We start from the raw sequence: 122,903 nt of genomic DNA, 5'->3' as shown, positions 1-122,903 counted from the left end.
ATTTGCCCTAAGAGCGTAGAGAGTTTCTGTGACAGCTGTAATCAAGGTTCCATTTGGCAAGTGGAACTTGGGCTATTCCATGTCCTTGAATTAATACTAATGGCCCAGCCATCGTAGTCACAAAGTCATATGCTCAGAATCAAAATTGAGTCATAATGAAAAGAACTCGAAATTTTATTCATAAGCCAACAAAGTATATCATTGTCTCTTAACCATTAGGAGAATCTAATCCAAATGCTAGCTAATGCAAAACAATGGTAGTCGTCTAACTTCTTTCGGTAATTCCAAAATAAATGTGACCAGGTGAGTAGAGAGATGTCGGTGGAGCAAGGCTCGCTTAAGTACCACTAATCTCAAAACCTTCCTAGACATCACACTTACTTTGGGTGAGCCTACTTTGAAGAAAGACTAAACCATTGGCATTTACTACAAAGTATATGGCAATTGTCCATTACATCTCTTGGAAAAATAAAGACTTAAACAGAATTGGCGATCTATTGATCCTAGCCAGATTTGTAGTCTCCAACCCTTCACTTTAGATCATCTTCTTGATCTTCTTGTTCCACATAGTGAGCTTCTCTTGCTTCACAATATGCTTTGTAGGCGGTGACAAGTTCTTCACGAGCTCTACAAATGTGTGCCCAATGATCAGACACTCCACATCAAGAACATACATCTCTTTGCTCGAACTCTATTGATTGAGGCGCTTTGAAAACGTCATTTAGATGGCTCTTAGTGTTGGTGGCGCCACCAACATGGCCAGAGGCTTTGCCTCCCTCTCTCTTTCCACGTTTACCTCTTCGGTTCCGTGTTAGCCTATTTTGGCAGTTACCTTCCCGTAGAGCGATTATATGGACCAGAATGTCCAGAAGTATCCCTAAGATTAGGGTTTCGCTCTTGGCGCCCTCTTTTAGAGGTGCGACTATAATTGGATTCCGGAATATGCTCTGTTTCCACGGATCTCGAATTATAGTTCTTCACAAGGATATTGTCATACTTTTTAGCGACATTCATAGCTCCAATGAGCTCATGAAACCTTGTGATCCATCTTGCATTTATATCGATTCGATAGTTCTTAGCAACCATCAATGCAGAGACGGGGAAGGTAGAGAGAGTCTTCTCAATCAACATCGCATCTGTGATCTCTTTACCACAGAATTCCATTAAGGATTTAATGCGAAGTGCTTCCGAGTTATAGTCAAGAACTGACTTGAAATCACAGAAGCGGAGGCTATGCCATCTCACTTCTAGGTCAGGAAGCAAGGAGTCACGGACGTTGCCAAATCTTTCTTCGAGTGAGACCCACAGCCTTCTGGGGTCTTCTTCATTCATATACTCGTACTGGAGTGAATTATCCATATGACGAGTCATTAGGATGATGGCTTTCGCCTTATTTGCCTCTAAGGCTGCTCTATTTGCTTCCAAAGCTTGAGCTTGCTCAACAGTTAGCACGTCCTGGCTAGGCTCGAGAATCATATCCAGGATTCCATCAGCCTTGAGATGCTGGCGGATATCACGAACTCACCTGTGATATCCAGAGCCAGTTGTTCCCAATGGAGCAAAGTCCAATTTGTTCAGGTTACTCATCCTGAAAGAGAACAAGAAATTAGGGTTAGTTTTGGAGCGAAATAGGCTACCACGAAAACAAATGAAATTTCTGAGCGTAGTCGCTTCCAAGAAATTAGGAATTTCCGAGTGTAGTCGCTTCCAAGAAATTCGATTCCAAGAGATATTGGATTAGATCGAAACAATGATGCAAGTGGTCGATCATAAATTCTCTACAAACTCTAAGTTTGGAGATCTCAACAAGCTCAAAGCTCGGAGTGAGCACGAACCCCCACAGTTCGGCTTAATTTGGTCTCTCCTATAATGAAGAAAGGGGGGTAGAAGAAGGGAGGTTGCAAGTCCCCGAGAAAAAGAAGCGAAAAAGAATTTAAAAAACTTCAAAAAGGGAAACTTTTAGTAAACCATACCTCTTAGGATTGCAGAGCGTATTCGATCCTTATTGCAGGATTGCAGACGAGCTTCAGTCCTAGGCGAATCAAAGTTGTTGAAATTCGGAGCAAATTCGCTTCTGAACAGCTCCCACTCCGATTGATGTACAGGTCTCAAAACGACTCCAATAGGGCTTATATTTGGAGGTTAGATAGAAGAGACAGACTTGAACAACTTTGATGAAGGAAGAATTTTGATTTGAAGTCCTGAACTAGGCGTTTCGGGGATTGCAAACTGACTGATATGCACAGGAACGAGCATGCTGAACAGCTCCCACCTCGAATGGTGTACATGTCTCAAAACGACTCCAATAGGGCTGAAATTTGGAGGTCAGATAGAAGAGACATAGATGAACAACTTTAATGAAGAAAGTATTTTCATCAGAGGTTTCGAACAAGACGTTTCGGTGCGTGAAAGCAGACTGATCTGCACAGAAACGAGTGTGCTGCTGTGTTGCAGGGGGCAGCAGGCGTGCGGCAATGCTGCAGGGGCAGTAGGCGGCACACGGGTGCGCAAGGGCTGCAGGGGCAGCATAGGGCATAGCTAACAAGGGCTAGGAGCTTGCGGCAGTTTTGGTGAGAAGAGTTTTCGGGTTTTTTTTGTTTTTAGGGCTAGGGTTAGGGCTCGTGCTGATAACGTGTTTTAGAGAATCAGAAATTGAGAGATAATTGCTGTGTATTCTCATTGATAATAGGGGCCTCTTTATATAGAGGATTACAATGCATAGAATCTCAATCATACAAGGAAAGTAATCGTACATTGATTAGGAATCTAGATCCTTCTAATTGAACCCTATTACCACTAGGTCAAGTAACCTAGAGTTTGGGCTAAACACAAATTTGGTTTTCCTTGAACATTATTATTATTATTATTATTATTATTATTATTTTTTATACGAAAGATGGAAATGCTAAATAAGGTCATTTAAGGCCAGACTTTTTTTAAATACCCTTTGTGTCCCTAGGCTGATGTAAGCAAGATTTAAAATTTACTTCCTTCAATCCTTCTTAGGAAAATTTCCTCTAAACTTTGAAATAAAAATAAGTAGCCTTCAACATGCCACAACTTCACCTTACTGCTTCCTGTCTAACAGTTACTAAAAAAGCGGAATCATTGCTGTGTTTTAGAAGCGAGAAAAGTTTTCTTTGATGTAGCAAATTCTAAAGCTTTAAGTTAAGAGCTAATAACATAAAATTAAACACTAAATTATAATTAATAGAAAATTAAAAGCTTAACAAAATGGATGAGCAATCTGAATTTATTATCCAAATATAATTATATGCTAAGAACTTAGAACCTCATTCTTAGATAAACAGTTTTTAAAAAACTATTTAGCTATCCATAATTATAAGTACAAGTAATTACTTAAAATAAAAGTACACCACTCCACATGATCTTTACAACAAAGAAGGCACACTATAAGCACACTTCTACAAGCACTCTACCATAGTTAGTAAAAAACGAGACGTGTATAGTAAACGAAAAATACGTACGTGTATTATTCGGACATTTTATTAAATAGTTCGTTGAAAAGTTGACAAAATATTTTTAAATAATTAAAAATTTTAATTAAAAATACTAATTTATATTCATTTTTGTTCAATAATATGTAAAATATAGAAAAAACAAAAAAACACATAAAAATCGTGTATAGTACTTGTCTAATACTTTTGGCTTCAAAAGTACGAAAAATTTAACGAGTCCCTTTCAAAAATACAAAGTACTAAAGTATTTTTGAAAAAAAAAAAGTAAGTACGTAATTTATTCACGTATAATACAAAAAATTACTGACTACGCACTCTATTATTCTAACTATACTACAAGCACTATTAGTTTGTGGCTATCTTTCTTCTTGAGAGAGAGTGAGAGAGCTTCTATCTCAAGTTTCTGATGCCTTCTTAGACAAGGTGAGGGCTCCTAATATAGGGAGCCGACCTTAACAAGAAAATCAAAAACACTTAAAGAAAGTGAAAGACCGGAGGAATCTTCCTTCTTGAAGAGCAAATAACTTAACTTTTGAAAAAGTAAAGCTCTTCTTCTTATTGCGTCGGTCACTGCTCATGTCTTCATCATGCTTTTGAAAAAGTAAACAATTTTGTCCTTTTGCGTCGTCAACTGCTTATTTCTCTATCATGTTGGTGATGTTGTGAAGTTCTTCGTCAACAAAGGTAGCTGATGTGCCGGGACCACTGCCAGGAATCTCATGAGCCTATCCTCATATTTAAGATTTGAATCAGAAGAGACTTGATATTTTTCCTCTCGCTCAATGTTCTCTAACCAGGTGGTGGTGGCTAAAGTACAATCAATCTCTTTTATCAAAATTGCTGTGAAAACGTCACAGCTTTCTGGTGAGAATGATTGTAACACGTGACCATTATTTTTTCTCTACTTGCAAGGAGGTAGAAATAAGTTAATTCTCAAGTCAATTATAATGTAATTAATATATTTTTATTTATTTTGTAGGAAATAAGCGGCGTTATTGAAATCATGAGATAATGTGCGAAATTGTGCAAATTGAAGTATTCTGACAAAAGGACAAAATTGTCGACACGGTCAACTATAGTCAATGCAAGCTGAGAGTGAAACTCGAGTTACTCGACTAGATATGGAAATACTCGGAATTGTGGAAAGTGAGGAGGAAAGAAAAATAGAAAGGAAGAAAGAAAATCGCTGATTTATTAATCAATGATTTGATTAATTAATCAAACTTTTGATTAATTAATCAAATGTTTTTACCAGATCCATCACGTGCAGCAATTACAAATTGCTTATTAATTACCTTGAGCCAATCCATATATAACATATGGCAGTTGGTTTCTTAATTAAGCCACTTGCAGACCACGTGCCCATCCCATCCTTTCCTCTTACTCACGAAAACAACAACCACACATATTCCATTCTTTCTTCACCGATCCCGGGGCCCCACAAAAAAAAAATAAAAAAATTTATCACTCTCCCCTCTTTTTGAAATAGACCGACCCTATTTCCTATCCTCTCTCTTCTCCAACAGTGCCGCACACCACCTCCCCTCCATTTTTCCATCTTCTCTCCCGAGAGATTATTCAGAACACCGCCGTGCACTTACACCAACATAAATGAATGGTTAGATTGCATTAAATACACTTTTTGTTTATTAAAAATAAAGTTGATAATAAATATAAAAGGTTGAGATTATTTTATAAGAGTTGGGTCATTTACACCGTCGGTGCATAGAATAATTTCCACTTCTCTCCCATTCTCTCTCTTCCCAATTTATCATTCTTCACCATTTTTCTCAATAAACAATTAAGGGGCTTTTATTTTATATCATCAAGGCTTCATCACCACAAAGAGATTTTGGCTTTAGTAAATAGTGGGGCTTAATTTCAAGTTCGGTTAATATTTGCCTATAGTAAATTGTGAGCCTAACTTATGTTTCATCTCTTCTTTATCATTTCTCTTAATTTCTTTTATATGTGATGATGTATTTGCTTATGGGTTGTGAGTAGTTCAATTTGGGAGTTAGGGTTGTTAAGCCCTAACTCATCTTGTATAAATATTGATGTTATACTTTTAGTAAATACAATTTCCATTGTGTATGCTTTAAATCCGAATTTATTGGTTCTTAGAAGTATGTTTCTAGGCTTTGTCAACCTTTGAAATTATGTTGTGGGCAATTGTGATGAATAGATTGATAAACTGACAACTTATTAGTTTTTGCATATAGGATTTAAGTGTGGTAACCATTAGCTAGCTTAATTGTAGCTAAGCTTGTCTGAGTCTCTATTATCTTGCTCTCTAGGCCTCTAATTTTAGATACTGTAGCCTTGACCGGCTGTTGAATAATAAAAAAATAAAAATAAAAGAAGCGCACAATGTACAAAGCGTGTAGCTGTCGCAACATTATTTAAAAAATGAGGATAATGGCAGCAATTAAACAGATGCTTTAATTACAAATTATCTCTTTCTCAAATTCAAAACAAGTTGAATGTTGACCTAGTTTCAACGTGAAAAACTGCAAAACAGAAACAAAAGGGCGGCATTCAAATTTTGAATCAAATATCTCAATTTGAGATAAGAATGAAGTAACAGAGTGCGTCCGAGTTCAATCTCGGTGTCAAAGATGAGGTCTCTAGTCAGCTTATCTTCGTGAGCTTCGCGAAATTTGAATTTCAAATGAAGGCTTATCCAGCCCTCTAGAGTCTTCACTACCTCCTATATAAAGAGCACAAGGCTACACAAGCAGGGGGGGAGCAACGGAGGAATTAGTGAGTTGAGGCACTGCATCGAAACAAAGCATCGTTCAAAAGGGGAGAGATAGTTACCTGGAGACGATGACCCGACGAGGAGCTTTAAAGTCAGGTATCTTGCTGATTCCATGGTCTTTTCCTACTATTTCCTTTCATCGTTGCTGAAGTCTTCGTGAGTGCAGACTTGCCTCTACTTCTAAGCACCAGAAACAGTCCCTCCATTCCCCAAACAAACCACTCCGGCCAAATATGCCAACAACACCATCACAACTGACAAAGCCTCAAATCCCCCATTGTCGCCCACCAAAATCAGAAAACAAAACAACCAAATGCACCTCCATTTGCCTTTGTGTTAACAAACAGTGTAGGTCCAAAGAGACAAAAAAAAAAAGCACGTTCACAGAGATGAAGGAGAAGAAGAGATTTCGGCAAGGGAAGGGGCTCACCTGGGTTTTTCGGCCTTCTTTCGATGCCTATACTGCGGTGCGTCCTGCGTATGGGTGGCGGAAGCAAGGTCCAAACTAGAGGGTGCACTACACTTGTTTTTGATGCCTGTATCGCGGTGCGTCCTGCATATGGGTGGCAAAAACAAGTGTCAGGTGAAGGCCTGGGGCTGCCAGTTCACACCAACTACGAGTCTGTAAAGTTCTTGGGCTCACAAAGTGAAGAAACTGCTCTGGAGGAATCTTTGTGCAGCACCAAAGCCAAGATGTTACGCTGCCTGCACCAAAGTCATCATCAGAAAAGTGTCCCCGAAGGCAAAATGACTACCTCTGGCAAGTGATGGTTCAAATGGCATCTGCGATGCTTTTCTTCAAAATTGTGTCTGCAATATGAAAAGCAGTCTCATGATCAGCAAGAAAGAAAAAATGAAGTCCTCGCTTTTGGTTTCATGGACACGGCTACACCAAAAGAATGGAAGCTTAATTCCACCTATGGGCAGCAGAGCAGAAGCTTCAGAATATGTATAATTGAGGCAGCTAGGCTACAAGTCTCTTTCAGGACCAGCCAAAATAAAAGATCAAGAAGCATGCGGCAATTACATTTAATTAAAGAAGCAGAAATCACTTCAAAAGTAGCCACAAACTTGGCGGTGGAGGAATGTCTAGAACCTGCAGAAAGCCTCACACATAAGCTTGTCAAAGTCAAAGCCTTTAAAAATATGTGATTGAATATGTTTGCTGCAAGTCAGAGCAATATACATATTTGTTTGTTAAATAAAACAATCAAACAAATGCAGGTTTAATTAAACTTTCCACCTTAATCATAAAGCGGTGGTATAGTTTGACATTGCAAGAAGACAAAATAGTGAACAACTAGCAGATCCATGTGTAACTAAAGCATGCTAATTAAAGACGAGAGGTTTCAAACATGCAACTGTGCAGCAAGCTTCTTTCTACATGTCTCTTTGTCGATCCAAGGAAAACATGGAAGAATCAATATTCAAAATGAGGCCCATGATAATCAAATCTTGGCAGACAAAGCAATTGAGTCGCGGCGGACATCGGTGGAAAAGTAAAGAGAGCAATCGGTGACAACATTTAAACAAAGGATGAACTGGAGTGTTTTACCCAACAATTCAATTAGTTCGAAAGAACGGTTCCTCACCGGTTCTGGGTTCGACACCAACAAATGTGATAGACGCGTAGCGCAAGTGGGGGGTATGAAGTCAAGGTCTCTGCAAAAAAAGATTGGTCAGACCGAATACTTCTGAATCATGGGATAAAGGAGGAAGAGCATAAACTAGTACCCAATCTGGTGCGTAGAGAAGAGCGAGTGTGGTATCCAAACCTTATAGCCAACCCATTCATATGCGCCCTGGGCGTACATCTCCTTCTCCTAATTGAACTGCAGGAGTTGGTCTCCACATTGAAGAGAATCTCAATCTTATGCTGATCACGCTACAGATAATCTTCAAGGGAGATGAAGTTTATTAAGTCTGGGGATGATATCTACGGTATGTCAGAGTTTGTCGTCTTTGGGTTTCAGTCTCTTTTCCAAGACACAAGCTGGGCTCAATTGGGCTCGATTAAATTTGCTCCTCGGGAAGTAAAGAGAAAGGAGGGGAAGGTGACATAAAGCCCATTGCAGAGTCCATGGCCCATTATGAAGCTCGGCACATTCGGGTGCCCAATTCAAATCAGTGGACACTCTACTAAAATTGGGTGTTTACCAAAATATGTTTTCTCGACGAGTTCAAAATACATACCCGTTGAGTAAAAAAATTGGTACAAAACCGAAAAACCCAAATAATTAACTACAGTGGTTTGATCCCTTCACGGGGTATGTAGGCAGTCTAGCGACCCACTAGATGCAACCGCAACTCCAAACAGAATCCCTGACTCCACCAGTCAAATTCAACCAGTCCCAAATGAATCACTGACTCCAGTCAAATTCTCCCAACACCAGAAAAATCAAATTCATTCCCAAATCACACAAATAAAGTCCAAACCAAATTCAAGGGCTTTAAACACTTTCCCTAACACAAATTCAAAATAAATGGGTCATCTACCCATTTAAATCTCAAAAGCCGAAACTACATGTGGTTTGATCCCGCAAAGGGTATGTAGGCAATCTAGAACCAAATCTATCTAGATGCAACCGCATCCTAAACACAAAATCGAATCCTTGGTCCACTTAAACCAAATTTGTCCCAAACACTACTCTCATTCCAAAATCAAAGCCCTCCAATGAGTCACTCACTCATTGGAACTCTTGAATTACGAGTGGCTTGATCCCTCTCCAAGGGTACGTAGGCAACCCATTCAAATATCCGGGTGCAGCTGCAAAAACAAACAAACACACATCTCATCAATTGGTTTCTTCATAAATGGAATCAAAGGGTGTTTCCCTATAACAAAGGATTGTAATTAAGAGACACATTCTGTCTTGAATGGGTCGAACCCAAAATAATAAAAACTCTATTCACTAAATGAATACAAGTGAAATTATGTTGGGTGACATTTACGCTCACTGTGTGCAATTTTCTCTCAACACCGGCGTAATGCCTAAGTTAGAGAGTTGATTGTGGCCCTAACCGGTATAATCAATACACTGAAATGATAATTGATTTAGTAGCTTTGACCGGTACTAGATACGGGACTTAACACATATAGGAAATGCATGCATTTGTGAAATTGATATTTGCAAGATAGTGTGAATCACCTGACACTCCCATGTTCCCATTAATTTGAAATCCGAATTTAATTTCTTGCTTGATAATTAGTTGTTTGCTTTTATTTTAGTTTGCATTTAATTTAGTTACTTCCTAATTGAGAACTCTCAAACAAAATTCTACCTTCCATTGTGCATAACTCATTTGGGCTACAAGTTAGTGGCTTTGAATAGGCTTGGTGTGAGTCAAGTCAAGCATTGCCAAGGCTTGGTGCTTTATGAATATTATTTTACTTTATTTTATTTTTATTTTTCATTGTATGCATTTGAGTTGTCCTAGTGCTAATTATCTTGGTTAGATCCAACACCTAATCCCGTGATACAATAAACTAAGGTCCAAATACTTCCCTTACTTGACACGATTCGTACGCTTACGAGAGTTTATACATCAAGTCACTTTCATCCATGGGATGCTTTGATTTGGTTTTTCGTTGCTTCCCATACTAGCCCGCTTAACTACCAGGCTTTGAATAATCCTGACACAGTGATATGGGGAAATGTAATTGATCTGCCCATTTATCATTGTCTAACCTAGTGAAGTAGAGATGAATTTTAATCGCAGTAATTGATCTACCCATTTGTCATTGTCTAATCTAGTGAAGTAGAGATGAATTTTAATCGCAGTATACATCCGTCAGGCCTAATATGTTTAAAGATTTTAGATATAATATTTAGGAGCCCTTTTAGATCTTCATTAGATTTTGTCAACAAGTTATGAACAAAACCATTTTCTACAAGCCATAGTTTGTGCTTCTGGGGATGTTCCGCTTGAACATCAACTAAACATCTCCCATAATAAGGGTCAGGGACCACAAATAGACTTGAAGGCAGTTTATATCCGAAGCACCCTATGAGATTATGGAAATAAAACCACTTAGATTCTTTTAATGCTAAAACAGAAACTTTAGCACTTTTTAGATATTCAAGATATGATATCTTGGAATTCTCAGCTAAAGCAGTTTCATACAATTCTTTTGTCAAAGTTTCTAGGTATTGAAGAATATAATTTCCATTACCTTCATAGAAAGCACTTAGAATATTATTTAAAATAACCTTATGTTTGAAGGCCAAAACTTTACTAGTTCTGCATAGAGGTTTCTGCAAAAACCTTTAACAGCTTACTATGAACTGGGTTGATTTTTTCAAAAAGGGTTTCTCCTGCTTTTTAGCAAAGCAGCAGCCATCAACAAACTTGATATGCCTTTACCGTCTGCCGTTTGAGATAGGCTAGCTGTTCCTTTACCCTGAGATCGATCAGTTACGACTGCTCCTTTCGAACGCAGTAAAAACTCATTTAAGAGTTTTTCTTCATCATTGGACTTAATAGACTGTGCTTCATCTTGCCAAACTGAATTGTTTTTTTTCAGGATCTTGCCCAACTTAATAGAAGTGGTGGCGGCGGAGGGAGGGTTTCGAGCGGCGGCGGAAGAGGAGGAGGTGGCTCAATTTTTGTGGAGTCTAGTGGCTGGTGGTGGTGATGGAGGAATAACTGTTTTTGGGTGTGAAGACGAATAAGGTAGAAAGAAAAGAAAAATAAAAGAAATTAAAAAGAAAAAAAAACGAAGAGAAAGAACACATAATTATATTGGACAATTGAATATTAATATGATATTTGTCAAGCTAAGTTGGCGTGGATGGATTGCCACGTCATCCACTTAATGACACATTTAGACGGATAGTTAATGAAAGAGACCTATTGGTGTAATATTGAGAGAATAAGAACCTTTTTTTTTTTAAAAAAAAAATTTAGAAGCTGAGTACTGAACTGTTTTCATGAGAGACTTTCTAATGAGAACTATTATAATAAGTACTAGTTGAAGACTTTTGTGTTAAACCCTTTTTTCACCTCTCTTGCATCTTTCCCAAAGACCTTTTTCTTTAGGTTTTGGTCTTTTGCTTCGCGGATTGCATCTTTCATCTCTGTTGAACATGACAATTTCTCCTGTAAGGGTGTCCAGCAAATAATTCTTCTCACATGCAATCATTTCAACGTCATACTCATACTGAGTTAAAAACATCTGCCATCTAAGGACTCGTCCTCTATTAGCGGCATCAGATAACTTATAATTTTGGAAATTTTTAACTCTTTTATTTTAGTTCTGTCTATTTCTATCCTTAATGAATAGATACACAGCTTCATTAAGTTACTAGATTTGATGTACAATTTGTATCCACGTTAAAGTAGGTTTAATATTAAGCTCAATTACCATATACATTAACTCATTAAGGCCCCGTTTGGAAACATAATTTTGATTTAGATTTGAATTTCAAATCTTATGTATTTAAAATCTGCAGAATTAAAATATGTGTATTCCAAATTTTGCTGTTTGGATTTAAAAAGATAGATAGAGATTTAAAATTGAAGATTTAGATTTTGTAATATTAGAACAACATCCATCTCAACCAAATCAATCAACCATCAAAGGCTTCAGAGTAATCTGAAAGGGATGAAGTCGGCGGCGGAGAGCTCAGCTACCATTGCTGGCGTCAATGAGTCATCGGCGACGCAGAAGAAGATACAGAGGCTGAGCCGAAACGCAGAAACGCAGAAAAAGAGAGAGAGTAGATCGGGATGGAGTCAGCAGCGGAGAGCTCCGCTACCTTTGCCGGAGTCGGCGGGGATGCTGAATAAGCTACTGAGGCGTGGGGAGAGAGAGAGAGAGAGAGAGAGAGAGAGAGAGAGAGAGAGAGAGAGAGAGAGAGAGAGAGAGAGAGAGTAGATCGAAGGATGTGAGAGAAACCTTGGAAAGAGAAAGAGGAGAAAAGAAGAAAGAGAGATCACGATATGTTCTTTCAAGGAATCCAAGACATGATGATTTGAAATAACTAGGGTCCCCTAGTTATTTGAAATCATCAAAATTTGCTATCTGAAATCTCTGGGGTGATTTTGAAGAAATCCAAATACTCACTTAAGAAGACAACCAAACAAGCAGATTTGGATTTGGGGGTTTCAAATCCAAATCCACACTCCCAAATCCCTATATCCAAACGGACCCTAAGATAATTTGTGAGAAGTCCATGTTTGATTCTAACATGGTATTCTATATAAAATCATACTAGTGAATTGTGATTATTTTGTCTCATAACTAGCTATTTATCATTATGGCTAAATGTGATGTTTGCGACAAAGAGTCTGATATTGATTGATAATGAATTTTGGGATCAAAGAGTGTGTGAGAAACATGAATCCGATGGGACTCCGAGATGTTATACTTGTTTCAAATTTCTTAAAGAAACAAAATATTTGGACCTTACTGATGGTCGAAAACCTTGGTCAGGTTGTTCTTCCATTGCTATCATTGACCCAAAGGAATGCAAGCTCCTCATTCAATACGTACACGAATTCTACAGAAGTTTAAACCTCAAAATGGATGAAGACATTCGTGTTTTATTGTTGGACAAGAGTGCTATGCTCAAATTCAAACGTCCTGTTGACCTGAGGGGTACAGTATGGTATAGTTTTGGCGATTTGCGTGCTTTAGTGAGGATTAAAAATGTTCAAAAAGTGAAGGAAGTATTGAAGTGGAGAGAAAACTGGGGATGTACATAGGCGTGTATGTGATATATATGAAAATAGGTATACAAGGACGTATTCGCAGGCTTTCTAGAAAAACAAAGGATGTATTCGTATGAAGTGGTCCACATTGTGGGAATGGGGACACTATTGAGTCTTATGTGTGCCTTAATTTTTCAATAGGCACACATGAACACATCTGTGCCTTTTTATCAGTTTTGGGGACACATAGCTCATTTGTGCCCAACATATGTGTCCCCTTAGCCCTGTTTTCTAGTAGTGTGTTAAGACGTCCTCAGAAGTTAACTACGCAGCGAAGAAGTTCAGGCAATATAGAAGAAGCATTGATAGTTTTGTTTGGGATGGCGAATGTAGACATGGGTGCAACAGTGGCACATGGGATGATGCATGCGTGGTTGTACATTGCAGGTGTTACGGGATTAGAAGAAAAGGTTGAAGAAGGTTTTTGTGAGTTAATGTCATACATTTGGATGGAGTGGTTTTGTTCTAGTGGTGTTCACTCCTTTTTTCTTTTTTTTTCTTTTGTTTTTTTTCCGGTCTGACAGTGGTGTTCACTCCTTGTACAAGACCAATGAGCAAGTTCAGCATACAAGAAAATTGAAAGACTTTATATCGAGTTCTCTGGAATACAGAGAAGAGGAAATTTATGGCCAAGGGTTTAGTGTTGCTATAAAGGCTGTTAGCAAATTTGGCCTTAAAAACGTACTGGAACAAAGGAAAAAACCCTAACCGGTGTGATGCTGTTGCATGATGTTTCATTTTTCACTGAATTCTTATTATTGCTTCATCCGTCAAGAACATGTCAAGTAGTTCACAAGGGAGACGTCTCTTTTTATCCTTTATACTCTGTTTTCCAAGTTTCAATTCCAACTATCCTTATTGGAACAAAGGAAAAAATTTAAAAGTAGTAACAGAGCTGGTACCATGAGAGGTCCAGGAAAGAGCAACATCTATAAAGGTAGAAGTAGTGTATGATCTAAGTCGGCAAATTAAAGAATTGTGGTCTTAATCCACAAGAAAGCCCTTAACCGTATGCAAACTTTATAATAACCTTCTAGACATATGGGTTCTGACACCACATATACCCAAGAAGAAGAAGAAAAAGATCACTCATAGTCATTTATAGTTCACTAGAGAGGTTTACTACACAAGACTTGGAGGCAACACATCAAATGATTGATAACTGAAACCTCGAATAGTTGTCTCAGCATAGATAACCAGATACGCAAAATGTAAGTTGCCTCAGTTTAATATACAACCGAACATTTGCAAGTCTGCACCGGCAATCCCTGCACATTATGACAGAGAGAGAAGGGGGCAGGAATTCCTTAAAAGGGATCTCTCATCCTTTGAACTGCCACTCCCTCCGGCACATGGGGCAATGTGCTTGAGAAGTCTGTGAATTTACCCATTTTAGGATGCAATGAAGATGAAATGCATGGTTGCATGCACCCCAAACTGCAAGATAAATAATAGTTAATGACAGATCAACAGAAAGTTTCACCAATAATGAACAAAAGAGAGAAGATTTAGTAGAACACACGCATATCAGACTACAAGGCAAAATGGCAATGTCAGAATCTATTAGCCATGACCGATGACCCTTGCATTCCAAAAAAGAAAATAGAAAAATCAAAAGATAGTAACTGCATATTAAAACCGAACTCAAAATGAAGAAAAGACTTGGTTTTTAGCTTTTCTGTTCTTTTTGAAAAATGTGTACTTTTATTAAAACCAATTAATTACAAGTACTAACAAAAAGATCTGCTAATTCAAAGAAGGAGAAAAAAAAAAAACAGACCAAGCGTCTCCTCAAATTTTTCTAAAATCAGAAGATTACTATGAAGTCTCCTCCCCTACCCCTAACCTATATAACCTTATCTCTTCTCTCCACGCTCTCACAAATGGTCATTAAAAGATAAAAGTTACACTCGTCATGTGAATCCTCATCCTTGCATCATTAGGCTACAAGAAGTTATTAGGTAGAAAAGCTTTGCCAATTAAATGGATGACCTAGTATCTTATGTGCTATTGCGTCTTGCACTATCAGACGTCTAATTTCTCATGCAATGACTGTCAGTTTTGAAGCATAGAATGCTCTGAAGCCTTCAGTAGCAAAAGCAAACTACCTACATGCAGACACTAGCTTTAAAAATTATATACAAACCAGAACAATCAACCTTAGTTTGAAGTAAAGGTCAAATGTTAACCAGAAATACAAACATCAGTAAATGACTATTACCAGATTGGATGTCTAGGTAGAGCATGCTTTGGAAGCCTTCAGCAACAAAAGGACACTATCTACATATAGATACTAGCTTATATAACCACAATGAAACCTTAAGTTGAAGTAATGTTGACCAGAAAAACAGACATCAACAAATGAAGATAATCATATTGAGTATCTAGACTACCATATAGACTTTTAAGCTATCTAATGGTCCTCTAATCTAATAGGTGTCACCACAGAAACTGCAGAGGTTTCATATTAACTGTTAACCTATCTATTCTCCTTTCTCATATAAAAATGGAATAGTATTGGATCTTACAGTGAAATGTTAAGTTTCTATACAATTCTAGAATCCATTAATGAGTCTTCAGGTTCAGTACCCAATAATATTAAAGAAAATAAGGTAAAATCTTGCACAATAAACATTGGTTGGCCATTTTGGTCATGATTTCATAAGGCGTTGGCAACCCTGAACCCTACAATCTTTAGGAGGCAGCAAACTCTAGCAAATAGCTATTTGGCCTCCGTGAGGGCTCAAACCCCAGACCACCAGATCCACATGGTAGCGAAACCATGGGCCAAGCAGTTCCTACCAAGCCCTCATTGATAGGTAATTTCATATTTAGGTAGTTTATAGGACAAAATCAGAGAAGATCCAAATGATGATGCTTGTAGATTAATAATACACTGCATAAACCATATACTATTCAGCAATTGCAGACACACACCATTGCAATCAACTTATGCCATTAACTGAATGAGTAACAAGGCCCGTAGAAATCATACTAGTCAAGTTTGAAACAGGTAAGACAAAATCTAGTCACTTCTCACAGCCCAGTTTTTAGTCCACTCATCCCATGAATCAACATAAATGACAAAAGATTACACAAAGGCTTCAAACCCATCAAGTCTCTTGGTGGGGAATCATCCAAACCATCAGATGACATCCTACAAATCCCACATGTTTCATCCTGTGCATCCAAGTCCATGAAGCAACAGGATGCCACCTAGAGTGGATTGCCTCTCAAACCATATCAAAACACAAGGTGAGATGAGTTAAAAATATAAATGTCTCCAATGAACCTTTTTTTGGTGACATATTCAATTGCAGGATTGGTTGACACTGAAATTTGATGTGCTGCCCATGAAAGTCTGCCATATCCTTTTTGGTGATTTATTCTATTGCGGTATAACAATTCATATTCCTTGACAGATGGGAGTATAAGTTTAAGCACCTGCGTACTAAAGTTTAGCCATCTACAAAGCTCAAGTAGACAGCATGCACTTTCTCTCTTAAACAAAGTGAATATGATAACTCTGTAATTGGTCTAGCTCCATACTCGACCGAGTCGAGTTTCTTTCGGAGGGGAGAAGTGATGCATTAGCCACATCTTGGTTAGAAAAGAGGTACCCTCTTTGGAAGCCAAAGATTAAACTCATTGGTCCAGCTCCAAAACTTACGCGTTTTGGGTCCAAAGCCTCTCTCTTTTGGTAGTCTAAGAATCCAAGTTATTAAAAGGCAGTAAACAACTAAATCAAGAATCATTCTAAGAGTCAAAGTTGAGTTTTATTATGAGTATTTATTTGAGTCTAGTCCTATAAAGAGTCTATTTAAGTTGTAGGGTAAGTACAGTGTCCTACGGCACATGGGGCAATGTGCCTCAGGAGTCTGTAAATTTACCAAACCCGATGCAATGAAGACCTAATGCATGCAAATATTAAGTTGTAACAGTAATGAACAAGATAAACTACAAAATATGGGAAAACAGATCAGAAAGAAAAATGTCACAATCTAGTAGCAATTTTGACTGCTACATAGTACTAAAAGTTATGCGAGCACAAAGTGGGAAAATCTAAAAGTAGGTACCGTGTATTGCAACTGAAATGAAAATGAAGTCTTTTCAAATTTTTGAATACTCAGACGAATTACAACCTTTCAGTAGGAGAGCTTGGCAATTTGACCCAAGGAAGTCAGGTGATGAACACTACCTCCCAGAATGTTTAGTAGCTCTCAGTTATAATTACAAAATAGGATAAACAAAAGGAAGGTAGTCCATATTACTACTGAACTGAACATGAGGAAAGGCTTTGCTTTTCAGATTGTTCAAATACTCAAACCATTTGAGATCATTCAGTAAGAAAGCCATCAGCTTGATTTAAGGAAGTCAGGTGATGAAGGTGTACAATCAGGCGGGGGTTAACATAGGATCTTATGTTGTTACCATTTCAAGCGGTTTCTGATGTCTAATTTCAATGCAAGGATTTTGAGTTTGAGATAAAGCATGCTTTTGGAGCCTTCAGCACCAGAAAACTCGCTCACAAAGCATTACTAGCTTAGGAAACCTAGTTGAAAGCCTTCAACCTTGGACTAAAGTTGATGAGAAACAAAAATGTTGCAATAAACAAACATAATCAGACATCTAGCGTGTAAAACATAAACCAGTCAAGCAAATAGGTATATATGATGCCACTACTAAAGTATTTTGGTATTTTAGGAGTCTAAGGCTGATGTAACTGAAGCTTATAAATAAGGCTGTCTCTCATAAGCCAAATCAGATTGGAATGAACAAAGATTGAGTGTTATTGAAGGCTGGATGCCTTGGTATCTCCTCTCCACCTGTTATCTCCTCTCCACCTGTTTCCTCTATTACCAGTTTCCTCTATTACCCATGTTCTCTGAAACTGGAGCAGCTACAGGCCTTATCTTTCTTCTAAAACTACTCTATTTTTAAATTATTTAACTTTCTAAGCATAACCACCCTAACTCTTCCTTTCTTTGTCCTACATCAGACAAGAGTTTAGAGTCTATCATATAAACATATTAAGTTACCTACTGGCGTTTGCCCTGTACTATTTAAACTAGAAGCTGCTACTGAATCTTAGATCTAGAATCCCTTAATGTCTCACTCTTTAGGTTCAACACAGAATAAAAGTTAAACCACAAAAGAAAGGGAAAAAGAAGAAGAAGGCAACTGCTTGAGTAATAAGCAATTTAATTGGCCTTTTTTTCATTTTTTATTTTTATCATAAATCTACTCTCCCAGGCCCCAAAATATAGGATATCACAGTTTGTTGGGAAACATATCATGGTAATTGTGATTTTATAACACATCGGCATAAACTATGTCAGGTATCTGAATCATATTTTAGGTATTTAGTAGGAGAAAAGAAAGAAAACCCAAATCTTGATGCTTGAAAATTAATAATCAATTGTATACAATATATCATAACACAATGAGGAACTTTAGCACAGATCTCATATTAATTATGCTTGAAAGAAGGCGTGACCATATGTGTGTACAGACAACATTTGAGCCACTTCTGAAATAGCAAAGTTTAAACCTATACAAACTCATCCGATGAATTAACAGAAATGATAAAAATTATAATGTCTGTGACTTACTTAGTGGACAATCATCCCCAGGGAGCTTACAATCAGGACAACAACCATCAAATGCCATCCTACAAATGCCACATGTTTCGTCCTGAGCATCCCATGTCCATGCAGCAACAGCATGCCACCTACAGGTAAAAAAGAAAACATAAGAATTAAACTCAAAGCAAACGAATATATCACATCTCACAAAAGGGCACATCAATGTTAGGTATACACTAGAGCAATTGATCATATCCAAAATTTATAAATGAAGATAAGAGATGGGAAAGGGATAAAGAGACTGTACTCTGTTTAAATTCCCAGCAGAAGTCACAAAGAGGAGAGCAGGTCAAGAAAAACTCTTTCTAAAAAATGCTTGCAGCATTGACATTTCACAAATCACAACAAAGATATTTCAAGTTTAGGCTAGATAAGTAGCAAACATGTCAAACTAGAGCATACGAGGATTTCCATGTTATAATCAAACTACTCAAACAAAATAGAAGTTAGACAATTATATACTAGACACACTCATGAATATCCTATAAGAGTACTACTCTCATTGCAAGTTCCAGTCTTGATTGCCATCATACTAGAGCATACAGGACTTTCATATTATTACCAGAACACTGAAACCCAACGAAACACAGACAGAAATATCCTAGACACTCATGACTAACATGTTAGGCTAACAATTTTCATTTCAAGCTCAGGTCTTGATTGCCTTCAAGAACATACATACAGGGTGTTCTATTTCGAGCCTTCAACTTAGACAACAACTCAGGAAGTACAACTTTGAAGCCTACCAACTATAGTTATTCTTGAAAAACCCAATTCATACTAATCCAATACCACCAAGCAGAAAGTCATGCCCCTATAACTAAATGCAAAACAAGATTGTTAAGAAATGGGAAGAAAATAGTAGAACTGAAATAGATGAACATAACAAAACAGTGAGAAGGATACGCAAGATCTTGACTTTCATCCTCTTCTCCTGCAACTGCAAAACCCTAAAGCCTAAAACCCTTCAATTCAGAGCAGTGAACGTTGATGGGTATCAGTCAATGACACTAAGCTCTGTTTGGTTCCGTGGATTTTCGACATTGGCAATCTTCCATTGCTGAACTCACAATCAATTGGGTGGCAATGTATGTAAAATTTGCACCAAAATGAGGAATTTCAAATGCAGCTCATCGCCAAAACCAAGCTACTAATCTGAAGACTCTGAAAGGTTGGGTCTTTTCCCAGTATTGTGATTCCCTTCACCTCTGAAAACCCTAATTGTAAACTTAAGATCATACCACCACACTCTGGCAACTGCAATTGTGAGTTTGGAACAGGGGATGTTTGCTGCTCCAGTTGTGAAGGTTTAGCGGGTTACCGGGTTTTGGGTGGGTTTGAAACATGAGTCCAACCCGGTTTGATATAATGCTAGTATGCTATAAGACTACAAGCAACTTACGTCAGTTGATATAATGCTAGTGTGTATTTCGCAATCATAGTCAAACAAAAACCAACCGAAACATTAACGGATAAACTATGATGCAGAAGATCTTTCGGGTTTGGGTCGAATTCAAATTTTTGACATTTAGTATTGATCGTTATGACATCTCTCAACAAAATATATAGATATAGAACATGTAACGGAAAACTAACGAAATCATATGAGTTAAGAAAGATTTGAATCTCTAAAGACTTACCGTAGAAGTGATATTCAAAAGATAGGAACATAACTCCCCTCTAATGATTGAATGAGATACAGAAAATCAATGTTTTATTGTATGAACAAATGAAAATCAACAGATAACTTTCCATATAAAACCAATATCAATAGTCAGCTTGAAATGCATGTATGTCTACAACTTGTCAACCTTCTCTTTTGCTAAGAATCCCAGCCCCAGATTTTGCATTAACTGGCTTTCATTACCATTCATATGAAATCATCATTTCTCACACACAAATATTAGGACAACAAATCTGGATTCATTACTATTAGACCCCTCCTTTATTTCATGCTCAAACACATTGTAATAGGTTGGCATGTATATGCTCAATTCTCAGACAGAATCAAAATGGATTTGGTCTCTCATTCATGCATCACAATTGGCCGACATTAAATTTCGCATCCAATTGAAAAACATCAGAAAATCCATAGCATTTCAAGCAGCATTAATTAGGTAGCCCCATGTCTGCTTTAAATAGAGCAGAGTCTCTTCAGGGCAAGAGCAAACCAGAAAGGCCATTTCTTCATTCCCTTCTTCCCAGTTTGCAACATTTTCATCTTTTCTTTCTAGCCATGACTAGAAAGAAGGTGAAACTTGCCTACATCACTAATGATAGTGCTCGAAAAGCAACATATAAGAAAAGGAAGAAGGGTCTTATGAAAAAGGTGAGCGAACTCACCACCCTTTGTGACATTGATGCTTGTGCTATTATCTACAGCCCCTATGACTCCCGGCCTGAAATTTGGCCTTCTCCCTTAGGAGTCCAACGTGTGCTTGCGCAGTTCAAGACCATGCCTGAAATGGAGCAAAGCAAGAAGATGGTGAATCAAGAGAGTTTCTTGAGGCAAAGAATCAACAAGGCTCAGGAACAACTCAAGAAGCAAAAGAAAGACAACCGAGAAAAGGAGATGGCTCGTGTGATGTTCCAAAGCCTAACTGGAAAGTCTCTCCAGGGCTTGACACTGTCAGACCTAACTGATCTTGGCTGGGTCATTGACCAGCACTTGAAGGAGTTACATCTCAGGATGAAGAACATTAAGGAGGAGGTTGTGAAGAGCCAGAACCAAGTGAAAGGAGCACAAGGGGTGTCATCTGCTGTAGCAGATCATAGAATGGTGGCGATGAAGAGTAATATAGAGGACAGTGGCAGCAACGTGGCAATGAAGAGTGGTGAAGAGGGCAGTAGCATGCAGCATGCAGCCCTTGACAGGCAAGCTTTTGATCACATGCATAACATGGAGGCAATGCAGCTCCAAATGATGCATATGGCAGCTCAGAAGCAGCAAAATCACTGGTTCATGGATATGATGAATGCGCCGCCACAACCACCACTGCCACATCCAGATAGTCATGAGCATATGGGGTTTACCAGTGAGGATATGATGCTTCCCTTCGCGGATCATAACCACAGCACTATGTGGCCGAATCCTCCTCCTGCTGGCGGCTTTAATTTTCCTTGAAAATTTTAGTTATGGTGTCTCTAAGTTTTGCAATATCTTTCCGAGTGTTCTTCTTCTAGTTTTCGTGCATGTCTTTCTCTGAACCACAGGTTGTGTGTTTTTCTTTCTTCAACTTAATTTATGCACTACATTGTTATTGTTATCTTTATGTACTTCATGATAATGTTTGAATAATATGTGCTTATTTCTTTTTCTTTGATTAAATGTTTGCTTACTCTTTCGATATTAGTACACCTACTTTGCAAAACTGCTGAGAATATGTGAAAAATCAACAACCAATACGTTTGGATAGACTGAAAAAGTCAACTAATCAAATTTGATGTTTATCCACAATTAAATCAATACTACTCCTTGATTGTGTACTTTGCGTTAGTATGCGCTCTTGAACATTGTTAAGGGTACTTAATTGAAAGAGTTAGTACTCTTAGTTAAGGGGTGCCTTAAAATCCAACATATTCTATTTCAAAGGATGAATAACTTTTTGCTGTTATAGCATTTGAAGGCAACAGTATGGTCAAATTACCAGGGGATTTTATGGAATTCATAGATTCACGCATATAGCTAGCTAGACGATTTGAATATGTTACTAATATTAGATCGATACAAGGCATATGATTTGATAGATTATCCTAATCATGTGGAAACTACCTACCACCTGGTTACTGTAGAAAATAGGGTCAATTCGGTAATATTTTTAACAATGATTGTAAAAAAAAAAAAATTAAGAGTGCTTCTATTAAGACCTTCACATTTGTTATATGGACCTCTTTAGTTTTTAAAAAAATTATTTTCCATTTTGTCCCTATAGAAAACTGAAAGAGAATGACAAAATATATATATATATATATATATATATATATATTATAATCCAATGTTATCTTACATCTTCGCATGATCCATCCCACTCTTTCTGATTTTGTATTTCTTCTCTCTTTCTCGTTGTCTCTGTTGTTTCACTTGTACACATTCTTCATCTTGTTTGGATGTGAAATAGCTTGGTGACTACTCTAGTAGAATTGGGTGATTGGATTTTGCAGTACTATCTTGTACATATCGAAGAGATCCTTTGAAATCAATATAGCGTTTGCTAAAGATGACTATGGATATTATATTCTTTGATTGAATTTAATACTTATCCAAATTGGAATAAAAATGAGGACTTTCAATTTCTATATTGGGGTTCTGTCAAATTTCAACATTGGTTTGAAGATTAATGATTCATCTAAAATAACCCCATATTCACAATGATTAGATTCAAATAAGAATTTGAATCATCATTGTTCTAAGGAACTACAAACCAATGTTTAGTTTCCATAACCAAAGTCGGCACCGGAGTCGCAGTCTCCAACTCACTGTAAATTTTACCCTTGCTGGCTTTGCTTGTACATCATATCCACTTTACAAATGCCAAGAAGAAAATTACGTGATCTACGAGTAGGAGAGAAAAAGGAGAGAGAGAGAGAGAGAGAGAGAGAGAGAGAGAGAGAGAGAGAGAGAGAGAGAGAGAGAGAGAGAGAGAGAGAGAGAGAGAGATGAATTGAGCAGAAAATAGAAAACAGTTGTGGAACGGGGGGTGTATTGTATATGGAATTACTGGCACTTTTAAAGAAATCCATGGAATTTAAAAGTTTGGGTGTATTCAATAGAGACTTTTAACAGTCCATAAAAGTCTGGGTGTATTCAATTAGGATTTTAAAAAATCTTTATGAATTCCACCAAAGTCTAGGGGTATTCAATTAGGACTTTTAAAAATGAATAGAAGTTTAGGGGTATTCAAAATATCATTCATACATACGGAATTAGAAAATCATGGAAAATCATGGACTTTGTAGTGTTAAGTATAAATACCAAATTCCAATATTTTTCCAGCCACCAGAGCAAAGATTTTGAGCGTGGAAAAGTCCGTCAAAGTTCTTCTCTCTGCGCGTTCAAGGTTGGTCCTCCATCATCTCTCTTTCATGATTTCTTTTTTCTTTTCTCTATTATTTTGTGATATCAACCTCTAATACCTAACATGTTCATTGTTGTTGTTGAATTTGATTTTTTTTTTTTTCAATTGTGATGCTTGGAACCCTAATATTATCATCAACTCCTAAAACAAAGCCAAATAATGTATATGCCTAATGCTTTTACGGTTCGATCATAGTCCTGCATACTATTGCGGTTATTGCTATTGTCGTCGCTTGTTTGCTGCGTATGTTTCTTCTTCTTTGTTTTTCTCGCTAGGTTTTCTGTTTCTTTTGTATTTGTTGCTGTCCTATATGGCATGGTTCTCTTTTTTTTTGCTACTGCTTTGCCCTTGTGGCTCTTAAGTTCGGGTAGATTAGCCAAACGGTGGGTGGTTTTTTTTTTTTTTTCCTTCATGCCAGAACTTCTTTTCTATACCTAATAGTGTGTGTGATTTTACCCTGCATTGAGATGGGACTTATGTTGACAATCTCATGTCAACTTTCTTAAAATGATAGTAATGTCAAAGGTGCGATTTGGTTCAAGCTTTGGGTGAATCTATACAGAGTTATTAATTTTCATTCAAATTTTGCTTTAACCCTTCAATTTGAAGCCAATGTTGGCCACCACTAAAGTCGGCAATGGCTGATAAAATTATGTCAGGTTATTTATTTTCTTTTTCTAAAATTTTAGTGTTCTTTTTTATGCTTTGAGAATATTATATGTATGTTGAGCAGAGCTTTAATGTTAGAAATTTTACTTTGGGATTACAGAGTAGTAGGTTGAGTAAATAGGATCACTGAATGTTCAAAGAGTTAATTCAGCTAAGTTTGTAGTCAGCTGAGAGATAGGAATATTGTTCTGGAGTTTTGATTCATGTTGGTTGGGCAAATTGCCATGATGACAGTTGTCTGGTACCTTGATTCAGTTTTGTCATCTTTATGGACCTCAATTTCTTTAGGATTCAGATTCTTTTTATTTTCTCCTTCAAATTCCCATGGAAACAGATCGTGATCAAGTTTTGGGGTTATGAGAGTCTGATTTGTGCAATTTATGAGTACTGTTTATAATCATATTGTATGGCATGCTATAAAAACAAACAAGTGTGGATCAAAATGTAATTGAATGAATTATGAAACAAAGAAAAATTAATCAAAGAGAAGTTGGCTAGGTAATAATCAATATGAACAATGTATCAAAATTTGCTATTTTTGTCTCTGCACCCAATTGTCTGAGTTGGTTCCTTTTGTATGCTTAATGCATGTTTAAAGAAAAGAAGAAAAAAAAAAAAACCTTGCATACGTTTTGAAGTAATGCTTCTTACCAGAATGATTCCTTATCCCTAGTAGCCAAAATCATTGCTCTTAATATGAATAGATTCAAGCTGATGAAGGATACCAGCAACTCTTCTTTACTTTATTATTTTGTTGTGTCAGAAAGCAATTTAGGAGAGTATGAAAACAGGACATTGGTGCATGTTTATATTGATATACACACCTGATAGTTGTGCGTCTTGATAACAGAAGGGTTGTCATTTGGGGTCTAATATCTTTCTTGTTTCTTTGTGGAGCCATGTACCTTGGACTTCTAATTTTTTTTTTTCCAGTCTATACTTCCCTTATGTTTATATTGTTCTGAATTATAATGTTTTGATTGATAAAAGTTGCATGTATGATTACTTTTACGCAATCGTATAGATGGGAGATTCACAAGGGAATGGTAAAAGAAAAGATTACAAAACTTGGAATGCTGAAGAGAGCAATGTTTTGCTTCAACTTATGGTTAATTATTTATTTCATTGTACAGTAATGAAGATATTATTTCATTTTTTCTTTTCAGCTATTGATATCTTTTTTCATTATTTTAGGATTGTGTCGGAGCTATAGATGGCACGCATATTCCTGCAACGGTAGTTGGACGTGAGGTAAGCAGATATCGAAATCGCCATGGGAAGATATCACAAAATGTATTAGCAGCTTGTAACTTTGATTTACAGTTCATATATGTGATTAGTGGATGGGAGGGTTCCGCTCATGATTCAAAAGTGTTGAATGATGCGATTTCTAGACGAAATGGACTCAAAGTGCCACCAGGTATAGTTTTACGTGCATAAAAAAAATTCAGAGTACTTATTACAATTTATGTCATATAACATATATATAACATACTAATTGCACATGTTTTTTATTATTAGGTAAATATTACTTAGGGGACTGCGGATTCCCAAATCGACGTCGGTTCCTAGCTCCATTTCGAGGTACTCGATATCACCTCAAAGATTTTGGTGGTGAAGGAAATCATCCTGTCAATGCAATTGAGTTATTCAATCTTCGCCATGCTTCCTTGAGGAACGTAATTGAGAGAATATTTGGAATATTTAAGTCGCGTTTCACAATCTTCAAATCAGCACCACCATTTTTATATAAGACACAAGCAGAACTAGTTTTGGCTTGTGCAGGACTGCACAATTTTCTTCGACAGGAATGTCGTTCAGATGAATTTCCTCCTGAACCAGAAGAAGATCCGATAGACAATCACGAAGATAATTTTGAATGGGATGATTTTCAAACCCAAGATCAGCAAAGAGAGAATGCTAATGAATGGAGAATGAGTATTGCTACTCATATGTGGACAGATGCCCAACCAAATGCCAACAATGAAAACAATGACAATCAAGAAAGTGAAAATGAGGGAGAAGAATAAATCATATCATTATTTCAAAGACGTCTGCTTATTTGGCATGAAACTTCATCAATGTGTTTTTTTTTCCCTTCTCTTTTTTGGATATCTTTTGGTTTGGTTGATTATATTTGGAGGCTTTTCCTTTATTTTCTTATATGTTTGTTTCATGACATTATTTGAGCTTCTCTGATTCCTACGCTAATGGTCATTAGTTAACATAGCTATGGCATCGTATTTTATTCTCTGACTAATAAACTAGCTTGGTTTTTCTTTTTATAAGTATTGTGAAATCTACATAAGTCATTCATATAAAGTCTGTAGATTTTTACAAATCAGTAAAAATCTGTGCTAAAAATCAGTAAAAGTCAATGGTTTTTAAAAAATCAATAAAAGTCTATGAACTTTTTATAGAATCCATGGACTTTTGAAAAAGTCTATCATTTAAAAAAACTCCACACAAATCCAAATACAATACACCCCCCGTAGTGTAAATTTTTATTTCTATTTTTTCAAATTTTCTAGAAGGACAAAATGGAAAATAAATATTTACAAACATTTGAGGAGGTCCATATATGAAATGTGGAGGTATGAATGGAACCACCCAATTTTTAAAGATAAAAGCGAGAATGAGATTACATTTTTTCAATTTGAATAGTGCAAAAATATATTTTCATATATCATCTGTTATTGCTAATAAGGTATATATTCTTCATAAAGTATCAAACCATCTCATTTCCATAATGGTGAAATATACAAATATCTATTATTCAATGGTGTAAAAATTAAGTGTATGCTACATATATAGTACCCTAATAATGAGCCATGCACACATCGAATGATGTATTATAAATCTATTGTCGAGATTTCCTTTCTAATATTACTTTTGGGCAAAATAATGTAATTCCCTCATTCATCTAGTGTTATTGTTCATATATTGTCGTGTATTATTTTTTTTTTTTTTTTGAAATAGGGTTGGTGCGGCTGCCCTCAAGTCTTGATTAATGAAATTGCAGAATACAAGGAGGGGGGGGGGGGAGTAGAGCCTGAACCCCAGAATACAATGAGTATAAAGAGAACATCCTGAAATAATACCATTAATTACTAAGACTCTCTACAAAATCTATGTATTCTAACAAGCATCAATTAGCAAAGAGTGCACAAACAGCTACTCTATTTGCTTTGACATAGTGGTGACATACTGGAAAGATAACTCTATTACGAAAAAGCATAATTACAAAAAGCACAGCTTTCCCACTATGTTGCTGCATGGAAATAAATCCGGCGATACTCAATTTCATCCTGGCACTAGGAGGTTGCGTCAATTCGTGTATTATTAGGAGCTTCATGTTGTTTGTAAATATGTCTCGCATATCCCAGTTATTTATAGAAGCTACCTACGAGTCTGATTGCCAGGTTGAAGAAGGGAAATGAGTTATGAAGCAATGAATAACTAAAGCTCAATGCATTACCTCCTGTTAAAATTTTTAGTCTCTAATTTTTTCATACAATTTCTTTTTGTTTGAATTTTTATTTTTTTGATTCGTTCATTGTTTTGATGCTAATTTCTTTATTCTTTATTTGATTTAGGCTGTGTTGCAGGCATATAGGAAATACTTCTCTTGTCCTCCTTCTCCTCCAAGGCCTCCTCCTACTCCTAGGCCAATAACAGGAGGTGTCCTTGGCCTGGCATTTAGATTTGTGTGTTTTCTAGAAATTAAATAACAATGTGGACTTTGTGATAAAATTATGTAGTATAGGGTTGTAAAGGGATTAATTTCATAAATCTAGCTAGGGTTGTATTAAACAATCGCAAACATATTTGAGAGAATCTCTAGTGTTCCTCTATTCTTTTCGTTCTCTCTCTCATATGTTCTATCAAACATCAATTACAGTATTAATAAGGATGCAGCAAAAACTATGACTGCCAGTTAGATAAATTACTATAAGATGTGGGAGAAAACTTAAATGGTGCCGTTCTTAATATTATTGGGGAGAGAACTTAAATGATGTTGTCAGGGCCGGTCCTGAGATTCTAACGGCCTGAGGCAAAAAATTAAAATGTGGCCTCCTATATATACGTGTATACATGTATATTTTTTTTTTTGCGCCAAATAACAGTATAAAATCATGTATTTTGAATAAAAGTAAATATGAGAAACACAATCAATAAAGAATTGATCTTGTTTGATGTGAGAAATTTTCTATGCATACACAATCAATATATAGAGTTTAATTGGGTTAGTTTTCCATACGGAGAAGGAAAAGAAATAGTTATTCATATAGAAAAAGGAAAAGGAAAAAAAAAAAAAAAAAAGGAGCTGGGCCACGAGTCCAAACAAAAATTGCTTAAGTGATTTAAAAAAGAAAAAATGTTAAAAAACTGAAAAGGATTGGGCCCCACTTAAGTCCCATAATTGATTGAAAAAATTTGGAAAAGTGAGTCAGGCGTGACTCAAACCTTGGTGAACAAAGATGCGGTCTGTCTCCCCTTCCGCTGGAGCAACACGTGTCTTCCGGTTTATTAGAGCAAACAATAATATATATATTATTTATAACTTATATACAGAAACTCCAGAGGCCCCCGAGAGCCGGTGGCCTGAGGCGACTGCCTCAAGTGGCAGCCCTCAGGGCCGGCCCTGGATGTTGTTCTTACATGTGCCCTTAATAGTGGGAAGAAACAAAGACTTGTGCAAAGAGTGAAGGGACATGATGGTTTACCTACTTATAGAGAAAGGAGTCTGAAATAAAGAAGACGATCAAAGGCTCCTCACTGCTCTTGCTTCATATGGTCCTATTACGTGGAATACTGTTCGTGATATATTCAACTCTTCTTCACCAGATGGGAAGATCGACCACTTCGCCAATGTTAGGTAAGATTGCATCAAATACTGGATGGAAACCTCTCTCAAGTGGCTGTCAACAACCACTTGCTTTCATTGACTCAAAAGAATAATTATTGTAATGGGGAAGAAAAAAAATTGAAAATATCGGGTGATGGATTAATAAATCTGGATAATTATATATGCAGAGGTTACTCTTTCCCTATCATATCTCATATATGGCCCCAAAAGCCTCAAACAATCAAATATCTATTCCTGTAAGCTGCTTAAGTCCAAGAATTTCAACATTCATGCAGATACAACAGATTAATAAGCGATATATTGTAGCTAGTAAGCATGCGATATTTTCAAATTCATAACTTTTGAGCAATTCGTAGAATCTCTTGCACATTTGCACCAATGTTTTAAAAGGCTGCGGCATTTTCAGGAAAGCCTCAGTAAAATGTTCGCTTTGAGGCATAAGATGTAACACTTACGTTAATTGAATTATATTTATGTAATTATTAGTTTTATATGTAGAACATTAAGAGTAACAAAAAAAAATTATTAATTGTCATTCATTTATAATAAGGAAAGTACATACTAGAAGTCTAGAACCATAGGATTCAACAAAATGCTATACATAAAATAAAAAATCAAAGACTTAAAGTTGAAAGACCAAAGACCAAATAACAAGAACCATTATTGAAATATACTTCATGCTTGGAAATCATTATCCTCATCAACTAGAAGATCACCATCACTATCACCACCATCACTATCATCACCATGATTCTTGAATAGGGAATCTGTTATCATCATCCACAATGTCGTCAAGAAGCATTGATCTTTTTGGAGCCTTTCTTTTACCTATAAAAAATGTGATGGACAATAAAGATAGAGTTGAGAAATTATTTGATAATAAAGTTACATAATTAATTGAACATAGACTTTTCTTTAAAACTTATTTGAAGTTGTTGCTTAACTAGATTTGTTTTTGTATAAAACAATCGGCTCATCAAGAGAAAGAGTAAGCTTATGGGGAGGACTAGGCTTACAATTAAGGAGGATAAGGCTTACGAGGAGTAGGCTCTCTATCAATTAAGGTACTTTAATATTTATTAATTGGCATATTACTTACCGCCTCATCGTTTATAAAAAATAAGGGGACGGGCGATGGGCTCCCAGAATGTGGTAGACCCTTCACCTTCGGGTTTGAGGGTGGGACTTGCTCCCTAAATCGTCTACTTCCGAGGAGCTTATATCTCCTCATCCCTTATTTTAATTATTAAAAAAAATCTTCCACTTTGTCCTCAAACCAGTGAGGATCAGCGGGAAGAACCTAATCCTCTATCTTTGTTATCCATTCATCATCCAATTCAATTTCTTCCACTATAATAGGAACGATCATTGTGGCGTTCCTTTTTTTTTTTTTTTTTGTTTAATGTGAAATTTATTAAAGAAAAGAAGGTTACAAAGAGAAAGGAGGTAGGACAGGCATAAGAAGCGCCGCTAGCCTCCTAACAAAAGAAAACAAATTAACGAAAACGAAAATTAGGAAGACCTAAATGGTCCCTATTACAATGACTCATCATAAAATCAGGAGTTGAATCCCACCAAGTAAAGCCATCTGATGAAGCACCATAGTTGGCAAGGGCATCAGCAGCTTGATTGCCTTCACGAAAGATATGGCTAGATTTGAAATGCATTTGAGAGATACGATGCAAGCAATTGCTCCACTACACACGAAGCCTCCAAGGCACCAGATGAGGAAAACGGAGAAAAATAAGTATAAGGGAAGAATCCACCTCTAACCATACATACTTCCAATCTCTAACCCAAGCTAGTTCAATAGCCTTAATGACCGCCATGACCTCTGCAGCCACAGAACTAGGGATATCAAGAGTAGAAGAGAAAGCACCTATAACCAAGCCTTTGTAGTCTCTATAAACACCACCATAGCTAGCCTGGTTGGAGTCCATTTTCCATGCACCATCAGTATTAACTTTGATCGAACCAAAAGGGGGGTTAACCAGTTTACTTCAATAATTCGAGGGGCCCGACGAGGTTTGCATATAGCGCCCATTCTTTTAATGACACAAAGCTCCTGCACATTATTGAACATGCAACCCGAAGACAACCGACTTAAGGCTGCAACTTGACTAGAAATTAACTGGCAAGCTTGTGACACACTAACTTCAATACCCTCATATCGAGCTCGGTTTCTGCAATGCCAAATGAACCAAAGAGTCGATGAAAAACAAGCAATCCAAAGATCCTAAAATTGAGGACTGCGTCCCGCTGACAACCCCATATTCAAAAAAGCAAGAATAGAGATTGGAACACCATGAAGCTCAAACTTCCCCAACATAATGGACCATAAAGCAGCTGCAAAGTTGCAATGAAGAAAAATATGTTCCACTGATTCCCCATGGCAGCAACAGAGTACACATAACGAAGCTAGCGATACTCCGCTTTTCTGCAAGAAATCTTCTGATATGACACGCCGTCTTAGTACTTTCCAGACCAAAAAAGAAATACGAGGAGGAATATACTTTGTCCAAATAATTTTACCCCAGGCCAAAGGAGGAACTAGAGGCTTTAAAAAACAATACGCCTCTTTAGCAGTGAGCTCCCCAGATGAAGAAGGAGACCAAATCAGTTTATCGTCAGCCGGAGTGGTAACAGAGATTGGAATCCTGCTGACAAGATCACACAAATTTGGGAAGTGAAGTTGCAAAAGAAAGGGCAAGTTCCATGTCCCCTTATGGACATAATCAATAACTTTTGCATCCAATTGATGAGCAGACCCTCCATGCACGTTGAAGAAATTAATAAGAGGCCTACCCAGGTAATTATCATGCCAAAATGAAACTTGTGACCCATCTCCAAGAATCCAACGTCCATTTTGAACAACAAGGTCCCAATACTTTTTTATACCTGGACAAATTGAAGAAGTAGCGTAAGAGCTTTGAGGTCGACCATTTCTCCAAAACCTGGAGCGAATAAAACCACAACCTTCAGAGGCACTAGAGAAAACCTCCCAAGCCTTTTTCAGAACAAAAGAGTGATTCCACAGAGTTAATTGCTTAAGACCCAACCCTCCTTCGTCATAAGATGAGCAACACACCTTCCATGCTACCAAAGGCATTCCTCTCCTATTAATGGAACCTGACCATAAAAAGTTTCGACACCAAGTCTCCATCCTCCGAAGCAAAGAAATGGGCCATTCATATATTTGAAAACTGTAAACCAGCATACTAGATATAACTGATTTAATTAATTGCAAACGACCCGCCATGGACAACATAGAACCTTTCCAACTAGAAAATCTCATGCGGACTTTGTCCGTAATAGATCTAAAATGAGTGGCACGCGGTTTACCCGGAAAATAGGTACACCCAAATAATTAAACAGGGCAGTCCCTTGAGAAATACCCAGCTTTGATACAATGGCATGCCTTCACCGCTGAAGATGCTTACTAATGAAAACTCTTGACTTAGCCTTGTGAACAATCTGACCAGAATTCATACGATACTCCTCCAAATAAGACATGATCACTCCCAAACTCCTACGATCACCATGACAAAAAATAATAATATCATCTGCAAAAAGTACATGTGAGGGAGCTTGAATACCACGCGGAGAGGAAATAGTATGAAGTTGCCTTCGATTAACCAAGTCAGTGATACCTCGACTAAGAACTTCTTCGGCTAAGCAAAAAAGTAATGGAGAAAGCGGATCTCCTTGGCGAACTCCCCTTCCACATGAAAAGTAACCTACAGACCTACCATTGACTAACAAAGATAACTTCGCCGATTCAAGAATTGCTTGCACCCAGCCAATAAAAATCTGATTGAAACCAAACACCTTAAGCACATTTAGCAGAAAATCCCAAGAAAGAGTATCAAATGCTTTAGTGATGTCAACCTCGATAGCAACATTCCCACCGAAGCACTTATTGTCAAGCATGTTAAAGCATTCAGAAGTGGCCAAGATACAATCTGAAATATTCCGCCCTTGAACAAAACCATGTTGTTGGGAAGATATGATTCGTGAAGCAATACCTGCTAGTCTTAAAGATAAAATTTTTGGGATTATCTTGAAGACAAAATTTGCTAAGGCAATTGGACGGTATTGAGTAATTGAATCTGCATGGTCCACTTTAGGGATGAGAATGATCAAACTCGAATTAAATGAATTTGGTAGTGTACCAAACCTGAAAAAATATTGAACTCCGGCAATCACTTCTTGCCCCACAATGTCCCAACAAGAGATAAAGAACTGCCCATTGAAACCATCTGGACCTGGAGCACTGGAAGGGTCCATTAATTTTACTGCCGACAAAATTTCCTCCTCTGTGGGAACTTTAGTAAGAATATCATTTTCCTCATTAGTAACCAAGGTAGGAATGACTCGAGATATAAGTCCGGTGTCGCTAGAAAAATTCGTACGAGCAAACAGATTTGTGTAGTAACCAACAATATGATCTTGAATGGAAATAGGGTCATCATAAATCTGGTCACCATCACGAAGTAAGTGAATTGAAGACGTAGCCCGATGAACTTTACACATAGCATGAAAGAAGTTAGTGTTTATGTCCCCCTCAGCCGACCAACGTGCTCTTGACTGTTCTTTCCGAAAGATCTCTTAAATTCGCAAAGACTCTGATAAATTAGCCTGCAACTCTCTTTCTAATGCAAAATCAGATTCTGAACCCCCAGAAATAGCTATATCATTTTGAAAAGCTGCTAAGTTAGCAAAATCAGCCTCAACCTTTCTGTGAACATCTCCAAAAACCTCCCAGTTCCATTTACGAAGAGCTTTGCGTAAGACTCTCAATTTGTGCTGCAAGATGGTTAAAGGACAACCATAAGTCTGAGAAGAGTTCCAACATTGTCTCACAAATCCGTGCAAATCCTTATTCTCCAACCACATTTTACGAAATCTAAAGAGACTATGGCGTGCCCCAAAAGATTTAGAAAAAGACATTAAAAGGGGATTATGATCAGAACATATACGAGGCAAGGTACAACAAACAAACTGATCCCAAGCATCCAACCAAGCATGATTCACCAAACACCTGTCCAAACGCAGCTCCACATTGCCTCTGAGACCCCTCCTATGCACCCAAGTGAATTGGGCACCATGAGTAGTTATATGCTCCAACTCACACTGATCAGACATGGCCTGAAATTCTTCACAAGACCTACGACAGACAACTGCACCTCCCTTCTTTTCGTGAGCTCCTAAAACTGCATTAAAGTCACCACAAACCAACCAAGGGCCATCACCAAACCTTGCTTTAATTTCACCGAGCTCCTCCCATAATCTTCTACGCTTAATCACAGTAGTTTTAGCATAAACAGTAGTGAAGATACAAGGAATAGAATCAAACAAAATCCGAAGAGTAACCTGCTAGTCAGACACCAAAAGAATCTGAACGGTTTGAACAATTGAAGACTTACAAAATACCCATAAGTTTGGAATTGCCCCTTCTCGTTCGTTAGTACAGATAGGTACCATCGACATAAACCGCCAAAAGAAGATGGAATAGAATCCAGTCCAACAAAGGGTTCGGAAATGCATAAAACTTCCGGATTATTGTCTAATACAAACTTTTTCAATGCATCTTTAGTGGGGTCGTTACTGATGCCCCGTAAATTCCAATAGAGAACCTTCATTGAGGAATATCTTTAGTTCGACGGAGGTAGGCCTCCCTATTTTCAACAGTAGCAGCTCTACGCAAAGCTTTCTTTTGACTTTTAGACATAACCACAGTAAATATATTCACCTTCTAGGTCCGCATGCTCCGTTTCCTCATACCAATTATTTAGTGGAGAAATATGACTTGATACAATAGGGATAGAACTCCCACCTATGTCATCTTCCTCCTCCTCATCATCTCCAATATCATCACTACTCGTCCCATTTAGAGCGTCAAGCTCCACATTCTTCGTATTGGTAGTAGCATTCACCTCAGTCCTATTAATTACACCTCTTGCAGCAACGTCCTCAATATCCTTTCCAATCAACTCAGCTACTACATTATTTTGCACCTCAACCGTGCCCTGGACAACAACCTCATCCTTAACATTGTTAATCACATCGTTAACTGTCTGCCCGATGACCCTTGTTTCACCACCCATTGTGGAAGACAGTGGTGGAGGAGGAGTCCTACGCACAAAGGAAGGGCCTTCTCTTGCATCTTCCTTAGCAGGAGGTGTATCATCCACAATCACTGCCTTCCCAGCCTCCACTTTCTTAGGGACATAGACTTGCTTTGCTCTACGTTTGTGTTTGTGAGACCGCTTTCGGGAACGGCTTCGACCCCAAACCTCAATAGCTTCTGGTTGATCATGGCCTGGAGTGCGAACAAACTTACAGGCAGTTACCCTATGACCAACGTTACCACAGTGAGAGCACACATCTGGAAGGCGTTCATACTCCACCGAAAGTACACAGGTGTCACCACAGGCTCGTTTAATCACCAACTCTAATGGAGGTTCAGAAGAGAGATCAACATCCACCAAAACCCTAGCATAGTGACCGAATCTCTGATGCAATGTATTCTCATCAATCTTCACTGGGACGCCAATACCACTGGCAATCTCAAAGAGTGTAGTAGGCTCCTAAAACTCCAGCCCAAGATCCCAAAATTTCACCCACACCTGAGCATTGGTATTACGCTGAGTCGCAGGGGAAAAATTTGGTACCCAGCGGATGAGACGCAGAGTTCCAGGCTTTAAAGCAATGGAGCCCTTCGCCCAAATTCTGGAAACACAGTCCTCTGAAGAAAAACTGAATGAATAATACCCTTTGCCCATTGGGATAATTCTCCAGCGACCAATCTCACCCCAAAGAAGACCTAGTTTCTTATGTAAATCAGATGGAGAATACGGCTTATCTTTAGGAGCCAATTGCAGACGACCCAAAAGCATATGCTTGCATCTAGCCAAACCGGATTGATAACCATCCTCTGATATAGTCACAATTGTTTTGCCACCCTCAACCACTGGGGGAGGAAGAGAAGCCAGGGGAACCGAAGGTTGCGTCAGAACAGAGGCATACGACTTGGTAAACCCAACCCGAGTTGTTTCTGTATTCAAAAAATCCCAATTGCATATAGGTTTTAATCCTGACATATCGCTGATGCCACAGACGTAGAGATTTAACAAGAAAGAACCCTAGATGAGGGAAACCATGGCAACCCTAGATTAGGGCTCTCTATTTTTTCCCCCTTATTGAGCCAACTTGGTACGCTTACATTCCCTGTCTGCCAAAAAGGAATAATCTGACCTATTTCTTAGAGCAATATTATATTTCACATAGACTAAAGCATCAACCTCTTGTGCTCACATCTATCCTCTTTTTGGTATCAATCTACAATCAACATTCAACATACAAATGCAACAATTAATTCAATAAGCTATCAACTATTAACTATTAACAATTCAACTTAAAGTTATAGAAAACTTACCATTTCAAAAGTGCTCCAATTCCCTCCACACCCAAATGCATTACAAGTAAGGGAAAAGACCCGAGTAGCAAAGTTCATCAAATCCAGTGTTTGTGTCCCATATTTTTCCCACCGAAACACTAAAAACATAAAATGAATACAGTTTAATACATCAAAATCATATAGACATTTGGTAATTGCATTTAAAAGTACTAGAAGTTAAGCAAAATATTAACTAATCGGGTGATTGAATTTTTCTAGTAGATTCGGCCATCTCACTTCTAAACTTACCAAGCTTTCGCTCATACACGTTCAATTCTATCTCAGCTTTGACACGAGCCTCGCCAACTAGCATTCTATCCATCCACTCTTCCAAACCCTTTTTCACATGCTCGATGTTTTTAAACTTTTCTTCACATCGGTTTGTTTGAGTGGTTGCTTTGGTAGTTTTCTGTTAACAAACTATTATGTAGTTGTTGTGGAGAGTTTAGATGACACCTTACCCTTTCCAAGTGTTTTATATGATCATTCCCAACTATTATGTAGTTGTTGTTTACACCTTACCCTTTCCAAGTGTTGTATATGACCATTCTCATTTTACGTTGGAGCATTACAAGAGGATCATGGTTTTTGACCTTCCTTGCTACTGATTAATTTGGCTTGTTTTGGATGACCTTGCATATTTGATCTTTGTGGTAGAAGCTTTTTAATTAGCAGAAGCAATTTTCCTCGTAGATTGGTTATTGCCATTGGTTTATTTTCTTCATTGGGTTCTAAACAATAGACCTTATAATGTCTTTTTTTATTCTACTCCTCCCATACTTGAGGAGATTATCATTAGTGAACGTAATTGACCCGTTTTTATTGAATAAAATTGACGTTTCTTCTCAAAATAAAAAAAAAAAATAAATAAAAACAGGGCGGGTTATTAAGGGGCCAACACACTAAGAAGTAAGAACACGTTAGCTTCATGGGTTGTAACAGACTAAACCCGCAGGGGTGGCGGTTTTTTTTAAAAAAAAATTCCGGCCAAGAATCTTGCCAAAAATGAGATGCAGTATTGCAGCTGGAACATCAAATGGGACATTTTTTTTTCGACAATGTGCTGCAAAAACCCTTAGTGCGGTATATATATAGTTGTAACTTGAATTGGTTAGCCTTAAAGCCTCTCTCTCAGAATTCAGAAAGGCTTTCTGAGAAAGCAATCAAATCACAGAATGAAACAGAGGAAAAGAGAGGTCGCTTCGATTGTATTTGATGAAAGAGGCATGTGAACAAGTTATATTAGGTGACGGTGAGCACGTGTGGCCATCACTAAAACCAAACACGTGGGTAACCCTCTCTAATACAATGATAAAGTAATATGGGGTTCACATCCAAAACCAATTAGCAATAGATTGAGTGGTCCAAACCCTTATAAACCCATAAGTAAAATTATGTTTTTCCAATGTGTGAGTTATATTTATACACATTCTCAACACAAATGCCATAACTTATAAAGAGTTCATTCTGATCCAGCATGGAAAAGAAAATTAGCTAAGCAGCTTAAAAATAAAATAAATAAAAACTGAGCATATATGTTTCATGAGTGATTCTGTTTCTACAAAGTTTACATAACCTGTTCTGAGTGAAGTCAATCCAAAAGAGGAATTTTCCACCTCCATATTATGCGTTCAACGTGCATGATTCTCCTCTAAGCAAGTTTAACAACTAATATATTGATCAAACCTCACTCTTGACAGATGCAGTACGTTCACCTCTGAATCTTATGGATCAAACTCAATTACAGTACCTTGGACCAAGCATAAATCTGTCACTTTATGTAAAGAAAGGTGTAAAATTGGTCTTACCTTGTAAAATTGGTCTTACCTTTCAAAAGCCTACCTTAGAGGTTTGGTCCAAGTCAAATTAATAGGTTTTGAAGATTCCATTAATTTTCAGACTCAAAGATCACTGCGATTGATTTCTCAAAAACTAAAACTAATATAGGCAGTAAAAACATATATTCTACGGGAATAGAAGAGAAAAGATTCTCTAAGTATCACTACTTACTGTATCGTCTCATGACCACAGAATGTACGTGTTAGTGCTACAAGAAACTTAATGGCAAGTGAGATTTTTTCCACTTGAAGATATTAAGAGCAATTTCAACAGTAAGAATCTGTGATTAATTATTTTTTAGAATTCGCTTTGCATGTGCAAAGATCAAAATGCTTCTTCAAACTCGTTAATTTGAAGAAGCATTTTGAATTATTTGATTTATTAGATCTTGAATTTGAATGAACTTTTTTTCGTAGGACCTTGTGAGGGGTTAATTTTAAGCAATCCAAAATTGTCCAAACCACATGAACCATCAGAAGTACTCATAAGATCTTAGAAAAGTGAAACTCTTTTACTGATTTAGAAGGCCACAGTTCAATACAGCTAAAAAAAGGCATACAGAACTCACTTCGATCACCATCAAATTCAGGCTGGTATTTACTTTAGAAGGTCACTTGTCTCATTTTTGCTTTTTTATGTCTTAAATATCAACGTTAAGGGAGGAGAAGCTCTGATGGAAGGAAAAAAAAAGACAAAGTGGAAGACAAGAATAATCCCCAAATTCTGCAAAAGCTCGTACATTTCGTACTAACAAAGAATGAACGAACATCAGTACAATGTTCATGATATTTGATATGAGATCTTAATTAATGCGTAATTTGGTTATTGAAGAAATTATAACAATAAATGAGGTTTAGATTAGCAAGCATCTTTCATACTAGCTAGCATGCATGCCTTTAAAAATTAGTGAAGAATATTGTCAAAAACAGAACGATTCGCAAGTCTTAATTCAGCGCTTAATGAGATTCCATGAGTGTAATCACTAGGGGTCACATCAGACTAAGACATACAAGTTGTTCAAGTTGTTTGATTGGTTGATTCTAGTTAGAGATGATTTTATGGTATAACACGCATTCTTTCTGGTTGAGATTTAATTTTAGGTCTCCTATTACTTTGAAGGGTTGCTCTGATATTGTTCTCCATCATTGATTTAATTTTTATGTCTGGTAGCTAGCTGTACTTAGTGCTTGTAATTCAAGTGGGAACTCATCCAACATTTGCATGTTATATGCATACGCTTAAAAAGAGCTATGTTAAAGTAGAAGGCTAAAAAGAAAGAGAGAAGGTGAATAGTTGGTGCCGTAGACCCCTAAAGAAAAGATTGAGAACAAAAGCATGTACCCATGTACAATAATTTGGGCAGAAGTAACCACAACCCCTATTCGTGGAACTGTGGCAGATTCACAAAGTATAGGCACTTTACTTTGGCTTTCATTTCAACTGGAATCTTGCTAGAAAAGAATCTGACTTAATTGAACAAGGAAGACCAAGGAATTACCTGCTTTATTATCCCGTTCTTCACTTAGTTTTGTGTTGACGTGTGAGTCATTATGTTGACATGTCAGTCATTATTAGTTGACGTGTGAGTCATTTAGAGAATATGTGTATTCAGTAGTTCCTATACTAGATCGTACTAATGTGTAGTACAAGTATAGTACAATATATAGGGTTTTGTATGTATCCCTTACACAATTGTGAATAATATAGAAGTATTCTCACTCACAAATATTTTCTTTTTTTTCATCTCAATATTTGACTTGGTATCAAAGCGGGTCTCTCTCTAATTGCGTATTCAATTGCCATAGGCCCAAATTTGGGTTCCTTAATTGCCATCAAAATATTCCGATTGGATTGTTACCAAGTGTCTAATGTGAGCCTTGGATTGTTATATTGACCAAGTATCCAATATGAGACTTGTGTCCCAATTTCCAATATAGGAATTGGATTGTTAATTAATTTCACGTGCAGACCTAGAGCTAGGTTGCACGTGAGGGGGTGTGTTGGAGATGAAAGATCCCACATTGGAAAAGTGACAAATAAAATATAACTTATAAGTGGGTGGATCACACCCAATTGTACCGAGGTCTTTTGTTATTAAAACTCAACACCTAATAAGTGGTTAAGTTGGGATAGTATCGGTACAATGATCGGCCACATGCCATGCTTGTACATGCCAAGGACATCTGATCCATTGAAGGTCCCTGAAAACGGGTCCCTGAAAGTGGCACAATGTGGAAGGTGAAAAGGGAAAATTTGATTTATGGTGCAATACTATTGTCCCAAGACCTATTTGTAGTAGACAAACAAAAGCACTAATAATATCTTGAAGGTGAAGAGAGTGCAAGGAAAGAGCCAAGAATTGCATGATGAACTTTGATTACGGCTGTTTAGGCCAATTACAAAAGCAGAGGACCATAGGAAATATGCTTTTCTTTTCTCTGGTCTCCAATCTTTTTTTTTACTAATAATAATACTCTCACACCACATGTGATCACAACCACTCATTACTTCCTTAGAAGTCTGAATCCTCCAGATTCTTGGCCTCCCGCTAATCCGCTATAAATACATAACACAGCCTCACTGCCACTATAAACCAAAGAGAGAGTATACAACATTCTTCAATAGCTCTTCATTCTTAAGCATTTGATCATCGTTTTGAAGAGTCATGGGAGGAAACAACAGACACAAGAAATCTTCTTTCTCATTCTTCAGCTTCTTCAAGTCTCGGAGGCCTCACCGAGGAGAAGAGATAGAGGATTCATATTTGAGTACAACAAAGGTGTGGCCTAGTGTGGAGGATAGAGGTCGATGGGTAGCTGAGCCTGGAATTGACAACAAAGCTGCTGATTTCATTGGCAGAATCCACAAGAACATGGTCTGGGAGTCGGATTGCAAAACATTAACTGTAAACCCAGCAGCAGGAAAGGACTAGAAGAAAATAGTCTACATTTTTTATCTGTATTCTTATTCAAAATGTTGTATCTCGTATAAGAAGCACTATAAATAAAATAATTGTTTCCTGTTCAGATGAAGATTTTGTTATTCTCTCATGTACAGATCATTGACAAGCAATATGCTTCAGCTCTGTTCAAATGGTTGTTAAGTTTCATAAAGAAGTAAATTATTAGCTATACTTTAAGATACTTTTCATGGCATCATTCTTCATGTTAGCTCTCGCTAGTACTCTATCGTTATTATAAACACCAAGAAGATAGCTGAAGTAATTGGTCTTCATTGCTCCAAATCCTCCAATGAGATTTTGGTTGAATATAAGTGAAATGAAACAGAAGTGCAGAAGCCTCACGATATTAAGGAGTAATCAGAATAACGGCAATGAGAAGATTGATGTACAATTTGGCAACTCTAGATACAGAGTTGAGTTACATCATCTAATCTATCCCCATTTCTGCAACTAAGAATCTAAGATCATTGTTTGAGGAGTTCTGGTTTTCGTTTAATTGATTTGGAATCTGCAACAAACTCATGACGCGGGATTTGGAATCTGAAACAAACTCATGACGCAATGGCAGTGTGGCTTCAAATGATTAGAATACAACAGCGGCTTGGTTTTTAGCTTGTCGATCAGATTTCCAGTTGCAAACATAGACAAACTTTAAAAACATACAGTCATAGACAAACTTTAAAAACATATAGTCATATGAACTGTGATGCTGTAAAATTGACATTGTAACAGTAGTTAAGTTGTATAATTTTAGCTTTAATTTGCACTAGCGTAGATTTCACGAAAAATTAAACTATAGATGCTATCTATGATTTTGACACTACAAAAGTTAGCCTTCATAATCTAAAACTTGCTTAAATATATAGGAACAGTACTCAAATTGGTGTGATAATGTATGAGCTTTCTTCTGTGGAAAAAGATCATCAATTTCACTTTCACCATTAAAGATCGTTAGTAGATAAGACCTATAAGAAATTATATATGCAAAAAGGAGTAGCCCAGCTACTATATAATCTAAAGAATGCAGATGGTATATATGCTCTAAGTTCCATTTTTGTTTAAACTAAACTGGTTCTTGCATTGGCAGGTAAGTTACAGTTCAAAAGGCAGAAGCATTGTTCCCCTTTACAGTTCTTATTAGAGATATCAAACGGTCTACAATTGCAGAGAAGCCAAACTTCCTTATCTAGCAGGGTATACAAGCTGTCTAGCTTTAAGGTATTGAAAAATGATTGCCTATATATAATAGCCAGAGTTTGGCATGTTAGACTTAATCTATGAATTAAGCACGAAAATTTTATTCCCACATGCTTTTGAAGTAACTAAAGTAATGGTTTCTTGCTGTACTCACTTTGATTAATTAAACTTCATTAATCAGAGAATCATGCTTGATTCTCAAAGTACCAGCAAATCGTTTCATGATCAATGTGAACCTACAAATTCTAAACTCATCGACACGTATGTTAACTCTAGCTTTATCTACATGATTCTCCTCTAAACAAATTAAACAATGAATCTGGCTAATGAGTGATACCATAGAATTTAGGCAGGATACGCTTAAAGCTGGAAGTCATTTTAGATTGGAAGGTAGAATATAAATGAAGTCTTTGTAGAGGGTTAGTTTTTTCCATGCTTTATAGTTTATACTTTGCATTGCACAATGTTGTTAATTAACAGAGTTTACAATTTGATCCTCCCAGTTAAGGAAAGTCCTTTAACCTTGCGAAGTGGTGGAATCTGGAGTATGATTTGTTGAAGTATGATCACCAATACTCACTTCAATGCGCGTCTTTTTTTTTGTTTTTTGAGAAGAAGACACTGTCTTCTTTTATCAATGTTCATGGAAGGACAAACTATACTTTTGTATCCTCTAAGTTTACATTATTTCTTACATTGCACCATGTTGTTCATAAACATTACAATTTGGTATTCCAAGTTACACAAAGTCCTTCCTAATTGCAAAGTCATCGGATATGGGATGCCTAATCACAAATACTCACTTTAGCGAACGTTGATTCAAATACATCATCGTGAAGAACTAATTAAACTTTGTACCCACCGAATATAAATTGTGTCATACATTGTGCTATATTTAAAATTTTTTATAATATGATCATTCAAGTTACACAATATCAATATCTTGATACTAATTGATCATGTGATAACAAATTTATTGAAATAATAGTAACCAAGTAAGCAAAAATACTCACTTTACTGTTGAATTGAATACACTCGATAATCCAAGACATCTATAGTTGTATACCCGCAATTCTATCTTCTGTGATAGTTTGGCGAAGGGATTAAAATTGGACTAAACTGGTCCATTTCGATACATGAAGAACTAATTTAAGACTTTTTATTGTTGAGGGACAAGGTGATAAATTCTCAATTTAGAGGGGTAACTTGATATTAGGCCTTAATAGTAAAATGGAAGAGTGGGTAATTCACTGTCATAGGTTTTGTCTTTGCACTTGGCCTCTCAGAGAGTCACAAAAACTCTCCCCATCAACCGAAAAAGGTAGAACTGAAGTGGCCCACTAAACAAAAGCAATACAGGTAACTTCTTTGCTCTTCTGAGATTTGTTAAATCTTTGAACTTTGCTCTGAAATCCGTTGAAGTTTTAATCTTTGGCATGTCCTCTGTTTTCAGTTTTTACCTGTCTATATCCTCTGTTTGGGTACTAAGAAAACCTAGCAAAACGAAATGAAAAGACGACGGAAATCTTATAATACTTGCTGATCAATGGAACCCCAAATGCTATATATTCATTTCAATAAGAACTGACCCAAATATATATAAAAAGAATTCTGTTTCCAGAATCCAGATTCATGAGTGTCATAGAGGCATAGATTTATGTGGGCTTGTTTCTAAGTCACTAAAAGCTTCATGTTTTATTTGGGTTTTGAACTGTAACACATTATCTGTTTCCAAAATAGGGTATCACATCCTGAATGGGTTCAAACTCGAAGCTTTTTAAACCATGTATTGAAGATAGGATCAGTGGATTGCCAGATGCAATTCTTTTCCACATTATTTCATTCCTTGAAACAAGAGATGCTGTAAAGACCTTCCTATTATCTCATAGATGGAACAATGTGTGGACTTATGTTCCGAATCTGGAGGTATATGTATCTTCACCGAAATATGACTCAGATGAACATGTGGGTCAAGCTGGGTTTGTTGATCGAGTACTTCTGTTCCGTAACTTGTCAAACATTCATAAATTCCGTCTTATCTGCCTTGGAATCAAAGATTATTTTGATCGTATTGATGCTTGGGTTTGCACTGCCATTAGGCGTAATGTTGTAGAACTTGAACTTGATCTTTATACCACACCCTCAAATTCCTACACAGGGTGTCTTAAGTTGCCTACAAGCATTTTCATTTGCAAGACACTGGTAGTTTTGAAGCTGATACTAACAGATCATGTTATTGCTATCCCTCCTAACTCAAGTTGTTTTCCAAGTTATTGCTATCCCTCCTAACTCAAGTTGTTTTCCAAGTCTCAAGTACCTTGATGTTCAGGTATATTATCCTGTAGCTGTCGACTCAGTGGCAAAACTGTTTTCGTGTTGTTTCTCTGCACTTGAAGGTTTAATTATACATGGAAATCTCGGAAGACTTAGAGATGATAAAGTTTTGAACTTAACTATCCCTGCTCCTAAACTCAAAAGACTACAGATGAGATTCTGTGCTGTTCCAGAGGATGACCCTTATGCTAGGGATGGAGGGTATGAGTACAAAAATTTTGTTAATGCTAATGCTCCAAACCTTGAAAAGTTCAATGTCAAGTACCTTTTGGCAAGCTATTCTTTGAAGAATGTAAAATCGCTAAGCACAGTTGAGCTTAAATTCAAAGGTCGCATGCGGGAGAGAACATATATTTTGATGATCGTATACATAAGCTCTTTGCAGAAATTGTGAATGTCAAATATTTGTCAATTTTAGCTTCAATTGTGGGGGTAAGTATGCTCTAACTTGTTCACTTGGTGATATGTAGCATTTTTTGAACTCTGTATTTTATCCATGCGAATTCTATATTATGCTGAGGAAATATCTAACTTTTATCTTTTCGATCTGTCACTTGTGAAGGATCCTGACGTTGCATATCAATATCCTATGCGTAGGTTCAATAATTTGAAGCAGTTGGAGCTACGTCTTCAAACTTGCTGCTATTGGTAATCACTGCCAATTTTTCTCAATGCGTCACAGCTCACCGGCTTTCTTTCAGAATTCATATATCTGCATGAATTTATGTCCATTTAATTAATTTATGTTTTGTTGGGTACTCTTACATAGGATGGGGGACTGATGAGAAGGCCATCATCTGCTTACTGGGTCATAGAAATGCAGCTCAAAGAAAAGAAATCAGGGTCGTTTATGAGCAACTTTGTCAAGAAGATATTATCAAGCACCTTAAGTCTGAGCTCTCTGGTGATTTTGAGGTATCATTACTAAACAACATGTTACTGCATATTATCAGATTACTGCAAAAGAAATATAATATCCCAATCTTCTTATGTCACAAGTTTATATGATACTAAAGAACATTTTGGCATGGGATAACATGTATAGAGAGCAGTGTACCGTTGGACATTGGATCCAGCTGATTGTGATGCTGTTTTGGCTAATCTGGCCATCAAGAAACCCGATTGCAACTACAATGTCATCATTGAAATCTTCAGTGTTCGGTGTCCTGAAGAGCTTCTGGCTGTAAGAAAAGCTTACCAGCTTCGTTACAAGTGCTCTTTGGAAGAAGATCTAGCTCAACGTACCAATGGTGATCTCCACAAGGTACATGCTGTTGGACAATTTGACATGTTATGCTGTCACACTCTAATTCTTTACTTCACCTTCGAATAACAATTGGTTGGCAACTTTGACTGCCTGTTAAACTAGACAAGTAGAAGTGCTAGTGGTGCTTCTGGCTTATGGTGAATGTTGCAGCTTTTGGTTGCTTTGGTGACTGCTTACTGCTGTGACGGTAACGAGATTAATGTAAAGTTGGCAAATTCAGAAGCTAATATTCTTCGGGATGCTATCAAAGACGAGTGTTTTAATCATGAAAAAATTATTAGAATCCTGAGTACACGAAGCAAGACATAGCTCATGGCAACATTCAACAAATACAGAGATGACCATGGCAACTCTATCAGCAAGGTAAGATAAGAACAGCATAGATGTGGGGGCTAAGAATACTTGTTTCAAATCCAAATTCTTAATGTGTTCTGAAAGTAATTGATTGCTAATTAACAGTAGCTGAAGTGTTTTTTTTGTGCTTTAATGTTCAATCTGTTTTTTTTTCTCTCTCTCAGAATTTCTTGGAGGATGGGGCTAATGATTTCCAGAAGGCATTACATACTGCCGTTCGATTCCTCAATGACCACAAGAAGTACCTTGAGAAGGTAACCAAAATTTCAAGTGTAATTCTCTCTTTTCTAGAAACAATTCCCTCTCAAACTAATATATATATTACCCCTGGTATTCTGTGTAAAGGTACTTCGCAAGGCGATCATAGGGACCGGGACCAATGAGGATGCTCTCACTCGTGTGATTGTTACAAGGGCAGAGAAGGACTTGAAGGACATCATGGAGGTTTACTACAAGAAGAACAGTGTTCCTCTTTAACAGGCTGTGGCTCAAGACGCTTCAGGGGACTACATGACCTTCCTCCTTACTCTGTTGGGAAAGGAGGACTGGGATCCTTCTCTGAGCAAATTCGAATCAAGCTAGTGAGATGTGAATGATGCTGCTGTTTTCTATTGGTGTTTGATGAGATGGCTCCTCACTTTAGAGGAGCCGGATCCATATTCTATATCATGTCAATAGTTTCTTTGCTTGGAGTTTTTGCAGTGCGACTATCTGTATCAATGTTCCTGGAGTTGGGAGTTTTTATATAAAAAGCGTCTAAAAAAGAAATTTAGAGTGCAATTTACCAAGTTTTATTGTTGTGATTTCTTCAACAATGCATGCCAAAAATAATTCTTCACATTCAACAGGGGCGGAAATAAACACAAACATGATAGGTGAAATGGCCTAGTAGTCCTTTGGAGCATATCAGCAGAACACTTGGACATAAAATATGCAAACACAAACATGATATGCAAATCTCCAATCAAATCTAAGAACCCTTATAACTCCAAAAAGGTAAAAGAAGATGAAAATAAATAAAAAGTAAATTATTTAGGAGAAGTGATTCTACAAACTAAGAATTATCTGCTGAATGTTCAACAAAATTACATACTTTCAGCTGAAAATGGGAATCATAAAATTGCTTACTTGCCTACAGAAACATTTGAACATTTGCGGTCAATTTTCCTCTTCATTGATGTTGTGAAAACTAGGATTGAATTCCATACAATTGCTTACTTTCCTAAAGAAAATTTGAATCCAAGCACAGCAAATGGCAACTATTAGGAAGGACCATTCTGTCTCTAGCTCCTTGTTGCTGTTTAAAATTCTTTGTCTTTTTTCTGTACTGCTTCATGGATCCAAGATGGACGTTAATAGCTTTGCAGCAGCCACCCTATCCTTAGCATCAACTCAGCTCTTGAGACTTGGGAACCCATCTGTCAATGCCAAAGAATGTGAGCCTATTGACAGTACACCATTGTTCAAGCCAACATGCTCCACAATTTAGTATGGTTCTGAAACCTGCCAAAGGAATTACAAATAACTAAGAATTTTTTTTAATTCGACCAGAAACTTAATTATGAATATGCAACTCTAAAAAGAGAGGAGATGTGGTCAATCAATTAGTGACCAAGGAGAAAAAAATCTGGATAACGAATTTTCAACACTGTTCTCTGGAGTTCTTTTTCTGAATATTATCAACTCTACTTACAATTCTATTTATTCTCTCGTGCCCACATAACACATAATTTGTCTAACATTGAAACTAGAAGAATATATAATTACATGAATATAAGAACCCAAAGAGACTATAGAGATTACAAACAAGAGCCAACTGCTACTTTCATCACTATAGCTTAACCAGGTCACACAAGAAAGAAAATTGGGCACTGACTATATCAAAAGAAGGGCTGAGATTAGATAGTGAGTATATATATGACCACAGAGTCATATGCTCTTTGCAAAGAACTTGTTTTGACAGGAATGCCATTCACTATATAAGAAATCTCGTAGTGAAATGCCTTTTTTTAATTAACTCAAGCATCCACCAACTTCTTAAGACCTAATTGAGTACCTATCCAATATAAGACCCAACGATACCAAACTAGAACAGAACAAATACACACTTCACACCAACATGTACTATAGATTGGTCTTCTGACTTTCTGATTGATTCTGTCTCAGTTTTCCCCTAAAATCCCCAAGCCAACCCAAGAATCCACCCTGAATTTGTCTATATGAGATAGTTTAATTGGTAACAAAGCCCATAACCCTCGAATGTTAGTTGAACTCCTAAATTTGAATAATTACTTAGCAATATATCATTTCTAATACATAATATATATGGTGTTGATTAGGTACATTACACAACAACATTCACATCAAGAAAGAAGAGCATCCTGCTTCTTTTCACGTTGAATCAAAATAAGAGGATACGTTCTTAATTTTGGACACAGATTTTGGATATGATCTTGTCTAGACCACAACATGACAGACAAAAGATGAAGCTTTTCAGCAAGTAAGAGGTCTCACTGCTGAAATATGTGAAGAAACTAAAATCAAGATGAATGATCGAGGAATAAGTAAAGAGACTGACAGTCTTCTTCACAAAGAACAGAAATGAAGAATAAATTAGTTGACAGACTTCTCAGTAAAGAGAACCCAAATTATAAGAAACATTATTGACAGCATGCACATTTCTAACATGTAACTATGCTCATCTTTTCTGGGACAGAAAGCATCTGAATGTTCAGTATAATCAAATCACCACAACAAAAAAGAAAATAGAATCGAGCACACACCTACACACCGACTAACATATACACTGAAGCTTGGAGAGCAGTATGAGATTAAGAGGCATGGATTCTCAGCTTCTAAATATGTCTTCTCCCTTATCACCCTTAATCCATATGAAAGGGATGCGAGCTATGGAGTGCCAGTATTGTCCTTTTCCAGGTCTGCAGTTCTTTACTAGCAGTGGACAACCAAAGATATGAAGTTGTGTAAGTGAAAGAGGGAGTCCCTCCTCAGGAATGGATGCTAGCTTTGGACAGCTGAAGACTTGAAGAGATTCAAGAGAGGGGAGGAACTGAAAGCCCTTGCTGGATAGGTGCCTCAGATTCGGGAACCCTGCAATATGAAGTAGAATGAGAGATTTGGGGAGCACCATCTCCTTGTCAGGTGGAAATGACACTAGTTGTGAATCATTTCCCCTGATATCCAACGCTCTAAGAGAAGTGAGTCTGTGCAATCCTTGAGCTTCCAGGAGTGGCCTACAACTGTTGAGATTTCGAATCTCAAGGAATGTTAGGTTGGATGGCAAACCCTTGTCTAGAAATGGAGCGAAACCGTCACAGTATGAAATCCTCAAACTCTGAAGACAGTGGAGGTTCTGCATGTCTTTAGGAAGGGCCTCTAAGTTATCACAATTCATAACCTCGATCTCTTTCAAGCTGGAGGTTCTTGTTGGCAACCCTCCTCTTGGGAAAGAAACAAGACTTTCACAGTCCCAAATCTTAAAGACTTGAAGATTGGTGAGGTCACATAAGCCCTCTGGTAACGATTTAAGATTTCCACAACTCCTAATCACAATTTCTTCAAGGAAGGTGTTAACGTGGAAGCTATCAGTTATTGATTCTAGCTGGTGACAATGACTTATGATAAGATGTTTAAGTCCCCTGGCTAGCTGGCCTGTGGATGATAAGGTTGTAAGAGATAGACAATTCACTATGCTCAAGTACTCGAGGCAGGATGCCTCCTCTTGTATCAAACAAGGAGAAAAGGAAGATGAAGGATCCTCACCTTCCTTGTCCTCCCCCACTAATGATTCCAAGTTTATGCAGGAATCGATGTATAGACTTCTTACGTTTGGGGGTATCTGGTATCTTATAAGAGAACTGCACCGCTCAATCTTTATTTCTTTAAGAGAAGGTGGCAGGCTAACCTTTGAAAAAGAAACTAGATTTGAGCAATCATTTATGTGAAGACATTGAAGTGACTTCAGCTCTTGAACAAAGTAAGAGTGAGAGCTGTTTCCTTCATAAATCGGACGTTGCAGCAATCTATCCTCATTTTTCCATAAAGATGTCAGCTCCTCACAACTAGTAATTCTCAGATTTTTAAGCTTTGTTAAGTCTCTCTTGAATCCGTCCATGTGGAGTCTAAACTCTGAAATACATGAAAGCTCCATCACCTCTGGTAACTCAAATTGAACCCCACTTGTATGTACCAGCATTTTGCAAGCATGAATTTTCAAATCACGAAGACGTTTATAACTGGCAATTGAAACCACCAATTGCCCGCATCTATCAATGGCAAGCTTCGATAATAGATCAAGGTTTTCAGGTAATCTCCCCTCCAGTATGGGGCATCCAGAGATACAAACCATTTTCAAGCAAGGGAAAACTTCAATTCCTTGATCTTGCACCCGAGGAAGCCACTCCCTCCATTTCTGCATATCCTTGAACTCCAGGGTCTCCAATACAGGAAAAGGCAGGCTACTCTCTCCATAAAACTCAAGACCCACGCTTTCCACTGTAGACATTCCTTTTATACAAAGTTCTTTCAGAGAAGACAACTGTCCAAGTGGAGGCAAGAATCGACAATTTTTACAATGTTCCAACTTTACATGCGTCATATAAGAGAATGAAGGGTGTCCAGTCCATGTTGAAAATGTAAGACCTCCATAACCTTTTACAGTGAGCACTTTGAGCTTCCTATGAGGTTTTAACATTTCAAAAACATCTGATTCCCTTTCTCCTGATTCTCTCCATTCTAGTTGCAATGAATCAATCCCTTCCTTGCCAGTCAAGTCAGCCCTCCTTGCATCATCAACATCACTCACATTCTCCAATCTTGAGAGGCACAATGTCCCTTGGAGACACAATAAAGGACCTATCTCACTTATTCCTGACTTGCTACCTTTGCCCAGCACAAAAGTACTCAGTGTTTGAAGATTAGTCAATCTACCTAGTTTCACAGGCATTTCTTCCAATGAAGGTACAACTGAATTGTTAAGGTGCCGCAGATCAGTTAGATTCCTCATGTCTGCAGGCAGTGTCTTCAAACAAGCACAATTTTCTAATATCAATGTCTGCAAGTTGTACAGATTGCTGGTTGATTCTGGCAAAGTTGTTATCTGTGTGTGAGAAAGATCAAGGTACCGCAGATGCTTCAGCTTACCAATAGAATTGGGTAACTCAGTTATTTGATAGCCATTAAAAGAGAGTGCCCTCAAGTACTTCAACTTTGGTAATAGATCAAAAGTAACATTACGAGTTAGATAATTTGATCGACCTGAAAGTGAAAGTGGTAAGAAAGTCCGCAAATGCCTGACTTTGTTTAAGTATATTGGTATTGAGAGAGATTGATGAGAGAAGTGTGTTTCATTATAGAGAATAGGAGCCCTATATATAGGGATTACAAAGTGCATAATCTAATGTTACAAGGAATACCAATCCGTGTAGGATTGGGAAATCTAGAACCTTCTCTCCTATTCCTATTCCTAGTTTGATAAGGCACATTAAACTTGATTTTCCTTCAACACTCCCCCTTGTGCCGCTCAAACTTGGTGGTGACGCTTCATCCGTTGCCTCGTTAAAAACCTTGCCAGGTAACAAAAACCCTGTGGGACAAAAATAATCCTGGTCGAAGGACAAAAAGAGCACAACACGTCCTTCACTCTTCGAGATCGAACATGTAGACATCATAACTCCCCCTGATGTCGATATCTCCCCCTGATTGCTACAATCGTGGGAGTTCGGATAACTTTCTCAATCCGATGCTCTTCACATGTTTCTCGAAGGTGGATTTAGGTAACGACTTAGTGAATAAGTCCGCTACATTATCCTCTGATCGGATTTGATTCACTTCAATCTTTAGAAGTGATTGTTGTTGCTGATTATAAAAGAACTTAGGCGATATATGCTTGGTGTTGTCACCCTTGATGAAACCTAACTTCATTTGTTCAATACAAGCTGCATTATCCTCATAAATGCATGTAGGTTCATCTGTGGTAGACTTCAAACCACAACTTCCTTGAATGTGTCGAATTACAGACCTTAGCCATACACATTCACGTACAGCTTCATGTAGAGCAATAATCTCTGCATGATTTGAGGAAGTAGCAACAAGGGTCTGTTTTGTAGACCTCCAAGATATAGCAGTGCTTCCCATGGTAAAGACATAACCAGTTTGGGAGCGACCTTTGTGAGGGTCAGAGAGGTACCCTGCATCAGCAAAACCCATCAAGACATCATTGTCGTTTTGATGGAGGGAGATAGGAGAACGCCGGCCACCATGAGCGGTGGCGGCGCCGGCGGCGGCAACATGGCCGGCGGCCATTCCATGGACGGGGGCGTTTTGCCTTTTGGGGTCCAATCCCAAATTTCCGTCATTCCTTTTCTCTCTGTAGGGATAGAATAAGCCCATATCAATCGTACCTCTTAGGTATCGAAAGATTGTCTTTATACCAATCCAATGGCGGCGTGTTGGCGCAGAGCTATGTCGAGCTAACAAGTTCACTGCGAATGAGATATCCGGTCTTGTGCATTGAGCTAAGTACAATAATGCGCCTATTGCACTCAAATAGGGCACTTCGGCCTCTAGGGGTTCTTCGTCCTCATCCCTTGGACGAAACGGATCTTTTCCGGGCTCAAGACTACGGCCGATCATGGGAGTACTTGCAGGCTTTGCTTTATCTTCATTAAAGCGCCTTAGAATTTTCTGAGTATATGCAGACTGATGGATCAAAATCCCATCACTACGGTGCTCGAGTTCTAAACCGAGACAAAACCGTGTTTTCCCAAGATCTTTCATCTCAAATTCGGATTTCAAGTATTTAGCAGTTTCCTTCAACTCATCTAGAGTTCCAATTAGGTTCATGTCATCGACATAAACTGCTACGATTGCAAATCCGGAACTTGTTCTTTTAATGAACACGCATGGGCATATTTCATTGTTAATATATCCCTTCCCAATCAAGTAGTCACTTAGACGGTTATACCACATCCGTCCAGATTGTTTTAATCCATATAGTGAGCGTTTTAATCTTATTGAAAACGCGCTCCGTGGTTTAGAGCCACTTGATTTGGGTAGTTGAAGTCCATCTGGAACCTTCATATATATCTCTGAATCTAGATCCCCATAGAGATATGCTGTAACCACATCCATAAGCTGCATGTCAAGTTTTTCGGAAACTACCAAACTGACAAGGTAGCGGAACGTTATAACGTCCATTACGGGAGAATATGTCTCTTCGTAGTCAATTCCAGGGCGTTGTGAGAAACCTTGCGCCACAAGGCGGGCTTTATATCTTACCACCTCATTTTTCTCATTACGCTTTCTAACAAAGACCCATTTATGGCCAACAGGCTTTACACTTGGGGGTGTCTGCGTTACAGGCCCAAATACCTGTCTCTTTGTTAGTGAATCCAATTCAACCTGGATCGCATCTTTCCATTTAGGCCAATCTGCTCTTCGTTGACATTCTTCAACAGAGCGAGGTTCGATATCATCATATTCTATAATTCCTTTTGCAATATGATATGCAAATGCATCATCAATCGCCATAGAATTTCTATCCATCATCTCATGTACACTAGTGTAATTTATGGAGATCTCTCTATTCTCTGGAGTTGGTTCTGACATTGGAGCGTCCCCCAATGATGTCTCTTGGACATAACCATAATCCGGAATATTCTCATGAGATGGATTATTTATATCGATGATTAATGGATTATTCTGTGCCAAACTCGCTTTCTTTCTTGGGCGAGAATCCATCGAACCTATAGGCCTCCCGCGCTTCCTGGCAGGAGCCATGGGCCTAGCCACAACGTCACCATCACTGTGAGAGGGGACGTTGGCGCCATGCTCAAATCCTCTTGAGTTAGCGTCATGTCCTCTAGTTTTAGGGACATCAATCCTTGCAGGCACGTTTGCAGCAGGTATGTGTGATCTCGTCACTTTAGCGATATCAGAAAACGCATCAGGCATCGATTCTGCTACGTTCTGAAGATCGAGAATTCTCCGCACTTCAATTTCAGACTGTGCGGTTCGGGGATCAAGATGAGACAGAGTGGGGACAGACCACGACAATTCCGGTCGTTCCTGTTGAACATTGATGTTCTTATCTCCCCCTAACGATGGGAAGACTGTCTCATCGAAGTGACAATCCGCAAATCTAGCGGTAAAGAGATCGCCTGTCAAGGGTTCTATGTAGCGGATAATCGTTGGAGAATCATATCCAACATAAAGGCCTAATCGTCTTTGAGGACCCATTTTGGTGCGCTGTGGCGGCGCAATAGGCACATAGACTGCACACCCAAATATGCGTAAGTGTGAGACATCAGGCTCATACCCAGTAACCATCTGGGACGCAGAGAAGGGTTGAGTGGCAGTGGGCCTCAGACGAATAAGCACGGCTGCATGCAATATTGCATAGCCCCAAGCAGAAATAGGGAGATTGGTGCGCATCACCAATGCTCGAGCAACCATTTGAAGTCGTTTAATGGTGGCTTCTGCGAGACCATTTTGGGTATGAACATGAGGAACAGGATGTTCAACATCAATCCCAATGGACATGCAATAATCATCAAAAGTCTTTGATGTAAACTCCCCAGCATTGTCTAATCTTATAGACTTAATGGGATGATCAGGGTGGTGAGCCCGTAACTTAATTATTTGTGCTAGGAGTTTAGCAAATGCAGCGTTCCTTGTGGACAATAGCATGACATGTGACCAGCGTGTCGATGCATCAACCAACACCATAAAATATCTAAATGGTCCGCATGGTGGTTGAATAGGTCCACAAATATCACCTTGAATTCTTTGCAAGAATGGTATATTTTCCTTGGTGTCCTTTGCATAGGATGGTCTTGATCCTAACTTTGCTAAAGAGCAGGCTTTGCAGAACGAATGATGGGCTTTAGAAACAACCAATGAGGATTTTGGTTGAGCCACAAAGTCACAAGTGACTTTAGAAGTAAAAGTTGGAGACAAAGGACCCTTGGTGGCGTCAATGCCACCCTGAGGCCGCAGGGGGAAGGCGGCGCCGGCCAAGGATGGCCGGATTTGGGGGTGAACGGCGCCGTGAGGCGCAGGGGCTCCTTCGGTGTCCAAAAACCGAGTTTTACTTCTTTTCGTTCTGAAAAAGGGATGTCCGTGTGAAGTCTTTAATATACGGATCATCATGTCACGACCTGGGTGTCCCAAACGGTCGTGCCAAAGCCTATACGTGTCGGAATCCCATAAATCATCTCTCATGACATGGTTGGATTCAATGACTCGAATAGTGGTTGCATACAACCCACTAGAGCGACACATAAGTTTCTCTAAGACTCGTTTATGTCCGTAGTCATTAGAGGTGATGCAAAGGAACTCTTGTCCATTCTCACAATGTGTTTCCACATGAAAACCATTGGCTCTTATATCTTTGAAGCTCAATAGGGTTCTTCCTGCCCTAGGAGCATAAAGAGCTTCGGTGACATTCAAGGTAGTGCCATTAGGCAACATAAATTGAGCTGGTCCTCGACCATGAATCAATTGAGATGGTCCAGCCATCGTAGTCACAGAAGATCGAGTAGGCGCCATCCATAGGAATAGCTGCCTGTTTCGAAGGATGGTATGTGTAGTAGCACTATCCACGAGGCATTCGAGCTCTCCGGGAAACATACTGAAAAATAATAAAGTTCGAATTTAGAATATGTCCAAGACATTTGAATAAAATAAATCGATACTTTATTAATAATAGCCAATGATTACATCAAAGTTTCTTGACCAAAATCTAATCCAATATGAAAATCAAACCGTAGACAAATCGTAGTCACTCAATCCTTTCGGTAATTTCAATTTAGTTGTGACCAGGTAAGGTAAGGCGAGATTTTGGTGGAGCGTTGCTCACTTTTAAAACCGTTCTCTCAGATCAAACCTTGCCTAGACATCACAAGTACTCTTGAGTACGCCTAGAGGGAAAAAGTTAATACAATAAGTCATTTTATTGATTTAAGGCATAATAGCCATTACATAATTCTTGGAAAAGTAAAGGACTATACTAATCAAAATCTGCAACATCCTTGTGCAATTCTTTGTCAGATTTGAAGTCCGCTATGGTGAGATTGACGTCGGCATCATCACCATCTTCTTCTATATTTTCGGCAAAATTGGCTTCATGCTCTCTGAAGTCTCTAAATGCCTTGTAATGCGCAGCTAATTGTTTGCTTGCGTTGCATTGTTTGAACCAGTGCTCACTAGATCCACATCGATGACACATGTCATTGTGATTTCCTCCCTTTAATTGAGGTGCATTGTTTGCACTTGGGTGGCGTCCCCCATAGGAGTTGGCGCCATTCCCACGGCCCTGGGTGGTTCCTCCATGTCCTGGAGCCCCACGGCCTCCTCTCCCACGTTGCCATGTATTGCCACGTGATCGTCCTTCATTCTGACGAGTACCTTCCTTTGTAGGGCGGTTATATGGACCAGAACGTCCGTTGTGTCCCTTATTCTTAGGGTTCCGCTCCTTGCGCCCTCCTTTGGGTGCATTATTATAATTCACCTCATGAACGCTCTTAGTTCCGATAGGCCTTGAATTATAATTCTTCACGAGGATATTATCATGCTTTTCAGCTACAGACATAATAGTAATGAGTTGATGAAATCTCGTGATCCGTCTAGTATCGAATTCCGTTCGATATTGCTTTGAGAGCAAAATTGCTGAGACGGGGAAGGTGGAGAGAGTTTTCTCAATTAGTTCTTGCTCTGTGACGGGTTGTCCACAGAACCCCAACATGGTTTTGAGGCGTAGAACTTCTGAATTATATTCAGCTACAGACTTGAAGTCGGCGAATCGTAGATTGCCCCATTGAACTTTCAAGTCAGGGAGGAGGGTATCCTTGATATTTCCAAATCGCTCTTCTAGCGCGACCCATAATTCTCTAGCATCCTTGATTGCCATGTACTCCAGTCGGAGTGATTTATCCATGTGGCGCCTCATCAAGATGAGGGCGGTGGCATTGTTCGTAGCCGTACGCTCAAATATGAGAGTAGGATTAGGAGCTTGAATTAAGGGTAGGATCCCTTTTGAAGTGAGATGGTGCTCAACATCCGTGGCCCAACTATGATATTCCGAGCCAGTTGAGGTAAGTGCAGGAAAGTCAAGTTTCGACATCCTGAAATAAGAAGAAGAAATATATTAGTTTCGGAGTTAAAACTTCCACGACAACTAAATATTTAAGATTTCCGAGCTATGCTACCAAGAAATCGATTTCCAAGAAAATTGGATTAGACCGAAACAATGATGTTTATTAGGTCATAAATCGATGCTTGCGGACGCTCTTAGTCCGAAGTCTTACGAACGCTCTTAGTTCGTTAATTGCGTGAATCCCCACGATTCCGCTTTTCAATGATCGAACCCACGTTATAAGAAAGGTGGGATGAAGAAGAAGGGAGGTTTTTAAGTCCCCGAGAAAAAGAAAGAATTTCAATTTAGGAACTTTAAAACTTACTCTTTTGGATACTTACTTTTTGGTTTTGGATCACGCGCGTGTCGATGCAGGCGTGATGGAACGAAGCGAGTCGAGTAAAGGTGTGCAGTGGTGCACGGCAGCAGGGGCTGCAGTGGCAGTGAGTTGCAGGTGTGCTGCAGGGGCAGCAGGGGGTGCAGGGGCTACGGGCGCGAAGTAGGCAGGCCGGTTGCGGGGCAGCAGTTGTTGCGGGCAAGGCAGCAGCGAACGCAGGTGTGCGTACGGGCTGCGGGGGCAGGTGTGCGCGGGGCAGCAGATGTGCGGCAGAGCTGCAGGAGCAGCAGGGCAGCGACGCGGGGCTGCAGACGCACGGGCGCGCAGGGAAGGCAGGCAGCAGGGCTGCAGGCGCACGGGCGCGCAGGCAGACGAGCGCAGGGGCGCGTAGCGCAGAGCAGACGCGGTGGGGGCTCGGCTAGGGGCTGCTGGGGTAGTCGGCACGCAGGTAGACAGAAGGCTGCAGGCAAGAGCTTGCGGCAGATTTTTGGCAAAGGAAGTTTTGTGGGGTTTTTTTCTTTTTTTTCTTTATGGCTAGAGTCGTGCTGATAACGTGTTTAAGTATATTGGTATTGAGAGAGATTGATGAGAGAAGTGTGTTTCATTATAGAGAATAGGAGCCCTATATATAGGGATTACAAAGTGCATAATCTAATGTTACAAGGAATACCAATCCGTGTAGGATTGGGAAATCTAGAACCTTCTCTCCTATTCCTATTCCTAGTTTGATAAGGCACATTAAACTTGATTTTCCTTCAACAGACTTCAAAAAATTCTTTGAATTTTTGAACCCCATCAAATTGACCAGGAATGTAAGAGGAATGGCGAACCTTTGAAGAACATCTAACATCCAGCTTATCCTCCAATCTGAAACACATGTCTCCTGCAGCCCACCGTGACAAATCACCAACAAGGTCATGCATAACAAATTGTGAATGGTTTTTACTGGACCTTTGAAACAATGACCTGGACAATAGCTCCCGAAAATAGTTACTCCCTAAATCTTCCAGTTGTTTACATTCATGTGACTGCTGAATGAGACCCTCTGCCATCCATAGAAGGATCAACTGCCTCTCCCCAAATTCATAGTCATTTGGAAGTATTGAGCAATAGGCAAAGCACCTTTTCAAATTTGAAGAGAGATAGTGATAGCTCAATTTTAATACTGGGAGAATGCCACTGTTATCACATAGACTCCATAATTTACTGTTCAATATTTCTTCCCATTCGTCTATCTCTTTACAGCCTAAAAGACCACCAAGGACTCTTGCAGCCAAGGGCAACCCACCACATTTTGCTACAACTTTCTCCCGAAACAACTCAAAGCTTTGCAGTCTCCCATTCTCAACATTCAAGAATGCATGTTGCCCAAAGACTTCCCAGCAATCATCATCTGACATGCACCCCAAGTTATGAACTTCAATGGATCTCATCATCTTAGCAACTTGTGTGTCACGAGTTGTCACAATTACCTTACTTCCCAATGCTCCACCACGAAAGGCAGACTGCAGCTTTGCCCATAGATCATAGTCACATGTGTTCCAGACATCATCTAAAACAACCAAAAACTTTTTACTTGCCAATGCCTTGCTCAGAATCTCCTGAATTTGACTGAACTCCTCCAAATCACAGCGTGCAGATGTAACTGATTCCAGAATTGCCTTTGTCACTCTCACAAGATTGAAGTTATCAGACACAGATACCCATACTTTGGGACTAAACCGTTCCATTGCATCATCATTGAAGACATGACCTGCAATTGTAGTCTTTCCAAGTCCTGGCATACCCACAATGGCAACCACATGGAAATTGACACTACTAGGCTGATCATCCCTCAATAACACCTCAACAATCTTCCTTTTATCATCATCCCTACCAACCACAGGCCCATCTAACACACATGAACTCGGCGGCCTTTGCCACACCTGACTACATTTATTCACAACATAATTCAACCCAAGCAAGTCCTTTCTTTCAGATATCTCTACCAACCTATCACTAATCTCCTTGATCTCCGAATTCATATTGAAATTGAACTTAGCTCCCCGTACCTTACTCGTAAGCCACGCATGTTGCTGATTCATCACGTTGCGCCGCAACAGCTCGGTGGAAAAGGTGTCCAAGATGTCATCCATGTCAAAAGCCAAGTGTTTGAGTTCATCCAGCCATAGCTTCACAGCCTCGCTCTTCAGTTGCTTGTCCTCCGCGTCCTGCAGCACCGCTCCGATTGCAGACAGCGCTGGACTCCATTTCTTGAGTTTCTTGTCGACGCCATGCAGGCGCGCCAAGTTGAGCAAATCGTGATGAGGAGTTAACCTGTCGAGCAGTAACTGAAGGAATGCACCGAGGAAGACCTCCGCTACCATGGTTCAAAGTTCTTTAGGGAAATTGAGGATCAGTATGAAGAGCTTGCAAGTATGAAAGCCAAGCAAGAGTAGCAAACAAACAAGTGCGTCGTCTCCTTGCTTTTGTTTAAAAGTAAGTCGTCTCCTTGCTCCTGTTTGAAAGAGTAAGTCGTCCAAATTAGGTGGCGGTGGGGGCAGTACCGCCCACTAGCAGAAATATAAAAGTAATTTAGGGGGAAGGAAGGTGTCGCTCCTTTTCCTAAGTTGCTTGGGAAGACGACAGAAAAAGGTAGAGTAACAAACAAACAAGTGCATCGTCTCCTTGCTTCTGTTTTGAAAGTAAATCATCTCCTTGCTTCTGTTTGAAAGAGTAAGTCGTCCAAATTAGGTGGCGGTGGGGGCAGTATTGCCCACTAGCAGAAATATAATAGCAATTTAGGGGGAAGGAAGGTATCGCTCCTTTTCCTAAGTTGTTTGGGAAGACGACAGAAAAAGGAAACTGGAGTCGCGAGGGAAAATAGTTTATCAGAATGTTGCTTCTATGGGATTTATATTTAGTCGTGAGGGATCTCTTTATTAAATGGTAAAATCACTCGCTGATGAATTGATTTATTGAAGTTTCTCTTGATGCTAAAACAAGTAATAATGATACAAAAAAAGAACACTAGCAGGCATCCATGACCAACAATGAAAAAGAGTAAAACCTCTTAAAACCATTTCAGGTAATCCCAACAAATCCCAAATTCTAGGTCCTTGCAACCAAGGTAAGCAAGAAATCCTTATAGTTCCCATTAGCTGTCTCTTCAATTTTATTGGATAGAGAAACTCCATATTGGTTCTCGTAATCCTCTTTGATCTCTTTCATATCTGTGTCAGCTCGGGTCACAATTACTCTAGTCAGTCCCTTTTTGGTGTTCTTATCCACATCATTCCTCAATGCCAATTCCAGCACCTGAGGGAAAAAAATTAAACAATGTCATCCACAATGGCCAGATATCCGGCATGTTATGCATGGAAAGCCGAAAATATATCTGAACTAAACATCCAGAGATGATTCCACCTAATAAATGGCTGACAACATGTGACATCTGATGACATAACATGCCAGAAGAGAAAATGTTTAAATGCTATGCTCTGTAATTTGATTGCAGTTTTGCCTTACCTTGCTGAAATATGTCTGAGGAGTACATAGGCATTGCACCGTCTCTTTTAACCTCAAAGCAACATCAAGATCCTAAACAAAGCACTCATTAGGAATCAATGCCTATATATAAGCTCAATATTTATCAATTTAAATGAATGCAAGGGGCCGGGCTGTTTAAAGATTAGAAGTTCAGCCAGCTTGAAATGTTTTGCCACCTGAGTTCATTTTGTATTTTCGAATACATACCTCATCGATGTTCTGGCCAGAAATCTCCTTGTAGTGTTTATATACTTCCCGGAGATGGGCCTTGCTCCTTGTTGATAGTATCCTAATCACCTCATCATCTTCGATGGGGTTTGTCTTATCTGCATTCTTAATGGCATGAGAGAGTGTTTGTGCCTCAGATTTTGCGGTGTCATCTTTAACCTTTGCTCCTTCATACCTATAGGCACTAACAAGTGCAACCAAGAGCTGTAAAAACAAAATGCCACAAGGAAAAGAAAAACACTAGTTAAAAGCCTTCACATGTTCATGTCATATATCATATAAAGTGAGTTCAGAAAGGGAAGTGCTACAAGGCTTCCATTTTGCAATCCCATGGATATCTGCTGGAGGAATTCAAACAACACAATTGCAATCACTGGAAAAGTGTTGGAAAATGGTTTTTCTACATGACAACTGCTATTCTCACACTGATTTTGTCATTCTTCACTTCAACTTCAATATTTTATTACTTTTGATGCAACATGATAATGAAAGGGGAGTAGGAACAGCATTGCCATTTCTGTAATAGGTTTGGAAGAACAGTTTCTGACACTACAAAGGTAAAGGATAAAATGTCCAGTCTATTAGAATTACATTATCCAATTCCCTACATATTTGGTAGAAGCAAAAGTATCACCAAGTTTTTGAAATCTCATCTCTATGAAAGATGAAGTTGGTAAATATTTTATAGTTTTACCCTAGGTCCTATATTTCTGTAATCTCGAGTTGTACCATTGCAAATCACAACTGTGAAATAGGCACTGTCCTATTTAAATATATTAGGAAGATGGTCATTACCTTTTTTTCAGGGCCATCAATGTGGTAGGCAACATCTTCTTCAATGGAGTGGTCAAAGAGGGAATGGTAGGCCTTTCTAGCTCCTAATAGCTCTTCTGAGGATCTAGTGCATGCAATCTCTACAATGACACCATAGACTTCTGGCCCTTTCTTCAAAGCCTCCTTCACCAAGCGAGCATCTCTTTCCCATGGATGCATAGCCCATAACACCACAGCATTCTGAAAAAGTTCATATAAAGGAACTCATCAGCACCCTGTCCATCAAAATCCACATATATAGAATTTGAAGATGGATGGTCATTTCATTCGACAATGTCGTATCTCAGATTATTAGGATGTCAATCAAGGATATATCTAGAGTACCAGACATGTTTCACGGGCCTCTATCAACGAACCTGATTCACGTACAGGCTAATAACATAGGACCTTGAATATGTGTGTGTTATCATTTGACATCAATTTGAGTAAGCATACGAAAATCGAAATAAAAATGTGTCACGAAAGTAAGATAAGTGAATGAAAATGAAACATGGGACAAGAAATGTACCTTAAAGCGCATGAATTCATGCTTGAGAAGTCTGACACGGTCATCGTTCCATCTCTCAAAGAGGCGTTCATCCTCTTTGAAAAGATGGGGAGTTCCTTTCCTGAAACATTTCCTCTCCTCAGGATGCGAGTTTCCCAATATTGATATCAATGACTTCTCATCAACTCCAAGCCCTGCATTAGTTCATTACTCATCAATGACAAAAATCCAAATCAGTAGATAGAGAGAAATTTCCCCACTCATTTTCTAAAGAAACCCATCCCCAGCAAAACATTTCTTCCCTATACAACTTCAGGTCAATATCATCTAGTAAAAAAAATCTATAATTTTATTTGAACATTGGACCAAATAAAAACTGGAGAAATACGTATGTATATTCATAAAATGTTAGACCAAATTCACAAATAAGATTGCAGACAAGAAAAGGAATCAAAATGGGCAGTAGCTAATAAACGAATGTAATTGAAATGGAAGATGATGAACAGGTGAAGATTGAAGATTTGAAATGGGGGACCTGAGAAAGCGTTGTTGAGAGTCTTCAACTCATCAGTGAGAGCCATTGTTCGTTTAAGCCAACGTGTAGAGAGATCTTCTCCCCCATGCTGATTATATATGTTCCAGTCCAAAGGTTAAGGGGTAAATTAGTAACTTCACCAGGAGAATAGCAAAGAAACAGCCCATAAGATTTCATTACAGTATTTATGGATTTTGACCTGTATTAATTAATTAATGTTATTCAATTCGGCGTTTCTTGCAGACGAGTCCACATATTCTAGGTGTGTTTTACTATGTATTCCCAGGGTTTTCTGCAATTTCTAATTTTCGCCACCCACAAAGAATTTATGTTACCCCCCATTAAAGAGATATTTTTCGTTTCTCTTTTCCTCTTATTAATTCGATCGTTGCCATCACATAGCTTTTCTTTTAAATGACATATTGTTCACTTAATTACTTAAAAAGCAAAATTCCACATAATGAGTGGCCTCTGTGCTGTATTTACAGGCTCACTGCAATCTTTCTACTCAAAAACATTTTAAAAAAATAAAATAAATAAATAAATAAACAAAATCCTAAAATGGCACGTGCAAATTATAGCACTACAAAGAAATACTCATAATGTATTTCAAAAGTGAGGTATATCTAGATCCATTTTATTAAGATTGTTGATGGTTTTAAAACCAACGGATGCAAGAGGAAGAAAGTAGACATGGTTATCTCTATGTTCTTTTATAATGTCTTTCGCGTTTAGGTGAAATCACAGTCTATCACTTAGATTTTGATCGAGTAATTTTTTAAAGGTTTATGAGTGTTTTTTTTTTTACCTAACTTCATAGTTTATAATCGTGCTTTAAACATTTATTCAGAATGATAGATACATACATTTCATTTAAATTCTAACAAATTGACATTATCATTATCTCGAGAAGAAGAAATAGAGGGAGAGATGTGAATTCAAGGACAAGGTCATAATGCTGCAAAGCATGTGATGAATTCAAATGTAGGGATAATATATTTCCATATATGCAAACTACGTATGGAACATGTGTTTCCATATATACAAAGCTAAAATGAATAATTCTTAGTTAATTATTGCTTCATCTTCATTTTGCATGTGGGTGAAGACATCACATGGTCATATCACATTGATTGACAGTGAGTCATGTACGTGTTGGAACAGGGGTTTGCCACTTTGCCTTATCATCTTTGTCCCTAGCCTCCTTAATGCATCTAATCGATTTGGTAGCTAGCTAGCCTGGATTGAAATTATTTTGTTACTTCTTATCATTATATGCTACGGCATCTAGTCACCGACTCTGATATCCTTTGACAAAAACAAAAAACAAAACGACTCTGATATCGACCAACAAGAAAAAACACTATATATCTATGTGGTATCAAAACTTGAAATGAGAAAGTTTTTGACGAAAATTTATAGATCATATCATTCATATGGTCATTTCTTCTATAAAAAAAAAAATTAAAAATAAACAATAATAATAATAATAAAATAAAAAACTGATGCGACTGCCCTCAAGCTTTATTTAATGAAACACAAGGGATGACATAGAGCCTGAACCCCTGTTTACAATAAACATCAAGATATCAAAAGACTATAGATCATACAGTTATTTATCTGTCCTTGATTGTACATTGTAAAAATAGCTAGGCTATTGTTTGAAATAAATGGACGATCAAAAGAAGTTATGTTTTATTATTTTTTAAGAAAAATTCAGTCACCGTCCCCAAACTATGCTGCCAAAGCTAATTTGATACCCAAACTCTCAAAAGTATCAATGTGATATCCAAAGACATATTTTGTCATCAACGTGATACTTCCGTTCAAAATTTGTGACGGTTCCATTAAAAAAGTGACGTGGCAAGCACATGAAGACAAAAAAAAAAAAGACCAATGTACCCTTTTCTTTTGTTAATTCATTTTTTTTTCTTATTCTTTTTCCTTCTTCTTCTTCTTCTCTGATGATCTAGGAACTTTCCCAGAAAACTTGACATCATCATCATCATCATCAGGAGAGTCGATGATGCTTAAGCCTGCTTTACTACTACCCCAGCTCCTCTTATGCCCATGAAGAGGTGGTCTTGGGGACCTAAAGGGGCTGCCTAGATTCGAAAACACCCTAAAATCTAGAGGTGAAGTTGGTCTCCTAACTGAATCAAAATTTGTTAAACCTATAAGACTCAACCCCACAAACAGACTAGGGACAATGAAAAAAAAAATTACTTTTCAGATTTGGTCCAAGAACATCAGACCAAAAATGTGACTAGACCGAGCATTAGAAATTGGCATATGCTCCATTTGGTGTTGATGTTGATCATTTTGAGTTGACCTGGTTTGCTTCCTCAACATTATCTCAATATCCCCAATTAAGCACCAAAAAGCCCTCTTTTTCTTTATCAAAACCAACGAAGTTCAAATTAATACAAGAACTAATCAACAATCAATAGCTTATAGTCATCCAGAACATCACAATCCATGAGCTACGTTGTACAAAACAAATACAACAAACACGATTAAACCTCTCACATACATAACCCTTTTTTCTTTATAGCATCAACCAAATTCCAAAAATCCTTCACAAAACCAATATATTATACCACTTGAAGCTCAATCTCTCACCTTCACATGAGAAAACCCAATCTGGAAACCTCCTTGCAATCTTTGAGCAAATGTCCTCTTCCCAATTTCCTCATCCTCTCCAGCCAAAACTTGTCGCTCACCGCGGACGACATCATCATCATGGCCACGGCAGTCATTGAAATTGAGAGGGCTCAGGAAATGTAGATCGAGAAGGCGAACGAGAGGGATCTGACGACGGCGGGTGTGGGCTCGGATCAGGTCGGCGATGGGCGAAGCGATTGGGGAGTCGAATGAAGTGTTGGGCCCAATGAGCTCGGAGTTTTGTGGTGGTTCGACGTCGGAGTTGAGGTGGGGAGGTTGTCGTTGGAGTCGGCGTCGGATAGGTCGATGAATTCCTAGAGAGAGTCTTGATCGGAGTCTTCGAATTGCAAGAATTCAAAATCTTCGAAGCTGCTGACGGAACTTGCCATGGTTGATTTTGGTTTCCGATTTGAGAATGAAATTTTAGGGCTTATTCAGTTTAATTTTGAGAGAGAGAGAGAGAGTTGAAATTTTGGGGGTTCTTGTTCTTCGGTTTAAGTTGAAGATGAAAAACATACATTTTTTTATAATATATATATATATATATATATATATATATATATATATAACAAAATTGGTGTAAAAGTACGACTTTGCCCTTAAAATTTTTTCACATGTATGACACGTGATCATTTTTAACGGAACCGTCACAAATTTTGGACGAAAGCATCACGTTGATGTCAAAATATATCTTTGGGTATCACATTGATACTTTTGATTGGCCTTGGCAGCATAATTTGGGGACGGTGACTGAATTTTCTCTTATTTTTTTACTCAGATAACCTATATATGCACTATGCCATAATGAAACTTTATGTTGTTGAATTCCGTAGGGGAATTGTGAATCACGTTCACCACTGTTAACAAATCTAGATAATTCATGTCATTGTATAATGAGCATCTCCAAACGTACTCCAGTAATTGCACAGAATAAAATCACCAACTTCTCTGCATCTAATCGATCTCCAAAGTAAGTAAGAAGCTAACATGAAGAGTTGATTGATAGCATAGCTCGCTCTAAACGTGTGAATACAAGAAAACAAAAAAGAATAAGAGAACATGTGATGGGAGGAATATTGTTTTCTATTTCTGGGGAAAATAATGGAAAGGCGTTGTATTTGAAAAATCCATACTTGCGTAGTGTGATCAATGTGACCAGAAAGAAAGAAAAGCTCCCTCGCTCAGTTGTGTGGCACAAAATCTCACTCACCCACATGCCTTAATTTCATTAATCTAGAAGCATACCATTTTATAGTATATGTAGGACACATGGTCGTCATAATGCAAGAGAATATCAATCTGGGAATATCTTCCCTATATTATTAGTTCTATTATTGATATATAAACTAATCATGCATGGAACATGTGGTAGTTTTAAAATGTGTTTCCATACTGTCTCTATGTTTGTCCATAACTTCTTTGCTAGTTCAGTCCATTTGCATGTTCAATCAATCAATTAAATTTTTAATATATTAAATAAGAAAAATATTTTGGAGTTTTTGTATAACTCGCAGCATTATTTTAGTGTTAAAATTTTATGATTGGTCAGTCAGACGTGTCACCCTACACAATACTTTGCGCTGTAAATTGAAGCTCGCGTTATGCCAAAATTAAGTGGTATATAATTATTTTTGGGTTCTTTTGCAAGAGAGACTATTAATTAAAAACTTTCATGTTTGAGAATAATTAAAAACTTCTTTATATTAAATAAAAAAATATACTGAATTGATGAAAATGGTGCAAAATGACAATTTAAATCAAAAATAGAGTGAGAACGAAATCATTTAGCCAAAGATGTGGTGCACGTACATTGGCATTATTTAAGCCAGAGTTAAGATGCACTCACATTAAAAAAATGTAATGTAACCACATTTGGGTCCTTGATTCAAAGTACTAAAATTAATTAAAATTATCTCACTTACCCCTGCAACAAATTTTTATTCCCACTAACCTAATTTAAAGTGAAATAACAATTTTACCCTTAATCTAATTAATGAATTACAACCACTGTCATGCCCACCACAACTGACATCTTCCGGCGCCGACTAACCGAGACGATCTTGCCAGCCATCCCTCCTCTCATTCTCACCTCGATCTCTCTCTCTCTCTCTGACCTCGATCTCTCTCTCTCTCACCGCCGCAGCCTTCAGGTTCAGATTTTCCATCGCTCTCACCACGCTTGCCACGTCGCCAGAAGCAGTAGAAGCCCGGGTTTGGGTGGTCGACTGGTCATGCAAAAGATGCAAAACGACGGAGGACGTTTATAAGATCAATGACCTTGAAAACGAATGGGTGTATGGCATATATTCAGCTTGGATTGGTATATGGCTGTCTACATTATTCAACATGATTTGATTTAGATGGCTTGATTTGATACCATTAATTTGGGTTGAATTAGAAATCATATATTTGCATTAGAGTTAGTATTGATCTGGTTCAATTGGGGATGATTTTTTTTTTTTTTTTTTTTTGAGAATAAGAAACTTTTATTAAAAGAAGCCAGATTACATAAAACGGGATCGACCGGTGGTGTACAAGAATTCCCCACTCTCCTCCCTGAAACCTAAACCAGTTACGGGTCCGTCATGAATGACCTCCATGAGTCGAAAGGGCCCAACCCCTAACCACCTATATCGCCCAACCTCTCGGGCTACATAGAATCCCGAGAATATCAATACTACCTCATAGACAACCGCCAGAAAAACCAACGCCCTCTTCCACACCGTGTCCCAAAGGTTCCAGACCACGTGCAAGGATCGCTCGTCAGCACATTGACCATAAAATAAAACCAACAATGGACCAATTCGTCCCCAGGAAAGACACCACATCCATGGCACCTCAACTTGACCCAACCCTAGCTCAAATGAGTAGGGACATACTAACGACCAAAAAACCTAACCAAATTACTAACCAAAAAAACTACCTTAAACAAAAGCACAAACCAGCCGCTGCATTCCACTTCTCTTCCTCCAGGTGTTCTGCCGGTAAACCACCACCATAAATCAATCCCTTCGAGCTCGTCTCGCCGAAGAACTGCAACCCGCGCAACAAACCACACCAAACCCCCTGCCGGTTTTCGATGGGATCCAGGCCAAAACCACATACCCAAACCAAAAACCAGGAAGAAATTAACTGTACCATGTCGCCTGTTTGCTTCCACCGGCTTGAGAGCCTGAAACCACCATTGAAAGCTCCACCATCGAAGGCTCCGACTATCGACACAACGAAGAGCAGTAACCAGCCCCATACAATCCATGGTATGCCGCCGCCACGATCTGGTTGCTGGCCACCTACTCCATGTTTGCACCGTCGTCGAACCCCAATCACCCATCAACCACGCCTGCGCAACCGCCTGAGAGGAGGGACGCATCATACAGAACCCAGACCAATGAAGAAAAGGCAATACCTGAAGCCACGAGACTCCACGAACCAATCCGGCAACACCCGCCATCCGTCGATGAGGCCAGAAGCCATGGTCGACGCGGAGGCGCAACCGGACCAGCACTGAACAATCCCCTGAGTTTCCCAAACCCTAGTTTCTGTCTCCTGTTTATGCGGAGCGTTTTCACAAAAGAAAACCGTAATTGTTCCCCTGTAATTGGGGATGATTCTTACCACTGTGAGGTTGTTGCAGAAGCTGGTTTATTGAAGACAGAAGGATATTCAGGACGGCTGAGAATAACATAAGGAGCTTGGCAGTGAGTGTGTGGTGATAATGTGCTTTTGCCTAATCGGGTTTATTATGTGAATTGGTCAGAGAACACTTAACACTTATTTCATTGGTCATTTTGGATAGAAATCCTTCTCCTGCGGTTGTATATTCTTATAATTAGTCATTGAACATCTACCATTTAGTATCCAATTAATACATGAAATGGAAATTGCATAAATCATTTTCTATGAAATGCTCAAATACTCTAATTTCCCTAATTGCATAAATTAGGGTGTTTGAGCAAATGGCTATTGGGTTTTGGGTGTTGGCTTCTGCCTAGGTTTTGGTAAACTCATGGTAAGTCTTGGTGCAAATATATGACATTTACCCAGAGTATTTTCGGGTTGCCTAAATTAATTAATTTTTTTTTTGTCTATTGTGTGTGTGTTGGGGGGGGGCAATATAGGTTTGTTAAACGTCTATTGGGGGACAATAGACATCTTTTGGGGGGCAATAGACGTTTCTAAATTGATATAATTTCTTTGTTTTTTTTCTTTAAACAAAGTTTTATTTGTCTAAATTTAGGAAGATTAGTTCATATTCTGACGATCGAAAGTTCTATTGGGGGACAATAGACGTCTATTGGGGAGCAATAGAGGTCTATTGCCCCTATATTGGGAGACAATAGATGTCTATTGGGGTATAAACCTTTCCGATGAGGTTTTCAGAAAAATCCAGTGGGCGGCGGTCGGTGATAGAAATCCGGCGACCGGTGACCGGCTTCTGACGAAGTCTTCTATGGTTTCTCTCTCTTCCATTTTCTCTCTCTCTCTCTCTCTCTCTAAGTAACAAAGAGGTGAGGGTAAAATAGTATTAAAAAAATTATAAAAAAAATCTTAATAGGGTATTAGGGAAGATCTTTTTAGAGTGTTTTGGGTAAAAGGGAATTAAAAAAACTTAATGGGGTAAGTGGGAAAAAAATATTTAGAAATGAGGTAAATAGACAAACCCTAAAGTCCTAAACTTTATTTATTTATTTATTTATTTAATTTGATTGAACGACTAAAAATTGAGAATGAGAGTTTCTATTGGGACCTCCAAATCTGCTCACTTGACCTCACTCTATTATGAATTATTAAATGACATATATAACCTACTATAAAATGACTATTAAGGACAATAATTATACTAAAAAAATATTATATTTATTTTATGCAGACTTTCCTATTCAATAATATTAGATTTCCTTATCTATTTTCATTTTCCAATTTCACTACATACTCATTAAAACATTCATATATATTTAATAAGAATAAAAAGTATGATTAAGATCATGTGACATAAAAATGTATGATATATATGTTGAACACATATTGGTGAGGGAAAACAAAATAAATCATCTTATGATTTATGACCTAAATCTAAGTCAATCCATTATATTTGCAAAAAAAAAATTAATTAATTAATTAATCATGTAGTACAAAAAATACAGAAAAAAATAATAAACAAATAAAAAAAGAATATTTTTTTTTGAGAATAAAAACAAATGATTTCTTCATTTTTTTTTTTTGCACAGCTAAAATAGAAAAAAAAAATAATAGTTCATGGCATTTTCTTATTGATTAGACATTAATTTTTGAAACTCACGTTTGATTAAGAAATGTATATTTATTTAAGATTTATAGAGTGATTAAATCATTGAAATGACTAAATTTTTTATTTTAAAGATAATAATTTGTTTGCAAATTATATGAGTGAGGTTATTTGAGGAAGTTTAATGAGGTTTAGTAAGTAAATTTAGTATTTAAAAATTTAATAAGAGGTGTAAAAAGCATAGAGGTCAAGTGAGTAAATTTGGAGATTCCAATAGAAAAACTCATTGAGAATAGATCGACAAGCCAAATTTCGATATCTTAAAACGAAATCAAATGGTGTTTAATTACATTTTATCGGGCTATTGACGAAGTCATGAAACCGACTCATAATACGTTGCATATCCCGATCAATTTCTTTGATAAACACGTTCATTACTTGGCTTTATTTTCAAATAAGTTAATGCACTCAAAACTGATGCTTTCATGATTGTAACGAAATTCAAATGCAATCGCCCATATGAGTTTACATCTTAACCTTATGTGAGCAATAATTTAACCTGTTTGTAAGTTTGTGGGTACGTCAAAACCACAAATAAATAAGAGGCTATATTTCGTATTTCGGCAAACACCGAGGACTTGATATAAAGTTAACCTAGTTATTTTTTGTTTTTGTTTTTATCTTCCACAGTTAACCATACATTCAATGATTCAATAATTTTTCAGGTCATATAAAAATATCTATAATTTTTTCTCTTACATAGTTATTATATTATAAATCTCTGTTTACTCATGCTCAACTCAATTTAGAGATTAATATGTTCAAAAAAAATTTAGACATTAATACCCACCTCTCTAGCCAAAAGAGGTAAACTTAAAAAGGAAAAAGTTTTCTATGCACGGGCGATGCAAGTAAACTAACAGATTCAGAATATATTTGTTGATATTTATAGGTAACTTTTTTTAATAACAAAAAAATATACTTAGATATTATCTAGCCTGTATTCTTGCTTGTGCAAGTGCATATCAATACACTGATTACTCTCTCGCTAAAAATGTAAAAGAATGGGTTTTAAAGAAAAATATGATTAAGTGAGGGGGTATGTTTGTAAATTTGAAAAGATAGTGATTACAAGAGTTTGACTGGAGCGAAGTTTCAGGGTGACAATTAAGGAGGGAGAAACTGATATTGCCACACTCTGCAACTCATCATCGTCACCATTGTTGTTCATTTTCAGAGAAAAGCTGCGGAAATGAGCGGTCTCAGAGTACCAGAAGCTGTTCCTTCTCCAGAAGAAGACTGTGAGAGACTCAATAAAGCCTTTGAAGGTCCTTCTCTTCTTCTGATCCAAAAGAATGTGTCTTGAATATTTTTTCATGCAATGTCTGTTAATGTGTTTGGTCTAAGAGTTTCCAGATTGTCTTTCTGATTTTCAATCGGTTGGTTTGATTTGTTCATGCTTCAAATGATCTGATTTACATATGATAATCTCTTATAATCTCTGAGTTTTGACATTCTACCTTGAAATTATGTTCATGAATCATTAGTGTGATCAATGAATTCGCTGCTTCCATTCTTTGATCAATCACCTTTCTTTTTTAATTATAAGTGTTTCTCTTAATGAGTATAGGATTTGGAACTGACGAGGAGGCTGTGATATGGATACTCGGACATAGGAATGCAAGCCAAAGGAGAAAAATCAGAGACACTTATCAACAGCTTTACAATAAGTCCCTCATTGATGCTCTCCAATCTGAACTCTCCGGAGATTTCAGAGTAATTTTCTACAACCCCTTACTCTTCCCATTTCTTATAATTCATATACGGCCCAGAAGAAAAAATTCCAACTTTTAATGTGAGTCGTTCATTCAAAGGCCATATTAAATGTCTTGCATAAGCATGGAAAACACATTCCTTGTTGTTGTCTGTTATTTTTCCTCTTTATTGTACGATACTACCCACTTTCTAATTATTCTGGTTCATAAAAGACTTGGCAAAGTAAAGTGTTTGTTAAAGAATGTGAATGCAAGCTATATTTCAATCTCCTGTTTTTTGTTATTGCTCTTCCGTTATATATGATACTACAACTTTCTAATTATTCTACTTGATGAATAAACTACCAAAACATAAAGTACTGTTGAGTGAATTATCAATATATATTATAAATAGTTAACTAACTATGTGCACTTCACTTAGCATTTGTGTGTTCTGTGAGTTTTCTCAGTTGCAATCACTTGCTTAAAGTTGCTTGGAAAGTAAAAGAGCCGACGAAAATTAATATATTAAAACGCATTCAAACATTGAGAGGTTTCATTCTCTACCTTACTACTGCTATTGCTGAAATTGGTCGGACTCTTAGTCACAACATCAGCCTGGTTGATTGCTCACAGAACAATTACTTGTCCAACAGTGTCAGTACAAAAATTAAGGATGTAGGCAATGTAGCTCATTAAATCAGAGTTAAAATTCTAAAATTTATCATTGTTATCCTTCATCACCTGTTTTTTGTTCAATCACATTATAGTATACATCTACATGTTCCCATTCCAAAAGTTCCAGTTAATGCAACAGACTCTTACATGGCATACATCATGTCACTATCTTCCGTAGCCTTGATTTAAACAATGAAAGAAATGTTTCAGAAGCCATTAAGTACCTAAGGAGTGCATGGTATTGTTGATCACTAACATGAATTCTTTTGTTTTGGTCCAAAATTTTAATATTTTATGACAACACACTTCTATGGGATGTTTAGAATTTTAACCAGGAAAGTATTGGTAATGAGGTGTTTACAAAAATGAAAACCATTAGTCACTGTCTTCAATGGAAACAGACATGCATAAAAGTGTTACCCCTTCCATTTGTTTATACGTAACAACATAAGTAATGACGTGTAACAGGATGCAGTAATTTTGTGGACATATGATCCTCCTGAAAGGGATGCTAAAGTGGCAAGAGATGCACTAATGAAGAAGAAGAAAGGAATAAAACACCTGAAAGTGCTAGTTGAGATAGCATGTGCATCATCTCCTCAACACTTGATGGCAGTGAGGCAGGTCTATGGTTCACTCTTTGAATGCTCACTTGAGGAGGACATTGCATCCACTCTTTCCCTCCCCCTCAGAAAGGTGAAAGCATATTTGACTAGCTAGGAAACATTAGATTCATGTACTTGGTAAATTAGAATTATGCACGAATCACTTGCATGCCATTCGCTAAAACCTGTGGTATCTGTTTCTGCTTGGCAGTTGGCACTCTAGCAATTACTAGAGTTAACAAAAATGGCCGAAAGTGGTTCTTTGGTGGTGGTCTGAGAAACTCCCATTATGGGATTCCTACTGTCATGATTCTTTTGTGAGGTAGAAAGAGAAGAGCATTTTGCAAGGATAAGAGAGCTATTAGTTGATGAAAATAATGGAAAAGAGTGCTTATCCTTGCAAAAGCTATTTGGTAATGGAAAAGATTGGGGGTGTACGTTGTGTGTCAGTGAGTTAGTTTGGCTCTATAGTGCCAAAGTCATTAACATAGTAGTGAGCGTCCCTGAGTATGTAGATTATAAAAGTGGTAAAACCTTGATTGTCTGAATTAGTATTAATGTAGTCAATATGAGGGAAAAAAGGAAAACAGTCATACTATAGAAGCATACATCTCTATTCTCTCTTTTGTCTTGCATGTTGGCATAAATCACATATACCTTTACGACCACTTTTCATTACCATAGATAAGTTGTGTCTTTCATTGGAACCACAAAATTTGCACTGCTCATCTCTTACGGTTTTATATTGTTGCATCCTACTGACTCATAATGTGGGTTGCCCACAGCTTCTATTGGGTTTAGTGAGCTCCTACAGGTATGACAGACAGGTAGTGGATTCAAGCATTGCCAGTTCAGAGGCATCGAAGCTATATGAAGCCATCAAGGCAAAGCAATTAGATCACAATCATGTTGTTTCTATACTCAGCACAAGGAATATGTTTCAGCTCAGAGAAACCTTTGAGTGTTACAAGCAAAACTATGGAACTTCCATTGACGAGGTATTGGCTCTGGTTTTCTACAGTTTACTAGTAAAAAAAACTTGTGATTTTTCCTGAAGTTCCCTTTGTTTAGTTTTTACTTTTATTTATTATTATTATTTTTTTAATATTTTTTTATATTTATTTATTTTTTTATGGAGAAAAAGACTACAACAAAACACTAGAGTTCCCTTTGTTTTGCTGACAGAACATTAAAAGTTGTGGCAGTGGTGATCTGGAATCTCTCTTGACCTTGGTAATTACTTGCATAGATACACCCGAGAAACATTTTGCACAGGTAATTTCATTCCCTAACGCATCAACATATTATATAGTTTATTTTTCTTAATTTGACATGGCTTCAAAGTTCAAACTGGAATGGCCTTTATTAGACTCCAATTAAAGAATAAAGGTGGTGTTTGGTTGGATTAATGGGAATACTATTTAGATATAGGCATAGTTTGATCTCATACTTATTAATTCTATCCAAATAATGGAATACTCTATAACTGGTTTCTGATTTTCTCCCTCATTAGCCCCTAGAATAGTTTTAGTCTTACAACATTGGGCATGCATTGGTGAAATGCATCTAATCCATCTTTCAATGTTTTAACATCTGAGGCATTTGGATTGGTTGAAAATGAATCGCGATTCTATGAAAAGGATGGGAAAAGGACAATGTGGATCAATTTCTCTTATGAATTATTGGTAATAAAACAATGGACAGTGTAGTAGAGAAAATCATTGGCCATCTTGATATCCAATATTAAACCTCACTTCCAATAGACTTTGTATCTCCTCTGGACCATTGCATATTTTCCCCTTTTTCAATGATGTTCAAATCCTCATTGTAAGGAAGAATATTGTCTCCTATTCCATTTTCTGGTCAAGCAAATACCAAGCAGATATGTAGAGAATTGATGTCTCACTGTTAGCAAATGATCTGACATGAGTTCACGTTGTTACTTGAACCTTTACCAGGTCATCAAAGATTCTGTGGTTGGGCTTGGGACCGATGAAGATTCTCTGAATAGAGCCATTGTAAGCAGAGCAGAGATTGACATGATCAAAATCAGAGAGGAGTATTCCAAACTGTCCAAAACCAGCCTCGAAGGTGATGTTATAGATGACACATCAGGAGAGTACAAAAACTTCCTGCTGACCCTGCTTGGACAAAGATTCTGATTCATTGTTCCCATTAGCACCCATTTCATTCAACTAAGACCTCTGATTTAATTTTAGCATAAAGAAAACATTGGAGTACCTAAACTAGAATTTACCCTGCTTTATACTTCGGAGTACCTCTGATATGTACGTAATTTCAAATTGCTTTTATACTTTTTCTGCTTCTTTTTTCTTCTTTTGGGTAAATTGAGGGCAGAAGAAAACCCCAAGCAACAAACAATCAAGAAGAATTATCAATCCTAAACCCAGAAGCTCCATCAATATCCCCAAATTATCCCATGGCCCCAATTAGCTAGACTATCAGTCACATAACTTTTCTCTCTAAAAACGTGGTTGATCTCATAATATTGAACCGACCAATTCATTTCAACTAGAAGAATGGTAACCAAGTCAGTAGCGAACTTAAAATATTGAGTTGGTATTCGACTGATTTGGTAACCATCAAACCAAATGGCAGTACTAGTAGAAATTGTGAATTTGACACAAAAAAAAAACAAAAAGTAGAATTTGTGAATGTCTGGCAGCTCTCCTTCAAGATTGTCAACTTTGAATATAATTGGTAAGGCACACCCATTACTCCATGAGAAGATAATATTTGGTCCTTTATGGTGTGCTTTGATAAATCGGTTTGGTATATGAATTGATCTTTGAGACATTGGCAATGCCAATGCCTCTCCTGTGTACAGTAAACTATGCACAGAAGGGAAAAGAGTAAGCTGTGCAGTCTAATAAAGAATTGTATGAAACAAAGAGAAATTCCCTTCATCTAAATGCCATCTAGAACACTTCCTATAGATTCAAAAATTATGGAAGCTAAATTTTCACTAGTAGCAGTAATAACTGTGCTAGTTTCTTTGACTTCTATAAGTGCTTGGCTAGGATCATTTACAAGAACTGCAGAAGCAACATTTTCTGATTCAGAACCTCTACTTGCTTTTCGGAGAGTACCCTTGATGCCCCTGCCTGACAATACTGTCATTAGCCTATCCAAATCAGGTGAACCCCAGTGTACCAGTTGTCTGATCTCTGAGGACTCCTGCACATATCCAGGTATCAACCGTTGTTTGCCATGCTCTCTGAAAAGCTCTCCCTTCAACCTTGTCATACTAATATTTCCCTGTTTCAAATTTCTCCAATCAAAGTGGAAAGCCAAGTCTGTTGCAATCTCTAGTTCTGACTTGTCCTTCAAGCTTGGGATACATAATGTTTCATCAGGGCAGTACTGGAAGATTGAGAATGCAGTTGATTTTGAAGAGTTAATCAGCTTCAAATCCTTGGGGAACTATTTGAGCAGAAAATAGAAGACTTATTAAATAGTCAAAATCTTATACATCAATACATCATTTGCCCAAAAAAAAAAAAAACTAATCTTATAAATCAAGAAAAGCGCATCAAGAGAAGGAAAAGGGAACTACCAGGAGAACTTTTGGTTGCAATATGTTCAGCAATGGTTGAACTTTCTGCAACCTACAAAAAGGAGATCAAGGTTCCGATAGAGTTCTGAAGTGGAAACCACAAGTTGCAAGTCTCAAAGTAGTTGTTTACTAACTTGTAATCTTTTATGCTAAGTCAGAAGATGTTATAAACCAGATAACTTCTATACAAAAGCACATTCAAGATGGAAACAAAAAGATGACAACTCATATGCCTTCTGGCTGGAAAAAGACAGAAAAATACCACCAAAGCCAAGGTACCCATTTTCAAACATGCCAACAGCTCTCACAAATACCACAAATTTGGAGCTGGAAGGCCACCAAAAAGTATCTGTTGATATTAAAACTCAATTTCCAATTTGTTTGAACTCTAAAAATGTGTTGGAAAATTCAATACAACATGCAAATCTTCAGTGAAACCAAGTTGTGTCCGTCTAAAGCATGTGGCTTGGTGCTTATAGTGGTGTTTTGTCAAGGATTGTCACATTAGATTATTATGTATCAAGCAAAATGATTTGTCAGTGTCAGAAAGGAAGATACATCCTACCTTATCCCAGAAAGAAATGAGCACTGAAGAACCTTCATTGCCATTGGCTTGAAAGGCAAGAGAGCCAGCTCAACATCCAATTCATTCTACAAATACAGACACAAGGTGAAATGCTTCTGACGATTTCTTTGAACTATTTAAATGCACATGTGCACTTCAAAATCCAGTGGAAGTATATATTAGTACCTCAAGAATGAGCAGAGAGTTCTGATCCCCACACCAGCGCTGCAGGAAATGAACAGCAGGACCAAGCCGCAGACTCCAGTGAGGAGAGAAAACTATGCATGGCTCCTGCCAATTCATTCTGTCACAAGGGTCAATTTCTGGGGAGAACATAGATGAAATAACCCCAACACAACTTGCTTAAAAACCCAAAATTACCACTAAATGCCATTTAATTGTGCATCTTTCTCACAATATACAAGTATGCCTTTTTCGTTTTCTTTTTTCAATATGAATTAACTTCCAAATAATATCTATGGCACAATAAAACATACCGCTTCCTCTCATTTTTCTGTCCCCTTCTAATCATTTCAAATCTCATACTAAGTGAGCAACAACCTTTGGGCTGTGAGAAGCAGACAAATTCCCCATGTCTGGTACCAACGAAGAAAAGAAAAGAATAGAAGATAATTACTCTCCCTAACTTTCCATCTTTTGGTCATTGATGAAAATGAAAAAGAAAACACAAGAGTGACAATAACTCCTTTTTCCTCCAAAATCTTTGTCCATAACACAGGTAAGGTTTTAAGTCAAAGTTGGCTCATAAAAGAAAACATGCAGTTTTAGTAATATCCTCCTTTTTTTCATTCTTTCTTTTCTTTTTTTATTCTCTTCTTTGTACAAAACACAAATTTAAACAACCAGACTTAGAAATACAAACATCTCGGACCAAATGTAAATCAATAAGACTTTTGCGCTGTCAGTGACTCAATGCCCTCAAGTACCAAACCCTCAAGTACCAAAAACAATCCCATTAAAACTAAGATAGTAAACAAGCAGGTTCTGAACAGTACACTAATCACCAAGAAGAAATATCTTAAAATGAGAAAGGAAAAAATACAGAACTCACAATAATTTAGGTGAATGGATGGCTGGAAACACATGAAGCTTCCCCTCATTTATCAGCTCGACATGTCCAAACAATGGCTGACCAGAAAACAGCTGTAGGACCAATGCAAAGAATGATTGCAATGCCTCAAGTTGGCAATTAAAAATGAAAACTCCAAACAAAGTAGAAAGAACAATAAGCCATATACTTGTACCTTTTCTTGCCGCTGTTTGCATAGCCATTCAGGTATAATGTTGGTGAAAGCCAATAATTCTTCACCTACAGAAGAAATAATATAAATAGGAACCTGTAACAGGAAAGAGAATTTTAAAATGCCGCATTATATTAAGTCCCTGATTTTTTTGGGGAGTCTAGAAGGGGTGTGGAAACACTAAGAACTAAAATAAAGTAAATCCACATTCCCCAATCAGGCCCAATTGAATAGAAACAATTTTAAAAAATATTTAAAACTTATAAGATATATTATCTACCTTCAAATCCGAAACATCCAGTGAAGTTGATATTTGTTCTAACAGCTGCAGAACAATTCCAAGTCGACCAACTGGAATAAGGACCGAACCCCCAGCTTTTACAGAATCAATGACATGGGAGGACAAAAAAGCTAGTTTCTGATTTTCCTCCAGATTATCATCAACATGAAGTACCGACTTGGCCAACTCTTGTTCATCATTTTCTTCATTTCTACACATCAATTCCAAAAGTGGAAAGCTCTGATTTTCAGCTTTTCATTATGACATGAGAAAAACTAAAATCTTTATTCCAATTAAGAACAAAGGGAAAATCATAGGATTAGAAAAAAAAAAATGATCCACACTAATTAAACCATCATACCTGAGAGATGAAAAATCATGTGTAGTTGGAACGAAGTTACTGTGATCATTCTCAATATCTTCTGTAGCATCCAAGGAAGAAAAATCCGAATATATTACAGTATCATTCCCTTGAAGAGCAATATAATCAAAATTCATTGCATGAGCAGAACCGAAGATGGAACTAGATATGAATGCAATTCCTCCTTTTGGACCATTTATTGTCCAATTACAAGCGCCTATTTCCAAACCCGAACTGAATGCCTTTATAATCAATGTACTGTTGTAGCAGGTTTCCTCTGCATATTTAAGTCTCTGAGCCTTCTGCATGCAATCCTTCACATCTGCTGCACTGAGAAGTACTCTTTATTATCATTTTCAAATAGAGAAACTTGCTATCTAGGAATTTCAGAAATTAAATGAGGACCAAAAGTATTGGAGTGAAAAGCTTAAGCAGCAATTCCAAGCTGTTTATCCCATACACCAATCTAAGTTATATTGGTTTTACGGAAAACTTTAGCAAAGCCACCTGAACTATTGACTGAGTTACATTTTGGGGCCCAAATCTTAAACTTACGGATTGAAGGGCCTGTGAGGGTGCGTTCATCCATTCAAAAAGAGAGAAAAGGAAGAAATGAAAACGCAGGAAACAGGGGAAGAGATGGAAAACAATGCTAAAAATCAGAATCATGTGCATGACACAAGTTAAAGTTTAACAGACTTCTTATAGATGGATGGGCGAAACAGTTAGATATTTTCAAAACTTCGAGAGGCACAAAAATATGGAAGTCTTAATGTTTTTCTGTTCATACCCCAAAAAAAAAATCTGGTCAATAGTTCGGGGTGCATTGCTCTTGTTTTCCCGTATTATATTATACTTCATGCCCCAGAATTGGAAGTGGTAGAAGCAAAATGAATATAGAAAGAAAAAAGAAATATAATCTCGTTAAGATTATGAGTCCTAAGCCAAATCCATTGTTTCCGAACTGGGAAATTGTAATTAATGTACCACCAGTGGAATATGAACAATAGCAAGACCATGTAAATATCAAGTCCATCACAGAAAGTCATAATGAGGACATAAACATGTCCAACAGCTTGCCCAACCAAGAAGTACTCATAAAACAAACAAGATTATGTGGTGCAACATTAAGTACCTGTATAAGGGCATCCAACTACCCATCTCTCCTCCATCTTTGCCTAAAGCTACATCTCTCAAGGAAGATGGTAGAAGCTTAAGCTCTTCCCACTTCATCCACTGAGGAATACATGACTCTTCAGGTCCAAAAAGCTGCCTGATTTCCATGTGCATTGAAACAAGATCCTCCATCATAAGCTGTCCAAGTCTTGCTGCGGCTTCAGTCACGTATATCTGAGCATTTTAAAAACAGCAAAACTAAGCATATCAGATTGAAATCCTTGGAGAAGCTAAATTTGAAGTTAAGAACTAATTCACTAATACACCAAATAAAGAGTATGACTCTATGTCTTACAATGTTACACCATACCTTAGCAGAGAAACCCTTTATTCGAGAAAGAAATGGTAACCCTAGCATACCCATCGGACTTGATATCAATACCACATCAATAAAAGAGGTATTCCATAGGTGCAAGTTCCTGACAGTTTTGTACCAGGGCTCTGCATATATTAAATCATCGGCATCAAGGGGCCTTTCAACCTTTTGTCTCTTTCGAACCAAGGGTTCTTCCAAATCTAAAGGACCACTACGATTTGAGCATTTGGGATTCGGTTTATCTACAGAACTAGCTTTTGAAGCAGAAGGAATAGGAGAGAAGATTGTGAGAGCTGAAAGGTCTAATGGGCAATCCAATAAAATCCTAAAACCACATATATCGAGTATGTGACAAGGTGGGAAATGGTAACCACCACCTTTCCTCAAACATGTCTGCAAAAAAGATATAGTAACAGAATATCAAAACAAAATAAAAGCAATCCAACGCAACACGTATTAGAATACACACACACACACACACACACACAAGATTAATGCTTATGCAAATAAAATATTGAGAAAGAAACTTACAAACTTCATAGCCACCAAGAAAACACAGGGTCCTAGTTTGGTAGGTTGGACAGTATTCTACATAATACTGCAGAGTGCACCTTATTGAATTGTATTGTATTGGATAAGAGGCTCATTAAGTGTGCTGTGCTTGACACTGCACCAGATAAGATGTTGATGAACCGTTAAAAAATTGACATATATTTTTTTTTTACAAGAAGAGTTAGGGGAACAAAGTAAACAACTGTCAATACGCAATCAGCAATTACATAGCCTATCTTCACATACTATGTAACTTATGTCTATTGCAATGCTTTCACTATTTGGGAGTAAAGAAGGTGAAGCTGGAGAAACAGTCAAATTAAACTCAATGCTCTGTGGCTGAAAGGTTTTTTCTTTTCGTTTTTTTTTTTTTTTCAGAAGATAAGATATAGACTTCAAAAGCACCTCCAACATCATAAACATTCTGAAATCAAGACCAAAACTTTACATGAAACCCATCCCAGAATACCCTAATTCAAACAATCCTTCAAACCAAAACCTTAACATTCTCCTCTTTTACAACCTAACCTCTTGAAGCCCTTCTTAGATTAAACTCCCTTGGTAACACCCCAAATCAGCCCTGCCCCTCCACTTAGCCACATTTAATGCAATACTTTCATTTAAAAACACCCTATACTCTTTCTTTCTTTTCTCTTCTTTTCTTATATAGGGATCTGAATAAGGAATTCATTAACAGAAAAGCAAATGTAGAGAGCAATGGACAAGGAATCCACTAAACCCAGAAAATCAAGCAAACAAACTAATCAGAGATTGAAAAACACCTACATTCCACTTTGGTTAACTAATAATTCAACCCAGCTAAACCCCAGATAAACCCTAAAATAAACCCCAATTTGTACCCAATACAAAACCCAAAATAACAAAATTGAACAATAATTTAAACACAAACTTACAATATAATATGGGATCAGAGACTGAAAGAGATTCAGCTGATGAACAACAAGAGAAGAAGAACCGATTAAAGATGTGAGCTTTTGAGGGTTTAACAAACAAGGCGCGGAAGAGTTAGTGAAATTTTCCAAAGTACCGAAATTGTCCTTCCACTTGTTTGAAATTTACATTCAAGAAGGTCCTTTTTATCCTTTCCGTTTCCTCTTCTGTGAGCAGCAGCAGCAGCAGCGGTCTCAGACTCTGAGTCTCTCAGAAACTTGGTAGAATTGAAGGTACCCTTTTTGCTTCCTCCAATTACTTTCAAAGTTTGCGTCTTGATTTGTTTGTTATGGTAAAGGTCCAAGCTTTACTGTTGCTTCTGGTCTGGGACTTGATTTTCAATTTGAAACCAATAGCCCAACTTAGTTGCAAGTTCTGTTTTGATGTCGAACATGTTTGGGGTTCTGTCTTGATTGATGCTTATGTGGTTTGTTGGTCAGTCGATTACTAGTTTACTAGTAGTTTCTTTTCTTCAGTTTGTGTAGTTTAAGTGATGTGGCTGGCATTATCTAGTGTTTAGTTTAACAACACTTTTGCTTCTTTTCTTGTTTGTAGATATGGTAAAGCGAATAAGTAGCTAAAGTTTATGTGTATTTTCATATAAACTCTAGCCTGAGTGATACAACACAACAGAAATGGAGGCGAGGGTGTTCCCGCTTACTAGCACATCAATTCCATTTTCACTTTTTCCATCGTCTTCAACCTATCCAAGTCTTTGGTTCTCGCCTTTAAGACCCACATATGCACCTGGCACAGGTACATATACCTTATAACGTTTTAGTACTCAATATCTCTTGGTTTTAGAATTCGTTTGATTTTTCCTGAAGTATGCTTTCTGGGTCCTGTAATGGCAGTCTTGAGGAGGAGCATGAAAAAGGAAGAGCCACTATTAGAAGGTCTTCCGAAAGAGTACTACGATGATGTAAGTGAATTGCCATCCACAGAAATTAATTCTACTTTTGGAAGCTGGGACTGGAAGTAAAGTTTTTTTTCTGAATCAGGAATGGCAATCACAACAAAGGGAGAAAACTAAGGAGTTTCATCGAAGACGTCAAGAGGAGGACGAAGAGGAGGAGAGAAAGATTGAAGAGTACCGTGAGATTGGCATGAGATTGAAGGATTATCCAGAAGAAGATGTTCGGAAAGCTCGGAAATTGATTTCCAGCTTTATTAGAGCGGCTGAAGAAGTGGAAGAGGTAACTCAGGAATCCAGTGTGCAGTAATTGGCTACTGGCTTAGTCTTTATGAGGACATACCATCTTCAGTTCCTTGTGAGTCTGAGTTCATTGATGTTTATTATATGTATGCAGAAAATTGAGGAAGCTGGTGAGAAAGGGGAACTGACTGAACTTGTTTTGATGGTCATATGGAATCGCCTTGACCTCGCTCGACGGGATGTAAGTTGGTGGTGAGATGGCTTTAAGTTTCCCCACTTAATGAATCTAATGTTAAGACACAGGTCATAGCAACGTTTATCTTTGGTAGCATATGTGATACTATATTCTTAAGTATCAGGAATATGCAATGATAAGAACTTTGGTCAACTGAATTCTATATTTTCCTTTTACAAAGGTACTTGAAAGGGCTTTGAAAGAATTTGCTTCTTTTATAACCTAGCTATAAGTCAATAAACTAGCAATCTTTGCTTAGTTGGAGATCTGTAGGATTCTGATATTAGAAGTCAATTAGCCAGTACTCTTTCTCTCCGGAATAATGATTTTGGCCATTGGTGACATTCTGACAGGATGAAAAGGATGTTATTAGAAGTCTTGACTTGCTATACAGAAGGATTGAGGTATGAGTTGCTCTGTTCCTAGTTCTAACCTTGCACATAATGATTTCACCAATTTGGAACCAGCAGTTGGAAGTTTAAGCTGTTGTGATTACATATTTAATAGTTAGTTTCAGCCTGAACATCTTGCAGAATCAATTTAGATTAGCCTTTATACCCTTTCTAATATTTAGCAACATTTCAGGCTGAGATTTTGAAACAGGAGGCCTCACCTGCCATGCGACTTCTCAATGATCTTTTAAATATGCATGATGGTTTTGATGATGAAGGGTGGCAGAAGGAATGTAAAAAGCGCATGATTGATACATTTCCACGCGAGGATCCATTTAGCATTTTAGTTCCAGAAGGATTTGACATTGATAAGGTATGCTGTAATTTTGCTGATTCCAGGCTTATAATCAAGTTGGTTTCAGATCACTACTTTTATACAGCTTTGAATTTCTGCCCTTGGGTTTCAGTATTGAATCGTTACGAAATCCTAGCTCGTAAAGGTAATTTTCTTGGGTTATTCTTATATCTATATCAAAATGGTGGGGGTTGCATTTTGTTGGTTTTTTAAGCAGATCTAAAGAACATCAGTTGATTAAGTCTTATCTATCTTTACATGGTGCGTCCAAATGTCAAATTCATGATATCATTCTTTCTAGGGAAGGGAAAGGAATGAGACAATACTGAATTTGGTATTACTTATTAGAAAATTTTGGCAGAAAACTAATGGACAAACAGTTTACACTTCAGATTGCAAGTGAACAATCTCGCATGTGGCGTTTCTAATCATGCCACATAAAATTTTACGATTCTCAGATTGATGATGTTGTCAACAAATTTCTGTAATTTTTATTATTATCTGTTATTATTTTTATCATTCTTACTGACAGTGTTTATTGTTTTCTTATTTGATAATCCTTTTTCTCCATCAGCATGAGGGACCTCTTCGGCCACCGCTTGAAGTAGATGACGCTCTACTGAGGGTAGACTTTGTAAGAGAGGTTGATGCACTGCTACAAGAGGTTCGGGCTGAGCAAAGCGAAGTACAAATTACACAAGGGCTTGATCCTGAATCCATTGCAAGTAGATTGAAGCAGCAGGAGAAGCAACGGGCCATACGGCTGGTAGAAGCTATACTAAACCTGGCCATTAATTTAAAATGGTAGCAACTGAATGTCTATTATAGAGGGCTTGTGGGAGGGAGTTGTTGCAAATGCAACCCAAGAAACTCTTAGACACAACTGCCCGCATACAGCAGCTCTCTCACAATGATGGTACCACTCTTCAGTCACTTTCAGGACCGCCCACTATTTAGTGTAGCATTACTTTTCTTGTTATGAACTTATATATAGGTAGGTATTGGAGAAAATGTCAGCTATTTGTCAGCTACATGTCAGAAGCATAAATGTAAAAGCGGAACAGAAGGCAATGCGGTTCTATTGCTACCTAAAACCTTGTTGAATGAATGAAGCAAAACAACAAAATTAAGCCTTGCATGTGCTCATGTCTTGCAACTGGACTCAATATGAATCACACCTGCATCCACATTAAAATCTGAGAATCTTTTAATCTAGAAGACGTTGATCTCTAACATCCACATTAACCTCACCCTAAATACTAGTACACCCTATGCCCCTATTTACAAGTATCTAACTTGATGACTTGATCTCACAAGTCATTGGAAATCTTACCCAATAGACTTGGAAATGAACCAGAACTGACAGTCAAAGCTCATCTCTGACCAAGGATCAACACAAATTCTTATCGTAGCCTCGTAGGTGGAATCCGATAATGAGAAAAAAAAGAGTACAATTACTACAACCTGCATCACCAAAGCTATGATATAAACAGAGTATTTCCGTCAACAACACAACAGGCGACTCTGATTCTGAAATTCCGATTAGGAGATCGATGGCGTCAACCTCTTCTTGTCGTCAATGGAAATACGATGTGTTTCTAAGTTTCAGGGGGGAAGATACCCGTGGGGGTTTTACCGGTCTTCTGTATGCTGCACTGAATCAGAGAGGAATTCACACCTTTATGGATGACCGAGAGCTTGAGAAAGGAAAATCCATACGGCCTGAACTTTTAGCTGCAATTGAGGAGTCTCGATCTGCGATTGTCATTCTCTCACCCAGATATGCTTGTTCGTCATGGTGCTTGGATGAACTCGTCAAGATTATTCAATGCATGAATGAAATGGGCCAACAAGTCCTCCCCGTCTTCTACGGCGTGGTTCCTTCTGTTGTGCGGCACCAAAGGGGAAGTTTTGAGCTCAAAAGCAAGCGCCAAGAAGATGTGCAAGTAAGGGAACATGAAGAAGTTTATGGGCAGAATAATGAGGACAGTCTAAATGCGTGGAGAGCTGCTTTGACACAGGTCGCCAATCTTTCTGGCTGGGATTTCAACAATTATCGGTAAGTCTCCTTCCTCCATACTAGTCATACCTTAATGTGTTTCCTTGCTAAAGTAGATATAGACATTCAATTCCATCCTTTTGAGAGCAGGATAATCTCTTCTTTTGAAAATGAACTATTCTTTATTATTTAAATTGGTTTTGATTTTTCTGATTGAGGGATGGATACGAATGGAGAGCAATGAACATCCAGTCAATTTGAGAGACTCACTGGATTACCATCTTGCATTTACTTAATCTTGCCAAATGCTAATATTGTTTTTGCCGCTTAAGTTTCTAACTCACAATTTTATCAAAATTTTCTCAGAAATCCAACAAACCTAATTGAGGAAATTGTTAATCATATACTCAAGAAGTCCGTGTATATATCTTCAAGTGTTGACAAGGGCTTCATAGGAATGGGTTCCCGCATTGATGATTTATTAAGCAATTACATACGTCCACAGCTTCGTGGGGTGCGTTTTATAGGGATCCATGGCATGCGGGGCATAGGTAAGACAACACTTGCTCGAGCTATCCATGATCAAATTTGTCAGGATTTTGACCGATCCTGCTTTCTTTCCAATGTTAGAGAAATGTCTAAAAACAATGGAATAGTTTCTCTACAAGAAAAACTTCTTTCCAGAATCCTGATGGCAAAAATTAAAAATATAGAGGATGAATACACAGGAGCTGCTATGATACAAAGGCGGTTGTGTAGAAAAAAGGTGCTTGTTGTGATTGATGATGTGGATCAGTTGACACAATTAGAGAAATTGGCTGGAAGTCACAAGTGGTTTGGTCCAGGGACTAGAATTATCATAACCACCACAGATGTTCAGTTGTTAAAGGCACATGATGTTGATGCTACGTACAAGGCTAACGGCTTAAACTGTGATGAAGCACTTCAACTTTTGAGTTTGAAGGCTTTTAAGAAACTTCCCCCACCAAAAGATTATTTGCATCTGTGCTACGATATTATAGGGTATGCTAAGGGGCTTCCGTTGGCTCTCGTGGTTTTAGGTTCTTTTCTATTTGGTAGAAGCCCTGATGAATGGGAAAGTGCAATAGATAGGCTAAAGAACACACCAGATAAACGCATTATTGACGTGCTTCGGATTAGTTTTGATGGACTGGATGAAAAAGACAGAGAAATATTCCTACATATCGCTTGCTTTTACAAGGGGAAGGATAAGGATCGTGTGACACAAATACTAAACTATTGCCAGCTAAACCCTGTCATTGGTTTGAGTGTTCTTGCTGATAGATCTGTCATAACTATCTCCAACAACGAACTGTGGATGCATGATTTGCTACAAGAATTGGGCTGGGAAATTGTTCGTGAACAGTCTCCTCAAGAGCCAGGCAAACGTAGTAGATTATGGTCTCATGAAGACATCAACAATGTGCTGGAGAGAAACAAGGTGAGAATTTGATAATGAAAAAAATGAGCATATTATTATTTGTGTTCTGCACTTCAATTATTCTGTAGAAAAAAAAAAACAAGGCAGATTTGCTTGTAATCTGCTTAGGTCTTGGTATTCTTTGTATTCTGCACTTAAGTTATTATTCTTGTTTTTCATTATCCGGGAACAGATTCAATCCAAGGCATGGTAATGGAGTTGACAAAATTACAAGTGGCTCATTGGAAGCCAGAAGCCTTTTCAAAGTTGTCTCAACTTAGTCTTCTCCATATTCGTAATGTGGACCTTCCCAAAGGCCTCACTTGCCTTTCTAATTCCTTGAGACTCCTCGAATGGACTGGGTGTCCCTTAAGATCTCTCCCAAAAAAATTTAAAGCACATGAACTTATTGAACTTAACTTGTGCCACAGCAACATTAAAAAGCTATGGAAGGGAACAAAGGTATGGCTATTAGTTATAGTCTACTTGTTTATCTCTATGAAGCAAATTGTCTGTTCTGTGTGGTGGCTCACTGTTTTGATTTTATGAGCAGAATTTTGACAAGTTGAAGTTCATCAAACTCTGCCATTCTAAAAAAATTGTGGAGAGCCCCGACCTCGCAGGTGTTCAGAATCTTGAGACTTTAGATCTTGAAGGATGTTCTCATTTGGTAAGAATCCATCAATCCCTTGGATTTCTCAAAAAGCTTATTGTCCTGAATCTTAAAGACTGCAAAAGTCTCGAGAGTCTGCCAAGTAGAATTGAAATGGAATCTCTTGAAACATTAATTCTTTCTAACTGCTCAAAAGTTAAGAAGATTCCCGAGTTTGTTGGAAATATGGAACGTTTGTTGGTGCTTTGTCTCGATGAGACTGCCATTGAGGAACTGCCTGTTTCAATTGAACAGCTGACTGGCCTTGTGTCATTGAATGTAAGCAACTGCAGAAAACTTGTTTGTCTTCCAAGCACCGTCAATAAATTGAAGTCTGTTGAAAATCTTAATCTTTCTGGATGCTTGAAACTCGGCAAGCATCAGTTAAATATGGAGGAGATGGACTGTTTTGAGGAAACTGATGTGAAGAGTGGGTATGCAATAGAAATGTCATCTACCCTTGATCGCATAAAACATGTGAGAGGTTTAATCTTTCATCGATGCAAAGTAGTTAGGGGATCTTTAAATAAGTTTTTGCCTTCTGGATTGGTGCAAAAAGTGAATACACAGCCAATGAGTTTCTGCTTGCCTATATCTCAAAATGGGAATACAGAGCCAACGAGTTTCGGCTTGCCTATATCTCAAAAAGTGAATACAGAGCCGACGAGTTTCCGCTTGCCTATTTCTGGTCTGTGTAATTTAACGTATCTGAACCTGAGTAATTGCAATCTTGGTGAAGGAGCATTTGCCAACAAATTCGGTTACTTTCCCTCTTTGGTGACCTTGAATCTAAGTGGAAACAATTTTGTTCACTTTCCTGCAGGCATTCGATTGCTTTCTAAACTTGAGAACTTTAACTTGGAGAATTGTAAGAGACTTAAAGAGTTGTCAGACCTTCCATCAAATAGTAGACTAGATTTAAGGGCAGATGGTTGTACTTCACTGAAATACTTGTTTGATGCATCAAATTTGAACAGATTAAATAGATCATATTTCAATTTCATCAATTGCTTCAATCTAAATGGCAATGAAGGATGCAATAACATAGCATTTGAAATGCTGAGGACATTCATGTATCAGGTACTCCCTTTCCGAGTGTGTGTGTGTGTTTCTGCTCAAATACCTATAGACATTAATCAGCTAACAACCTATCTCTTCTTGCACAGGGAATCTCTAATAAGAGGGAAACTTTTCAAATTGTAATTCCTGGAAGTAATATTCCTGAGTGGTTCAGCCATCAGAGTGTTGGGTGTTCATTAAGTGTATCTCTACCTGTGCATTGGAATAACAGTCAGTTTTTGGGATTTGCTTTGTGTGCTGTTTTTGTACTCCATGAGCACCATCCAGTGGATGAGCTTTATACAGATGAATTCAAGACTTTTAATGCAACACATCATCTTGTATGTTGCCTGAAGCTCAATGGAAGAGAATTGGAAGTATATGGCAGACAGCCTGCATTTCGCTTTAGTGAAGAATTTTGCCAGGTTAAATCAGATCACCTGTGGCTATTCTATGTATCTCGTGATAAATACTTTGGTACAGAGTGGTGGCATAACAGTTGCAGTCAGCTTGAGTTCTTATTTGAAACCAGAGGGCCGGGTCTGAAGGTGAAGGAGTGTGGAGTCCGTCTGATATATGAGCAAGAAGTGCAAGAGTTGAACCAAACAACCACTCAATCAAGCAGTAGGATGTCTCAAGAGGATATATTGGTTGGCACTGGTAGCAGAACTTGCACGCTTGAAGAATTGTAGGACTGGCAGAAATATAGGGGATCCACCACTGGCCACTCTGAAAGACCACAATTAAGGACTTTCTGATCCCATGGCTCGAAATGAGTTGCAAATCATGAATGGACAATGCCTCCTCTTCTCTCATTTGAATTTCTGCAGAAATTACTTTCTGGAGCTCTCTTGCCTTCATCTTTTACAGTAAGGTGAGTCTCGAGCACTCTAGTTTTGATATTTTGCCTAATATTAGTGGACTCCCCCAGTTATTTGCAAATGACACTATAATCTTACTTGCATGGCCGATATTATTGAAGTAGTTTTACAATAAACTGAATTGCCTCTCTGTCGTTAGTTTTACAATAAACCGATATTATTGCCTCTCTGTATTGTAATAAGGTTAGACCAGTGTTCTTTTTTTTTTTACTCTGAAGTCGGAGAGAATGAGGCTAAAGGGGGAATTGAAATCCAAAAAGTTTGATAATTTATGGTTAAACAATATGAATTAAGTTTCCAAGGATATGTATTCAACACAAATGTCTACTTTTTCAATATGGATGTTGCAGTTACGAAAATTTATGCCCTGTCCTGTTTCGGATTCTTGAGTTTGTTTTCAACAGACGGCTCCCCTTCATAATAGGGCTGCCTATTTGCTCATTTCATGCTGCTGTTGTGTCATTTCATCATCGTGTCGAGTACTCATACAATAGTCCTATAATACTGCTTGGATTTCGTACATTATCATATTATAGTCACTTTATTCGTATCATTCTATTCAAGGTATACATTATCATGTTTCACAATTGGGTTATTTGTGATGTTAATCCAACTTGTTTACTGTTTTCGGTGGAAGGTAAAGTCATTTATGAGTGCATTTCAACTAGTGATGAATCCAACTACACTAACTTCATGTTGGGTTCCAGACTTCCAGTCATGGAGTTCATAACTTAATATCTACCAAACTATAAAGCAAATTTGGCAATCTGCCAGAGCTTGTCTGCCGGAAGCAATTTCGTATATTACTGGTTCCCTTTACCTTACACGGTATTGGACATAGTTGATAAACTTCATGGATTATTCATGCATATAATTGTCTACTGTCTGTAAAAGTAAACTCCCTTAAGCATGGTAGCTTCCAGATAATTTCAGCGTTTATACTCTTGCAAGATACGATGGTCATGGTGATAGTGAATTCAGATGCTCACAATTTCAGTTATAAATTTCTAAACAAAATGTTGCATGTATTTTAGAGTGATTCAAGATACAATAAGAATAGAAATTTATGTTTAAATAATCTTACTGGTTTGCCGTGAACCATAGACACCAAGTATGTTTTCCTGTGACGGTATCTTTGCAATCAATGAACCGACTCATTATGAATTTTATGCTACTCTGTCTCTACTCTCTAGTACAGTTTTCAAATTGAGGAATTGTTATGTTATATGTATTCGTATGTGTAATGTAATGTGTTTATAAGTATTTATCGTTCCTTTATTAACACTATGATAATTATTGAAAAATCTCTGCAGCGACACTGCTAGCTGGGGATAGATCTGTAGCTGGGTTGATATTCATTCTGGCATCAGATGGCATCAGATTAATCTTGCACCCATGTAAGTTTGCACCATCAATCTCCATATGATAAAATCTGTATGCCACAGCCAAAATAGCACAGTTTAGTCATTTTTCCATGGCTCAACAACTTTTACTAGACCTTAAATCTTCAAGAAGATCTTTTACATAGTTGCAAAAAATTCTGTAATCCTGGTTTCAGAAAGTATTTTATGCAAGTCAAGGAATTAAATTATTTCTTGCTTTTTACAGTTAAAGTTTTTCTTTATTATGGTACTTATTCATTTTTTGTTTAACCTGGACAGCTTGGAAACGTTTGCACTGGGCTGAACATACATACAGAGAAATGGTACATGTTTTTTGTTGAAGTTCTTGTGTTCATTCATTTCTTTTAGTCCCTGGTTAATATATAGGTGCCCAATCTTCAATTTGAAATTTACTATATTGTTGTGATTAAAGGATATTCTAATAGTAATAAGCAACTAAAATAAATGATTAGTTTGTGGAGTTGCGGCAATGACATGCTTAATGACAACGTTTTGTGAAATTGTAGTGTGTTGGCAATTTTCGAGGTTGATTCAAACCAGGACTTTTAGGGTGAAGGTGGGTAGGCATGCTTGCAGGGAGATTTCATAGTAGGCATTGTTGTTATTTTGCAGGCTTTGGTAGGCAGATTTTACATTCTTCTGCTTTCTTGCTATTATTTTGCAGGCTCTTGAATGTAGTCCTCCGGAGCAACATTCTCTGCCAGGCTGCATTCTCCTCCAGAACAGTGCTCTCCTCAAGAGCAGCAACAAATTGACTCGGATCTCTTTTTTAAGCTGGATGTGTTCTTGAGGCTGCGTGAATTACTTGGTGTGTGTGTGGTACAAGAAGTAAATTGAATGCATGGTATGCAATCAGTTTAAGGGAGGAATTGTTGGAGCTGTTAGGGTTTCAACTTATTATTTTAGAGTTATTTCATTTAAAGTTCAGTTAATAATCTCTATTATTTGGGGACATGCAAGTAGGGTTTGACTATTTCCTTAACCATATACCACATCTGTAGGTTGTGTTAAACTTGGGTTGTTTGTTTCGATTTAATCTTCTTGTAAGGCTGATTTAAGCCAACAGTTTGTTTTGAATTCAGTAAGATTCATTCTCTATTTTTGAGTGCATAGTATTGAGCTTTGAGTTTTTCAACAGCATGAACATTTATTTGATCTCATCCAGAATCCTAAACCCATATATTCTTATTCAACGAATCTGGTTTTTTATTCTACGGGTATATATTTCTAGGTTGAGGTGGATGGGAAAGGAGCAAGTCAAGTAATAATGGAAGCAACAATTGGAATTGTGCTTCGTCGGTGACTAGTGATGAAGGAGGTGGGAATAGAGCCCCTGGGGTTAGTTGCTAGATTAATGGGTCTGCATTCATTGCCAACTTCAACGGTTACTGATTCATCTTCTACCTTATCAATCGCCTTCCGCTTCTAGATTTTACTCCGAGTTCACTCTTTAAAAATTGTGTCGGTTTCTTTGTGCACTTTGCCTCTGAAGTTTCAGATAGATGACCACCATTATTGATAGGCATGTGTGATGGAGGTCGCCAGCGTTACAGATTTCTTACCCACTACACGTCGTTTGTCGTATATGGTAATTTTGCCCTTCCGTCAATTATTATTACTAGAAAATTCGCCCACGCGATGCTGCGGGTTTGTGTTTTTTATAGACGATAGGAGTAGTAATCACAATCTTAGAATATTTGCCAAATATGCTATCGTTTTACATATCATAAAAGCTGGTTCACAAAATTTTTCACCAACTCATCCAAACTTGAGAGTATTCCAGCCTACATACATAAGAGAAGACAATTGGTAAAGAAACTGATGAGGTACGTTCATTGGTTTAAAATGGTAGTAAGTTGTCCTTTCGCATCTCTGCTAGTCCCACATTTCTCATTGATGAAATTTACTAAATCTTTCAAGTCTCAGCCTCGACCATACTCTTCACCATCCTTGTTGCCCTTTGGGAAGAAAAAATTCAATATCGGATATCAACTCACTCCATACCTACACAGGACTTGCATTAGGCCATGCATTTATCCCTCTATAATCTCTTTTTTTTCTTTTTAACAGAATTTCACTTATCATACTTCGTCAATGTCAAAACAAATTGACCAAACAATAAACTCACTTCTCAACCACCGTCAGTGCTAAGATCACTCCAATTGCTCCTCCAGAGAAGGATGCTACTATGGGATCAACTTCACTGCAATTTGACAAAGAAGCACGTCAATCAATGAAACTGGAAAAGACATTAGTATTAACATCATTAGCTTGATATCCACATATGTAACATGGTCAGTTTCCTAATGTCAGAGGATCCTGACCCTACTTCTTGATAGTTCTAAATTAGAAGATACTAAAATGAGAATAAAGTTGAATTGAAAAACAAAGGGTACCTGATAAGGGTGTATGCATTAGTTATATATCTCTCTCTAATTCTTCCATTATCAAATCTAAACATTCCTCCATTTCTGCCTTACGGATCACCAGCCTCTTCCACATTGCAAGTTCAATTAGATGCAAGAGAATACTTCTGTGTGGCTGAAAATTCCAGCAAGACCAGCCTATATATAATCTCCTCCATTTTGGCTGCAAGGGACGAATATGCCACAGCAAACAATTCCATAGTCAAAGCTTTGTTTTCTTTTCTTCTTTCACGTTTGCTCTTCACTTCGTGAAAAGTATCTACACAATTGCAAAATACAAAAATCCACGTACTTCAGGAATGTACGAAGATCGAAAAAACAAACATAACAAAAATCAATCACTGTATATCACTATAAACACAATCTTCCAATTACAAAAACACCTCCAATTTCTGAACTAAATGACCACTAATAAATTTCCAAAAACACCTCCAATTTATGAAGCGTTTACCTGATTTACAAAGCCAACGCCAATTACTAAATTACATAGTCCTCCAATTTACTGTAAAGTTTGTAGGCTAATTCTAATCTAACAAAAACAACGAAAACCAACCATAAACTCAGAAAACACTTGATCACCACTCCAAACCATTTGACCACAAAGCTGAAAATGCACAACAAAAGAAAACAAAAGTGCAAGATCTACTCAGAAATCAAACTGATCCATCAACAAAAAAAAAAAAAAAAACTGCAATATCTACCCGGAAATCAAACTGATCCATAGACAAATCCAAATTTAAACCCAAATGGTAAACAAATCCTGATTTGATTCAGTCCCCAATTCCACAGACATTCCTTTCTTGCCTTTTCAAAGCATAGGCAACATCCATGGAATGACCTACTATATAGCTGAGCAATAGAAAGACCTTTGTACACTAAAACCCTAAAACAATCTTCTCTTTAGTATATACACACAATGCTAACCTTGGAGCAGAATCCTTAAACTCCCAAACTTCTGCCTCTGGGCTCAGCTTCTTGAATATACACGACTTTCAAGTCCCAACTACACAAAAACAACAAATCAGGTTTTCAATGCCTAAAAACAAATATAAAGAAAAAACAAAACAGTAACAACTATAGTCAATGAATAAATAAAATCTGATAAGAAAAAAACTATAATTTTCGGTCAATTGATTGCTACAAATATTTTAAGGAACAAAATTCATATTTAATTTTAATAAAAACAGACCTGTTATACAACACTGCAGCCTTAGACGACAACAGAGTCTAGAACTTTACACTCTTTTGTCCTAACTTAACGGTTACTGAGCTGAACCTTCACTCCAACCACTATAACAATCTTCAGTTTCCAAAGAGAATTTATCCTGATAGTACTGACCTGCAAAAACTAAGAGCATCATTAAGACCAAGTAGTCTGTGTATCAAATAATCCATTGTACTATCAAAAATTGCTTAACATATTCTGTTTCATTTAAAATAAAAAAAATTAAAAAAAAATCAAATCAAATCATAAATGTCATTACAAAAGGAGATGAAATCAGAAGTATGTGATGTAGTTAAATTACAATTTAACTATAGATTTCTTTTAATGATGTCCATACATGTTTTTGTGCATTCACTATGCAGATAGATGAAGGGAAAGTGCTATGAGCTTTACAGGTTAGCATTTTGAGTCTCACCTAATCAATTATGTTTTAATTGAAGTGAACTAAGATTCTATCTTTTCTGTTTCTTTATCTCTGTAATTTTTGATTAAACACACAAAAGGAGGAAGAGTCAACAAAACAACAATGTTCAGAAGTATACACCAAAAGAAAAAAATCTAATTAAAAGTTGTTATCAATTGTATAGCTGAATTTGTCAAATTGAAGGTTTATATGTTTGATAGTTAGAGGCACATATGTGCATGTACCTGAAAGTAAAAAAGGAAAAGACACAGAAAAACTTGACAAATAACTCAAATAAACCATATTGACAATTTCAAATGGATCAGAGTTTACAAAAAGTAAGTAAAGAGCCACTTCAGTGTCTGAAGCAGAGAGTGAAACCAACAACTGAATAGCAAATGAAGTTTGTAATGTTGATGAATGAAATCAAATGTAACCACTTTTCATTAATATAAGAATACCAAAAAAAAATTCAAACTTTAATGTTCAAAATCAGATATAGGAACCAAAAGCAAAGAGACACTGTAGTACTTTAATGCATTACAAAATAGAACCTGCCTTAAGACACTGTAATCATATTGCACTAAGCAAAATCATAATCTACAGCTACCAAAAATGCAAGTTCCATACTTCAAAAAAAAAAAAATTGCAAGTTCCATGCTGTAAGAAAAAAAGATTATACCCTTATATAAGCCCCATCAATAAGCTCAGAATATATTCTTTTGGTTGTGTATAACAAATTCGAGTTTCTACCCGAAAATCAGAACACTGCTCTACTTTATGAACCATAGAATGTAACTCATTCTCTGAATTGTAAACAGAAATCTACAAAATAAATGAATCTATATATAAAGTAGAAGCAATGTGAGCAATGTATGAGCTGAAAAAGTACCTTGATTGGCAGATTCAAGCTTCTCCTTTTCCTCAAACCCGAGGGCGCAATCAAAATTTTTCTTGATATTCTTGATCCTCTCCTGGAGTTTATTTACAGCGCTAGTTAAAGACAATAATTATGAATTATAGTTATTGCAAAGAAAATAGTTCTATTTACTACTGCCATGAGTTTCACCCTGATTGTATGTAAAATATTGCATTGTGCAGTTGGCAACATATTGCACGACTCTGACATGGATAGTCAAAATTATCTTATGCATTACTTATTGTGTTGCCACTAATCCATGCATACCATATTGAATTCCTTATCCAAAATTCCAATAGACATATAAAATCTAATCCAATCAAAGCGAAGATAGCAATGCGAGAGGGAGAAAAACAAAAAGGCCAGAGAAAGTAACCTGAGAGTAGAAACCGGTGGTGTTGTTAACGATGCTTGAATTCTCTTCTGCTTCTTCTTCTTGTCATCTGCGAGGGTCAAGAGGTAGAATGAGCTCAAAGTAAAGGGAAGCCGTGAGATGAATCTTATTGTTCACCCTCTTGTGTGGGGTGCACTTGAGAAAGTTAGAAAAAACATTGACAAATTAGATCATTGGTGATTATCCAAAATAACATTGAATCTGACCTACTGCAACACTGTTTCTACCATTACGACCCGTTTTAAAATGTAGACACTGAAAAGAGACCCAATTTTCACAAAACCCAAATCAAACACATACCTCTTCTTCTATTGAAAGCTTCCTTGCAAACTCATACCTCCTCTTCCTTGCAAACTCATACCTCCTCTTCTAGCAGCGATCTTTCCTGTTCTTCTTCCTACAACTATGGTCTACAATCAAAATCAAATATCTTACGTCAAATTGATAATCAACAATTTAGTCTGATCAAGTCTAATATCATAAACCCAACATCCATAACCGATACAATATACAAAACAACGACAAAGATGAATAAAACTAACAACCAAACCTCTTCTCTTTGCTTCCACTTCAAACCTCTCCCACTTGAATATGCACAGCCTGCAAATTGAAAACAGAAAACAAAAGTAAAAAATTATGATCGATACACAACAGAACAAAAAATCTCCCTCCCAAAGTGATTACAACAAAGAACCCTATAAAAATCAACAACACAATACCTCCAATATTAAGCCTTTCAAAACCCAAAAAATGGCGAATCCAGTAGTTATCCAAACTCAGACCAACTTCGCCTCTTCTTCTTTCTAATTCGACACTGTAGATACTACAATCGCCTTCGTCTTCTCCTCTCTATTCTAAATATCAGATAAAATTCAGACAAAAATAACACAATCAGTTCACTCAATTTCTATTCGAAAACGGTGAGAAAACGTACCAAGTGAGTTCCGATTTTCTGGATGCTAAAACTATAGGTTGAAGCAGTGGTGAAAACTCTTGATTGGAAACTCCGATACTAAGCTTTTTTCGTTGTTGATGTCGGGGGTTCACTCTTTCTAATCGAGTATCAACTTCTTCCCGTCTCCCTCTTCTTCAGTCTCACTCTCTCTCTCTCTCTCTCTCTCTCTATCCCTAGATAGATAGAACGCAGCCTGAAGCTCTCTCTGTTTCTGTCGCGCTATCTCTCAAACTGAAGCTCTCTATCTCGCGCTCTCTTTTTCTCTCTTGCTATTTCTCGATCTTTCTAAAGTTATCCACACACACCGAAAAAATAAAAATAAAAACAATAATAACAAATAAAAAAGGGGTTTTGTCCATTTACCCCATTTATAGGGATTTTTTTCCCCATTACCCCATTAAGTTTTTTTAATTCCCTCTTACCCCATTTTGTTTTTAATTTTTTTTTAATATCATTTTACCTCTCATCCCTTTGTTACTTAGAGAGAGAGAGACCATAGGAGACTTCGCCGGAGTAGGTCACCGTTCGCAGGATTCCGGTTACCGATCACCGGAATCCGGTCAACTTTCACCAGAATCCGGCCACAACTTTCTCCGGAATCCTGTCACAGGTCGCTGGATTCCTGTCACCGGCTGCAGCCCACCGGAATATGCTGAAAATCTCACCGGAAAGTTTTTTTGCCCCCAATAGACATCTATTGCCCCCTAATAGAGGGGTAATAGACGTCTATTGGGGGCAAAAGACGTCTATTGCCCCAATAGTCTATGGCCCCCTAATAGACGTCTATTGACCCCCAATAGACGACTATCAGCCATGTATCACCCCCCAGTAGACGTTTATTACCCCCCAATAGACGTATATTGCCCCCCAATAAACGTTTCGGTTACCGAAATTAAAACTAATCTTCCTAAAATTACACAAATAAAACTTTGATTAAAGAAAAAAAATCAGAGGTTATATCAATTTAAAGCATCTATTGCCTCCCAATAGACATGTATTGCCCTCCAATAGACTTTTATCAGACGTCTATTGGGAGGCAATACACGTCTATTGTCCACCAATAAAACTTTTTTTTATTCTTTTTTCTTTCCTTCTAGGCCTTCTGCCATCATGAAACTGGCCTCCATCTCATCAACTCTCTTCCCAAGGACCCCTTGTGCAGCTATTTCCACTGCCACCTCTTCAGACGCCTCATCCATCTTCATATCTTCCAACTACACCAAGATGCACAACCAATAATCAATGCAATCCAAAATTCTAATAACTAATTCATCATTCACAATTATGCTTATCCACTTGCTTCATTAATCAATTATTCAAATTGCAAACCGAAGATTTAAGAAAAAGACCAACTCCTGAACACAATCCAGCAACAAAAACCAGCTGATTTGGTCTCTATCTAATTTCAATTTCGTTTTCCTTTGCTTCAATTTCACGGCAAATAAACAAAAGGTAAGCAAATTCCAGAAAGTGATAAACCGGAAAAAGGAAATTGACCTTGGAATTTGACGGTGAGGTGGCCTGGATCTGGAACCGCCTGCAAAATCAGCCAAGATTGATGAACCAGATCATGTACAGATCATATTTATATATAGGTGAAATTGAAAACTTACAGCAGGAACAGATCCCGAGAGAGAGCAAGCCGGCAATCTACACGGAGAGAAAATCACAGTGACCAAAACCGAGGCGTAGACGAGGAGAGAGAGCAACGCCAGCAATCTGCACGGAGAGAAAATCACAGCGAGCAAAAACACAGGCGGTGACCAGGAGAGAGAGTCCGGTGTCGGCGATTGCACCGAGGAGGGAGGGAGAGAGAGAGAGTGTCTGCGTGAGAAAGAGATAGAGAGTTGAGAAGGGATGTGGCTGTAATTCATTCATTAGACTAAGGGTAAAATTGTTATTTCAATTTAAATTGGGTTAGTGGGAATAAAAATCTGTTGCTGGGGTAAGTGGAATAACTTTGGCTCATTTTGGTGCTTTTGGTCAAAGGAGCAGTAATGTATAATCAAGTCCAAATACCGACTCTCCTTGGCAGCCTGGAAATTGTGGTAGAAGACCAGGGGCAGAATCGTCACTCCACTGTTACATGAACAGTTGTGAACAATAAACTCATTTTTCATATATAGTATAATATGACAAGGAACTTGATTAACATACGGAAAACAAAACAAAATAATATATAAATTACTGAATACCATTTGGTCTAGTGACATATCTTTTTTTTGGTAAGTGAGAGACCATGAGTTCAACTACGAAAAACTAGTTGTTATAATTTTTAGTTATTGATATAATAAAATAAATATTCTATCTTTCACTAACTGAATTATAAATCAACTCCTCTTTTTCTCCATATACTCGATAAGTAGTTTTGGCGAAGTGACACGGTGAGCAAAACCTGTTTTCTGCAACCTGTCCACAATGCAATCTCCATGATAAAGATGTGAACATGGCATACCTGTTGCTTCAGAACCAACCATAATCTTCTCCAAACAAATAGAACACAATATCGTTGAAACTTCCACCTTCACCTTCTCTAAGACGCAATCAACAGTATGCTTACCGTCACAAATTCAGGCTCATTATAATGAAAATATATCGATGGAGACCAACCATTGTTTGGTTTAGAGAAGTAGTGCACCAGTATATAGACTAACACTATCTGGGATTTAATACATGCTGGTTTCCCCATAGATTTCGGAATAAAACATTCCAAATTGAGCTAGGATTTCTTTCCTTGTGTTGTCAGGGAAGGTTCTTAACTAAAGAAAGATCTAGAAGACCCGTGTCTGAGTGTCTCAAGGTCTGAGCTGATTCAGTAGGACTTTGTGAGTTGATGGAAAAGCTCTCTCCAGAGTCAGAGTTAATGGAAAGCTGCACAGAACCACTGCAACATGGCAGAACTACGGTGGTCACCATCAGAAGCCCCAAAAGTTGCCGCCATTTCTCGAGTCATATGGGAATGACGTTACCCTATCTTATTTTCAATTTGATTTTCTTTGCCGGCGTTTCGGCTCCCATGACTTTCACACCCGGTCTTCACATTACCATGTTTGACAAACTGCACTATAATTTGAACATTTGTTCAGGTGTCATGTACGCGTTTTTCTTTCTATATTGGAGTTGTTATGTGTTATGCAAGAGGAATTTTTCAGCACTAATTGCGTTTTGCTGCTTCTATCTAGAGTAGGGCTGTCACTCGGTCGGTTCGAATCGGTTATAGGTATTACCAACTTCAAAACCAAAGCTTTTGGTTTCAAAACTGAGTTACCAATTACCAACAAAATTTTCGGTTGTTAATTATATCTACCAAATTCGGTATTTCGGTTTTCGGTATTACCAACTTTAAAACAACTAATTCTTTATAATATAAATTAGAATGAACAAAACTAGGTTTTTGAATTTTATAGTCATAAACTTTGTATTCATCTACTAATTATAGCTTTCTTTTGTATATATGACATCAAGTTTTAGCAATTTTCAATAAAACTAGGTTATTTAACCATCGTTGACTAGGTTACTTAAAATCCATATACTATTAATGTAGTATATGTAGTAATGTTCATACTATTATAAAAGTTTATGTTTATTTCTTAATATACATGTATGTGTATTGAAAACTGTAGCATATAAATCTAATATTTAGATAATCAGTAGATTCGGTATTTACCAAAACCAAACCAACTTTTTCGGTAATTTTCGATTTTAGTTTTATCGGTCTTGGTTACCAAAAAGTCGGTTTACCAAATGTAAAACATCAGTTGGTATTCGGTCGGTTTGGTAATTACCAAACCAAGTGGCAGCCCTAACCTAGAGGATCCTGTTGCATAATCTAAGATGCGGCTAGCTTGATTATTTAGTCTTTTGTATTAGGTGTAAACTGAGCAAATATGCTCATCAAAAAAAAAAAAAAAGCTAAATATGGAAATGAAGAATAAGAATACTGTTGGTCCGATACAAAAAATGATCAAAAACCCAATAGGAGGATGGATTATTCTTCACGAAAAAGAACAAAAAAAAAAAATATTTGTCATTCACAAAAATAAGTAAATAATTGTGTATACTGTAATGTACCCTGTGCTTTAACAAATCTGAATCTGCAGTATATGAAACAAATAACTTTCTGAATGTGATTTACAATGTGGGCAATAAACCCCAATGAAAATTGTAATTCTATGTACCTGATGAAAGAACAACAATTCTAACCTAAAAGGCAGATCAAACGGCCAACTCTGCTACACAGTGAGCATGCAGCACAAACTGTCAACTGCTGTAAAAGTTCTAATGTGAGGTCTCGCAAGAAGGTATACAATCGAAGTATTGAAGAAGAAATAGTAATCTGAGGCTTATTGCGATATATGTGCAGGAACCCAATCCTAATCATGCAAACCAAACAATGACTATATGTGCTACAGGAATAGCAAAGTGTCAGTGATTGATATATATGTGAACAAGGAAAGCGAACATCATGCTTATCGGTATCAATTTGAAAGGGTCATTCCTCAATGAACTACTGCTGTTATCATTGACGTCTATGGACCCTCCATTAACAGATGCAGTTCCGGTGCTAGTATTTGAAGAGACGCTGACTGACATTGAACCTGATGAAAATATATACATACAATTAGAATTCAGAAAGAAAGATCCAGGGAAGGCATAGCGTTTTGTCATAGTGGCATCTAAAATGAGCAATAGACAAACCTTCACCCTACTTAATTTATAAGTTAGATGAATGGAAGTTCAAAAACAAGTACCATAACCTTAACCAATTTCTGCTTGCTTATGTTTATAGTTCCAGAATGTATATTTCACGTTTGGGGGAATTGTGTATTGAAATTCACGCATAGAAAACAAATAATCGTGACTTACAGTCGTATTGAACCCATCCAATACGTTGATTAGCCAAGTCATAGACAATGATCTTGTCTTTTAGGACGAGGTCTGCAGAAAAGGATGATACAATTAATGTTATCTGAATGGAAACAATAATATAAATAAAAACTAGCATAAATAAATAAGCAGATGAAGATGCCACATAAAAACCTAGAATGTAAGTTTCTAAATTTTAACCTATGATCAAAATGCAAGTCTTTTCATAAAGAAGTACTACAATGGACAATTTAATCGTTTCTGAACTACAAATGTAAGCATTAAAAATAAGTTGGATCTGCATAAGAAATTTTGTAAGTGTCTTGGTCATCAAAAGTTTAAGCTGCTAACAATAAGAGTATGGTATTTCAACAAACTTGACTGAACAAAAGTTGTGATCATTTTCCATACCTCCCAATACAGTTATATCTTGACCATCACTTTTCTGAATGCCAATGCACCATCCTTGAGCATCACCCTGTAATACAAATAAAAAATGACAATCTCTGTTTTCAGTTCAGGATCCAAGATTTGAAAACCCAACTATATATGTTGCACAAGTATAGAAGAAATCCTAATTTATTTTATTTAGTTAGATCTGTGATACACATTCAGATGATTCACACTTTACAACAAAAACCAGTAGCCAAAGACAAGGACAAGAGAAGAGATAGAAAATGCAAAAAAGTCAGGAAACAGATCCATAAAAATACATAGAAGCAAACTGTGCAAACAAAAGGAGTTGCAAACCACAACTTTTGAACAAATGAAAACATATAAACAAGTTTTTATCAGTTGAAAGAAGAAGCAAGACACTCACTGCAGAATTCTGCTGCAACAGGTAGTCCTCAGGTCTTAGTATCATGGATGCATTACCAGCGAAGTTCAAACTAACTTGGGGAAATGTATCATTGATGCTGAAAAGAAGTATACATTAAGAATTACAGTTCGGCAGAAATAGCAGCACTATCTGAGATAGAATGATTAAGTATGAACCTGGAGGTGACTATGTAACATTGTTCTTCCTGGGAAGAAACAGGAGTCACAGATTGTGAAACGGCACTTGTAATCTGCAAAGTAACGAAAATTAAAAGGAGCTTAATGTACTAGAAATATGGTCATTATAAACAAAACCCAAGAAGTGCTAGAATTCCAAATCATCAACTTAAACTCTGGAAATAATTTTGACAGAAATTTACTGCGTTGACAAAAGGATCATAGGCATCTTGTGCAAGGTATGCCAAAGTTGTCCCAGAATCAACTATCGTTCCTTGGTTGCTTGATGTTGCAAAGACTGATTGGTCAATTGGTAATGTTTGACCACCAACACTAATGCTCTCCAGATTTAAGTTATAATGAGGCCTGAAATTTTGGGGATGCTAGTAAGTTTCAGAAGCAGAGATTATATGATTCACCCCCACTATTCAATTCACACAATAATATTTTGGCAACATGAGTAGATCATTTTAAAATATAAGGTGTTAGCTATACTTACTGATTTTGGACAAGTGGGGTATAAACAATGTTAGGTTCCACGATCTCACCAAGAACCATTATACCCCCGCCAGTGTCATCTCCTTTAAAGCAATGAGAAAATACTTTTGGAGCTATTCCCTGTGAAGACAGCTGTGAGATGACAGACATTTCTTGCTGCCCGAATCCGAAAATCCCATCGACTGCTCTATCTGTTTTCTGCAACACCCCGCTTGCTGACGTGCTACACCTGCAGTTTTATAATACACAGTTCAAAGGTGATTAAAAACTATTGTGCTTAATTGTAGTGAAAGATGTATCATATTCAAAGCTGCTACGTAGATTTTAGTCTTGAAGTATATTTAAAAGTTGCAAATTAAAATCTGGATCTGCTGTTGCAGTTGGAGCTGCTATAAAAATTGTAGTGAAAGATACATATGTCTCACCCAAAGACAATGGAGGCTGAAGAGTTTGATGTCGCAGACTGATTACCAGCTGCTGTATCAAAATGTAATAAGTCTGATACATAATAGCCTGATGTCCCACTTCCATCTCCGTATTGGAATGTGTAAGAACACCGCTTATTTTGTGAATCACAGCTAGAATCTTGTGTTTCGAGTCCAAGTGTACATATTTTATCAGAACAGGAGACCACCGAAGCAGTTGGTGAGCTCTGAGGATCAAAAGTATGGAGCTGAATCTGTATGAAAACCAGGTGATATCACATAAAAGAAGCTGGACATAATATCAATTCCAAGTCATCTGGGATTAAAAAACATGTGTGTTTACTTTAAGTCCGGAAGATTGGGGGCAACCGGAACAGGAATTGCAACCAACCCACAAAGCATCACTTCCAGTATCAATCTGCACATAAAATTCTGTTGCAGGAGTTCCCAGTTTGACGCTTGTAAAATATAGCCTATGTATGATCAAGTTATCATGAGTTCCAAGAAAACATATATAGCAAAATCAAAAATGAGAAGCGTGACAATTGAACAAAATGATTGATATTACTGAAAGACATTAGCCAATAGCCCAATACCAATACTGAACTAATACAGATCCCCCAGTTGCAAATACTAATCAACTTCTGCAATGACAATCAATCGGTGAAAACTTATCATACCAATTATTATCATCGATCAGTTTGCTAATTGACCCACTAGCTGCCACAACTCTGTGATCAGCTTATGCAGTAAAAAGAAAAAATGATCCATTTAGCATTACAGCATTACTCTCCATATGAATATATAATTACTCCAAAGCAATATTATTTAAAATATATATATAAAAAAAAAGTTGATATCATTAGATCAACAACCAAAAGACTAGAGTCTGCAGACACTTAAATAAGAAATCCGGCAAGAAAATCCAAGATAACGAATCTAAGCAATGTGCAAACCATTAGGTTCAAAGGGATGCTCGCTTTAAGCAAACCTATACAAGAAAGAAAAACCTCGCCCCAGTAAGGAAAGGAAATCATTCAACTAGCCCTCTGCCAGGTGCGCAATTGCGGTACAGATAAGAACTAGAAACGTTTTAGAAGACTCATAGAAGTTTTTCAAAGTAATATTATATATACAAAGGAGACGTAAAACCAAGAAATAAAGAAAACATATTTCACAAGTATTTGACCTTTCATTGTTTTTGTAATTGCTGCCATTCAACGAAGCTTAAATTATTAGAAAGTTGTTAATAACATGCATCATTTATATATTTTAAGTAGTATACAAATATTTGTTTTTGATCAATGACTTATTCAAAAGTAAGACGTGGACTGCTCAACTATTGCCCACAAATCCTAACCACAATTTTGTGCGACACTTGCAAGAAAAGCAAGCAAGCAAACAAACAAAAAATAACAAAGTATGGAAATGAAGAAGATAGAAATGAAATAATACCCGACTAAGTATGGATTGAAGGTGCCTCCGATAGGGAACTCGACGACACCACCCAACATCCTGCCATGCCTGACTCGGTCTCGGGCTCTGAGCTGACTCAGCTGCACGTTGTGATTCGTTGGAAAAGCTCTCTTAAGAGTCAGAGTCGCCGGAAAGCTGCACAGAACCACCGTCAGAAACTGCAGCAATAATATTATGGCGACCGCCACCGCCCGAAACAAAGTTGCCGCCATATTTTTGTCAGAGTCTCCAAGGCTCTATCTCTTCATGTTCTCTCCTTTTATAGACAACAACAACAACAACAACTGCTAACAGAGTTTGAACATGACCTCTTTTTTAATATTTTTGAAAAAAGGAATTTAACTAATTTAAATTTGAGCTAACATCATACGACGACGACTTTCAGAGTATTAAATCTTCACGTAACTTGGTGGGACAAAACTGCACTAGGTGCGCTTCCCAACTTTTGTTCAGATGTTATATAAGGTATGGTCTACTTCTACTTTCCTCTTGCACCTTCTAATCCTCCTATTATGGGATGTTTTCACCGTACCATTCACCATTATTCTAAGCTAAAAGCCAATGTCATTCTCAAACTATAACTAAACATTGCCTTTTAATTTACAATTTCAATGAGCAAGGTGCGATGTAACTTGAGACTGGTTCTTGTTAAATGCGGTTGCATTTCATAAAATCCAATTCAATACTGTAAATTTTAAGTTTTGTGGATATTAATTTGACAAGGTTTATAAGGGTGAAGACTATTTGGTGAAATACTTTTTAATACTTTCTCAAGAAAAGAATATTCATATTGAGGTAAAATATTAGAAAATCTTACTTTTTGATTGAGAAGCAGAATACTATAACATCAAACGGAGCACCAGTGTAATTATTCCTTTATTTTACTATAATCACGTTTGAACATTTAGGATTAAGGGTCTAGAAGATGATGTTATATATGAACAAGATTAGATTACCTATATTACCAAACAAGAAAAGAAAAGAAAAAACAAATTGAAAAGACAGAGCCGGCTTTGGAAAGGTGATGAGAGACCATGCAAGATGTTCTTCGTGTTCATATTCTATTTATGACGCACGTTGTCGTTCAGGACCACATCCCTTTTCTAGTTTTAGGATTGTAGCTCTTTAAGAGGCTGCCTATTATGTGGTCCATTTTGTCCCAAGTCAACCAATTGAATTGCTAGTTGCTGGTTGCTATATCAGAAGTCAGGTGCTAAAATGGACTTTCTTGCTAAGATTAATAGACACCCACTCATTTTTCTGATTTTCATACATTCAGAAAACCACTGCTATGTGACGCAAGTCATACTCAGAACCATCACCAAGATACCCATCATAGATGAGCTCACATTCTCGCAGTGGCTTCATGATTATCAAACTAGTTTCTAAATTATAATCTAAAAGTGATTGGTTTACTGCCAACCAAAACTTCAACTCTTGTACTACGATCCAAGATCGTGCATCATGAAACCAATTTAACCAAATTGCAGGCAGATTTCAGCTATATAACCACAACAGAAGAATAGAGAAAAATTGCTTACAACATACAAAACATGACATGACCAGTCTGACTACAATGTCATGTTTCAACTCATATAGTAGAGTACAAAGATCCGACTTTTCAAATAAAATCCTCATGCAGTGCATCCTTTCTACTTTTAACCAATTGCAGGTATCAAAGATGTGCTCAACAAAATCTTTAGCATTGATATAGCTACAAAATATGCAACAAAGTCTCCAAGGGCATACGTACACCACAGACAATTAGAGGCCAAGTTTTGAGAGAAGTTCACGCCATCTTGGAGTTTCTTCATCAAAAATGTAAGTCAAAGGGGAATATAGAACCCCACTGCCTCCGATCTGCACAAATTATTGCATGGAAATTAAACCCCAGTATCGAAGGAAACAAATGCCTTTATCATAAAATCAGGTAAGTCCTATGTAAGGCATGCACAATTTGAACATGCAGCTAAAACCTAGGCAGAGAAACTTCAAAATGTTAAAGTTCAAAAGACAGACTTGTGTATCCCCAGGGAAGGGCATCAGCCATCAGTTCAAATTTCGAGCAATTATCCCAGGAATGTTAACCACTGACTAATTTAAAACTATTGACCAGTCCAGACCAATTTACATTTTAAATGCTTAAAAATTTCATGCTTATATATGTAGCCGTCATGTCTGCTAATTAAACTACAAAACACATTCAGATTCCTTTAAAACCCTTGGAAGAACAAATGGCAAATTCTAATCGGTCTTGCACGTTCAGTTGTATAGAAAACAAGCAAACTAGAGAAGCTCTAACCAATTCAGAAAGAAAAACAAAAAGTTCATATTTCCTATGATATTTTACAAATAATGATGAAGAAACTACACCTCACATTGAACAGTCAATTTGCCAACTCATGAAATTTATTTTTTATGCCTTACACAGAGAAATAGAAGCCAGAAGAATTTAGCTGCTTGAATGTGAAGGTGAGGGAAAGCAGAGCAAGCACTCTCACAAAAATTGAGATGTGAAGCCAAATCAGCTTCTATAACATTGAAAATTACTAAATGAAAGATGATGGCTCACCGCTCTCAGTTGTTGTACAGACTTGTAGAGGGCCTTTTTTGGCACACATATGACAATGGCGTAGTAATCTGCTTTTATTTGCCCATCACGTTTGCAATACACTGTACTTACAGTGGGTCCCTGCCAGAGCAACCATGTACATTGTTGGGAAAGGATCAGGATGTGACCAAGAGAAGACAAGTTACTATTGTCATACAACTGGAATCTATTGGTTTGAAAAGAACTACATCTTAAAACTTTTCCTTTCAAGGAACTGCAACTTGAAATTAAGGTTCATCAGTAAAGAAAAGCTAAATAAAATTCCAACCACACCTGCAAACCAGCTAATGATGGCTGGCTAAGGACTCGCTCAGCCACTTCTTGTGCACTATTTCCCCTCATATTTGCAACCACCTGTGATAAATGAGTGAGAAAACAACAAACCCCTGAAGGTACAAACATATAGAGTTTTGAATGATGATATACGCACCGTATACTGACCCTCTGCCTTTAGATGTGCCTCCAATCTTTCCAGAATCTCATGTGTCGTTTCAAGTGCACTTTTCATTTTGAGCAAGGATCTCTTGCTTGCAACAAGAACTGCCTGTAGAAAATTTAATTCCCATGTAAGAAAAGATTGGAAAAGAAAGTAGGATGCAGAACCAGCTCCTTCTAGTAAGCATCATAAGAGCAAGTTCACTCGTTAGGTCACCAGGTCAATTACTATGCACTGCTTTTTAGTGTTTATTTCCACCCTCTAGGTCACTGGCACAGTTTCCAAACTGACCTGGTCACCGGGGCAGTTTGCAGGTCACGAAAGTGACCCAGGTCAGTTTGGAAACTGTGCCCGTGACCCAGAGGGTGGAAATAAACATAAAAAGCAGTGAATAGTAAGTGACCCGGTGACCCAACGGGTGGACTTGCTCTAAGAACTATCAGAAAACATGCAAGATAAGTCATAACCCAGAAAGCTTACTTGACTTCGCAACACAACTCCTCCCTCGATCTCTTTCAAATTGTTTTCTTTCAGTGTTATCCCACTACTCACAAGGTCCAAAATTGCATCAGCTATTCCCATCTGCATATGAGAGAGACATATGGTATTTAATCATCTTTGACTTTCACCGATTAAAATAAACACCCTACCATCAAATGCGATGGCCAACAGCACCACATCAAACATTATACAAAAAGTTGAACACCGTTCCCATTATCAACTAGCTAACTACAGAGTTATTTTAGTGGAGCCCACTGGCGGACGCACGTGAGGACGAGTGGGGGCTGGTGGCCCCAGTGAACTTTTCTGGTTTGCTAAGCAGCTTCATATATATGCTATGTTCATCGGTGTTTGCCCCCAGAGGAAAGGAATATGCTGCCCCATGAATATTGTGTAATCTGCTGCCTCACAACAACTAAACAAAGGAAACCTACACGTGTAAATATATACAAGCATTTGGCTTGTCTGCAAGTCTTTCTCTTCTTAATTTTATATTTCTGATTTATGAGAGTTTCACCTACTACTTACTAGGACACTGGGTGCATGATTTCATAATTAATCAATTTTGACTTTTTTTCCTTTAAGAAGTACATGATGATTACTAACATTAAATTGTAACAAGGTTTTAAACATCTTCTATACTATCAATATCAAAAGATTCAAAAATTATGTTTCATTCATTGTAAATGGACCCGATTGAAAAATCAAAACTTTCATTTGCATCTTCCTCTCCCTGATCTACCCCTCTATGTACTTTTTGCGATCGTTTCAATACCATTTCTATAGCAAGCAAGATGCAAATTTTTCCAATAACTATCGCCCAAGACTCCAAATTGAAGACGAGAACGTGAAAAGATTCAGTTTTTACCAAGTGTTGGAAAACGGCAGCTATGAAAGAGAAAGTCTACCATTTCTACAAATAAGCTTTTGTTCTCTTTTGATCAAAGCAGATGGTGTCTTGCAGCCATATTGTTAATATATGGCTTCACCATTATGATCAGACAAATGGGTTTCGGAGAAGAGAGCAAGATGATACCATCATTAATAGAAAGATGAAGAAACTTTATTTTTGCTCTGGTAATAAGATCTAATACTCAGCTCCATCCCCTACTTTTATTATTGTATTTGTACCAGATGGTTTCAGTTTGCTTGTCAGCTTGATTCCTCAAATAATCTACTTCCAGTTGTTTATAATATTAATTATTTGGGAGCTTTATTCGCAATTCATGTACTAAATGAAATTCGATCAATCTATTTGATATAAATGTACTGATTGAAGTTTTGTTTTATTAATCGAAGTTTTATTTTATAGTCATTTATTTTTTTACCGCCCCCATTGACAAATTTTTCTGCGTCCACCACTGGTGGTGCCTCCCTAACTTTTTGAATGAGTGCAATTTCCAATAAGACAAAATTATGTTGATACACCAACTTATTTGAAGCAAAATAGTCAGAAATAGAACTAGACATTGAAAAATTGATAGCCTATGTTTTTCTCTAAAGGAATATTAAGATAGTATTTTATTATAATAAGAACCACTAAAATGACTAGAACTTATATCCATGCTGGGCAAAATGCATCATGTTAACTGAGCAATACAACCACATAGAAGGCCAAAGAATGATGCTCCTGGTATCAAATGCCAACAAAACCGTATTCTTACCGCAGGAGCTGCCTCAAGGGCTCCATCAGCTGTGGAAAAACACACATGGTCCAGTCCATTTTCTTTCACAAATTTGGGACCCAACTGCAATGAACGGAAAGGGAGAAATTAAAATTGAATTAGAATCCTTATTGCCAGAAAGATACAGACAATTGTTCCAGAAGACAAAAGTGAAAAAAAAAATACAATGAAATATTCTCCAACACATTGCTTACATAGGTGAAGCCAGTAGCAACTCGCAGAGGTTTCTCTCTAGTCCATTGAGGCATTTGTGCTAGCTCATTCAGTGAGTTAATGTTCTCAAAAATCCCATATTTTGGTATCTGAAAGAAAAAAAAATCATGTTTGAAGACTACCGATGGTAAAATGAGTGAGATAGGGTTGGCTATTTGTTAAAAAAACAAATAAATAAATAAATCAGGGTCCGGATCAAGGGACACATAATTATACACAATTTTTTACACTCCTTATGAGCTCTTAGATTTTAAAACATTAAACGGTTTAGATTAAGTATGAGAATGACATGACATTATATTTATTGCCTAACATAAATAAATAAATTATTCTTTTCTGAAGAAAAAGTAAAATACAAAAATAAAGAACACTAGAATCAGAGCACGATAAAAAAAAATTAAAAAAGGTAAGAACAGAATAACAAGAACTAGGAAACCAGATCCCCTTTCCTAAGCTTCATCCTCATCACCTTCCTCAAACTCCAAATATTGGAGTTGAGATTCATGATGATCTGTGAATTACCTCTGCGCACTTTTTTTTTTTTTTGTCTCTTTATATATGTCTATTACTTCACTAACACCAAACAAAGAAGAAAACAACAAGGGACAGAAATCCCAGATTTCCAACCCCGTACAAGCTGAGGGAGGATTATGGGAAGCATCAACAAAATTGCATATCTTGTGATTTTATTCTATCATATTCAATGAATATCAGGTACATTTGAATATTAGAGAACAAATATCTGACGACTAATTCAATAAGAGAAACACAGTTACCATGATTTAATCTCAATTGAAGGAGATATTATAATTACCATGTAAGAGTCTAGATATAGGTCAAAGAACAACAATGGTTTTTTTCTTTTCTTTTGGGGTTCTCGGTGCTCTGTTTCCTTTTTTTTTTTTTTTTTGGTTACGACTGGGACCTAAAAGGCCCAAACAGAAAAAAAACAAAAAGAGTAACAACTAGTGCAAAAACCAGTTCTCCTAGCTCTAGTCACAGCAGACAAGTCATCAAGGAAAGCTTGGGCAGCATGCGCAGGGGGGTTGTCAAAAGTGATTAGGCCAAGATCATGAGTGATGCTGTTCTTGGCAAGGGCATCACCAGTCATATTACACTCCCTGAATATATGTGTCCGCTTGACATTCTGCAGTTTGGACATCAATAGCACGCACCCAGCAAGCATAGAACCAAGGGGGTGAAGTGAAGTGTTTGACTTGGTGCTCTGTTTCTTTAATCGTACAGTATCCTTCTATTCTTTTAATTCCATTCTTCTAATTCCAGTATTATTTATTTTTGTATTATACTCTTTATAAAGAATAGTTTAATCCACTTTTATTTATTTATGTTAGGGAATAAATATAATGCCATGTCATTCTCATACTTAATCTAAACCGTTTAATATTTTAAAATCTAAGGCCTCATAAGGAGTGTAAAAAATTGTGAACAATTATGTGTCCCTTGATCCGGACCCAATAAATATAAAAATAAAAATAAAAAATAAAAAACTCACTGCAAGGGATAAGTGGCACTCCCCATACCCAAGAGCATCATGAACAATGATAAGATCTTCACTCCCCTGAAAGAGTATTTAGATGAGTTGCTTTGACAAGAATTCCATCTGATAAGCATTATATATTGATGCAGTTTTTTTACAGAAATTTTAGATAACAAACAAAAGAAATAGCTAAAAGCTTGAAATAAATGGACAATATAACTACACGTCGTCTTTGTGATAAAACATGCAGAATGAAAGATCTCCAACACACAAAGGCGAGTTCCAGTAACCACATCATAAATATTAATGCTCTTCATCACAGTAATTTGGGATAACAAACACAGGTAACAGCGAATGATTTTCAAAAAAACAGACAACATGATTGCAAGTCTCATTATAAAACATAAACAAATCAAGAATCAAGCACAATTATACTCTTATTTCATCCATACTTTCCCTTCCACGCAATGATAGGTCCAAGGTACGTACCAAGAAATGAGGGTTTAACTACATCAGAATTGAAAGACTGACTAAAATTACAAACACAGCTTTGCACACCAGTACAAAGCACATGGGATAGATAATGACTTTTGGTGTCAATTACATAGCTCTCTCTGGGTTTAAAGAAAAACTTCCATTGCATACATAGTTATACACCCTATAACCAATCAACCACCCATTCCATATATTCAGGACCGGAAGACAACAAAAATACAAAAAGCAAGTTTTCGACACACTAGACAGCATATGGGATGGCTCAATTACATAGCTTTTTTTTTTTTCCCCTCCAAATTCTTCAGTTAAAATTTCATCACAGATATATAACTCTACTCCGTAAAACAAAAACTAGTATAAATCGAAAGAAAAGTAGATAGTGCATGGTTAACACCCGTCCATATTCACTGACGGTGTCAAGACCGGCAATGCCAAGGTCCAAATCCCCAGACAGCAACTTCCTCACAATGTCCTTAGGCCTTTGAAACCACACTTCCAAATTAGACAGCTGCACCCAAAAAAATAAGTAAATAAAAATTGAATTTGGGTGCAACATGCAAAAGAGGAATCAAAAATGGGATGATAGAGTGAGAGAGTGAATGACCTCAGGAATTTTAGCAACGTACTGGCGAGGATTGACGTGCTTGACGGACAACTGGCAGTCCTTGAGGAGATCGAGAGTGTCAGCGGCCATGCGGCCTTTGCTGGGCAGTCCTAGCCGAATCTCGCTCCTCTCCTCCGCCACCGACGCCGCCGCAGAACAGGTGATTTTGAAGGATGGCGAGGGAGAGGAGGAGGGGGGCAGGGAGTGAGTAAGAAAGAAGGGGCATTTGATTGCCGCCAACATGTTTCAGAGATTGAGAGAGAACCGGCGGCCGTGAAGAGTGAAAACAGTTCACTTCCCACTGTTAGGGTGAATCGAAATCTAAAAGATTTTATCTAAAATCTGTTATGCTTTGCTTGTTTTGTTTTGTTTTTTTTTTTTTGAGAAATAAGAATTGTATGAAAAAACAATCTAAATAGTTACATCAGAAATAAGTACACGGGAGAGCCATTGTGACTCCTTCTCAACCCAAACTTGAAATGCAGGAAACAAAAGCGCATTTTTAGCTAGAGTATGCGTTGCCTGATTACATCTCCTACGGCTATATGTACATATAACTGAAGAGAAGAAGTGGAAGAGATTTCGCACTTCCTCAACCAAAGCACATTCAACTGACCAAACAAGATATGCTGTATTTAAATCATTAATCACTCCCAAAGCATCCATTTCCAGAATGATTTGTGTCGATTGAAAACCTGCTTGGATAATAGTCTGAACGCCCAAAACTGCTGCATATAGTTCTGTAGCTTTGACAGAAAAACCACCACTCATCCCTTTTGAAACCGCAGTCATTAAATCACCATTTTCATTACGGAGGACTGCACCCAAACCTCTCAAGCCAAGTACATCATCTACAGCTCCATCCACATTTAGTTTCAGAAAAGGAAAAGAAGGTTGAGTCCATCTAACCTGAGTAGTAGTTCTATTAGCAGAGTAGCAAGCTTGGAGACGTTGCTCCAAAAATTGTTGCTGCAAATGTAGAGCTTAAGCATACAAAAGGTGAGGATTGACCAGCTTGTGGTTGAAAATCACATCATTTCGAGCCTGCCAAATCCTTCTACATATCAGAACCACCAAACCCAATTCATTCAAAGTAAGAATTGATGTTGCATATCTAAACAGGTCTGTGAAGGTCCCAAAATGTCTACCACCCACTGCACTCTTGAAAGGAGTAGTCCTCCAAACCTCCTTAGCCTTTGGATAAGACCAAAGGGCATGTAGAATACTCTCCTCCTCTCCCTGGCACCTAGAACAAACTGAAGAAGCAAGAAGATGTCGATGATGTAGTGAAAATGTTGTTGGCAATATTTCATGAAGCACTAAGGTGGCTCTATTCAGACCTTCATATTTGCTATTTAGACCTCCTTTAATATTTTTGTACATCAAATTTTCAATTTTGTCCACATTCTTTTTTCACTTCCCACCTCCTCCTCCACCTCTCTCTCTCTCAATTTTGTCCATCAAATTTTCAATTTTGTCCACATTCTTTTTCACTTCCCACCTCCTCTCTCTCTCTCTCTCTCTCTCTCTCTCTCTCTCTCTCTCTCTCTCTCTCTCTCAGTTTATTTCAGTCTTAAGAAGTTCATTTTTAAAGTCTAATCTACAAAAAAGCTACATTCAATTAGTTGCAGGATGTCATAATATTCGTTATTTTAGAAACATTAGATGCAATTTGAAGTTGAGGTGCTAAAGTTTTCTTACGTTTCACCGCCTCTGATGCTTTCATTGCATGACTTCCACAATGGTCTCTGTCACGCCTCTTCAAGCTTCTAAAACAGTCCCTTGTCGCAGCCATTCTCTGTACTGAACTACTGATATCTATATAAACATTTTTCTGTAAGAGTATGATTATGGCTATGACGGCTATAGTCTCAAAATATTTTAGTTCTACTTGTCTCATGAAATTATAATTCAGTATTTTCTAAAATTTCTACATATCTGCAGTGGCGGATCCAGGAATGAAAATCTGGGTGGGCTAGCCAAAATATATATATATATATATATATATATGTATAAACAAAACAAAAATCCTATAGTTTGGTATCTGAAATATTAGGTCCCCTAATTTGTTCTAGACATGCTCATCTACACATTCAAGAGTTAATCAAGCTCCTAAGTATGCATCTAAGCCAAATATTATAGAATAGAACATATGCCAAACACAAAATTGAAACCCATTAAATCAAAACATATTTATTACATTAAATCCATGCCAGGGCTCAAACCCTAGCTTCCTAAATAGACTACTCACAACCTATCCACAAATCAACAAGAATATACATCAATTAAAGAGGTAAAGGTGAAGAGGAGTGTGAAGTAACAAAAATAAGTCACAAATTGCTATTGAGCAATTATGACAAGCCTTGATTTATGGCTTCCCACTATACCCAATCTCAAATCTTGATGCCCCTTGAAATCCCTTGAGAAATTGATGAGGATTTAATGGAATTTTGATGAGGTGGTGTGGTTCTTAGTGAGGAGAAGAAAAGATGAGAAGATGGAATTTTGGTGAGGTGGTGGTGGTTCTTGCTGAGGATGTTCTTGGTGAGGAGAAGAAAAGATGAGAAGATGGGAGTATGGAGGTGTGGTGGCGTTTTGGTGTGCGGCCGAAGAGAGTACAGTATATATAATGGGTTGGCTCGTCTCTAGGCCGGGTAGAGAAAGAAACAGAGATGATTTAACGGTTGAGATTGATTTTTTTTTTTTGGTATCTGAAAAAAAAATCATGTTTCAAGACTACCACTGATGATAAAATGAGCGAGATAAGGTTGGCTATTTGTTAAATAAATAAATAAATATAAAAACAAAAATAAAAATAAAAAACTCACTGCAGGGATAAGTTACGCCGCCTACCCAAGAGCATCATGAATAATGATAAGATCTTCACTCCCATGAAAGAGTATTTAGATGTGTTGCTTTGACAAGAAATCCATCTGGTAAGCTTTTTCAACGGAAAAGCTCTCTCAAGAGTCAGAGTCGCCGGAAAGCTGCACATGACCACCGTCAGAAACTGCAGTAATAATATTACGGTAACCGCCACTGCTCGAAACAATGTTGCCCATTTTTTTTGTCGAGCCTCTAAGGCTCTATTTCTTCATGTTGTCTCCTTTTATAGATAACAGAGTTTGAATATGACTATCTTTTAATATTTTTGCAAAAGAAATTTAATTAATTTAAATTTGAGCTTAACATCATACGACTTGTAAGAGTATTAAATCTTCACTTAATTAAGTGGGACAAAGCTAAGAATTCTAGAATATAAGTTTTTTGTTTACACCTTTCTGTATACCCAGCATTTTATTTAGATAAGCTGGAGGGGGTGTTGTTAGGGATTTTTTTATTTTTTTTTGGATATATGGAGACCAAAAGGCCCAACAAAAGTAAAGAACAAATTACATCGCAGAATTTATAATCCTAATTCTAAGACTTTCACACAAGTCATCAAGCAAGCTAGGAATAACTTGTGGAGGGGGTTGCTCCATGAATTGAGCTCCAATCTCTGCATCCAAACCAGCTTTGGAGAGAATGTCGGTAACCTGATTTACTTCACATAGACATGCTTAAGATCATAGCTGTGCAATTGTCTTTGGAGAGCTTGGCAACAATCAATAATAGTTTTTAAGGGGTGCAAATCATCCACACCTTGCTAAACTAGGGAAACTAACACATGAGAATCACTTTCCACTAGAAGATGACTGCAATGGTGAGAGAGAGTCATTTGTAGTCCCAAAAGTAATCCCCAAGCTTCCGCTTGAAGGACAGAACCGCAACCAAGGTTAGCATAAAACCCAGAAATCCAAGCACCAGTGAAATCTCTCAAGACACCACCAGCACCAATTTTCCCATTAAGATTTCTAGCACCATCAACATTTAATTTAAAGTAATGCTCAGGAGGTTTCTTCCACAACAAACTTACAGAAGTTTTACTGGACTGTTGCGGCTTGAAAGTATTAGCAGATTTCCATTCCCTGGCAGAATCAATAACAACTTTCCCAGGATTAAAAGGATAGTGAAACCCCTCATCGAACACCATTTTATTCCTCCACTTCCATATGTGCCAACATGTATACACAAATATTGAACACCATTGGCGATTACCATAACAAAGTGGGACAAAACTAAATAAAAAAAAGAGATTACCATAACAGAGTGGGACACCATTTTATTCTTTCTATTAAAAAACAAAAAATAAATAAATAAAAGAGTGGGACAAAACTGCACTAGGTCTACTTTCAACTTTTTTTCAGGTGTTGTATAAGGTATGGTCTACTTCTACTTTCCTCTTGCACCACCTTCTAGGCTTCCATTCATTCTAGTATGGGATGCTTTCACTTGACCCTTCAACATTATTCTAAAGCCAATGACATCCTCAAATTAACTAAACATTTTTTTTTAATTTACAATTTCAATGAGCTTGTGATGTGACTTGACACTAGTTCATATTAAAGTGGTTGAATTTCACACAATTTATTTTAATATTGAAAATTTTAAGTTTTGTTAAATCGATATTAATTTGACAAGTTTTTTTTTTTTTTTTTGAAATATTAATTTGACAAGGTTTATATGGGCAAACACTATTTTTTTGTATTAATCATTTATAAAATTTAGCAAATTGCCATAAGATACATTATTAGAGAAATAAGTGCCGTGTGCAGGGCTTGGGTCTAGAAGATCCACGCGGACAAAAAAGTTTCCAAGCGAAAAGTCTAAGTCCGTGCGGGAGAAATTTTTTTTTTCTTTTCTAAATTTTGCCTGTGGAATGAAATATAGGAATATCCCTTCGGGTATAATAGATAAGGATGAACCATTTTCCTTTTGTATTCATTACTGAGTTGAGAGAGAGTGTGTGTTTGTAATAACCTGGATTTTCGTTTTAATTTCTTGTATTTTTGTGAAATTAATAAAAATCCAAGTTGGTATAAATTATCGTTTCGGTGCCTTGTTCTTATGTTAATTGAGAAATAGAAATTATTTCGGACAATTATTAGCTCGGAATGCTTCGATTCAAGGGTTGACTTTTTAAACGTTACGATTCTGTGAAAAATTCTTTCAGAAAATCGTAGAGCGCGTCAATACGAGTTCGTGGACATGCGGAATGTGAAAATCGGAGTTCGTATGAAGAAGTTATGGCCAACGGAAAAAGTTTCCATTTTATTTTTGGATAAATAAAAAATTTTCAGAAATTTTGAGAAAAAACCTAGTTTTCGAAAAAGGAAACCAAGTTTCTCCCTCACTCTGTCTCTCCCTGAGCCGGAAATCGCCTTAGCTAGTTTTCAGGCCATATACCTCGGCCGTCCGGCCACCATTGGACTTTCTTGCTAGTTGCTATATGTGGTCGATTTTGTCCATAGTTTGAATTGCTAGTTGTTGGTTGCTATATTAGAAGACAGGTGCTAATATGGACTTTCTTGCTAAGACTAATAGACACCAACTCATTTATCTGATTTTCACACATTCTGAAAAACTACTGCTATGTGGCACAAGTCATGCTCAGAACCATTACCAAGATACCTATCATAGATGAGCTCACATTCTAGCAGTGGCTTCATGATTATCAAACTAGTTTCAAAATTATATATGTATCCTAATTTCGATACTCAATCCATGCCTTTTATATAGACACCCTGTCTTGTTAGATGCTCCACCTACTAGGAAAAAATAATAATAAGAGTTTGTTTGCCGGTTGTAGTGATTAATGATCTAACAATTTTCAAATGGCATTTATATTATAGTTTCAAGACGACTTGGATGATTTGCTACACACCCTTACAAAGTTTCACTATTTTAGGGACGACTTTGTGTAGCTGACAGTGAGATAATTAGGAAGAAGAATTAAAGTAATCAACAATATTTAGGTGATGTAAGTTGTGGTCTCTTTTCATTCAAGTAATGTAGGTAGTCGCAACATGATGAAGCTTAATCCTATAATGTAATGCTAATAGATCAAGGTATCTGGATACTATAATCAAGTTTCCTACTGGGAGAAATTGGTGCCCCAATATATATAGACCTTAATTCTCTGCATAACACTTCTTCTCTACATACATCATGACAGATGAATTGGTTTAATTAATTTCAATGAAAATTTGTTTGAAGTTTTCCAGACACCTACTAGGTCTTGTGTTGATAAACAATTCCTTGTATTGGTGAGTATGCTACAAGAATTGACTTTTTTTAGCAGTTAGAATATGAGATAATATGAAAACATAATTAAGAAATGCTGGAGTATATCTATACTATTATTAAGAGAAGAGAGTTTGTCAGCCAAAATAGAATTTTTTTTAACAAAATATCCCTCAAATATTAAAAAACATTTGAACTGAAATATTTGAGAAAGACAAAATGGCCAATTCACAAATAAAAGAAAAACAAAAGAAATTTTAAAAAAATCAAAAATAAAAAACAAAATATGTGCAGCAATTTTCTCCACATTCTGTGGAATAACTTCCCACATAATTATCCACACCCATAGGGTGTGTTTGGTGTCTAGTATAAGTTAAAGTAGCAATATTTGGTGCTTTCATAATTTTGTCGAGGTTGTAGGGGAAAATATATATTGGTGATCAAGTCTTTGAACTTGGTGAACTTGATGGTTTCTGAGAATTTGGAGGCTTAGTGAAAAAATTTGAATAATTCGTATTGATTGTGGTCTTAACTGGAACCTATTTATAATCTAAAAGCGATGGTTTTACTGCCAATCAAAAACTCTCGTTCTACGGTACAAGATCATGAAACCAATTTAACCAAACTCCAGGCAGATTTCAGCTATATAACCGTAACAGAAGAATATTAGAGAACAGAGCTTCTTCCACCCACCTAGGTGGGTGCTCACCTGGGGTCTTCAACGTCACCTGGGGTCTTCAACGTTGCGTGCAATACACGTGCTGTTAGGATTTGTTAGGTTAAAAAACGTCTACGTCGGTAAAAACTGATTTTTACTCCACTCACATGCCTTGTACGCGATATCAGGAAGCTGTTTTTTCACTATT

The 122,903-nt window shown here is 37.4% G+C and overlaps 13 protein-coding genes, 3 long non-coding RNA genes and 1 pseudogene across 26 annotated transcripts; 8 read left to right on the top strand and 9 right to left on the bottom strand.

Annotated features, from left to right (window-relative positions):
- Positions 1 to 6,681: 6,681 nt before the first annotated feature.
- Positions 6,682 to 6,946, bottom strand: LOC121050933. Its single transcript, XR_005804418.1, has 2 exons — positions 6,884 to 6,946; positions 6,682 to 6,793 (listed from the first exon to the last, which is right to left on the bottom strand). It is a non-coding gene; the product is annotated as an uncharacterized LOC121050933 (long non-coding RNA).
- Positions 6,947 to 14,029: 7,083 nt separating this feature from the next.
- LOC112200045 (anaphase-promoting complex subunit 11) lies at positions 14,030 to 19,643 on the bottom strand. The gene is made up of 4 exons (XM_024341048.2): positions 19,586 to 19,643; positions 19,506 to 19,539; positions 18,567 to 18,685; positions 14,030 to 14,391 (listed from the first exon to the last, which is right to left on the bottom strand). The coding sequence occupies exons 1-4, from the start codon at positions 19,641 to 19,643 to the stop codon at positions 14,276 to 14,278; spliced, it is 327 nt and encodes a 108-aa protein (XP_024196816.1). The 3' UTR covers positions 14,030 to 14,275.
- A 1,192-nt stretch (positions 19,644 to 20,835) lies between these two features.
- Positions 20,836 to 21,723, top strand: LOC112200037 (agamous-like MADS-box protein AGL80). Its single transcript, XM_024341037.1, has one exon. The coding sequence runs from the start codon at positions 20,836 to 20,838 to the stop codon at positions 21,721 to 21,723; it is 888 nt and encodes a 295-aa protein (XP_024196805.1).
- Positions 21,724 to 25,367: 3,644 nt separating this feature from the next.
- On the top strand, positions 25,368 to 26,438 carry LOC121052877 (protein ALP1-like). The gene is made up of 3 exons (XM_040518811.1): positions 25,368 to 25,451; positions 25,538 to 25,763; positions 25,865 to 26,438. The coding sequence occupies exons 1-3, from the start codon at positions 25,368 to 25,370 to the stop codon at positions 26,371 to 26,373; spliced, it is 819 nt and encodes a 272-aa protein (XP_040374745.1). The 3' UTR covers positions 26,374 to 26,438.
- Positions 26,439 to 43,937: 17,499 nt separating this feature from the next.
- Positions 43,938 to 47,384, top strand: LOC112200028 (annotated as a pseudogene).
- LOC121048929 (putative FBD-associated F-box protein At5g56440) lies at positions 44,426 to 46,412 on the top strand. Its single transcript, XM_040518809.1, has 5 exons — positions 44,426 to 44,872; positions 45,000 to 45,296; positions 45,774 to 45,908; positions 46,050 to 46,268; positions 46,374 to 46,412. The coding sequence occupies exons 1-5, from the start codon at positions 44,426 to 44,428 to the stop codon at positions 46,410 to 46,412; spliced, it is 1,137 nt and encodes a 378-aa protein (XP_040374743.1).
- Positions 47,385 to 47,670: 286 nt separating the features above from the next.
- LOC112182905 (putative disease resistance RPP13-like protein 1) lies at positions 47,671 to 60,627 on the bottom strand. 2 transcript variants are annotated; one of them, XR_005804971.1, is made up of 3 exons: positions 58,882 to 60,626; positions 49,409 to 51,942; positions 47,671 to 48,128 (listed from the first exon to the last, which is right to left on the bottom strand). XR_005804971.1 is itself a non-coding variant. In XM_040512940.1 (2 exons), exons 1-2 carry the CDS (start codon positions 60,481 to 60,483, stop codon positions 49,474 to 49,476), a joined length of 4,071 nt encoding a protein of 1,356 aa, XP_040368874.1. In that variant the 5' UTR covers positions 60,484 to 60,627; the 3' UTR covers positions 49,225 to 49,473. The 2 variants fall into 2 exon arrangements, 1 of the variants encoding a protein (XP_040368874.1); XM_040512940.1 differs by lacking the exon at positions 47,671 to 48,128 and having other exon boundaries at positions 49,225 to 51,942; positions 58,882 to 60,627.
- Positions 60,628 to 61,016: 389 nt separating this feature from the next.
- On the bottom strand, positions 61,017 to 63,792 carry LOC112177700 (annexin D4). Its single transcript, XM_024315963.2, has 6 exons — positions 63,730 to 63,792; positions 63,216 to 63,388; positions 62,669 to 62,887; positions 61,853 to 62,077; positions 61,625 to 61,696; positions 61,017 to 61,414 (listed from the first exon to the last, which is right to left on the bottom strand). Exons 1-6 carry the CDS (start codon positions 63,773 to 63,775, stop codon positions 61,208 to 61,210), a joined length of 942 nt encoding a protein of 313 aa, XP_024171731.1. The 5' UTR covers positions 63,776 to 63,792; the 3' UTR covers positions 61,017 to 61,207.
- Positions 63,793 to 72,803: 9,011 nt separating this feature from the next.
- Positions 72,804 to 76,992, top strand: LOC112174793 (annexin D3). Its single transcript, XM_024312608.2, has 6 exons — positions 72,804 to 72,966; positions 73,269 to 73,414; positions 74,539 to 74,766; positions 75,461 to 75,673; positions 75,861 to 75,950; positions 76,634 to 76,992. The coding sequence occupies exons 1-6, from the start codon at positions 72,891 to 72,893 to the stop codon at positions 76,835 to 76,837; spliced, it is 957 nt and encodes a 318-aa protein (XP_024168376.1). The 5' UTR covers positions 72,804 to 72,890; the 3' UTR covers positions 76,838 to 76,992.
- Positions 76,993 to 77,573: 581 nt separating this feature from the next.
- LOC112189197 (integrator complex subunit 9) lies at positions 77,574 to 83,831 on the bottom strand. Its single transcript, XM_024328475.2, has 13 exons — positions 83,813 to 83,831; positions 83,679 to 83,714; positions 82,744 to 82,879; positions 82,207 to 82,605; positions 81,856 to 82,070; positions 80,721 to 81,050; positions 80,360 to 80,570; positions 80,083 to 80,175; positions 79,890 to 79,981; positions 79,004 to 79,121; positions 78,818 to 78,903; positions 78,253 to 78,304; positions 77,574 to 78,119 (listed from the first exon to the last, which is right to left on the bottom strand). The coding sequence occupies exons 3-13, from the start codon at positions 82,750 to 82,752 to the stop codon at positions 77,604 to 77,606; spliced, it is 2,121 nt and encodes a 706-aa protein (XP_024184243.1). The 5' UTR covers positions 82,753 to 82,879; positions 83,679 to 83,714; positions 83,813 to 83,831; the 3' UTR covers positions 77,574 to 77,603.
- On the top strand, positions 83,788 to 86,991 carry LOC112189206 (protein PALE CRESS, chloroplastic). Of its 3 annotated transcripts, none has more exons than XM_024328486.2 (8): positions 83,788 to 83,948; positions 84,271 to 84,471; positions 84,570 to 84,637; positions 84,717 to 84,911; positions 85,026 to 85,112; positions 85,460 to 85,510; positions 85,692 to 85,871; positions 86,428 to 86,991. In XM_024328486.2, exons 2-8 carry the CDS (start codon positions 84,351 to 84,353, stop codon positions 86,659 to 86,661), a joined length of 936 nt encoding a protein of 311 aa, XP_024184254.1. In that variant the 5' UTR covers positions 83,788 to 83,948; positions 84,271 to 84,350; the 3' UTR covers positions 86,662 to 86,991. The 3 variants fall into 3 exon arrangements, with proteins under 3 accessions (XP_024184254.1, XP_040368775.1, XP_040368774.1); XM_040512841.1 differs by having other exon boundaries at positions 84,543 to 84,637; positions 85,469 to 85,510; XM_040512840.1 differs by having other exon boundaries at positions 84,543 to 84,637.
- Positions 86,992 to 87,130: 139 nt separating this feature from the next.
- On the top strand, positions 87,131 to 89,650 carry LOC121051025 (disease resistance protein RPV1-like). Its single transcript, XM_040512838.1, has 3 exons — positions 87,131 to 87,912; positions 88,219 to 89,314; positions 89,487 to 89,650. Exons 1-3 carry the CDS (start codon positions 87,407 to 87,409, stop codon positions 89,505 to 89,507), a joined length of 1,623 nt encoding a protein of 540 aa, XP_040368772.1. The 5' UTR covers positions 87,131 to 87,406; the 3' UTR covers positions 89,508 to 89,650.
- On the top strand, positions 89,507 to 94,383 carry LOC112189184 (disease resistance-like protein DSC1). Its single transcript, XM_040512839.1, has 7 exons — positions 89,507 to 89,755; positions 89,847 to 91,025; positions 91,112 to 91,878; positions 93,199 to 93,282; positions 93,547 to 93,590; positions 93,795 to 93,844; positions 93,953 to 94,383. The coding sequence occupies exons 1-3, from the start codon at positions 89,507 to 89,509 to the stop codon at positions 91,694 to 91,696; spliced, it is 2,013 nt and encodes a 670-aa protein (XP_040368773.1). The 3' UTR covers positions 91,697 to 91,878; positions 93,199 to 93,282; positions 93,547 to 93,590; positions 93,795 to 93,844; positions 93,953 to 94,383.
- Positions 94,384 to 94,960: 577 nt separating this feature from the next.
- LOC112181996 lies at positions 94,961 to 99,882 on the bottom strand. 8 transcript variants are annotated; one of them, XR_002929235.2, is made up of 11 exons: positions 99,590 to 99,880; positions 99,375 to 99,509; positions 99,206 to 99,255; positions 98,956 to 99,065; positions 98,638 to 98,704; positions 98,235 to 98,316; positions 96,904 to 97,053; positions 96,639 to 96,717; positions 95,685 to 95,973; positions 95,417 to 95,491; positions 94,961 to 95,292 (listed from the first exon to the last, which is right to left on the bottom strand). It is a non-coding gene; the product is annotated as an uncharacterized LOC112181996 (long non-coding RNA). The 8 variants fall into 8 exon arrangements; XR_005804853.1 differs by having other exon boundaries at positions 94,961 to 95,491; positions 98,956 to 99,085; positions 99,590 to 99,882; XR_005804855.1 differs by having other exon boundaries at positions 94,961 to 95,491; positions 98,235 to 98,335; positions 99,590 to 99,882.
- An 827-nt stretch (positions 99,883 to 100,709) lies between these two features.
- On the bottom strand, positions 100,710 to 101,378 carry LOC121051871. The gene is made up of 3 exons (XR_005807289.1): positions 101,224 to 101,378; positions 101,108 to 101,147; positions 100,710 to 100,824 (listed from the first exon to the last, which is right to left on the bottom strand). It is a non-coding gene; the product is annotated as an uncharacterized LOC121051871 (long non-coding RNA).
- Positions 101,379 to 103,688: 2,310 nt separating this feature from the next.
- Positions 103,689 to 108,192, bottom strand: LOC112176091 (aspartic proteinase 36). The gene is made up of 10 exons (XM_024313915.2): positions 107,851 to 108,192; positions 106,739 to 106,868; positions 106,396 to 106,649; positions 105,972 to 106,199; positions 105,676 to 105,838; positions 105,473 to 105,546; positions 105,297 to 105,393; positions 104,888 to 104,954; positions 104,477 to 104,548; positions 103,689 to 104,208 (listed from the first exon to the last, which is right to left on the bottom strand). Exons 1-10 carry the CDS (start codon positions 108,081 to 108,083, stop codon positions 104,036 to 104,038), a joined length of 1,491 nt encoding a protein of 496 aa, XP_024169683.1. The 5' UTR covers positions 108,084 to 108,192; the 3' UTR covers positions 103,689 to 104,035.
- Positions 108,193 to 109,367: 1,175 nt separating this feature from the next.
- On the bottom strand, positions 109,368 to 116,235 carry LOC112200018 (ATP phosphoribosyltransferase 1, chloroplastic). The gene is made up of 10 exons (XM_024341017.2): positions 115,915 to 116,235; positions 115,705 to 115,818; positions 114,831 to 114,896; positions 113,299 to 113,406; positions 113,084 to 113,167; positions 111,399 to 111,500; positions 110,913 to 111,026; positions 110,756 to 110,836; positions 110,444 to 110,563; positions 109,368 to 109,731 (listed from the first exon to the last, which is right to left on the bottom strand). Exons 1-10 carry the CDS (start codon positions 116,155 to 116,157, stop codon positions 109,636 to 109,638), a joined length of 1,128 nt encoding a protein of 375 aa, XP_024196785.1. The 5' UTR covers positions 116,158 to 116,235; the 3' UTR covers positions 109,368 to 109,635.
- Positions 116,236 to 122,903: the final 6,668 nt, after the last annotated feature.

This window comes from Rosa chinensis, chromosome 1 (assembly GCF_002994745.2).
Source record: "Rosa chinensis cultivar Old Blush chromosome 1, RchiOBHm-V2, whole genome shotgun sequence".
Taxonomy (NCBI): Eukaryota; Viridiplantae; Streptophyta; class Magnoliopsida; order Rosales; family Rosaceae; genus Rosa; species Rosa chinensis.
This window is presented reverse-complemented; position numbering and strand designations above follow the sequence as displayed.

Excerpts from the sequence above, each read along its gene's own strand:
- LOC112174793 (XM_024312608.2), top strand. The coding sequence starts at position 72,891 with ATGAGCGGTCTCAGAGTACCAGAAGCTGTTCCTTCTCCAGAAGAAGAC. Across the intron at positions 74,767-75,460 it reads TTTCCCTCCCCCTCAGAAAG|CTTCTATTGGGTTTAGTGAG; the intron begins GTGAAAGCATAT and ends GGTTGCCCACAG. Across the intron at positions 75,951-76,633 it reads CCGAGAAACATTTTGCACAG|GTCATCAAAGATTCTGTGGT; the intron begins GTAATTTCATTC and ends AACCTTTACCAG.
- LOC121052877 (XM_040518811.1), top strand. The coding sequence starts at position 25,368 with ATGGGAGATTCACAAGGGAATGGTAAAAGAAAAGATTACAAAACTTGG. Across the intron at positions 25,452-25,537 it reads ATGTTTTGCTTCAACTTATG|GATTGTGTCGGAGCTATAGA; the intron begins GTTAATTATTTA and ends TCATTATTTTAG. Across the intron at positions 25,764-25,864 it reads TGGACTCAAAGTGCCACCAG|GTAAATATTACTTAGGGGAC; the intron begins GTATAGTTTTAC and ends TTTTATTATTAG.
- LOC112176091 (XM_024313915.2), bottom strand. The coding sequence starts at position 108,083 with ATGGCGGCAACTTTGTTTCGGGCGGTGGCGGTCGCCATAATATTATTG. Across the intron at positions 105,547-105,675 it reads ATGATCCTTTTGTCAACGCA|ATTACAAGTGCCGTTTCACA; the intron begins GTAAATTTCTGT and ends GTTACTTTGCAG. Across the intron at positions 104,209-104,476 it reads TGGATGGGTTCAATACGACT|GTTCAATGTCAGTCAGCGTC; the intron begins GTAAGTCACGAT and ends TATTTTCATCAG.
- LOC112182905 (XM_040512940.1), bottom strand. The coding sequence starts at position 60,483 with ATGGTAGCGGAGGTCTTCCTCGGTGCATTCCTTCAGTTACTGCTCGAC. Across the intron at positions 51,943-58,881 it reads AATTCAAAGAATTTTTTGAA|GTCAGGCATTTGCGGACTTT; the intron begins GTCTGTTGAAGG and ends TACTTAAACAAA.
- LOC112200037 (XM_024341037.1), top strand. The coding sequence starts at position 20,836 with ATGACTAGAAAGAAGGTGAAACTTGCCTACATCACTAATGATAGTGCT.
- LOC112189184 (XM_040512839.1), top strand. The coding sequence starts at position 89,507 with ATGGAGTTGACAAAATTACAAGTGGCTCATTGGAAGCCAGAAGCCTTT. Across the intron at positions 89,756-89,846 it reads AGCTATGGAAGGGAACAAAG|AATTTTGACAAGTTGAAGTT; the intron begins GTATGGCTATTA and ends TTTTATGAGCAG. Across the intron at positions 91,026-91,111 it reads TGAGGACATTCATGTATCAG|GGAATCTCTAATAAGAGGGA; the intron begins GTACTCCCTTTC and ends CTTCTTGCACAG.
- LOC112189206 (XM_040512840.1), top strand. The coding sequence starts at position 84,351 with ATGGAGGCGAGGGTGTTCCCGCTTACTAGCACATCAATTCCATTTTCA. Across the intron at positions 84,472-84,542 it reads CACATATGCACCTGGCACAG|TATGCTTTCTGGGTCCTGTA; the intron begins GTACATATACCT and ends TTTTTCCTGAAG. Across the intron at positions 84,912-85,025 it reads CGGCTGAAGAAGTGGAAGAG|AAAATTGAGGAAGCTGGTGA; the intron begins GTAACTCAGGAA and ends ATATGTATGCAG.
- LOC121048929 (XM_040518809.1), top strand. The coding sequence starts at position 44,426 with ATGGGTTCAAACTCGAAGCTTTTTAAACCATGTATTGAAGATAGGATC. Across the intron at positions 45,297-45,773 it reads CAAGCTATTCTTTGAAGAAT|GATGGGGGACTGATGAGAAG; the intron begins GTAAAATCGCTA and ends ACTCTTACATAG. Across the intron at positions 45,909-46,049 it reads CCTTAAGTCTGAGCTCTCTG|AGAGCAGTGTACCGTTGGAC; the intron begins GTGATTTTGAGG and ends TAACATGTATAG.
- LOC112200018 (XM_024341017.2), bottom strand. The coding sequence starts at position 116,157 with ATGTTGGCGGCAATCAAATGCCCCTTCTTTCTTACTCACTCCCTGCCC. Across the intron at positions 113,168-113,298 it reads TTGCTACTGGCTTCACCTAT|TTGGGTCCCAAATTTGTGAA; the intron begins GTAAGCAATGTG and ends CGTTCATTGCAG. Across the intron at positions 111,027-111,398 it reads GAGTTGTGTTGCGAAGTCAA|GCAGTTCTTGTTGCAAGCAA; the intron begins GTAAGCTTTCTG and ends AATTTTCTACAG.
- LOC112200045 (XM_024341048.2), bottom strand. The coding sequence starts at position 19,643 with ATGTCGAAAATCCACGGAACCAAACAGAGCTTAGTGTCATTGACTGAT. Across the intron at positions 19,540-19,585 it reads ATTGACTGATACCCATCAAC|TTGCAGGAGAAGAGGATGAA; the intron begins GTTCACTGCTCT and ends AGGGTTTTGCAG. Across the intron at positions 18,686-19,505 it reads GATGAAAGTCAAGATCTTGC|GTGGCATGCTGTTGCTGCAT; the intron begins GTATCCTTCTCA and ends TTTTACCTGTAG.
- LOC121051025 (XM_040512838.1), top strand. The coding sequence starts at position 87,407 with ATGGCGTCAACCTCTTCTTGTCGTCAATGGAAATACGATGTGTTTCTA. Across the intron at positions 87,913-88,218 it reads TGGGATTTCAACAATTATCG|AAATCCAACAAACCTAATTG; the intron begins GTAAGTCTCCTT and ends AAATTTTCTCAG. Across the intron at positions 89,315-89,486 it reads ATGTGCTGGAGAGAAACAAG|ATTCAATCCAAGGCATGGTA; the intron begins GTGAGAATTTGA and ends ATCCGGGAACAG.
- LOC112177700 (XM_024315963.2), bottom strand. The coding sequence starts at position 63,775 with ATGGCTCTCACTGATGAGTTGAAGACTCTCAACAACGCTTTCTCAG. Across the intron at positions 62,078-62,668 it reads TTGATGGCCCTGAAAAAAAG|CTCTTGGTTGCACTTGTTAG; the intron begins GTAATGACCATC and ends TTGTTTTTACAG. Across the intron at positions 61,697-61,852 it reads CTGGCCAGAACATCGATGAG|GATCTTGATGTTGCTTTGAG; the intron begins GTATGTATTCGA and ends TGCTTTGTTTAG.
- LOC112189197 (XM_024328475.2), bottom strand. Across the intron at positions 82,071-82,206 it reads TAAAGGGTTTCTCTGCTAAG|ATATACGTGACTGAAGCCGC; the intron begins GTATGGTGTAAC and ends TAAAATGCTCAG. Across the intron at positions 80,571-80,720 it reads CATGATTTTTCATCTCTCAG|AAATGAAGAAAATGATGAAC; the intron begins GTATGATGGTTT and ends ATTGATGTGTAG.